The sequence below is a fragment of the Hakea prostrata genome, chromosome 10 (genome assembly GCF_041222555.1).
Source record: "Hakea prostrata isolate BN-2017 chromosome 10, UWA_Hpros_2, whole genome shotgun sequence".
NCBI lineage: Eukaryota > Viridiplantae > Streptophyta > Magnoliopsida > Proteales > Proteaceae > Hakea > Hakea prostrata.
Genome location: NC_142609.1, coordinates 11,585,918 through 11,702,289, shown reverse-complemented (window position 1 = coordinate 11,702,289; position 116,372 = coordinate 11,585,918). Strand labels below are relative to the sequence as shown.

The 116,372-nt window shown below is 38.0% G+C and overlaps 3 protein-coding genes and 1 non-coding gene across 4 annotated transcripts in view; 1 reads left to right on the top strand and 3 right to left on the bottom strand.

The window, feature by feature from the left end:
* Positions 1 to 1,709: 1,709 nt before the first annotated feature.
* On the bottom strand, positions 1,710 to 6,276 carry LOC149001911 (Haloacid dehalogenase-like hydrolase (HAD) superfamily protein). Its single transcript, XM_089138200.1, has 6 exons — positions 5,869 to 6,276; positions 5,668 to 5,774; positions 3,992 to 4,100; positions 3,735 to 3,896; positions 3,481 to 3,654; positions 1,710 to 2,469 (listed from the first exon to the last, which is right to left on the bottom strand). The coding sequence occupies exons 1-6, from the start codon at positions 6,190 to 6,192 to the stop codon at positions 2,440 to 2,442; spliced, it is 906 nt and encodes a 301-aa protein (XP_088994326.1). The 5' UTR covers positions 6,193 to 6,276; the 3' UTR covers positions 1,710 to 2,439.
* A 13,311-nt stretch (positions 6,277 to 19,587) lies between these two features.
* On the bottom strand, positions 19,588 to 19,659 carry TRNAG-UCC (transfer RNA glycine (anticodon UCC)). The gene has a single exon. It is a non-coding gene; the product is annotated as a tRNA-Gly (tRNA).
* Positions 19,660 to 21,415: 1,756 nt separating this feature from the next.
* Positions 21,416 to 98,185, bottom strand: LOC149001909 (glycoside hydrolase family 2 protein). The gene is made up of 18 exons (XM_089137292.1): positions 97,812 to 98,185; positions 96,549 to 96,713; positions 83,330 to 83,569; positions 78,936 to 79,082; positions 70,408 to 70,486; positions 69,461 to 69,644; positions 67,711 to 67,776; positions 65,017 to 65,253; positions 62,293 to 62,499; positions 61,861 to 62,164; positions 60,072 to 60,231; positions 59,873 to 59,981; positions 56,100 to 56,235; positions 32,946 to 33,001; positions 32,546 to 32,845; positions 32,328 to 32,450; positions 22,018 to 22,704; positions 21,416 to 21,847 (listed from the first exon to the last, which is right to left on the bottom strand). The coding sequence occupies exons 2-18, from the start codon at positions 96,676 to 96,678 to the stop codon at positions 21,677 to 21,679; spliced, it is 3,336 nt and encodes a 1,111-aa protein (XP_088993418.1). The 5' UTR covers positions 96,679 to 96,713; positions 97,812 to 98,185; the 3' UTR covers positions 21,416 to 21,676.
* Positions 98,186 to 113,134: 14,949 nt separating this feature from the next.
* LOC149001908 (polygalacturonase-1 non-catalytic subunit beta-like) overlaps positions 113,135 to 116,372 on the top strand; it is a 4,020-nt gene continuing 782 nt past the window's right edge. Inside the window, exons 1-2 of the mRNA XM_089138610.1 lie at positions 113,135 to 113,290; positions 116,183 to 116,372. The exon at positions 116,183 to 116,372 is cut by the window's right edge and continues 782 nt beyond it. Coding sequence (XP_088994736.1) covers positions 113,135 to 113,290; positions 116,183 to 116,372 — 346 coding nt within the window. The remainder of the gene's footprint in view (positions 113,291 to 116,182) is intronic.

The window sequence follows — 116,372 nt, the reverse complement described above, 5'->3', positions numbered from 1 at the left end:
TACCTCGACCCCCCAAGGTCGAGCTCGTATTGTGCATGTTCGTGACAGGGAAGGACGAGCGAGATTCCGTATCAACACTACTGATGCACATTGCAATTTGTTATATGTTGCTAAGTTTTTTGCTAACAATGGTGTTTACTTAATTTCCATGCTGATTCATTTGAAATCAAGGACACTTTGAATCATCAGACAGTTGTTCAAGGCCAGAGTAACAATGGAATTTTTTTTATTTGTCTACAAGCTTGCTCTACTGTTGCTTTTGCATCTCTTCAATATTGGCATTGCCGGCTGGGTCATCCAGCCATTCGAAGAATTGTTGATGTACTTAAATCTTCTGATATAGCATACAAGGGTACTTACATAATTGTGAGGCTTGTAGTTGTGCCCACAATCATCAACTTCCATTTCCTAGGTCTGTAACTACTTGTAGAGGACCATTGGATTTGATCCATATTGATCTTTGGGGTTCTGCACCATGTAATTCTTTTGATGGATTTACTTATTACATATCTTTTGTGATCATCATATGCGATATACATAGATTTTTCCAATAAAAAGAAAATCAGATTTACTGTATGTTTTTGAGAATTTTAAGAGACAAGTTGAAAATTACTTCAATTGTACAATTAAAGCTTTCCAATCTGATGGCGGTATTGAATTCAGGGCTTTAGTTCCTCTCTTTGCATCAGCTAGTATCTCACATCGTTTGTCATGTACTTACACTCCTGCTCAAAATGGGGTGGCTAAAAGAAAGCATCGCCATATAGTGGAGTCCGGTCTATCTTTACTGTATCAGGCCGGTATGCCTTCTTGTTTCTGGACAACAACCTTCACTACAACAGTTTACTTACTAAATCGGCTTCTTCGCACTTGGTAATGTGTTACCTCTTCAAGCTCTTTTTTATGTGAAACCAGATTACAAGTCTCTTAAAATTTTTGAATGTCTCTGCTACCCTTGGCTCCGCTCCTATTCCAAGTCAAAACTAGAGCCACGATCCACAATTGTGTTTTATTGAGTTACTATTTGCAATATAAAGGATATAAGTGTTGGGATATCTCTACCAAAAAGAAGTATGTATCTAGACATGTTAAGTTTGTTGAACCAATCTTTCCATTTCAGGAGGCTCATTCTTCTCACCCTGAAGTTTGTAAGATGCAATGACATTCTCCAACTGTAAATTTGCCTTGTAACAACCCAACCCCTTCTGCATCTTGTAATTCTCCAAATGGACATAGTGAAATCATCCCTCCCCCAATAGACAATTTGGGTTCAAGGGGATATGGATGTCCTGCAAGCACAAGTCTAATGGGCCATCCATTCATGGGTTATACAAATTTTCATATTTGTAATGGGCCCATGTCACCGTTAAGATCCACGTCTTTACCAACTCCGCCAATGTTATCTGCGCCCTTGGTTGCGCCATCTAAGCCTATTGTGCTCTCCATAACTGCACTGATTGTGCTTGCTGAGCCATCCACCGTGTTGGCTTGTTCTGTTGACCCTTCTATTGTGGGTCCTACTATGTCACCGTGTTGGCTTGTTCCGTTGACCCTTCTATTGTGGGTCCTACTATGTCTCATGATAATTCTATAGTTGTGGAGCAGGTCCAATGGGAAAGGGGTAGGTTTGCCTGAGGAGGAGGAGGTCCAGCCCATTTGGAGCCCATTTGGAGATTTTATGATTGGAGAGACAAGAAGATTAGAAAAAATGGTAGTTCAGAGACACTCCCCAAATGTAACACAGCAAGAAATTTCAGTATTGTTTGGAAGGAGCAATGGAATGGAGGAAAGCATGATGCCTTGCTCCAGTTTAACCGGTTCAGTTCTAACAGTCTTTTCATCTAGTAAGCTAGATTAAACACATTACCCAGAAGAAAAGTTAAGACTTTGAGCATCTTCTGCCATCCACATCAGTGCCTGCTGCCTCTCTGCCTCATCCTTCCGGTGCATGGAAAGTAAGAAGCAAGAAGAGAGACACCATTATCCATTTTATATCTTGCAAATAGAAACAGGTCAGAAGTACTTACTAATGACTGCCTTGCATGTCCTTATGCCATGGAGAAAGGGTTCTAATTATATATTAGTCTGAATCCTCTAATTGCATGAAGAAGAATTTTCTCAACCCACATAGTTAGATTCATAACACATCTTCAATCTAATGAGTGCATATGAACCTAAATCTTCAGCCAACATGAAAGGGGTATGTTTAGAGAAACCAAAGGGCACATCATCAAATAACAATGCTTACACAGACCACATGCATTGAGAAACAAAGCCTACTTACAAAGTTCTCTCTTCCTCCAAATTTTTCCTCATTAGCTTAGTCTTCCTTCTACGACAGAGATTACACATTATTCACATACATGACAGGCAAGAGATTATGTTAACAAGCTATACAACATCAAAGCGCCATTTTTCCAAGCTGGCTGCTGGCGTTCCTCAAATGTCGACACCAATCCGTTGGGCAACCTGCATCAGATACTTCAATGAGTGTCTAGAAAAAGAAATTAAGGCTATGACTTCAAATAGAAGGTACAGCTTCAGGAATAGGCGTATAGCTGATTGGAGACCCCATTTAGTTGGGATAAGGCTATATAATTACTAGAATCCACAGCACAGAGCAACACTTCAGTATTAAAACTTCAACTTCATCTTGGAAGTCCAAACTCCATGCGGAACTTGTAGGTTGTACATGATCCAATGATCCAATGATCCAACCATTTCAAAGGCCTACCACACCACCTACCACACCAAGTCTAGCCTCTACATTGAAAAAACGCATTCACGCTTCAAGTATTTTTAGGTGATGAACCCTACACATACTGGGGTCTGCCTTCACCATTTTTGTCTACTACTACTACTAATTTATAGGATCACTCACTGCTTCTCTAACCCCTCAACCATGTAAACTTCCACATAAGCATATTTGAGGGCAAACATCAAAGAGGAAGAGGAACAAAACGCCTACAAATTGCCTCTTAATAGAATAGGGGGTCATCCACATCTTATTCAGTCTACTGTACATAGCATCTAATAGGAATATGAAGAAACATCCAGTATTACACTATAAACACTGAAAATCACATGCCCTCTGCCTTCTGCAAGATATTTCAAACTCATCCAGCACCAACCACTCACAGCCCAACAGCTTATAAGAATAAGCAACTTGTGGCCAAATCCAGTAAATGTACACAGTAAGTGTACATTGATGGCGTAGTTTACAAAAAATATGATATTAAAATGCTCTAGAAGGCAGTAGGTAAGTTTCCACCGTCAACAATGTGCCATGATGTTTTTTTTCATAGACAGGTTCCAAGGAGATTTGAACTCATAACCTCTTAATAATGATGTCTGAGCCAGCCCTTAGGGTTGGATTTGCAGTGTTTTGGTTGGAGGGGTGTGAATTACAGAAACCCAAATTATATAAACAACTATATTAGCAAATTGCAATAACATTCAGCAGACTGCAATTGTGTTTACCTCCTTGAAAGAGTGGACTTCACTTCCCCAAAGCCAAGCATCACAACCAGCATCTCTGGCACCCCATATGTCATTCCTGCGATCATCCCCCACATGTACAGCATCCTCAGGTTTTATTCCCAACAACTCACATGCTTTGAGAAATATTGTTGGGTTTGGCTTCTCTGCTGCAATCTGTCATGGAAAAAGTTAATATTTAATTCTTTGACAGAAGATTTCCAATGACCAAATTTGCCATCCAAAAATTGACTAACCTCAGCAGACACTACTACGGCATCAAACCAGTGGTCACAATTCAGAGCTTGCAAAAGAGGGCGCAGCCGTGTATCAAAGTTTGACACAACAGCCACTTTCACACCAACATCTTTGAGGGCTTTAAATACCTTCTCAGCCTCAGGGTCACAGAGGTGCCAAGCCTATGGATGTAATAGATAAAAAAGGCATTAACTACAAAGATCTGTGATATGAGGCTTTGGTACACCTGAAAAGAATTTTGATGCAGAAACCTCACCTTGTCAGTTGTATAGTAGTTATAAAGTTCTTCAAAGTACTTAGAATCTGAACATCCAGTTGACGATCTAACTATGTATTGCCAAAAGGGTCTTCCATCATCAACATATCTGCATTACAGGCAACCTCAGAAAAATATTCAAAATATCTATGTACATGAAGACGAGTTCACATTTTAATTTATTTATAAATCAAAATTGGAAGGAGTTGCATAAAACCTTCATAGCTTTCCACAGTAAATAAATGCTTAGCACACAATTTAAATTCTGTTAGCTTGAGTTACCAAGTGTACGAAGGCAGTTACCTTCTTCCCACCCAGCCCCTCATTCCACCACCCCACCCCACGAAAAAGAAAAGAAGAAGAAGGAAAAACAAAAAAAACCTCCAGTCAACAATCAACCAGACTCAGCTATACAATGGATTCCAAGTCAAAAAAGATTTGATAGCACCTGCTCAGGTTATTATACTGTCTCGAATTATTAAATATTGCATTCATAAAAATAATTTGCTGATAGTACCTCTTTTCTGTAAAGGTTGCCATAAGAAACTTTCCAACCAAAATTAAATAAGATAGGTTAAATCATTCCATCCATTTTAGCACCCGGATAATCTGGAAGCTGACATGGCATACCAGAAAGTGTTTACAATGTTCATTTACCAATGGTTGATAGACTTTCTGTGCCACTAGTCTACTTATAATGCTTGATTTATTTTCTCTGCGTAGGCATTTTTTTGTTCAAAAGTCTTCCCAACGTAGTCAGCCAGTTAGAAGTACTAATGATGGTGAATGGGTACCCAATGGTAGTAGTTTTGTGGGATTCATTGAATCTTCCATTCTTTCTATTCATTTGATATCTAATATGTAAGTAGGTATTCATCCATCAATCCATACTCAAAACCCTTTTTGTTTGAATCCCAGATTCCCATAGTTGGTGCCTACATGCCTTCACTTCTGACCAGGGGCTGGCAGACCCCCAGCTCTAGTTCTTTGGGATCAGCTCTAGTTCTTTGGGATATTTAAGCCAAAGACTTTGATCTGGTTCTTCGAATCCTTGGGTGATCCACTTGGAAAGATAACCTTGTGGAGTTCCTATCCGGTAAACCAGTGAGCTAGTACCTTGACCTTTTTTTTGCAACCCAATAAAGAATCAATTCCATGATATATTTTCTCATTGTAAATACATGCAGATTGTTGAACTTGTTCTTCCTAGCTCCAACTACAGCCAAACGAAGCATACGGACGGAAGGAAGTAGGTACTGCAGAAAGTTAGTAGATCTTTCGATTTTTATGAGGTTGGGGAAGGTTTCCCCTTCTAATAACAAAGTGACTGTTCCTGAGTTAAGTTCAATCGATAATTGAATAGAGGGACTTCTGCTCAGCACATTTAAAATCTAAAACGTTTCAGTCTTCTTTCTCGCTAGAACAGAACATGAAATGAGTTTGTTACAATTTCTACAATGAAGCAGCAAACGGAATTGGAACAAAATAGTAGAAGATTTTTCAAAGCGATGAAAATGGGTGCATGAAAAACCAAAAAGACGTATAAACGAATACAGATTAATTCTCGAATTCTCATCGAAACTCGTTGAATCCGAAACAGAAAATTAGTATAAAACAGAGAAACTAAAGAAAACCTAAATATTGTTCAAATTCAACAAGAAGAAACGAAAACAAACCTTAACCGGGATCTACCCCAAGGCTGCTCATACGCCCTTCGGTATCGATGTAATATCTCAGCCTCCGAATACTGCACTCCGTACTTCTCCCCAATCTGTCTATAAATCTACAAAACAACACCAGTGAATTATAATTTGCAAAAGAGAAAGCAGATGAGATGATCTACAAGAGTTAACCAAGAATGCATGTATCTGCTAAACCTGAGCCATGGGTTGTGATGGAACGACTAGAGTCCCGACAGCATCAACGAGCAGAGCTTTGTGAGTAATCTCACCGTACAAAGACCTTCTGTAGTCTTCATACTCCTTGGCTCCAAGAAATTCAAATCCTAATCTTCTTGGATTCACAATCTCTACTTCTTGGGTTGACGCCGAAGAAGATGAGAAAGAAGACGAGAAAGGCTTAAATGAATTTTTCTGGTTTTTCACTAAAAGGCCATTGGAGTAAAACCCAGAAAGGAAATTCGATCTCTTATCAACTAAGTTCCTCAGTAACCTAGCCATCTTTCTCCCCGTCGCAGCCATGGAAGCTTAAAATGATCTTCATGTAACAGAGAGAGAGAAAGAGAGCAAAGAGGTCTGCGTTGAGTTGGCTGTGCCAGTGTTGGGAAAGAGCACTAAGGTGGCCTAAGATATAAAGCTTGGATTGGGATGTGTATAATTCTTATTTGCCACGTTTGCCCCTGAGAATCAAAACTATTCCAGATTCTGGATATGAAGAAAATATATCGATGGATCAGATGACACGTGTCACTATGAAAATGATGCAGCTTACACTTTTCAGTACCCTTCAAACTTCAATTATGATTCATTCATTCACCAAATAAAAAATATGATTTATTCACATTTATCGAAAAAAAGAGAGAGTTTATAATTCATTCACTAATAAAAAAAATAAAAAAAAAGCCATCCATTCATTTGGGATTTTTATCCGCACCAGTACTGACAATGTCCAGTTTCTTGCTGTTGATCGTTAGATTTTCGACACGTGGCTTATTCCAATCCAATGAACAAAATTTCATTAAAAAAATAACCATTTCTAAGTGTCGGCGATTGCCTCTCCTCACCGACCAGCTCTCCGCTGGTCCACCTTCTCCATCTTCGGCTCCGGCCACACCGATGTCACCACTACTGCCTTTTTCATTTTCATCATCATCGTTCTTCATTCTCTTCTTCTTCTTCGTTCTCGTTGGCGGCGGCACCGTTGTCCCCTCCTTTTTCCAAGTACAAAAGAAAAACAACATCGTGGTCGGACTTCCACCTTCTTCTTCTTCACCGCCATCAGAAGGTCCACAACTTCAATCAGGACGGGCCATGGTCCCTCCACCATTATCGAGATTCAACCTTGTCTTCGATCTCACCTCAGGGACTTCAGTTCCCTTTGGGCTATTCGCACCCTCCTCGTCTCCTTCATCACGCTTTGGGCACTCACTGAGATCCTACGCCTCCCTCTCCTCTTCCTTTGCCACTATCCAGCCTTTGTTCATTTTTTCCCCCGCTCACCATGACGCAACAAGCCAAGCTCTGCAAGATCTACGTCGTACTTTCCTCAGGTCTCTTCGAGCCTAGATTCTATGCCACCCTCCTCTTCTTCCTCGTCAATATCTCCGTCAGGAAGAGAAACCCATCGACACCTTTGCCACTACATTCTCTATCGTCTCCGCCTGCTGCATTTCAAAGAAAAAATCGAAAGAAGAAAAATCACAGAAGCAATTGTTTGAAGATTCTTGGGGATGATGGCAAGGTCGGCGGTTCCATTGGAGTCCTCATTCTCCGATTCCCTTGGTTGCTTTTTTCCCGTTAAAGCATCAGTTGTTTTCTTCACGAAGAACAGATTCTAGCCTCAAAACCTGTAAGAAAACATCATGAAGTGATTAATAATCTCTGCAGAATCGATAAACATATATACAAACAAACCCAGATGAGCGTACTAGCTTAGGCTTGGTTCCAGAGACGTGTCAAGTCCTCTTTGAGCAAGCTGGGTCCTAAGCTTCTCCGCCCTAATCTTATTTGCCATTTCCTTCTCTGCCTCTATGGCTATGTGTCTGTGTGAAGAGAGTGATAGAGAGACAGAGAAGGGTTTTGTACACTTAAGATGAAATATTGTTTGTCGGATTAGAAGAAAAAGGCAGTGGTGGTGGTGGAGCCATCGGTGCAGCCGGAGCTGGAGAAGGTGGACGAGCGGAGAGCCGGGTGAGGAGAGGCCATCACCGATCCTTAGAGGGTTTTTTCTTTATGAAATTTTGTTCATTAGATTGGAATAAACCACGTGTTGAAAATCTAACGATCAACAGCAGGAAACCGGATGTTGTCAGTACTGGAGCGGATAAAAATTCATTCATTTGACATTTAAAAAAGCAAAAAACACTGGACATTTATTTGATTTGGACATAACTAACAATTGGGACCCACTTTCATGGGATATGAGAAAATGATACAAATTGGACCCACATGTAGGGCAGTGTTGCTGCATAAAAATGGATATGGAGACGTTACTCCCCGCCACAGTTAGCATTAATGGCATCCGTGGTAGGGGGCGTAAGTTGCGGTCCTAACCCGCCCCAAGTCCGAATAAGACTTGAGCTCAAGATTTTGGCCTAAGAGTAGTTAGGGCCAAAATATTTTAGTCTTGGCTAGGGCCAAATGCAGGCCTGATATTACTCTTTGGCTCTTGGGGCTTGCTCGACCTATCCTTGATTTTTTGCCCTGACCTTGACCCTAATTTTGGTCTTGATTGTAGTACCTGGCTCTAATTCTGTCTCTAATGCTTGATCTTAATGAATTAAGAACAAGGATAAGTATATAGTCAATTAGGGCCAAGGCCAGGACTAGGGACAACCGGACAAGGCTAGAGACATGGCCAATAAGAGACAGGGACAAGGCCAAATATAGGGCTAATTAGGGCTAGGGTCAAGGATAGGGCTAATCAGGGCTAGGGACATGACCAATCAATGCTAGGGACATAGCCAATCAGGGACATGGTCAATCAGGGCCAGAAACATGACCAATCAGAGCTAGAGACAGGGCCAATCAAGGCGAGAATGGGCTTGGCTTTGCTTTGTAGGGCTTAGGGTCAGAAACAATATCTTTGGCCCAGAATTAGGGTCAGAACGATAATTGACTTAGATTCAAATATGTAGAGCTAGGATTGGGATTGCAAAAGCCCGATCCTGTTGCAACCCTATTACCATATATATAAAAAAGTGCCCTTTTACAAAAAGAAAAAAGAAAAAGATTACATAATAGTTTTGACTTTTATATACTGTTAGGATTAAGATTAGGATTGGTTGGATTCCTATATATTTTGAAATTTTTGTTTTTTTAATGAAAGAATTTATTTAGATTAAAAGCATCACATGGATTGAGACCCATTAGCGAAAAAGATTCTTATGTATGTGAGCCTGATTCAAATGCGAGGGGTGACAGGGGTTAATAGATCATCGCAGGAAATTTATCAGGTCCATTTCCTTGTTAGAAATGTACCATCCATTTCCTTGCAGATGTGTGCCATGTGTCCAAACATCACATCAGATAGTTGAAATCCATTTATCAATCACATCAGTCAGTTAATTGATGTGATTGATAAATTGATTTCAACATCTGATGTGATGTTGGGACACATGGTACCCATCTATAAGGAAATGGATGGTCCATTTCTAACAAGGAAATGGATCTGATATTGATCCGATCATCGCCGGGAGCGAGCGGAGTTCCTTTTTACAAGGCTAGACTAATTTTGAGGATCTAATATTGCATACATATTCATGATCTGAAATCCCAAATTACCCAAAGGGATGTACGATGTTGATTATTATCTTGGATTGACATAGAAATATAGCTCTCCTCTCCCATGTAGATTTTGACAATTGAGATTAGTGGATTGTTGGCAGCCATAAATTTTCTTTCTTTTATGAGCTTCCTTTTTTTTTTTGGGGTAATACTTTTAAGAGCTTCCTACATGAAATTCATGTGTGTCTTTGTCTTCAAATTTTCTTTTATTTAGTGATTATCCCTGATTTGATTTTAACAAGAGTTGATTCCATCCAAATTATAATGCCAAAGGGATTGGACCACTTTTGCTAAACTTAATTTAATTTTCATTTGTTCTTTAATGGGCCACTATAAATCTTAATTAATCCAGTTGCCCTAGTTTGCTTTACCAATACCCTGATATTCCCAATATTATTGACCTAATCAAAGTCAATCTACAAGCGGAGGAAAGGGTTTGATACTTTGATGCTTCCAAGCCAAAAGGTGTCAATTCTGCAAAATGGTGAATTTCCAAAGCTTTGGAAGAAAGGGGAACACCTAAATACTTAAGTAGGAAGGATCCATGGGAAAAACCAAGACTATAATCAAACTCATCCACACCTTCCGGGAAAGGATTAAAAAAGTAAATAAGGGATTCTTCACAAGATCTAGTAGGAGCTTAGTTTTTTTGGTCAGCTTTCTGACTTTGATTCTTCTATTGTGCAAATCCTGGGGGAAGTGGAGAGAGGATTGGGGGAATTTGAGAAGGGGCAAACCTAGGATTGAACATGGGGGAGTGGGGCAAATAATGAGGGTTCCCTAAGGGAGCACTAATGTTTTTTCATCATACATATTGTGTGGAGCTCATTTTTGACTTTTTATTATATCCAGATGTAGACCTAGACATACAAAAAATTTAGGTATTTTTTTTATTATAGAGAATGGCATTTTTATCCTTACAAATGATCGGGAAAGAAAAGAAAAACATGATTTCAACGCTAGAAAACTAGATGCAAACCGAATCAATCATGGTAGTTAGTTACCTTACAAATTATAGATATTTCATATTTTCATGCATAATATTAAAGCAAATAAAAATAATAATAAAAAAAATCCAAAAAGAGAGACAATAAAAAAATTCAAATAAAAAGAATAATAAAAAAATAAAGAAAGAGAGAGAGAAAAAAAAATCTAAAAACAGAAAGAGAATATATGACTACGGAGAAGATTTATGACTAAACTCTAAAATTTAGCTTTTCCAACATTTCCTTAAGCTAGGTGTCAAGTGTGAGGGAAGACTAAAAGATGAGAGAATAAAGAGGAAATGAATGAAAATAGAATAAATAGAAAGAAATTTTAGGGATTATTAAAAGTTCTTTCTAATTTGGATTTAATGTATTCTTCCTTAAAAATATGATTTTAATTGTAACTATTAATTAATTATGGAGAATGATAGGTGGTTGAACTCGCAATTTTCAAATGAAAAAAGGGGTAATCAATTCATAATTTATACTCATTATTTTTAATTTTAAAAATTATTTCTAATATGGGAGAAGGGGGCAAATAAGATATTTTGCATGTGAAAAGAGGGGGGAAAAATAATAATAAGGGGGCTAACCATTTTTTTTAAAAAAATCGAATATAAATTAAGATTTGTGAAGTTTTTTTTTACACATGTAGTTTCGCCCCCGAATCTGAGTCTTCATGAAGATGAATTAGGATTCTTTGATTTTTTTGATAAATAGATTCTTTTAATGCCAAAGAAATTGAACTAGAATGATGATTAAGAACATAAAGTATACGCTTAAGGTGTTGTTCAATTGGCAAAATATCAGTACCTCATAGTATGAGTTTTGGAATTCGAATCCTCTTAACGCCCCTTATATTTGAATTATATGTAAAGACTATTCACTAAAGATGTAATCAAGGTGCACAAAAGCTAACTTGGACAAACCTCAGTTTAAAAAAAAATAAATAAATTAAGTATTACCTACTGGTCCTATGTAACATTAATTAACAATAACCCTATAATATAATCAATTATAAACAATAACCATTATGACCGGTAGTTACAAGCAAACCCATTGATAGGACATCTAAAGTCAATTCCAAATTAATTTCTTAATAACCCCCCCCCCCTTTTTTTTTTTAATTTCTTATTAAACTTCACTTTAGTAAAATCTCATATTGTGAATAGTGAGTGGTCTTAAGGTATGAGGAATTGAAATTATGATTCCATGCTTTCTTGGATGATTATTCTTTATCCATTCGATTACCCTCTTGAGGTTGATATAAATGATTTTTTTTTTTTAAATGAGATTTGTCTAGACTGAATTATGTGTATGTTGAGTATATCCTTAAGATAGTAACTATACATTTAAGTGGATGCCAAGGAGATTCAAACCCTTAACCTTATACTATAAGGCAACCGTCTTTCTCAACTAAACCAATTCCTTGAGATTTGATATATATGATTATGAATATACTAATTGGGTTGACGTTTACTCAAAAAAAACTATGTTGGGTTTACAATTTTTTTTTTGGCAAAAGGGCTGCAAATTAAGAGTGGGAGTGCTTGTTTTGTGCAAACTAACAAGGAAGACTATTATCCTTTACCCTACATGTTAACATTTGTGTTTGTCCTCAAAAATATTTATACAGTGTCTTCCTTTTATCATTGCATTTTCCATTTGCATTATAATCCTAAACTAAATTTGAAAATATATGAATAATAGTATGTATCATTGCTAGTATGAAAATATATGAATAATAGACGACAAATCTATTCTAAATTATCGATGCATTTTGTAGAGTTGAAGAAAGATGCATCCAAGAGTTTTTTTTTTTTCTTTTCTTTTTTTGTGTTTGTGCATAAATTTCATTCACAATGAGCGACAAATCTATTGTGAATTAATTATTTTTTTTTGGAATGAAACCCTTATTGAATGTGTTACTGTACATTTGAGCATTTTAACAAATAATAACTATTAGAAACATAATAATAAATGACACATGGCAATAAATAATGATTATAGTAGGTAATAAATACTTGTTATTATTATTACTGGTATTATCAGGAGAGATGGTTATTTTAAGTTTTCAATTATAGAATTGCTTTTATTTATTTATATAAAAATTTTTTGTGTATTATCAGGACAGATGATGGTTATTTTAAGTTTTCAATTATAGAATTATTTTTATTTTTGTAATTTTAAAATATACATTGTATAAATAAACTTATGGATGGCCATTGGAGGAGTAGTAGGATGGTTAGGAACTTGCTTCTCAGTGGAGAGGTCATGGGTTCAGCTCCCACCGGCGGCATATGTAATATCCCTATCCCTATATATAAAAAGCGCATTTGTACAAAAAAAAAAAAAAAAAACTTATGGATGAGATTCGAGAATAATGATACTTGCGATTAGAACAATGATGTGATGTCGTGGTGCGCGCAAGCTGGCCTGATGAACCTCAGTTCCAAAAAAAAAAAACGATGATTTGATGTGACATGTTAAATATTGAAGTTTATTTTTGAAGGTCACCTTCGAGTTTGAACATCTTCCCCACCTATAGAAAACAAAAGTGGGTGAGCTTGATTAATGAAAAAGGTGTAAATGGAAGGAAGACCACTTTATTCCACAAATATCGATCACAAATATTTTTTTGATAATAAATATTAATCAAAATATTGTAGAAGGAAAATGATTGAAAAGTTTGAGATGTAAACGAGTGGATAATAGCTAAGAAAAGTCAAACAGAAATAAGAGTAGGTCGAATTTGAACATATCCAATAATTGATGCAGACAGACATGTCTGTGGATTAGAAAATTAGAGAACTAATCATCTTTGATGAGAGGGAATCACCTTATCAGTGTTCAAAGATAAATCTCCTCTATATTAATTATATAAAAGCTCCCCTGAGGATGTAGTGTGGTGCGCGCAAGCTAGCCCGGATGAACCTTGGATCCAAAAAAAATCTCCTCTAAATATGGGATGAGAAATTACTGATTTCATACAAAGCTTACGTCAGTATTTGTCAAATTCAAACTCACCCCTTTATGCTTAACCAACTGAACAACTCAGATATTTCAACAAAAACAAACAAACAAACAAAATGAGAGAAAATTGATAGATTGCATTATTGAGATGGGATCTCATCACCATCTACATCTTCAAAACATTATTGTATGTGAATAATTCAATCTTATTTAGTCATACTAGGTATAATGTCAAAATTACATGTCTTTTTCTTCCCATAGTTATTATAGGTATACCACAGACTCTTGTAGTTTCTTCAATTTAGGTTAAATCACTTCACCCTATAAAAGTGTCCATAAGCTTCTCTTGAATATCGCATGCCACCTCAAATGGCTTTCTATAGCTTTTCATTACTAGATCTTCATTAGTTTTGCATTCATCCATCTTGATATACTCATTTTAACTACATTGAGAAGTCTTGCTTTCTAAATTTGCCATTAACAGATTGGCAATGATGTGGCTTTTCGTTGTTCATAGAATCCGATGGGCTGCATATCTTTCAAATAGAACAAATAAAATCTTGAAATAGAGAACTTGTAAGCTCAACAATATTGAGATTTGAGACACAATGGAGAAGCTTTCTAGCATGCTTTAGCATGATTGCTAGCAGATACATATGAGAGAGAGCTGTGCATGCACATATGACATTGTATATATAAAATCCTAATTTGATAAAAAAAAAAAAATTCGTCAAGAAAAGTTTATTTATCCATAAAAGATTGTTAATTTGGTAACCCTTATAATTTTTTTTTTTTGGTGTCTGAGGTTCATCAGGGCCAACTTTTTGCACACCTCGATTATAATGTTGCTTATCCAAAATCGTACTTGTATCATTTTTTATTGAAAATATTATCTTTAGCATTGAAAAGGGAAACATATTCCTAATGAATTATCAATTATCTTGTCATATTTTGACTCATGTTCATATTTGGCAAAAAATTCAACAACAGATTAACATGTTCAGATTATCAAGATGGAAAAATTCAACAACAGATTAACATGTTAACCTTATCAAGATGGCTATGCAGTTTTTGTCACACAAGCAAGATCTATATAATAGTTTTGACTTTTATATAGGGTTTAGGGTTAGAGTAGGATTGGGATCCTTTTAGTAAGTTTTTGCAAAATTTAAAAAAAAAATATCTTTTAAATGAAACAATTTTATTAGGTCAAATGCATCATATGGATTGAGACCCTTTAGCTTATTTTAAAAAACAGTATACTAGTCCCTAATACCTTCCTCAAAGTCAAGGGACCTTCCAAGGAGCTTGATTTTGAAGGAAGAAAACAAAATCGAGATAGGAATAATCCTTTGGTCAAGATATTAGTTGGCTGATCAACAATAGAAAGATAACGAACAAGAAGATCCTTCTTGGCCTCCTTGTCTTGCACAAAGTGAAAATCAATTTCAATGTATTTGGTGTGTTCATGAAAAATAGGATTGACAAAAAAACAAGTCGCCCCAATGTTGTCACACCAGAGAGTAGGGGAACCAGTCAAACCAATACCCAATTCAAGATAACAAAGACCGAATCCAAGACACCTCCGTAGTAGCTGCTGCTAGAGCACGATACTCACTCTCAGTACTAGACTTGGACAATAGTAGTCTGTTTGTGAGATTGCCAGGAGACAGATTTCTGCCAAAAAAGATCAAGTAACCATCTTGAGACTTTTTATCATTTGAGCAACATGTCCAATCAACATCAATATAAGCCTCAAGAGTGCTAGTGGAAGAAGGAGTAATATGTAATCCATAGATAATGGTACCCTTAAGATACCGCAGGAGTCTCATAAGAGCCCCAAAATGCTCATTAGTTGGAGAAGGCATAAATTGACATAACTTGTTAATAGAAAAGGAAAGAGATTTGGATGAGTCAACGTAACATATTGGAGAGCATCCACCAGACTGTGATACAAAGTTGGATTAGTTAAAGGAGTATCCCCTTCTTTTGACAGCTGCACGAAAGCTGCTAAGGGTGTGGAAATAGGCTTAGCATCAGCCATGGTAGCCCGATCTAAAAGACCACTAATGTAGCGTTGTTGAGACAACAAATGCTCAAATCCATACAAATGAGCTCAATACCCAAGAAGAAATGAGTTAGGCCAAGGTCCTTCAAAGTAAACTTAGAGGACAAAGTTGTGAGAAAAGTAGCAGTCACAACCGAAGGTGGACCAGTGACCAAAATGTCATTGACATAAACTATAAGATATATAAAGGATTTGTCTTTTTTTTTTTGGTAGGAAGTTAATCCATTCAACTAGAGGGAAAAACATGTGGGGACACAACTAGGGTCGTCCAACCACGGAGTGGAAATAGGCCAACATGTCTCTTCCGGGATAGACATGGCCACCTTTGCTAGACTATCGGCCATTACATTGGCCTCTCTAGGAACAAAAGAGAAATTGGCTGCAAGGAGCCAAAATCTGAGATCACCGCTTGAGAAGTCAAAGGGGCCGGCTTGGAGGGTACTTTTAAACGTGACTAAGCGTGCTGTTAAAGAAGTGGACTGAAACAGAGCATCGACTGAAACAGAACCATCCTCGACTCCTCCGTCAGTGAGTGTTAGTTAATCTCCTCTCAGTGAGTGTTTACCACCGATCACCGGCCTTGTTTTCTTTTAGGCCAATCCATGGCCTATCGAAATCCTCATGGAGGTCGTCCTACTAGGGCGGATGTCCCGCTGGCCCATCTTGACAAGCAACTTGGGACATTGGTTCTTCTTCACAACAGGAAGTTCCAGATGCAGGAACATCTCGCAGAACTAACTGAAGAATGCCATTATTCAAAGAAGATGATGAAGCAGGAATAGTAGTAGATGATGCGTCTCCAATGGATTTAGGATTATCTTTTGAAAAGTGCTTGGTTGGTTTGCTTACCCAAGGGAGACTGTATTGTCGACAAGCCATTGAAGATGCAATGCTGCTTGCGTGGAATTTTAAGTACCCTGTTGAAGCAATAATGAAGGAAAAACACCTATATGAATTCCATTTCCAACATGCAATGGATTTACAAAATGCTTTGGCTGAGGGTCCATGGACCGTTTCAAGGAATTTAATAGTTCTGGAGAAATGGAATCCACAAGGTAAGTGGAGCTTTAACTTTGTGGAGTTTTGGGTTCAACTTCAAGGCCTCCCTTAGGCTAAATATTCACCGATCACGACTAGCGGAGAAAATGGAACACACCACGAGTGATGGTGATCCAAAGCACCAGTTTGGAAAATCGGTATTGTACCTGCGTTGTCGGATAACTTTAGATATCTCCCATCCTCTGCGAGATTCAATCCCTGTAACAAGAAAGTCAGGAGAAGAGATTCAAGCCACAATACTCTATGAGCGATGGCCCATTTTTTGCTATATCTGTGGAATTATCGGCCACAAGGAAGAACGTTGTGAATTTAGGAATTTGGTAATTCATCTCTCAGAAGATGCAGATGCAGATGCAGATCGGAATCGCTTGCCGGAATACTCGAATCAGGGCAAAAGAATAAACACGAGTTGGTTTGAAGAAAACAAAACCAAGTGAGAGCAAATAAGTGCTCAAACACTAAAACTAAGTGCAAGGTGCCTGCTTCAAACCATACAAAGAACGTTGAGGTTTGCAACTATGAAATAGATATTGGGAATCAATAAGTTTGATTTCTTTGGTCTATAACTTTCTGATTTTGATTATTTTATTATCCTACAGAATCTAAAGAAGATAAATTAAGGTCCTCTTAATTTCTTTTGGAAGCTAGAATCTTTTGATGGTAAAGAAATGAATAGAATATAATGACTAAGAATATTAGGTACAAGCTACCAGTCTCACGTAATATAAATAAATAAATAAAATGACCATTATGATTGTAGTATAGTTATAAGCAGGCCCACTGATAAGACAACTCCAAATTATTTTTTTCTGGTAGAAAGGCAACCCCCAAAATAATTTCTTATTAACTTTTCCTTCAAAATTAACCCATCTTGTGAAGAATACTAAAGATTCTATAGTCCTAAAGATATTGAGGTGTTGAACGCTTGAACACAAGACCTCATATTTCTTTAGATGATTGTTCCTAGTCAATTCGATCATCCGTTGATATAAATGATTTCTTAGTACTTGATGTTCAAAAGTAATGGTATGCATGTATTAGTGAAGTTTAATTTTGAGATTGAGGGGCACTTGTAATTTATTATATTTGTTATTATATGTCTTTAAAGAAAAAAAATTTAAATTTTAATTTTTTAATTTTTATTATTATTTTTTATCTGAGGTTCATTGCATAGCTTGCTACATCCTGAGTAGTTGTTTTTTTTTTTTTTTTTAATATAATTTAATATAGAATATGGTTTTGTCCTTGATCCCAAGGAGATCCAGTCTCTTGACCTCATAGTATGATTCGTTGATCTATCGTCGAAGATGTTTACACGATGTCTTAGTTTTACCATTAAACCTTTCGTTCGTATTGTAAACCTAATCTAGTTTAAAAACATGTATGAGTGTTTATGTATATCATTACTCATTTGTATACATACTGAATTATTTATGTCTTTTTTGTAGAGTTGAAGAAAAATGCCTCCCTAAAGTTTTTTTTCCTTTTCTTTTTAATTGAATATATATTCACATTGAACTTATTGTTGATTTGACAACATCTAATGAGCCCTTGACATTGCTATATTATATGATATTCCAAGTCCCCAAAACATCTTTTACTTGGGGTTCTTCTGTTTTTGTAAACACCATCTCTTTTTATTCTATCTTTATGTTATTTTATTTTTATAAGCAACACTTATTCTAACTTTATTTTGTTTATTATGTTCTCTAATTTTATAAGCACAATTTTTCTCATGATTTTTTACCCCTAAGATATACCCATTTCTCTCATGACAAACATAAGATTAGGTTGACTTACTTTAATAATCAATAAAATATTTTTAAAATTACAATAACATATTAAAATACTTTTATAATGGTCAAATACCCTTACTAACTAATACATTTTTAATTTTATAAACTCATGATATTAATTAAAAGAAATAGGTTAACTATAATAAAAATAAACAGTACCCGCCAATGGAGGGTTAGTACTTAGTAGGATAGTTGGGAACTTAATTTCTCGGTGCAGATGTCGTGGGTTCAATCCTGTTGGTGGCATATGTAATATCCCCACCTAGAATTATATATATATAAAACAAAGTACCTTGGCAATACACTTTTGATCTCATTAACTCGATAAGTGAGATAAACTTTTCTTGGATATAATAAAAAAGATACATGAGATAATTAAGAAGTACGGGCTACCTTGAATCCAGATCACTCTCGAGTTTGAACCTCTAAACCCACTCATAAAAAACAAAAATAGATGAGTTGCTTGATTGCTGAAAAAGTGTAAAGGAAAAACCATTGTATTATATTAATCAAAATACAATGGAGAAAAAAATAGTTAAAAAGATTGTGATAGGAAAAAGTAGATAAACGACAAGAAAAACAAAAAAGAAGTAAGAGTGGGATTGAATCTGAACATATCGAATAATTGTGGAGAAATGAGCTATGGATTAAACATTTAGAAGATTCATCATGTTTGGCAGAAAAAAAAGGTTCACTTTGTTAGTGTTTTGTGATACACCACTTCTAAATATATGATGAGACGAATGACAAAAGAATCACTGAAATTCCATATAAAAACTTACGTCAAGATTAGTTGAATTCCAACCTCACCTTCTATCCTTTACACCGCAAACATAACCAGGACATTTCAACAAGAAAAAACAAAAAAAACAAAGGGAGAATATTAGTAAATTGCATTATTATGATGGGATCTAGTCACCATTCACAGCAGAATTTGTTGTTCCTTGTGTCTTTATTGCTTTTTCTCTTTTTATTTATTTTTTATATGTCTTTGTTTGCTTACAATAAAAAAGATTTTTTTTGGTAAAATTAAATTTTTTTAAAATTGATAAATATTACAATATTACACCCATTTGGTTCCATTAGAATCTTTCATATGTCCTTATTAAAAAGTCATAATCTTTTCTTTTTCTTGAATGGATGTTTGTTAAAATAAAAGATTTCTATTATATGATATTGCATTATGTAAAGATCAAATGGATATAAGTATTTGGAAGTTCACAAATGAAAGAATACAAATTGAAGCTAATGCGTCTGCCGGGAGTCGAACCCGGGTCTATTGCTTGGAAGGCAATTATCCTAACCGTTGGACTACAAACGCTTGGTGATAAAAGTCAAGAACTACTTTAAAATAATTACGTCTAGCTCTAGAAAATCTCATGCTTATATCTCTGAATTTTTCACTTTAGTGGTGTGGAAGAAGTCCATATATTTCATACAATATAACATAAAAATAAACAAACAAAAATTCAATCTTATTTCAATTGTATGAAGTAAGCTAAATATACCTTTGCTTATAAATCAGTTGTATTCAAGTTTATATTGGATACAAGGTCTACAACATGTCTTTTTTCGCGTTAGTTATTTTTAAGTATACCACCTGTAAGTTTCTTCACTTTAGTTTTATATCATTTCTCTATGAAGGAGCATTTTAGGCTTCTCCTGAACTTGCCATGCAACCTCAAATGGTTTCTGTAGCTTTTCACTTAGAAGCTGCTTTCCAACCAATTCTATTCATTTGTATTGCAATATTGCCCTCATCCATCTCGATATACTAATTTTACTTGCATTGAGTTCAGCTACTTAATATTTTACATGGCCATCTATAATATTTTCTTTTGAGTTCTAGAGGAATTTGTCGATCCCACAATTTTTCAATGCACATCTTAACTTCATTAATTAAATTTTTACTTTTTGTAAAATTATTCTCTGTCACTTTGTTTATGGTTTTTGTGTCCTTTGCGTCAAATTTCACCACCTCATGTCAACGACTCAATATCCATCTTAGTGTAATCAAAGTTACATATCAAATACCCCTTTGGTCTTGATTCTACTTGTCTTATAACTTTTTGATGCCAACACTGATTTCCATAATTTTAATTTGATATTAATTCCTATTTGTCTCATGTACCAAAACAATATCATCAAAAAATTTAAAGGACAACATGCTTTGTTATCTTAATAAAGTTTTCTTCTTAATTTATATATATATAAAAAAATAGAGGAGCATTGTTGGCTTTAGATAAATTAATAATTAATCTATTGTCTCCTTGAAGACCGAATTAGGGTTTACAAAATCCTTGACAAGTTGGCCTTGATTGGCCCTATCCTTGACAAAAAATGTTTTCATTCACCATTGTTCGATAAATTAATATCCCATTCAAAACTTATTAATAAGTAAATCAATAGTAATAGTAATAAAAAAAATGGTATTTAGTTACAAACATAACTATCTATCATTGATAAGTTGATAAGTTTTTTTGAGATCCCACATTGGAAGCAATTGAAAGATGTCAATATTTTGAGAATTAAAAATAATTTAAGTCAAACTTCAAGGGGTCCAAATAAAAATTACCCTAAAAAATAATATAAAAATTAAACCCATTGTCTAATATGATCAAAATGACTCAAGGTCAAAAATAAGGCTTATATCATGGTTAATATGAAGATTAGGATAAAAATTAAAAATAAGATCATGATTAAGATTAAGATTAAGGACAAAATTAACATCAAGATTTTTGCCAAAAGGGCTAAAATCAAGACTAGGGAACGGGCCCAACGGGCCAAAGAATAATCCCAACCTGCCCTTGGCCATAGTCAGGACTAGAATATTTTGGCCCTGACTTGCCACCTTGAGGGCCAAAATCTTGAACCCAAGCCCCATTTGGGCTTAGGGCAAAGTCAGGGTGGGTCAGGGCCGCTAGGGGCAAACTTGCACCCCTAAGACACTAGGAGTTCATATGGGATGCTCTCTTCCCATTCAGAACTTAGAATCTTGATATTGCGTAACGTTTAAGATTTTCAAAGGTCGGGCTATCAGCCAGACATATTCTACAAGGCATGAAACCAAAGAAAACTGTTCAAAGTGAAGATTCAATAACAGAACTACTGAATCTGTCAACATCATAACATCATCTGGAGGAAAGGTAACTCCGGATAAAAGCATAGTATGTGATTGAAGTGAAGGGTTAAATTACAAAACTAATAGAACATTGTAAAGACAACAACCTCAGTTGGTGGAGGAAGACCCAGTCAAAACTACTAAACCTCCAATACCAGCCATGGAAATTCTTGAAAACCCACTATCTTCATTCAAGAAAATTGTAAATTAACAGCAATCAATTTGGAAGCTGGGATTCGTAGATGTCAAAACAAGATTTGCCAGTGGTAATTGGGGACAACCTCAAAGAGAACGAGTAGGGCACCGGAGGAACTAGATACTTATCATGGACACAAGGAGACCAACTGTCATCCCCTGCCAAGCCCATGTGCTTATGGTCAAGATGCACCTGCAACATTACAGTTTCATAACGCCAATGAGTGCTGTAGAAAATAAAGAACTTGGCAACTTAGCGCATCAAACCTAGTGGTCATTCTTAATCCAAACATTCAAAAATACGTCTACCAAAATGATGTAGAACTCAAAATGCAGACCAGTGAATAGAAAAAAAGATACTACCTCAATGTCGTCCCCCTTGACAAGTTTTTCGTTGTGTGTTGCCCTATCAAGCTCAGCTGTACTGTAGTAACTTGCATTCAGTTGCATAGGTGGAGAACTTCCATAAATGGATGAAAAAATTCCAACACCATCCTTGTTTTGAAATGCTGCCCATCTGACATCTGCTCGACCTGAACATTCCCCAGGAACTATGTATGGCACATGCATGTCATCCACATTCTGCTGATATACCCCAACCTGGGCAGCTTCTTTTCTATCAGGATAGCATTCAAATGGCCCTCTTCCATACCACTTTATCTGGTCCAATGATTTGTCTACGTGAAATTCAACTCCAATGCGTGGCAAAGGTGGCAGATCAGATCTTGGCTCTGCTTTGCAATCCACTATCACATCTCCACTACCATATATGGTGTAAGTCATTTCAAACTTACAAATGGCTTTTGATATTTCAGATCCAGAAGTGTCTTCCTGACTCTTTGGGATACCAAGATAGACCACCGTGACTTCCGCCGTATGATCATTAATTTTCTGTAAATTACACCTTTCAGTATGAAAGAATATATTATCAAGTGTGGCAGCCTTCCACTTGGAAGCGTAGCTACTCGACCCTCCCCCCTTGTCATTATCTGTTGGTGCCCTCCATAGGCATGGGAGTATGCCTTTACTCATAACAGGAATTCCTTCAACCTGAAAGCCATCATAACATTTTAGAAACTAATTCTGTTGAAGCAAGGAAAAAATTAATACAAGATGTTAGATACAATGACATTTGTTTTAGGATTAATAATTGAATGGTGTGCAAAGAAGCTGTATCAACATGACGGATGTTAACTAAAGGGTGTCCTTCCCTTCTTTCATGGAGAGTTGTCAATGAACAAATTTTATCAGGATTAACACCTGCATCAGTCTTTATTAAGCTAGATCTGGACAGCCAATATGCAATTGATTGAAGTCCTTCAGTTTTACTGACCTTAAATTATTAATCGAACTTGACATGGGTATCTTCTTCTCTCATAGAACTGTCTCATCCAATAAAGAGTGGTCTTAGGTATTATTTTGATAAAAACATAGGGTACTTGTTGCACTGTAAGCTGCTTATTTGATCAAAGGCATATTTCATATTTCTCATATTTATTTATTTTTTATTATTTATATCTGTGATAACATGATACTACCTAGCTCAACTTAACTGGAAATCTGATACCAGATGATTACTAAACAGATTGGAGATCAGTCTACACCTGTAGAGGTCTGTAGAATTTCTACCGGATATCAGATGCACAGTTACAGAAATGTGATGAGATGAGTACAAACTTGGTAAAGAATTACCAAGGATGTATTTCGGGTACATAGTTCCCGGTTTAAGGTCATTGTGCAGTATTTAGTAGTGGGAAACTTGGACTTCGACTGTGACCCGAACAAGCAGCATATGTTCATTGAGAAGGTTGCTAAAGTGGTCCTAAGGGATTTGAAAGCACTGCATCATTCCCTAGGAAGGCCTGACAGTGGAATGATGAGGTCCAAGCAGCCATTCATACCGAAATGCTACTTCTAAATTCATAGGGTTAAAGATGTAGGAGATCTATATAAATATAAATCTTCCAAAAATGAAGCTAAGGGGATTATCGGGCAGAACAAGGGCAAAGATATATGAATATATCTGGAAAATTTAGCACAAAGGAAGGAGATCTATAAGATAGTAGGTGCGAAGGAAAGGAGAAGTTGAGATTTTGGCTGTGTTACATGTATTAAAAGTGAAGATGGAAAAGTACCGGTAAGGAATGAGGACATCAAAGAAAGATGGTTAAGGTATTTCTACAACCCAATCAATGAAGACATTCCGAGTTATAGCAGACTTGAAGAAGGCATTAACATCGAGACACCAGCTTACACCCACCCACCCACACACACACACATGTATAGGCTCTCCAAAGTGGGTAAGAGGAGAAAATTTTAGAAAAAACCCACCAAAAACAAAACATAGCAGAATTTTATAAAAATATGAATAAACAAAGACAGTTAGGAAATGAAGAAGAATGTACATGTGAAATAAAAGGAGCTTGTAAACAACAAAGCAAAGAAACCCCAAATTTAGAAGAAACAGAAGAAGTAGACGAAACAAATTTGTGCATAGTAGACTTAGAGGATTTTGAAAATTTACTACATCCAAAAGAATTATATCAGACTTTAATCAATTCAGATATAGAAGATACCATTAGCAAATTAGAAAAATTAGAAATCATTGGAAAAAATCCTTTAAAACATTGAGAAAAAGATAAAACCCTTTGTAAGTTTAGAACTAAGAATAGTAACAACAAATAATAAACATACTCTTAAGGATGAAGAAGATTTTGAAATCCACATAGAAGAGCTAAGCAAACAAGAATTAATTAGGAAATCAAATTCTAAACATAGATAGATTTGCTGCTTTTATAGTTAATAAACAAAGTGAACAAGTCGGGGGTAAAAGTAGAATGATAATAAACTACAAAAGACTAAATGACAATACTGAAGAAGATGCTTATGTAATGCCTGATAAAGATAGTTTAATTAACCATATTCAAGATTTATATATATATGATAGCCCCAGCCCTACCTTCAGGTCCAGAGATTTCCCCACATGGCAAAGACCGCTTGCATGGGATGCATACCCTTATTACGATTGACCGATAGATTGATCATGAGTTGACGAGAATGGACTTCTCCGTAACGTAATAGAAGAGTCACAGTCAAGTTCCCCTCCCTTCTCGACTAGACGAAGTAGAGATGAATACTTATGGTAGCAACGGGTAAGGGCTTGGGTTGACCATGTGTTCTCTCTTGGTTGGGTTGGAGGCGAAGACTGGCAAAGTTCATCATTCAGTGCAGCGGTGGGGTGTTCATAGAAAAGAAGGTGTCGCCCAACGAGTGGCAAATTTGGATGGAGTCTCGCTTGGATGTTGGGGAGATCCATAGATCTGGATAGACTCTCGCTCATAGAGGAAGAATATGGGCGCTACGGCTTACGCAGTTGATCGGATCAGATAGCCCGTATTAGTGAAGATGACCAGGTCAAAGTTAGCACCGATGTTGCTCACTGGCTCTCGTAACTAGTTCCGTAGACTCTGTCTCTTTCTAGTGTAGGCAGCGTGTAGTTTAGAAGTATTATTGCAAGCGAGCCTAAAGACCAGAACCCCTCCTTGCGAGTCAATCCCAGTAGAGGAGAGGAAGAATCAACATCTTGGCGAAACCGCATGATGAATGCAAAGAATGTGCAGCCGGGTAGCACATCTAGCCCGACCAATTGAGGACAAAGTACGTCCCGTTGGGAACCATGAAAGAACTAAGACCCTATCTTCTACTCCGTACTATGAGATAGAAGCAATGAAATGGTAATTGCAGCGCACTATTCGGTCTAGCCCCAATCTCCTTTCCTTGTCCGAGATGCCTTCTTCATTGGCCAGGCAAGGGATAGAGTCTTCCTATATATATATGCAGGATCCCCTTAAACTCTTTTTTTCTGATATAAGACAAAAGACCTTGGAGTTATAGGAATAGTTAGCTCATCAGGTGGGTCATGTATAAAGCTCTGACCATTGAGATTAGGAAGTGGCCAATTTGAATTGACAAATAATGCATGAGAACTGCCAGCTCTGCTCTTCAGCTTTTGGAAATAGGAGAATTCCTGTGACCAGTGTAAGGATAGTCTTAGGCTATATCACAATCTTGAATATGGTTAATTAAACTATCTTTATAAGGGATTACATAAGCATCTTCTTCAGTATTGTCATTTAGTCTTTTGTAATTTCATTACCATTCGACTTTTACCCCTGACTTGTTCACTATGTTTCTTAACTATAAAAGCAGCAAATCTGTGTTTAGAATCTAATCTCCTAATTAATTCTTGTTTTCTTAGTTCTTCTATGTGCATATATATATATATATGCTCTCCAAAGTAAAATAAATCACTAATAAATATGAAAAAAACCTAAGTTTCAGGCCCAAATGGGGTCCCAATAGAGGTTTGCAGGTGCTTAGTAAATGGTGGCTTACCTTGCTAACTAAGTTGTTTAATAAGATTAAGAGCAGTAGGAAAATTGTAAATGGATGAAGGAAAAGCATTCTGGTCCTGATTTACAAAAATAAAAGTGATATCCATGTATTTAAGAGGTTCATGGAAAGATTCAGGTAAAGAGTGACATAGGGAAAGCCTATGAGAGAGTAATTAGATATTTAATCCAGTATGTCTTGGGGAAGTGTTGCAAGTATAAATGTGGACATAATAAAAGATATGTATGATCAAGGAACAAATTTCAATTGATACTTGAATTTCGACCTTGCAAATGGCCGAAATTTTCACCGAAACTGAACATTTTTTTTTGGGAATTTGGAGCTTTAGTTTCGGGCCTCGTATGGACTCAAAATGATTTGGATTCTTGCATACTACCTATTTCAAGCATAATAAACACTATAGAACTACAAGTTTACAAAAAAAACCATTGAAAATGTAACATCCAACTTTCCAAGTATATACTACATATAAGAAGAAGCAAGAATGTTACCAATTACAAGTCTACTCTATTCCATGTCTCCCTCTTCCATCTGCACCCCATACAAATGACAACACAAGTCCCATGATGATTGCCCCATATAGTTGTCAACGTAGTCAGCAACTGCAGCTCTGGACGTGGCCTCATCCACATGCCTAAGATTTCCTGACGGTGGGAAGTTGTGAATCTCCAAATAAGGAATTGGCTTAACTGCATATGGAAAGGCTGGTGGTGGCTGTGGAATAGAGTAGATGATTTGCTCAACAAATGAAGGAGCACCCTAGCTGTCAACATAAGGATAAGGTCCATATTGATAATAAGGTTCCAGTGACTGACTCCGATAGGTGACAGTGGGAGGGACACCATAAGCTTCATAAGCTCCATAACCATAAGGCTCCACTAGTGGCTGATGCCGCTGACCTTGAGTCTGATAGCCAGGAGGGACACCATATGGTCCATAACCATAAGCTCCATAAGTTGACCCAGTAGAACCAAAACTCTCCACAATAGTATCATATGAGGACTCTGTAGGCCTATGCCATCTGAATCCTTTGGAGGTGGAGGAGTCTCTAGAATCATCAATGCTCATCAATCTCATAGATCCCACCAAGCTCTCGGCATCAGCTGGACGGTACGACCCATATGATGGTGTGTCCTTTGTGCTATAGCCGTGTTGTCTATCCTTCCCCTTGAATATGTAGAGGAAACATTTTGGCCTTGAGATGCAGCTCCAGTATGGTTTGAATCTTGTGTTGCGTGGGTGAACTGACTCTCGCTTGTGAATCTCGGTGGATGTCCTCCCCCCTTTGACTCTCACGTACTGGTGGTGGTGGTGGTTTGTCCCTAGGATTAGCTAAATCTTGATCACGAGGTCCAACACCCTCCTCATCCCCTCCATTGTCATCACCATCGTTGTCATCGCCGGAGACTTGAGTCACATCATCCTTAGTGTTGGACCAGACAATCAAATCCTCACTCTGGGTGGATACACTAGGGTGTGGCACGAAGGGACGGGCAGGTGCTGCATGTGCACTCCCCTCCTGGGCCATGAAGTCCTCCACATCAGCTCCCATCTCCTCTGCAAGCTGTCTATTGGGATGACCTCCCTCCTCATCCAGCAATGGCTCTCCACTGTCCCTGATCCAGTCAGCTACTGGGTTATCATCATTATCCATCTCAAATATGTCGGTCAACTCGATATTGTTACTCTCTCTGTCCATCCCCTGTCTAATATGATCCTCCCTCAATCTCATATTATAGTGTATGTAGATAAGGTTCTTTAGAAGCTTTAAACCCAATCGGTTGCGCCTCTTTAAGTGAATGAGGCTGAAGGTGCTCCAATTTCGCTCACAACCAGGTGTCGAACATGTCTGGGAGAGCACTTTGCTTGCAATCGCACTCAAGTGGGGTGAGTCACATCCAAATTGCAACCACCACTCAGTTGCAACAAACATAGACTCCAAGTCATTTCAATACTTAAATAACTAAATTAAAGATAGAATAAAATAATTAAATATATAATGAAAAAAATGAATGAACTTACCCCAAGGGGCGGATTCCCGTCCTGATACGGCCACGGAATGACCGAAGCTCCACAGTGGCATCCCTAAATGCTTTTATCTAATATATAAAGAGAAAAAAGAATAACTAGTTACTAGGTTAATGACTTGGTATAAAACTATAAATTTTGAACATCAAATGATTCAAATCACTATCTCACCTCCATAAGGATGATTGCTTGTTTAGATGGATCCGGTTCCAACTTCTCCACTACAGTTTGGACGGCATCCGTCAAATCTTGCCTCATCCCAAGATTGTTCTTGTAATGGTACTTGGGATTTAAATAGTATGCTGTGTGTAAGAAAAAGTATGTCATAAAAGAGAATAGTTAATGCTTAATAGTGTGATAACATAATGAAAATTAAATTGAATACTAGACTTAACAACTCACCAACCTTATACTATGGATGCTACAACATAGACTGCCATCTAACTTGGATGATTTCGAGGACTTTCTTGTTGCCGTGTGGGTGGATCTGAGCAACTTGCTACTTCATCCTCTCTACTGCAGCAAAGATGTGTGGTAGAGTAGGTTTTCTTTGTTGATCTACCATCCTTAACACATGCACCACAGGCTCAAGCATCTTCACCACTATCCTCACATTATGCCAAAAAGTCTCATCGAGTATGGTCAACTGTGCTCTCCTTCCTCCCACAGATGAAGAACCCTCCCAACTGAAAGACTGCTCTGATGCAAACATGCTCCTAAGGCCAGTCTTCCTACTCCAAAAGCTCTTGTGCTATCTAATTAGTAGCAAATCCGGTATGCCTAGCCTCACTAAGTCACCTTGACACTTGACACTTGTCCCTCATCATCTTTAATGCATATGTGTGGTTATAAATGAAGGTACTAACTTGTCGGGCTTGCTCCACGGTCTTCTTCACAAGCTTGACTTTTTCGATGTCCTATAGCATTAAGTTAATGCAATGAGCAGCATATGGAGTCCAAAAGAGCTTATATTTGTCCATCCATCAAGGCATCAATACAAAGTCATAAAGTGTACATGTAATGTAATTATGCATGTAAATATATGTATTTAAAAATAAAAATTAATACTATATGTTTTGATACTTGGAGTTCTCCTGCATCTTCAACCAAGCTTTCTTGTAGTTGGAGCCATTATCAGTCACAATTTGGATAACATTTTCCACTCCAACCTCTTTCACCACTTGCTTTAATGATTTATAAATATATTTTGCATCCTTCTTATCACCAGATGCATCTACTGACTTGAGGAACACTGTCCTCCCATCACAATTCAACATGAAATTGATGATGGACTGTCTAGTGGGACCAGTCCAACCATCAGCCATCATAGTCACTCCATAATGAGCCCATATGGGTTTTAATCCATTAATATACTCATTTAAGTCCTCTTTATGCTTAGGCAAATAGACATTATATATCTCATATGGAGTGGGTCCCTGTACACCACTCCCAGCCTTGCCTATCTCCTCAATCATATCCCTTTAGTAGGGCCCTTCGGTTGTATGTGCTAGAATACTATGATAATAAGCCCATTTGGAAAAAGCCATCCCCACTTTTTCCTCCACACTCCCCCATAAGTGCTTCAACTTTTTTGTTTATTCTCAGGCCTCCAAAATAGGGCCGGATCATTACGAAAAATCTCCAGATTTGGATTTATAAGATGTGCTGACGAAACTCAACCCCTTGTAGGGGCCAGTGGGATAGGAACCTCCTGCCTCACACTCTGACTCCTCCTCATAGGGACTTGGAAGCTGCCTGTGCCTCCCATACCTGCTGGCTCTCTAGAGGACCCACAACCCAGAAACCTCTATTGCCTCCTCATGTCATCAACCCTCTGTTGCTCCTTACTCATCATCATCGCCCTACTAATCTGTTCGGCCTCTGGTTCACGGTCACATCCATACTCTCCTGGCCCATCCAGACTATAATCCTTTGGATCTGGAAGGTCATCTAAGCATGCATCATCGAACTCCTCCCTATAAGTTCTTTTCTCTTTCCTCTTTTGCTTTCCCCCACTAATATGTGAGGCCATTGCTTTCTTGATCTCTGCGGGCACCTTTTGGCACCCTACTACATCCCTGTTTCCACTAGTTAGATGCACTTTCAGTCTAGTGGCCCCACCTCATCCTATTTGTTTCTTGCAGTAATTACACTCACTCTTCCTCCTATCAGCTGTCAGTGGCCTCCCATGTTGCCAAGCTATGTCTGACATCTTTGAAAAAGAGTGCTTGACACAAGAAATACACACTAAGTATCTTGAAAAGCTCCACAATATGCTCCAAAATTACATACATGCTTCTAATAATAACCTCCTATTAAAAAAAAAAATATATATATATATATATGTATTTTAATATATAAATAATTTAAAAATATATAAAATACACACTAACTATCTTAAAAAGCACCACTACATGCTCCAAAGATTGCATACATGCTTGATGCTTCCACTAATACTCTCCTATTTTTAAATTTAAAACAGAAATTAATTAGTATTTTTTAATATTTAATATTTTTAATTATTTAAATATATATTAAATACAGTAAAATTACATAATTAACAGAAAAAAAAATTGATTCAACACCATCACAACAATATGGTTTCTCAACTCTCACATACATTAATTTGAAGTTCATACATCTGCTATACATATACATTTAGGAAGAATAAAAAATTAATTTTGACACTACAAATTTATATATCAACACTCTAAAGTAAATTTAGAAGCAATCCAAGAAGATTTAAGTTTCAAACAAAACAAAAACAAAAAAATTAGTAAGTTGGTTACCCACCTTACAAGATTTGAGAGAATCCACAAAAGGAGGAGCAAATCTAGTGTCTGAATGAAATGGAGTTGTAGAAATTAGGTGAAAATAGGGATGAAAGCAAGAGAAATATATAAAAAAATAAAAATAAAATAGGGTTGAAACTGTAAGGGCGATATCGCTCGAAATGGCCAAAAATGACGCTAGGTCGAAAAACAGCTCGAAAATGGACATTTTATAACTTACCATTATGTCGTTTTGGCTCGATACAGTATCGGTCAAAATACGATACCTACAGTATCGGTTGAAATATCGTATCGTATCGACCGAATATGGGACACTTTATGTTCCTCTCCTGTATTTTGTTTCGATTTGGAAAAGTGCAGACATTTCAACCGAAATTTCGTTAATTTCAGTCGAATTTTGTTCCATGTGTATGATGGTGTGGTAACTAAAGTAAGAATTGTGGAGGGTCAGAGTAGTGAAATCCAAATCTCTCACTACTCCAATGTCTTCAATAGAAAGTGAAGGATCTCAATATTCATCAACTTCCCACTGATCCGGAAGGTTTAAAGTATTGGTAGTGAGTATTGTATTGGTTGGGTGATAAGAGGCATATTGTTCATACCATTTTTGTATCATATCAGGTATTCAGACTGAACTGTGCAAACACACATGAAAATGGTCAAAATCAAAATACAATGAAAATGCACTTTTCGACCAATGAACAATAAAAATAAGTAATTGTAAGTTTTTAACACGTAAAATGCATAGACACTAAAATGGAGACCAACGTATAACAACAAAAGAGGCTTTTAGTGATTTGCATACGAATCCTATCCAGTTTATTACACATCCTGAGGGAGTGGGATATTGTTTCGCCTAGGGTCTTCTCTTTGTCTCCCTCCAAATCTCTGCCTCTTCTGTTTGAGGCTTAGCTAAAAAAAGAAAAAAGGGAGGCATCTGTCGTCCTTTTTCTCTTTGGAAATGGATTCTTTTATCACCCCCCAAAAAAAGGTATAAGGGCATTTTATCCTAGAATATTCTAGTTTGTCTTCTTCCATTACAAAAAAAGCAGGCTTTGGTCGTTAAGGAACACAGTCTGTAGTTCTTCCCAGCAATTTCTATCAAATATAGAAACTAAACTGATTACTAGGGCAAACTGTGAACAGCACAACCAATTGAATCTGCAATTTATATAGAGTCTGTTTCACGAGTCTTTACCTAAAATCTTGCATCCAATGAACTTGGCCAAGTTTCAGGTGGACTTGTCAGTTACTGAAATTCGAACCATTGAAATAAAATTCCATGGCAAGAGATTCTAACAGGAACTTTGAAAGTTGAAACAACCCCATTATACTTCATAATTTTGATGGAAGCTTTGTAAAACTTCATAACTGCAATTCTACGTTAGTATATTGGATTTGGAAGAGCCTACATCAAGAAAGGGTAGGAATGAAGGTTACCGTCCATCTCTCTATTGTTCCCTCTTGGGCATTTATTCTTATGTCCCAGAAATGCTGGTTGCTGACTCTGATTGTATCCCCAAGAAGTTCACTTTGCAGTGAAGTATCAACCAACTTCATAACCTGGAAAGCACGTTCATTTGTAAATTCAATGAAAAATCCCTGACTATTCAAAGACACTGTCAAGGTTAAACTGATGAAGCATGAGTAAAACATACATGAGTAAGAGATGTTCTTTTGGAGGGCAACTGGATTTGTGTGGAAGCAAGGACATGGCCAGCTTCGACCCAGCGAGTAGATTTTAAAAGTTTAGTAGTAATTGTCAAAAATAATTCAGCTGCAGATGATAAGGCCCATATAGAAGACCATGGAGCTGAATCCCATTCAAAATGATAACTGCTCTGAGGTTCCATTGTTGAAAGAGAGAGTATCCCTGTTCCGATGACCGATCCATCACCATGGACAACCCAACAAAACTCCAAATCTCGTGTTGTTTCAAAAAAGTAAGTGTTTGTAATCTGCAGCGTTTCACTCCAACATTCAGTAGATAAGCAATCATGAAATCAGAAAAGCATTAACTAGGAGATCTCTTATACAACTGAGTCATAATTAGAGTACCTGAAGTATTTTTTCTCCGAATGAAATCTTTATTGGCTGATAGACATACTTCACTTCTGAAAACCAGGATGAAAGTCAATGACTACTTAATTTAGAAAGTGTAAGCTTTGACATCGGACAGCCTTTGCAAACATATGTAAATCACATGGGTTGCAACTTGATTTGGTTCCCCAACAGTGTCTGAACCAACCAGCATTTTAGCTCAGATTTGGCTGGTTTTCTGAATATTTAAATTGAGTACTGGTTCATGGAATGTCACAAGTAGATAAAATGGGCATCAGCTTTATTTGGGCTTCGCTGAGGCCTTGCGGAAACACATATAAAATGGACACAAACACAAGGAAAGGGCTTTTCAGGTTGATAAATTAGATTATTTCTCCAAGTGAGCTCTCTGATTTCATAATGTTAACCATGAGAAGGATGCTGAACTATCCAATCCAAAAGCTTAGACTATCAGGTGGAGAGGCTCAACTGGTTTATGAGGCATGGTCCAAGTGTTCTTTGATGTGGGATTGTTTCTGACACTTCCCCTCATCATAGTCATCACTGCATCTAGGTGAATCATGGCATTTAAGGGGGGGGGGGTAAAAAGCAAGGCATCACCTAGGCAAAAGCCGCAAAACCAGCGAACATAGTGGGAGAGTAGAGACTGGACACCTTGACAACAATGCCCCTCACTTGCCATATGTGGCCCTGTTAAGACACCATTATTGGGGGGGGGGTCTGGGAACTTAGGGGACAGGATCAACTAAAAAAATGCAGCAAGAGACAAAGGGTAAAGTGGCTCTGGGGAGCAGCCATACACTCCAACAGACCTGAGACTACACAAAAGGTGGTCCATGTAGGAGAGTGAGTTAGGGCTATGATTGCTAATATAGGGAGAGGAGCAAAGAAGGGAACGTAGGAAAGTAGTGAGAAAAAGGAGGGGCAAGCTGAGCTTGCAGTGGAAGAGTTGTGCTCTGGGGTAGAAGATAAGTAAGGGGACAAAGTGAGGAGATGAATACTGTGACTATGTACTCTGCTGCTGGTGAATGCAATACATCCATTTCCCCTGTTTTAATCTCTATTTCTTACTGTATCTTCTATGGTGCTGTGATTGTGTGGTTGTCTTGCTGTTCGCATTTGTGTGAGGGGTTGGGTTAAGCAGGGTCTTAACAAGGTGATATCAGACCGTTTACGATCCCAGGGAGGTGATATGCTACTGGTCTGTCTCCGTTTTCCGTTAAAGGGAGAGTGCATGATGGCTTACAGAGGTCATGCTCTTCTGTTGGGAACACTAGATCATGTGTGCGAATCGGTTGGGAGTGGCTCTCCAACATTTGGAAGGGAATGCCTTGGAGTGGTTATACTGGAGAAGCTGGTCAGAGCTTGACTGGAAGAGCTTCAAGGAAAACCTGGAACTCAACCTCGGTGATGGGAAAGGCACAAAATAGATTTAGGATTTCAACATCCACCAGGTTGATGTTGGGGATACTAATTGCGAAGTTGGGACAAACAGTAGGCGGAAAGATGGATCGAAAAAAGGCATGGAATAGAGGGCATGGGAGAGAAACTGTTCACGAGGGTCGTACCTCACTGGATTCGGAGAAGAAAATAGAGGAGAGGTTCGATTACTCAAACCAGCCCTCTTAAGTCAGTCCATAAGGTTGGTTCAAACCCTAGAGGCTGGCGGCTTAGTTACACGGGCCCATGGGCCCAAGTTAGGTCCAGTTTGTCTCAGACCCAATGCCCGGTGCACAAGTGTGACCTAATGGTTCACATCAGATGGGTCAATTTGAAGGCCCATCAAATGAGGAGACTGATCCATCTGATAAAGTCCTATAGTAGGGCTATAAATAGGAATGCTAGGCCTAACCTAGTGGGTGGGCTAAGAGATACACAGGGCCCAGAAAACCTATGGCCCATTTGTGAAACACTATACCTAAGGTCAGAGAGACACTATCCCTACATCTTCTACCTTCAACTTGATAATTAGGGCCACACATCAGAACCACTAGGAATAGATGGCGGTGGCAAGGGAGGATGCCTTGCTTCTGATGGCGGTGGCATTACATCTTGTCATCGAAGATGATCCCAGAGGGTTGGCAGTGGGAATTTGCTTGTAGGAGGTTGATGAAGCGCATGGTGAATCAGAATAGGGACATGATTTCAGGAAGGAGTACAAGCAGTTGGGCAAATTATGTGATGTTCTTTTGGGTGTTTCTATTGCTTCCTTGACTCTTGACTACGGTTGAGAAGAAAGGGATTGAAACCTCCTACATCATAAGTCTTTTTGGATTGGAACTCGATTCATACCTTATCTCAATTCTCCAGAAAAGCTTCTTATAAGCAAAGGTCAGAGGCGAGAGGACTGTTCTACAATTTCCTTCGCCTCCAAAACCTTCTAACCAGGTTGTAGTATGCTCTACCAAATTTGTGACTCTTCCATCCCTAGTACAGGTGGCTGTGTAGACTGTTGATTTGCCAGAACGGATTTTAGGTTGTAAGGGTAGGATATTAGTATTGGATTGCACACATTATTATTTGATTTCCATCAAGAGATAAATGGGCTTAGAAAACAGAACTTGGTTATTCATTTAATGGGACGACCAAGAGAGGGATTGGGCCTTGATACTCAAGCAAGATGATTCGGATTGGTTCATTTGATCAGCAAAACCATTTCTATGGGATTAAGTGTTATGGTCATGGTTTTTTGCTCGTGTACGAGCTAGTGGGTCAAATCCCCGGACATGTTGCTTCATCTAACTCAACTACCGTATATTATACACCTGTCAAATATGCTATTGAAGTATACACACTTTGGGCTATTTTACTGTTCATGGTACCGTTCACGTGAACAGTAAAATCTGTTTTTTACTGTTCACGTGACCAGTAAAATCTGTTTTTTGCTCACGGTGTACTGTTCACGTGAACAGTATTGTGCTATTGATGTTATTCTACTTTCCATTTCTAATTTAGGAGTCTTGCTACATAAGTTTTAGGAGTTTTTAGAAAGCATAGTTTCTATTTTCAGAACTTTCTATTTTAGGAGCTAGGAAGTTACTAAAACTGTAATTTTTTGTTTGCTACAGTATCAGTACCACCATTAGAAACGGCATGATTGGCAAGGTGCTTGGCCCACTCTGGCTTTCTATGTTTAGCCCAACAAGCTTCCACTAAGTGCCCTGTTTTACCGCAATGAGTACAAAGTCGAGATGTCTTATCAGACAGTTGAACACCCCGACCTCTTGAAGACTTGCTAACTCCCCCTGAACAACGACCACATCCCCTTACATGAGAGGTAGTGAAGGCTGAATTTTCTCCTTTAGAACTTTTTTCTGGAGAACTCCCTTCAGGCAAGGCAATACATTGAAGTCTATAATATGTTTCACTAAGGTTAGGGAAATGCTCACCAGCAAGAAGATGTCCTTTGATAGATTTTAGTTCAGGGTTCAATCTTGCAAGAAACTTGGACACACAAAAGTCATTCTATTAGGCCTTAAGCTTCTCTATATCTGTGGTGAGAGGTTGAAAGACATTCAACTCCTCCATCATGCCTTTAAAGGAGTTGTAATAATCCTGCAGAGACTTGTCAGCTTGCTGAAATTGAAATAGCTTTTCATAAATACTAAAAATCTGAGTCATATTTTTAGCTTGGGAATGGGTCTCTTGCAAGTCATCCCATATTCCCTTTGTAGTCTTATGGACCATAACATTCACTGCAATATCAGGTTCCATACTATTCCACATCATGTTGGATCCAACTAAAATAGGATTTGTCAGTCTCAACAGGAGGTTCATCCTCAATGAACTTAAGCTTACCTTTTGCAAGTATGTACACCCGAACCGCTTGTGACCACAAGTAATTAGAACAACCTTTGAGCTTGATGGATGTAATTTGAATGTTTACATGATCTCCTTGAGATCCTTTAGATTTAGCCGTACTCATGGTTGAGTCATGTGTAAGTGAAGACATTAAACTGAGGTAGATATCACTCAAATCAGTTTTCCAAAACTTGAGGTAGAATGAGCACAAAAAATTCTGCAACCTTAGGACCGAATAGGAGAAAAAAAAGGTTTGCAAAGTGCAGCAAAAAAAGAGAGGAGGTAACGAAGGTAGGTAGAAAACAATATTTAATCCAAGTTTTGGAACGTGTAAGAGTAAGGTAATAGGTAGAGAAGATCAGTTCACATGAATATATGATCTAACAGTCCATAATATAAGCATTAGGTGGCTGCACACCAAGGAAAACAGAAAAGAAAAAAAAACTTCAGAAGTGAATATTGAGAACACTGTTTTGATTCAAAAAAGCTCTGATGCCATGTTAGTAGACAAGCTTTAAATAATCAAAACAGCAATTGAACTTGAACAGAGAAAAGAGAAAAGAGAGAAGAAGAAGAAGAGAAAAGAGATGAAGAACCAGTAGAAGAGGCCTGTGATTGTAACTAGAGTCTAGAATCACAGAGCCCTTTTATTTATAGCTTCTAATGAATCTAATACAACTTGAGAGACAAGTAATTGTCCTCTAGAAAAAGGAAACAAAAAATTACAGCTTTAGTAACTTCCTAGCTCCTAAAATATAAAGTTCTGAAAATAGAAACTATGCTTTCTAAAAACTCCCAAAACTTATGTAGCAAGACTCCTACATTAGAAATAGAAAGTAAAATTACATCAATAGCACAATACTGTTCACGTGAGCAGTAAAAAAACAGATTTTACTGTTCACCTGAACAGTACCGTGAACAGTAAAATAGCCCAAAGTGTGTATACTTCAACATATGCCAAGCAGATTTTCATGTCACTTAAGAAGGCAGGAACCAAGGCTGGCATTTATCATGGTCAAATGGCAAATAGAGCTCTTGAGGAGTTTGGCAGATCATTTATAAGAGTGGAACTGCTTGTCATGGTTGCAACTGTTGCCTTCAGAATGGGAGTAGATGAGACAACCATAGGGCGTGTGAACACTATGGTTGCCCAAAAAAGTGGGGGTGGAAGGTGTGGTATCAGTTGGCATGGAATAGGATCCTTCTAGATGGAATTTTTGGTAGAGAGACTTGGCAGCAAGGAGAATTTTCACGTATTGAGGTTACAGAGTTACTGCTATAAAATGGGATGAGAGTTTGCTACAAATGCATATATTTCCTTAATGATCAGGTTCCCTTACACTGGTTTTACAGAGGGGTCTTTTGAGCTCGCGGACAACGACTTTCTTTAGTCCAACTAAATTAATGACATTTGGAAAGGAAAGTTCGGTTTCAACTCGAGGGCAAGGTGAAACTGAAGGGGGAAGTGTTGTTAAGAGACCAATTTTTATTTATTTATTTATTTGTGGGGGGGGGGGGGCTGGGCACATAGGGGATAGGACAAGGATCAATTCAAAAGTGCATTAAGAGACAGGTGGCAGAGTGGCATTATGGAGTAGCCATAAACTCCAGCAGACCTCTGATGCTACAGCAAAAGGTGGTCCATATAGGAGATTTAGTTCGGGCTAGCAAATATAGGGAGGGGAGAGCGGGAGAGAGAAAGTAGTGAGAAAAGGGAGGGGCAAGCTCAGCTTGCAGTGGGAGAGCTATGCTCTCAGGTAGAAGATAAGTGAGGAGATGGATATTGTAACTATGTATTCTGTTGCTGATGAATGAAATGCATCTATTTCCCCTGCTTTAATATCTATTTCTTATTGTATTCTCTATGGTGCTGTAATTGTCTGGTTGTTTTGCTGTTTGGGTGAGTCTGTGTGGAGGTGGGTTAAACAGGGTCTGATGTGAACTAGGGATCTAGGGTTTACTTGATTGATGCAAGCCCTAAATCTAAGGTTCATCCTAAGGATCTTAATCAGTGAACCAGCAGTAATCTAGGGTTTGTAATACCCTACGGTTGAAGGAATAGGGCTGATTTTGCTGGATTTAAGGTTTAGGAAAGGGCAGGCAAGGATACTGCTAGGGTTATGAAATTCAACTTTGAACCCTAGCTGTAATTTAAATTCAGAATTGAATTCTAAGTCCAGGTGATAAGCCTTTAGTGACTCGGGTGTACAAACGTAAGAATAGAGGAAGAAGCGTGGATCATCATCACTAGCAAATACAAGAGACCAAAGCCAGTCCAACAAGCAAGCGACAGGTGGCAAATTAGTATTGGGCATCAACCAAAACCTTGCTGAGGACAGAAGAACACATGATGGGCCACCTAGCAAAAGAAATTGGTGTGAGGTGTAAGAGGTTGTTAGGAATGTTGGTACATAAAGGAGGGAGTGAGAGAAGTGAGGAAATTATGGAATAGAGAGCAAGTTGAACTTGTTGGGAGAGAAGGATCTCTCGATTAGGGTTTTGATGTTTTTCTTTGATTGCTCTGTTTTGGGTTATCGGCAATTACAATTCAGCTGAGTCATTGAGAGTGTTTTGTTCAGTTGTTATTTCCATCTTAATGAAAATAGCCATCGTAGTGTTGATGTTGCTTGTTTATCTTGAGATTGAGTTGTAGATTTAAGTGGGGTCCTGTTAAGACCCCAGATTCAGCAAAACAGCTTGACAGTAATAATGGAGATAGTGAGAGAAATATACTTTATTAACTGATAAACTCCAGAAGTCAGAATAACACAGTAGTAGGCATCCCTACAGCTACCCAAGAGCAATAGCCCTCACCCCAATACTTATAGTAGATAGTTCCCTACTCTCTTATTCAGTAGTAAATATTCTTCAACAACAACAACAACAACAACAACAAACCACCCCCCCCCAAAAAAAGGGGGCCCCCACCGGGGCCCCCCCCCCCCCCCCCCCCCCCCCCCCCCCCCCCCCAACAAAAAACCCCCACAAAACACACCCCCCCCCCCCCCCCCCCCCCCCCCCCTAACATCCCCCCCCCCCCTCATTCTTTATTCAACCTCCTTCTCAGGTCCAGATCTGATTTCTTTCCCTAACTGCTGCTCGCCAAATCTAGCTCTTTTCTTGTGCTTGCAAGAATACACATGAGATATGAGGGGCCTATCAACACTCCCCTCCAACAGTTTCACCTTGTCCTCAAGGTGAAAATCAGGAAATTGGTCATTTGCCTTGTCCTAGTCCTCCCAAGTATTTTCACATTGTGGCAGTCCTTTTCACTTAAACAACACTTCTAACACCCCTTGAGGAGAGAAATGAATAGCCCTCAATTCTTTAGGGATAAGCTGCATGTCCCCATCCTCCGCCAAACAAGAAGGGAGTGGTTGGGGAATAATATGTTGTCCAATAACTTCCTCAATTGGGAGACATGAAACACAGGATGGACCTTCGAACCAATAGGTAAAAGTAGGCGATACGCTACTGGCCCCACTTGTTCAATATCGGAAAAGGCCTATAGTTACGATGGCTAAGTTTTTCATTGGGGCACTTGGCGAGCTTCTTGAAGCGATAAGGCTAGAGTTTGAGAAAGACGTCCTCACCCACTTGGTAACTCACATCCCTACGATGAGGATCAACTGAAGCTCGCATTCGGTCTTGCGCAACCCGAAGGTTAGCTTTGAGATCATCCAACACTCTATTTTGCACCTGGAGGAACAAATCAACATTATCGATTTTGGACCGTCCGTCTTCCCAATGCAACAGGGCTGGGGGTCCCCACCCAACCACAACCTGAAAGGGGGCCTCTTGGGGGCGGGGGGGGGGGGGGGGGTTTGCCCCCCCTCCGGCCCGGGGGGCCCACCCCCCCCCCCGCGGGGGGGGCGGGGGAGGAAAAAAAAAAGATAGCCCCCCCCCCGCCCGCCGCCCGCCGCGGCCCGCCGGCGGGCGGGGGGGGGGGGGGGCTGCCGGGTTTGGGGGCGGGGCGGCGCCTGCCAGGCCCCCCCACCCACAACAACAACACACACCCCCACCCCCCCCCCCCCCACGACCCCCGGCGCCGGGAACCAACGGCCCCACCACCCCCCCCCCCACCACAACAACAACCGCTGGGGGGGGGGGGGGGGGGGGGGGGGGAGGGGGGGAATGGTCGAAATTTCGATCGAAATGCCTCGCAAAAATCCAACTCGAAACGAAATTGAGTAGTAGGCACAAAAGTATCCATTCGTTCGTACGACCGAAATTTGGTCGATACGAGTCGAAATTTCGGCCCGATACCAATCGGGCCGAAACGACACATGCGAGGCTATAAAATACCCACTTCGACCCGTTTCGACATATCGACGGCATTTCGACCACCGAGCCATATCGCCGAGCCATTTCGACCTCCTTTTGAATTTTTTGTTGATTTCTCTTGTTTTCATCCGCTTCTACACCTAATTTCTAGTATTCCATTTCCTTCAAACACTTGATTTGCTCCTCCATTTGTGCATTTTCTCAAATCTTGCAAGGTGAGTAACCAACTTCCTCATTTTTTGATTTTTGTTTCATTTGTGCCTTAAATCATGTTAGATTGCTTCCAAATTTATATATGTTTACTTTAGAGTGATAATCTATGAATTTGTAGTGTCAAAATTATTTTTTGATTCTTCCTACTATTTTTTATTTTTCTGTTATTAAAAATTATTTACTAAATTATGTATATTGTTAAAAATGTTTATGTATAGTACATGTATAAGCTTCAAATGGATGTATGTGAGAGTTGAGACACCATATTGTTGTGATGGTGTTGAATTAATTTTTTTTTCTGTTAATTATGTAATTTTACTGTATTTAATATATATTTAAATAATTAAAAAAATATATTTAAATATTAAAAAAATAATTAATTTCTGTTTTAAATTTAAAAATAGGAGAGTATTAGTGGAAGCATGTATGCAATTTTTGAGCATGTTGTGGATATTTTTAAGATAGTTAGTGTGTATTTTATATATTTTAAAATTATTTATATATTAAAAAAATACTTATATAGTTATACATATTTTTTTTTAATATTTAAAAATAGGAGGTTATTATTAGAAGCATGTATGTCATTTTTGGAGCATATTGTGGAGCTTTTCAAGATACTTAGTATGTGTTTCTTGTATCGCACTCTATTTTAAAGATGTCGACATAGCTTGGGATCATGGAAGGCCACCGATAAACGATAAGAGGAAGAGTGAGTGTAATTACGCAAGAAACAAATAGGAGGAGGTGGGGCCACTAGATTGAAGGTGCATCTAGCTGGTGGCAACAGGGATGTAACAGGTGCCCAAAGGTGCCGAGAGGTCAAGAAGGCAATGGCCTCATATATTAGTGGTGGAAAGCAAAAGAGGAAAGAGAAGAGAACACAGAGGGATGAGTTCGAGGATGCCGCAGATGACCTTCCGGATCCCGAGGGTTATGGTAGGGATGAGCCAGGAGAGCATGACCCCGATCCAGAGGCCGATCAGCCGAGGAGGGCGATGATGATGAGTAGGGAGCAACAGAGGATTGATGACATCGGGAGGCAACAGAGGGGTCCGGGTTGTGGGTCCTCTAGAGAGCCGCAGGTATGGGAGGTGTAGGTGGCTCCCAAGTCCCATGAGGAGGTATCGAGTGTCGGGCAGAGGCTCCATCCCACGGGCCCCACAAGGGTCGAGCCCTCAAGACATCCTACAGATCCGGATCTGAGATTCTTCGCAATGATCCGGCCCTATTTCAGGCCGAGCATAAACAGAGAAAGTTGAAGCACTTATGGGGGAGTGTGAAGGAGAAATGGGGATGGCTTTCCAAATGGGCATTACCATAGTGTTCCAAGACATACAGCTCGGGGGCCCTACTACAGAGATATGATTGAGCAGAAGCAGAATCGGGAGTGGTGTACAGGGCCCCACTCCATATGAGATATACAATGTGTATTTGCCTAAGCATAAAGAGGACATAAATGAATACATTAAGGGATTAAAGCCCATGTGGAATCATTATGGAGTGACTCGATGGCCGATGGTTGGACCGGTCCCACTAGAGAGTACCATCATCAATTTCATGTTGAATTGTGATGGGAGGACAAGTGTTCTCAAGCAGTAGATGCATCCGGTGAGAAGAAGGATGCAAAATACATTTACAAATTACTGAAGCAAGTGGTGAAGGAGGTTGGAGTGGAAAATGTAGTTCAAATTGTGACTGATAATGGCTCCAACTACAAGAAAGCTGGGTTGAAGATGCAAGAGAACTCCAGTATCTAAAGTCTAAACATATAGTATTAATTTTCATTTGTAAATACATATATTTACATTACACATATACATGTACACTTTATAACTTTGTATGATGGCTGATGCCTTGATGGATGGACAGAATAGGCTCTTTGGACTCCTGCTGCTCACCGCATTGACTTAATGTTGAAGGAGATTGGAAAGGTCAAGCTTGTGAAGAATACGGTGGACCAAGCTCGACATGTTAGCACCTTCATATATAACCACACCTATGCATTAAGGATGATGAGGGACAAGTGTCAGGGTGAGTTAGTGAGGCCGTGCATAACCAGATTTGCTACTAATTGGATAGCACTGCAGAGCTTGAGAGTAGGAAGACCGGCCTTAGGAGTATGTTTGCATCGAGGAGTGGTTTAACTGGGAGGGTTCTTCATCGGTGGGAGGAAGGAGAGCTAGTTGACTATCCTTGATGAGAGTTTCGGCACAATGTGAGGATAGTAGTGAAGATGCTTGAGCCTGTGGTGAATGTGTTGAGGATGGTAGATCACAAAGAAAACCTACTCTAGCACACATATTTGCGCAGAGATAGGATGAAGCAGCAAGTTGCTCGAGTCTACCCACGCGGCAACAAGAAAGTCCTTCAAATCATCAACATTAGATGGGAGTCTATGGTGCAGCATCCACTGCATAAGGCTGGTGAGTTGTTAAGTTGTTAGGTACTTAAGTCTAGTATTTAATTTAATTTTCATTATGTTATCACACTATTAAGGCTTAAGCAATAACTATTCCCTTTTATGACATACTTTTCTTACACACAAAGATACTATTTAAATCCCAAGTACCATTACAAGGACAATATTGGGATGAGGCAAGATTTGATGGATGCTGTCCAAACCGTAGTGGAGAAGTTCGAACCGGATACAGCTAAACAAGCAATCATCCTATGGAGGTGAGATAGTGATTAGAATCATTTGATATTCACAATTCGTAGTTTTATACTAAGTCATTAACCTAGTAAGTAGTAACTAGTAACTACTAAGTACTAACTAGTTATTGTTTTCTCTTTATATATTAGATAAAGGCTTTAGGGATGCCACTGGGAGCTTGGTCGTTGTGGCTGTATCGGGACGGGAAACCGCCCTCGCAGGCAAGTTCATTCATTTATTTCATTATACATTATACATTTAATTATTATATTCTATGATTCTATCTTTAATTTAGTTATTTAAGTATTAAAATGACTTGGAGTCTATGTTTGTTGCAGCTGAGTGGTGGTTGCAATTTGGACGTGATTCACACAACTGAGTAGGATTGCAAGCAAAGTGCTCTCCCAAACATGTCCGCACCGGTTGTGAGCGAAATTGGAGCACCTTCAGCCTCATTCACTCAAAGAGGCGCAACCGATTGGGTGTGAAGCGCCCAGAGGACCTTGTCTACCTACACTATAATACGAGACCGAGAGAGGATCATATTAGACAGGGATGGACAGAGAGAGCACCAATATCGAGTTGGCCGACATATTTGAGATGGATGATGATGATAACCCAAGAGTTGACCGGATCGGGGATAGTGGAGACGGATTGCTGGATGAGGATGGAGGTCTTCCCAATAGTCGAGCAGAGGAGATGGGGGCTGATGTGGGGGACTCATGGCCCGGGAGGGGAGGCCACAGCAGAGCCCGCCCGTCCCGTGCCACACCCAGTGCATCCACCCGAGTGAGGATTTGATCCGGTCCGACACCGAGAACGAGGTGACTCAGCCTCCGGCGATGACGATGATGGTGATGATGATGACGTGATGGTGATGATGGAGGGGATGAGGAGGGTGTGGGACCTCGTGATCGGATTCAGCGATCCAGGGAGAGACCACCACCACCACCACCCGCCGGACGTGAGAGCGAGGGGGAGGACGACCACCGAGATTCACGGAGAGAGCGCCACCCACGCGACACAGATTCGACCATACCGGAGCCGCATCTCGAGGCAAAAATGTCCTCACATATCGAGGAAGGGGAAGGGGAGAAAGATGGCGGAGCACAAGGACACGCCATCATATGGGTCCACCGTCCATCCGATGCCGAGAGCTTGGTGGGATCTATGAGATCGATGAGCATTGATGATACTAGAGACTCCTCCACCTCAGAGGATCCGGATGGCAAGGCCGCAGAGTCCCATATGATACGCGTGGAGAGTATTGGTTCTATCGAGTCGACTTATGGTTATGGTCCATGGTTATGGACCATAGGTGTCCCTCCCGGCTATCGATTCGGGTCGAGCCGGCACCACGACTAGAGCCTTATGGTTATGGAGCGGATGGAGCTTATGGTGTCCCTCCCACTATCGAATCGGAGTCCCCACTGCGACCTTATCAGATCCTTATCCTCTCCTAGTCCCGAGAGCCAAAGGGGTGGTCTTTCATTTGTCGAGCAGATCTCCACACTATTCCACAGCCCACAAGGCCCACCACCACCAGCCTTTGGAGATTCACAACTTCCCACCGTTAGGGAATCTATGCAGTGGATGAGGCCACATACGGAGGTGCAATGACTATGTCCAAAACTAATGGGCGGGGGCAAACACAGGGAGTTATATTGTCATTTGATGGGGGCAGACGGAAGAGGGAGACCCGAGGCTTGAATATAATAGACTTGTAAGCAAGTTGTAAGTTGTAAGTTGTAACTTGTAAGTAATAACAATACAACTCTCCGATCATGTACATATACGGAATGTTGGATGTTACATTTCGAGTTTTTTAGTAAACTAGTAGTTATTATAGTGTTTATTATGTTTGAAATAGCTAGTATGCAAAAATCCAAATCAATTTGAGTGCATTTGAGGCTCGAAATTGAGTTTTCAAGAATCAGGAAAAAAGTATCCATTGTGAAATTGATCGAAACCTAAATTCGACCTTTTCCAAGGTCGAAATGTTCATTTCGATCGAATTTTTTACCTTGGGTTAAAGCTATAAAGTGTCCATACTTGGACAACCGATCAACCACCATGAATACCGTATCGCCACCCTTGGTCTTTGGCAGCCCTCCAATAAAGTCCATACTAATATTTTCCCAAATCCTCTCCGGTATGGGTAGAATTGACCACCAAGTGGTGTTTGGTGAGTAGACTAAAAGTGGTTCGTAAATGAACCAAATGTTCCTTCATGGACCTGCTATACACCAAAATGTCGTAAAAAAACACCAGAATAAATTTCCTTAAGTACTCACGGAATACCTCATTCATCAGTGATTGGAATGTGGCCGGTGCATTGGAAAGTCCGAAGGGCATCACAAGGAACTTATAGTGTCTGTTGTGTGTGCAAAATGCAGTCTTTTCTTTATCTCCTTTTGCCATTCATATTTGGTGGTAACCTGACTTCAAATCAAGCTTGGTGAACACCGTAGCTCCTCCCAACTCGTCCAATAATTAATCTATCGCTGGAATAGGGAGCTTGTCAGGGATTTTCAGTTTGTTTAAGGCCCTATAGTCCACACAAAACCTCCAACTACCGTCCTTCTTCCGTACTAGCAAGACTGGGCTGGAGTAGGGACTCACACTTGGTCGTATCAATCCTGCCGTTAGTATTTCTTGCACTAATCTTTCAATCTCATCCTTTTGGGCATGTGGGTACCGGTAAGGTTGGATATTAGGGGGTGTACTTCCCTCCAATAGCCTAATGGTATGATCATGAGGTCTACGAAATGGCAGTCTCGTAGGTTCCGTAAACAAATGCGCAAACTTGTGCAATAACCCTAATACGCTAGGGTCTTCCGGTTGCTTCCCAACTTCCATACCTGTGTGCTGCAGTTCCAGCCAATAACCTTCTCCCCCTGCTTCAACGTCTTTCCAAATTTTTTTTGTAGTTGTCTCCTTTCGCAGTAGGGTGGGATCTCCATAAGGAGTTAATACTCTTTCCTCGCCATTCGAAACTTATGGTGTGGTGGTGCTAGTTGCTTCTGATTTCAACAAGTGTTGCTAGCCACTCTACTCCCAAAATAATGTCTACACTGCCTAGGTCAAATGGAAGTAGATCTAGTGCAAAAACCTCTCCCCCAATGGTTATCATAACTTCCCGACATATACCTCTCCCTTTATTTTGCATGCCATTGCCCAATGTCACTTGAAAAGTCTTCTCATGCACATTTAAACCTAAGGTTTCCACAAGCTGTGTCGACACAAGTTATGAGTCGCACCACAATCCACCAAAATCAGACCTTCATGACCGCTAATCAGCCCTCTCAATTTCATGGTCTTTGGTGAGTCGACTCCTACCAGAGATGTGTTTGAAAGCTCTGCCTCTAACATTGGCTCTAACTCGGCTCCTCTATTTTCTCTTTCAATCTCTGCAATAGCCACCGCTAGTTCTGCCTAATCCTCCTCTTGAAACACAAGCATTCGGAGTTGCTTGTTGGGCATCGATGAACCCTAGTGTATGGTCCATCACATCTAAAATCTAGCCTTTGTCATTTTGTCTTTGATTTCTTCTTGAGAGAGCCATCGTGACCTGCTGGAGTTTGCTGTCGAAGCGGTAGTTGCAGTCGAGATTTGTGAAGAGGAAGATGCTGGTTCACTTCCCTTTTGGGTCAGTCGAACTGCTACAACCTGGTTAAGATTATTTCCTGGGTTGCTAGGTGGTCCAACAGAATTAGTTGGGCCTAAATTGAAATACCACTGAGATGGGCTTTGGGCTGATTGAGTTGTTTGGGCCCAATTTGTTTTTTCTGGGGTATTTAGCAGCCAAATTACATGCTTCAACAGCTTGGGCCAGGTCCATTAGTTGGGCTAATGATGTGGGCCTAAACAGCTTCACTTCTGCCCTGATGTCATCGTTTAGCCCAGCAAGAAACACCCCCTGAAGCCAGCCTTCTTCCACTATTCCGGCTGCTGTTGTGAGGACTTCGAACCCTCCCCTATACTCTGCGATGGTGCCTATTTGACGGTGTGTAATCAGCGCTTCTTGGGGAGTTTGCATCTGTGCCAAACAGAAGCGCTGGATTAAAGCCTCTTTCAACCCCTTCCAAGATCGCAGAGGCTGTTGCAATTCCCTAAATCGCATCCATCCTAGAGCAGCCCCTTTGAAACATATCGTTGCTGCTCTGAGTTTCTCCTCTTCTAGTTTGTATAGGTCAAAAAAACAATCTGCTATAGTGATCCACCCCATCGGGTCCTCTCCTACAAATGTTGGCATTTCAAGTTGCCCTGGAAGATGTTCCTGTTGCTCTTTGTCTCACCTTCTCGATCTAGAGTTCGACCTACCTCTATTACCTCCGACGACTGAGAAGTCACCTCCATGGACTTCTCTTTTGTAGTAAGGTTCTCAATTCCTCCCTGAACTCCTCATTAGCTCTTTCTCCCTTATCCACTTGCAGAGCAATCGCCCCCATCTTCTCTTTCATATCTCTCACGCTAACCTCTAATTCCTCCATTCGATTCTTTGACATCATCCAAGAATTGTTGTGGTGTGTTTTAATGGGTTGTGAACCCGGTTTTATAAAAAGGGGGGGGGGGTTAGTGGGGGGGGGGGGGGGGAGAAATAATTAATTTTTATTTTTTTTGAGATGGTATAGGTGGGAGGGGGGGGGGTGGAGCAGGGATAGCGGAAGGGGCCCCCCCCCCCTTTTTTTTTTTTTTTTTTAAATAACCAAACCCACCCCCCCTCCCTTTTTTTTTTTTTTTTTTGTTTTTAGTGTTGGTTTTTGTTTATTGGGTGTGGCTTATTGATCCATGATCTCAAGCCCTTTATTTATAATAAAGTGGAAAGTAGACTATTACAAGGAATAGAAGTTTACATGAATGCAAACTCTAATTTAATTCCTATACAAACTCTTATTAGACTCCTAATAGAATCCAACACTCCCCCTCAAGTTGAGGCATGGATATCACACATGTCCAACTTGACCAAAAAAGTATAAAACATCTGTCTAGGTAAACATCAGCAATTTGATCTTCAAACTTATAGATTACGTCTGCCTTATAGACTTCCATTTGAATTGCCCTCATCTTTACTGCAACTTTATGTCTCCAAGGAAGAACGCCCAAGTAAAGAAGTAGAATCTTCAAATGTTGAGAAGACTAAATTTATGCACAAATCTGAGGGAAAATATATTTTTGGGGTAACAATAGCTAGGGTAAAACAGCCAAAGTGAAAGTTTTGATTTGTAGCAATGTTAGATCTTTAAAGGGAAAGTTTGCCAAGGGGCAATCTCCAAAGGTAGGGGGAAAATTTGTCAAGATAAGTGACAATCTCCAAAGGTAATAGAGATCAAGTTCTGCAAAGGTCAAACGACAAGTCTTTTGCAAGGTTAGATCTCTGAAGGGAAGATGTCAAGTTAAGGGGCAAATCTCCAGGGTTAACAGAGATCAAGTTCTGCACAGTCAAAAAGATAGATCTATAGCAATGTTAGATCTCCAAAGTGGAAGATTGCGAAGGTAAGGGACAAACTTTCAAAGGAGTAGAAGATTGCGAAGGTAAGGGACAAACTTTCAAAGGTAACAAAGATCAAATTCCGCATAAGGAAGTCTACATGAAAGGCTTTGAATTGTAGACATCTTCAATCTCCCCCTCACGTGTAGCGTTACATGTGGGAAGATAATAACAAAGGAAATTCCAATGGGGAAACTTGGAAAGGAAGAAATTGTAATGGTAAGATAAAAGTATCAGGAAAACAAATCTAGAGAAAATGACAAAATTTGAAAGGGGGTTGACCAAGCCTACGGTGCCACTAATGAAGGTCTGATATTACCGAATGGACCGGATTAGAAGATGTAGTCAAAGCAGAAGTAGATCCTCCAATTGGCTCGAGCAAATAAAGTCCATTTACCACGACCAATCTCCTTCCCCAGATCTTGAAGTAGCTAGGTAGGAGTTGGTAGGGGTAGTAGAGGAAGCAGTGGTCGAGGCTGTACCGGCAGTAGAAGACTGCATAATACGTCGCAGAGTAGCGAACTCCTCCTGCGAAAAACCAACGTCTGCAGAGGGTGTGGTGGAAACTGTCTCAGAAAGATTAGCCTTTTGTTTTCCCTGTCTTTGTGCTCGTTTTTGCTCAAAATCAGCAGGCTTCCCATGCAGTTTCCAACAATTTTCCTTGGTATGATATGGTTTGTGACAGTGCTCACACTTGACAATCTCCTTAGCCGGATCAGATTTAGTGCGAACAGACTGTAAAGCTGATTTCTCCATAATAGGAGTATGAAGCATAACTAATCGACGACTTTCCTCACACTGAACAAGAGCATAAGACTGTTCTAGTGTAGGAAAGGGAGAACGACTTAAGACTTGCACTCTGATCTGATCGTACTCTACGTTCAAACCTGCCAAGAAGTCATATACTCGAATCTTATCAATGTACTTCTTATATGTCGCCACATCATCTGGATTAGTGGGGTGATAATCCCCATAATGATCCAACTCTTGCCAAAGAGATCGCAACTCAGCATAATAGTGGGCCACAGTTAGTTCCTTTTGGGTAGTCTCATGAAGCTTCTTTCGTAGCTCATAAACCTGTGCATCATTCCCCAATTGTCCATATGTTTCAGTAGTAGCCTTCCAGATTTGGGCTGCAGTATCAAGTAATAGGTAACCCCGGGCAATATTTGGATGCATGGAATTCAAAAGGAATGACATAATAAGAGAGTCGTTTGATATCCATTTATCCTGTAAAACACCTGCGGTAGTGGGTTTGATAGTAGTGCCCGTAATGTATCCAACTAGTCCTCTTCCAAAGCAATAGTTAGGTAAGCAGATCGAGACCAGATCAAGTAATTTGTGCCGTCAAATCTTACCGAAAGAGAATGAAAAGTGGAAAAATATTCGGATCCAGTGGGAGCAGTAGTATCATCAATAGTTGTCATGTTGACAAAATTATCTGCAGTTCTTCAGTCTTCACCCTTTCGAAGTAACAGAAATGTCGCAGAATGCAATAGCCAAACAACCCAAACAGATCTACCTCTTTTTTTTCTTTCTTTCTTTCTTTCTTTTTTTTTTTTTTTTTCTCTCTCCAGTAATGACAAATATGTCCTTGAAAAAACGGAATTTGCAAATAAATCTCAGAACTTATACAAATTTACATATAAGTCCCTGTAAAGCAAATTTACCAAAATAACTCAAAACTTGAATTCAAAACTTAAATTCAAAAATTGAATTCAAAAACTTGAATTCCCCCCGTAAAGCAAAACCTTTACCAAAACTTGAAATTCAAAAATTGAATTCAAAAACTTGAATTCAAAAATCAAATTCAAACCATAACAGATCCGTTATGGTCTTTCACAGGCTTAAGGAGAACAGCCCCAGTCGAAGAACCTTAATAGCAGAACCCCAATCGAAGGTTTCAGATGACTAACCAAGCTTCAGAATCGCAGGCTTCAGATGAAGAATCAGACATAAAAAATTGCAGGAGCTGAAGCCGAAGTTGTTGTAGAAGCAGCGGAAGTTGCTGATTTCTTCTTCTCTTCTTCTCTTCTTCTTTCCTCTGTTTTCTGTTCTTATTCATTGAATCGAGATGGAATCGAGATGGAATTCGTCTTCTTCTTTCTTTTTTTCTTTTTTTTTCTGTTTCAGTTGGCGACCAAGATGGTACTGAAAAACTGCCTAGAACTGAAGATTGGTGATGGGTTTGAAAAAAAATCAGAAGAAGAAGAAGGTAGGTCGCTTCCCAAATCGAATTTAGGCTCTGATGCCATGTTGAAATACAATGTTTGGCAGAATGGCTTATTGATCCATGATCTCAAGCCCTTTATTTATAATAAAGTGGAAAGTAGACTATTACAAGGAATAGAAGTTTACATGAATGCAAACTCTAATTTAATTCCTATACAAACTCTTATTAGACTCCTAATAGAATCCAACACATAGTGCCCAAAATAAACCCCCCCAAAAACCCCCCCCCAAACCCTCTTTTTTTTTATAAAAAATCTCCAAAAAAATTTTTTTTTTAAAAACCCCCCCCTTCTCGGGTTCAGATCTGATTTCTTTCCTTAATTGCTGCTCGCCAAATCCAGCTCTCTTCTTGTGCTTGCAAGAATACACACGAGATTTGAGGGGCCTATCAGGTCCTAACACCAGGGTTTAGTTTCTTAAATTCTAGGGTTTCCAAGGGATAAGCTCGGGTTAGGGTTAGTCTTGAGTGTTAAGTAGAGTTTGGGGAGATGATCCTAAAAGGATTTAGGGTTTGGATGAGAGGCTGAGGAGAATTAGGTTTTAGAAGTTTAGGTTTTCTAATGAAGAAGAGAAGTGAAGAAATTCTAGGGTTTAGATGAAGAAAATGGGTGGGGGATCAAGCATGAGTAAAGGGATGAGGAAGGTAATCCTAAAAGGATGAGAGATTTGGGGGGGGGGGTATGGAGATATAGGTGTTTTTGGGGTTGGAAAAGATTCTTGGTTTTAATTTCCTGGATTCCCCATGCTGCAGCAACTAAGAAGGAAGAAGTGAGGGGCTGGGGAGTGGAGATCTAGGGCTGGGGAAGGGAGGGGTTGAGGAATAGGGATGAGGGAGGGGTAGAGGTGTTGCTGCAGCATGCCAGCAGGGGGGGGGGGAGGGTGATGTGTGATGTGGGGGGGGGGGGGGCTGTAGTTGCAAGTTTTAGAGTGGATGGGAAAGGCTGTGGATGGGAGCAGAAGAGGGGAAAGGGGCAGGGCTTGGATGGGGTTTTTTTAATGCTTACTTGAAGAAGGCAAGAGGGACTCAAAGGTTTCACAAATTCTGCAGAATTCTCACACAAAAAGCAGCCACAAGTTCCCTCCAAGGGAACCCACGACTCCCACGCTTTGCTCTTACGAATCTCAAATTTTATTAATCAAATCTTGACAAGCTAGAGAGGCTTTATTTATAGCCTTACATGAAAGAACTCACACTAGGACTAAACATAAGAAGGTGACTCAAAATTGGACTCTAACTAGACTTGGGACTCTTACTTTTACAAGGATTCCATCACTTCTCCTAGGGTGATCCTAATTACAAAATAAAAGTAGATCAAGAGTAACTTCCCCAAGGATTCTATCATAACTTCTCCTAGGACTCCTTGTAAAAAATAGACTGTAACTACGGGAATCCCTTTCTAATTGGGACTCCTAACCTAGTAGGGACTCTTCAATAACTTGTCCAAACTGAACCAAATTAAAAAAAAAAATCGTAGATTTGGGATCTCACTAACATACTGGATCCAACTAAAGGAATCCTTCTCTAATTAGGACTCCTAACTAGACTTAAAAAAGGCTTGATTCAAATAAGAAACCAAAGGTAGATTTGATTCAAATTCAGTTGGATTAGGGGTACCAAAGTGACCAAAATGCCCCTATGCTGGCCAAAATTCCCTGGATTGCTGGCAGGACCATACGGTACTGGTAACTTCCCTGGGTCCTCTTTGAGTGGTCTTGCATCCGGTTCACATCAGGGTCTTAACAGGCCCTCTTTTAGTGACTGTACACAGGTGTGTTATAAACATAGTAACATGGTGGCTCTGAGCTAGGTTCGAGTGTCTAACCTAAAGCTACAAGGTGAAGAGGTCAAACTTACGTAAGCCACCAAAGAGTTCAATGTGGGATTATTCCCATAAGAGTTAAGGAATTATCAATATGAATCAGCCGTATCAGGCAGATACGTATTGTAAACAGTACGTTTCGGGTTGATACATAATGGAAATGACACATACTTGAATGAGACGTGGTGATATAGAACAAGGAACTAACCAGTTTCTCTGGTCGTATTGACCTGAGACTCAGATACCTAGACAAATCAAGGATGCAACTCATAGGTGGAGCCATCTTCCTACCAAAAGCAGCGGCCAATACCACCATGTCTGTTGGAGGCAGCGGCAATAGGTGCTGCATGCATCCCATCAACAAACCAGGTCCCAAGAGCTGGCCTTCTCTATGGAGTCAATTGTGCTTCCAGCCTCACCTCTCTAATCCATCAGCCATCACCAAACCCCCCCTGGTCCACTCTTCATGTTTCATGAGGCAAGCATTTGCTTAAAAAGCAGGCACATCCATTTCAACATCAACTAAAGAAATGCAGTGCACATGCTAAACACAATTTCTTTTGGTTTGACTAAGGCTTGAGACTGAAAATCTGTAACCTGACAAATCCTCACCATCAAAACACAAAAGTAGCAGTGGATACAAAATCCGTCTTGCTCCCCCACCTATCTATGCATCTGCGCATGTGAAGTGAGGGGGGGGGGGGACCTGAAGGGTGGGAGACAGTGAGGATTGGGCAAATCCAACTGTTGAATAGGAAGGTCATAATTTACATTGGTTACATATCAATTTTCACAACAAAATTCAATCACTCACCAAGCATGTATTTGCATCATTCCTTTCTGCACTTTGCCATCCATTTGTTGGTGATTTCAAATATGATGGATCTTCAAATTTTTATACTGCCAAATGGCCAACCCTGATTAAGTGCAAAACTGATAATATCAGGGTATCATGGGACATACTTGTACTACACAGGGTCTAACTGATCAGCCACATTGAAGACATTAGGTCCGAGTTGTCTGACCACCTAATGACAAATGCTTGGATCTAATTACTACTCTATTTATCATGTATGCTTCAAAGAGGTTCGATTTTTTATTATTTTTTAATTTTTACATTTGTCATATCTATGCATATCTTTAGTGCAACTATTGTAAAACTTATTATTCTACCACAGTTATCTAGCTATAACTGTAGGACTTTTACTTTTACCCTTTTAATTAAACCAACAGAGGATAAACTTCCACATTCTGGAATGGTTGGAAGAGGAGACTTTTATCTTTGCCATACTGACAGGTGGTTGTGGGGTGAGATTTTAAGAAGGTAAACTAACCACTGGTGGAACCCTTGTGCAGCCAACCGTGCTGCCATATAGCAGAACCCTTGATCAACTCATTCCAAGGTGTCTCACTTGACAAGCACAACCCACACATTTAACACACAGGCATTCCAGCAACAACACAACCAAAGAAACAGGCACATATGTTGGAAGCAAGACATAGTATTACATTAATTGCAATTAAAGCTCTTAAATAGTTATTATAATATAATCTTTATAAGTTCTAACACATGCGGGGGCAATATTACAATCAATTGAAATCAATAACAATGAAAATAAGAACAAAAATGATGATGCTGGGGAACTATTACTGAACTTTTGGGTTACATTTTCTGGACCTCTGGTTGATATAAACTATTTGCATAGAGCTGCTCTGGACCTCTTCAGCATACAGCAAATAAACGCTATTACTGTCCATCTATGTTTACCATCCACAGCATGGACACCTTGACATGCTATTGCTCACTCTCTCTCTCTCTCTCAACTTTTTTCTGTGGTTCATAGCAGCCAAGGCATCACTTAACATTCAGGGCCTCAGATGCTGCGACATCTGCTCTAAGTTGACAGGAATCGTTTTACAATAATTGCAACTGAATTAGAGGGGTTCCACAGTCACATCTGGGTACTTGATCAAGAACATGAAACACATAAAATAGAAGTATGGATGATAATCTGATATAATCTAAAAACATTCCTACTAGTAGCTTCAGCCAAAAAAATTTTGGCCCCGAAATGGTAAATTTCAGGCCAGAAACAACCCCTACATGGCAAAATAGTGGCATTGTCAGACAGCATAAACGTCAGAAAATGCTGGCTGTTTTACATGACAAGAAATCCATGATGGACATGCAGCCGATGTGAAAAAGGGAGCTGGACATGTTGCTAATTCAAAGTTCTCTTTCATGAGACGGATGGTCTGAACTGGTTACAGACTTACAGCCTTACAGAACTTTCAGCTACAATAGGTCTATCCAGCTAATTTCCCTCTCCCCCAATTGGTTGTTAAGGGTCTGATTTTGGATCAGAGATATTAAGGGTCTGATTTTGAAGTATATTATTACTGTAGGATTTGATATTGTGAGTTCTATTGAGGATGAAAGGTTTGAATTATGTTGAACCAAGTTAAATAATATGCGGAGGTGGTCATGTTCTACCACTTCCACATTGAGAGGAATGGAATACTGAACCTGTGAATGTGTCCAGGCTTGATGTGCATTATTAGTAATAGGCTTTGGGCAGGGCCACTCAACCTAGAATGACTGAGCAATTGCCACACAGAAATTTTTGTATGAGAAATTTTGATAGCATTGAACTAACCTTGTAGTGCAGGGTGAGGAGTACGATCCGGCCATATAAGACCATTCAAACAGAAATTCAAGTCATTCGGGGTATCCCCAAAATCACCTCCATACGCCCAGTGCTTGGTACCATCAACACCATCCTTCAGTAATCCCTATGTACAGGTTTGTAGACCAAAAGTCACTAATTAACCCAACATAAAATTTCTAAAATTCAGAGCATGTTCCAGGAAGAATTTTCCACTACCAAGGTGTTCTTGGATGGTTGTCAATGGTAAAACATTATGTTCACATAAAACATGTATACAGAAGCACGCAAACACACATGCACACACACACAAGATAAAACATAAAAAAGAACAGCGAGTGTTTAAAATAGGCCTATTGCATTCACACCTATCACATTGCAATTCATTCCTCAGAATTACAGTTTAATTATCAGTGAGCATTCAGATTGTTAACAAAGCACTTGAGCTGAGGTTCCAAAGGTAAAAGTATTATTAAGCAGTATCTACTTCACTAGTGAATTTGATTGTAAGAGAAACATTTGACTGTCACACAATGGGGAGAAATTATCATGCTCAGCTTAATCGGCAACTCAGCTTTATTTATAATTTGATGCTATGAGGTACAGGTACAGTAATGCCCCTAGAGCAACAATAATGAATCCCAGTAGACAATAATACCCTTGTACTCATATTTCAACACTTCCCTTCAAGTTATGTATAGATGTCAAGCACGCCCAACTTGCTAATAGGAATAAAACTCTCAACACCAAGGTAAGAGGTACAAGTACAATAATTCCCCAAGGGCAACAATACTAAATCCTAATAGGCAATTATACCCTCGCACTCATATTACAATACTTTGCTTAAGTTTATCCACAGATATCAAGCATGCCCGTTGCTACCAATAGGAATAGAACTCTCAACACCAACCGTAAAGTCATTAGCTGATTTACCATCTAACTTAATGAATAGAGCACATAATTCCTTAATCCATCTTCCCTTGATGAAGAGGGGATAAATCATGACATGCTTTGTTTGATTCTGCTGGACAACAGTAGGAATAAAATTCTTAACACCATGCTGTGGAAGCAACATATTTCAACAGCTAGCAACATCCAATAACCTTGTCTTGCCATGCATATCTGGGACCACTCAACAGTGGGCTCACTCTTTTAAATTAGAACTCAACATCGTACTATTGGCCAGATAGCATGGCATTTTCAGATTTCTATCCACATAGGGAAATCCAATGCCTCAATTCCATTTGGCAAGTTTCATAATGTTAACCTTCTATGGTATCTCCTCTCAACATGTGTAAACACAATCCTCACATGATGACATGACTTGTCAACAAGTAAGCATTTGCATCCCATACCATGGGCATCCAAGTAAACAAGTGAATAAGTAGCAAACGAAGATCAATATGCAATATCCCAACCCCAAATACACATTATATTCCATCAACAATGCCTAATATCAATTCCCAGTTCCTAATACATGATAAATTAGATAGTAAAACAAATAATGCACATACAAGTGTCAAATAAGAAAAAGCATTAAAACTCTGTAAATTAAGTCAATTTCTATGCCAAGGAAACATCTTAGCTGATCTAAGTCTTGGATCTTAAACTCTCATCAACATTGCTCTCAGCAATTACAATATCAACTATAATGAAGATCAAGACTGTAATAAGGCCAAACTGTTTTGTTAAGAAACAAAGTATGATCTGCACTACTATTTTTATAGCCAATAGACACCATGGCTTTATGAACCCAAACCATGCCTAGGGAGACTGTTTCAGCCAATACAAAGCTCCCTTAACTTACAAACTTTTGCTTGGATTCCTAGGATGCAAATCTGGGTGATATATCCATATACACCTCCTCTTCAGGTTCACCATGGAGAAATGCATTCTTGACATCCAGTTGCTGAAGATCCCATCCTAGTTTCACTATACATGAGAGGAAAAGTCGTACAATATTCACTTAGGATACTGGTGCAAGGGTTTCTTTGGAGTTGAACTCGTAAGCCTTTTGGAGGCTTCACAGTTTATGATCATGCAGGCAAACTAGATTTTGGCAGTGCTATTCAACATATTTGCTTGGACCATAACCTCAGAGATGGATCCCTAAGTCCATATCTTACCAGCATATTGGGTACTTGATTTCATTTGACATCAGAAGTGTTTACGCATGTATATTCCCCTAGGAATACATACTGTAACCTCTTGGAATGTCCCTTAATCTTTCTCGTTGTGGGTATGTTGTTGTCCTTCCCAATTGGGTGTCCCTGATTTCCATTCTCTAAGGTAATGAATTACTATTCAACAAGAACATCAAAAAGAAGAAGAAAATTTAATGGAATAAGTTAAGGTTTACATTTCTTTTCTTTTCACCTCTCATCAAGTCTCTTTCTACTTAGCCACTACAAGCAGCCTTCTTCTTCTTCTTATTTTTATTTTTTTTATACATTGGTATAAGAGCCTACCCTAAACTGGTGCTGGATAATTCTGCTTTCAAAATTAGAGTTTGTTTGTGCAATCGAAGATTCCTCCTAATTCATTGTTCAAGGGCTTGGTAGAAGTCTAATTTCAAATCAGTGGTAGACCACTGGTGAAGTCATCATTAATTGTGATAATATATTACTGATGAATTCTTTGATTGTTCTTATTTCAAATTTTCAGTGTGTGCACAATATCACATATTTCGTGTTGCTAAATATACCATCTTAGTGTGCTGGGTGTTCTGGATTCTGAAGCAAACTAATGTATGTTAATACCCTCTCATCTACATGAAACTATTGTTATCGAAGGGCTGCAAGGTGATAGATCTTTAAATGCAATAGAAGCAACATAAGCAGTGCAGGCAAAAACGGAGTAGGATGTCAAACAAAATGAAGAGCTTGCTGTTTCTACTGAGAATTTGAGCTTACTAAGGAAGTTTAGTCCCTTTAAGCAAAGATGAGCTTGTTAAAGATCTTAATGCAATGCAAGTTATTCCATATTATGAGTTTATTCTTCCTTGCAAGTTTCAAGGACAGGAGTTCAGTAGAAGCTTCATGTCTTAGATTCAATGTTACTCTCACCCTTCTCCAAAACTTAAGGAAGAGTTTTTTGAACCCCATCCTGGGGATGGGGATTGATGCATTTGTGACATTAGTATACTACTAAAAAGGAGGAAGAAAAAGCTAGTTCCTGTGGGTTGTTCTGGTTAAATTCTGAGACAGCTCTCTGCTTTTAGGCCTAGCATGCATACGGTTCATATGTTAGTGTGCATGCCATGTTTGAATTCTGTTTACTTGTATCTATCATCAGGGGAAAGTTTTACTTCACTATGTGTGAAGCTATACAGTGATGAGTGGCCATAAATATCTGGCCTCCAATTTACAAATAGTCTACTATTGCATGATACCCTGTCAACAGCATTGGAAGACAATGATCAGGGAATCTCCCTTGACAATGGATGAAGGAAATTTATGTCTTCACTATTATATTGCAACTGTTGGGCTGTTGCATTAGATTAGGTTCCATATATCCAGTCTTCATTAGGCCAGTCCCGCAGTAACCACTTCTCTCCTCTTTCCTTTTCTATTATTCTGTTCTTGAGTCTTAACCCACCAAAAGCAGATCCTTCCTTTGATCTGTCAAGGTATATCTTATATTGGTTTTGCTTGTCTAAGAAACTTAATGTTTTCCCATGAAGGATACAGAAGATAAGCTAAACTGTTGATAAATAAGAATGTGGATGATTGATATCCAACAACCACCATACAATCTTTATTCACCTGATCGACCCAATCCCAAATAAAACCTCCTTGGAGACCAAATGTGCTATCAATGGCTTCCCAATATTCATGAATATTTCCATTGCTATTTCCCATTGCATGAGAGTACCTGCAATAGGCATGTAAGCAGAATAGTACTAAGAAGATCGCCAAACAGCATGTTGTTAGTTTTCGTAAACAATGAAACTAGAGAACATACTCGCATAAAATCAGTGGACGAGTTTCTGTTGGGTCATTTGCAATCTTCATTATGTCCCAAACACGCATGTACATGGGGCATACAATGTCTGTTGATGGCGTTCTGGATCCACCTCCTTCATAGTGTATTACCCTTGAGGGATCCTTCCCACGGATCCAACCTGAAATTATTATGATAATAAAATTGAGACCAGATAGATACTATATCTGCTAATATTTTATTCTTTTGGAAGTGAGTTAACAAATTCCTAGGGTTTGGGTTTTTTTTGGCTCTCTCTCTTTCTTTTTTTTTTTTTTTTTTTTTTTGGGGGGGGGGGGGGGGGGGGGGTTTGTGTGTGGTAAGGGAATGAGATGTAGGTTGTCCTTATGGGTCTTTTTGAATACATAGTGGTTGGGGTCATTTTGAATTCATAGTAGTTGGTGTTGCAGGATAAAGAAGTTCGTAAACTTATTCTATCTTGGCAACTGTATTGAGGTTCTTTCTTGGTTTTTAATGTTGTTTTTTCTTCTTCCTTTTCTGGGGACTTGTTACAACTCTCTATTTATCTATATACACGCAGACACGCACTATCAAAGTATACCTAGTGCAAATGCACATATTAGTTTGTATCTATACACAAGTAATTGAAATGATTTACTAACAATACGTTGGCAGATCAATTGATTCCTGTTATATGGAGTTTAGCTTCTTTCTCTTCCTTTTTGTTTATGTCCCCATCACTGAATTTGTATGACATGTTATATATATACTTTTTTTTTTTGAATAAGAAAATTCTAGTGGCAATGGGGATAGCAAGGTTAAGTGGGAAAATAAACAATTTGGGAACCAACAAAGTATTTGATCGGTAACTAGTTAAATATTTTAGGTACCTTGCTCAATCATAAACAATGAAGGCAATAAAGCAATGATGCTTCCCAAAGAATTAAAATAGGGTTAACGAAGTGGAGAGGTGCATCTAGGGTCTTGTGAGAGCAACGTAGTTCTTTAAAACTCAAAGGAAAATTCTATAGCACTGTCGTACAACCATCAATTATGTATGGTGCAAGGCGTTGGGCTGTTAAGAAGCATCATATACATAAACTTAGTGCAGCAGAAAAGAGGATGCTAAGCTGGATGAATGGCAAAGCTAGAAAGGATAAGGTAAGAAATGATCATATTAGAGTTAGTCTAGGAGTAGCTCCGATAAATGATAAGCTATGAGAAAGTCGATTGAGGTAGCACAACCACATTATATAGAAGCCATTAAATGCCCCTGTACGTAAAAGTGATTTGATCCACAGCTTGAAGGAACTAGAAGAGCTAGGGATAGACTAAAATAACCTTAGGGAGAAGTGGTGAGAAAGGATATGTATCGCTTAGGCTTGTATCTTATATGGCCATAAATAGAACTGTTTGGAAGGATCCATCTAGCTGACCCTATTTTAGTTGGGACACGGCTTCTTCTTCTTCTTGTTGAACTAGTTAGATATAACAATTAATGAAAGGCAGAATTTCAATTTTGAAACTAGTATCCAACTAATTCATTACAACATGGGATGAAATTAATATTAATGACTATTTTAACTATGCAGAGTAAAGTTACAAATTATTACCCAAAAAAACATACAATTCTGGACATTAATTGGCTATGTCTATCCAATAAATGAATACCAGCATTTTAGGAGGTGAAAAGATAGTCATGACTCTTCGTTGACGCTTTTATTATATGATACTGATATATATTATATATACATTCATGAGTGGATGAAAGGAAGGAGAAAAATTCAAAGTGACTTGTAAGCTATTATACCAGATAAAGTAGAATGGTTAGGCCCATATCCAGCTTCATTCCCCAAGGACCAAGATATAATGCATGCATGATTTTTGTCCCTCTCCACCATGCCTATCACTCGGTCCAGCATGGAAGAAGCCCAACTTGGCTCTAACGTAGGATGCTTTATGTGTCCACAATAATCAAAACCATGTGACTCAATATTGGCTTCATCTATCATGTAGACCCCAAACAGGTCACATAACTCATACCACCGTGGATGCTGGGGATAGTGGCTGTTTCTCACAGCATTGATATTGTTCTGCTTCATCAAAACCAAGTCCTACGAGTAGACAAGAAGTCATGGTATATTATCAGAGATGAAGAGGAGGAAACTTTGGCATGATGCTCTACAGATGAATTACTGAAAGAACATATGTATACATTAAAAAAAGTGAAACCAAAAATCACCTTAACCATGCAGGACTCCAAGTTTGTTTTCCCTAGACGTGGGTGATGTTCATGTCTGTTGACCCCTCGTATTGTTACTGGTTTGCCATTAACAAGCAGCTGTTTTGGGGCTAGTAATATTTGTCGTATTCCTACTTGACATGATTCGCAGTCAACCAACTGGCTTGATGCATCTTTAAGAATGATAACCAGAGTGTACAACATTGGCTGTAGAAGGTTAACAGGTAATTCTTATGAAACTAGAAAATAACAAATTCTCAAAACAAACGAATGGAACAGAAACTAGAGTATAAAATGCCACCACTTTTTTCAAAACCAGAAAGAAAGGACTCTCATGTACAGAACAAATCGATGTACATGGAGTCACTTTGGAAAATACATTCTTGAAAGTATGAAAGAAAGATGTGATAGAGTTTCTTCCCTCACTGACAGATATACCATATTTTCAATCACTATAAAAAGGCAGCTTCTTTCTCTAAAAATAAGCAAGTAGTCAATCAATTAGGATCAAGATGATCCTAAACTCATGCTAGTAGTTGCTTTCGAGGAATATCCTGCGAATCTTTATATCTTTAGCTAAAATTTCATATAAAACTCAATAACAAACATCTTTCTTTTAATCTTTCAACACCACCACATCATTCTTTAAGAGAAACTCTAGATTAGCCAGGTTCCTTGACACAAAATGTGATTAAGTTAAACCAACCCCCCCCCCCCCCCCCAAAAAAAAAAAAAAAAAAAAATCTAGAAAACTAACACACTGAACCCACAAGAACCACATGACACCAGCAATTCTGAAGTGTGTAAATGACACTTGTAACTCAATGGAACACATGGGTCATTTACCCCTATAACATATTTAATATACAATCCCCCTCAAGCAGAGGAACACAAGTCATCACAGCTCAGCTTGAAGCAATTCTTACATATGCCAGGTACAAAAAGAGGTTTCATGAACATATCACTAAGTTGATCAATAGAAAAGACAAAAGGAGTAAGAGTGAGCCTCCGCATGACAGCACTTTGCACCATGGTACAAAATTCCACTGAAATTTGCGAAATTTTAGATTTTCAAAAAACTGAAACAAAATTAGTGTGTACCGAAATGAAATCCTTTGTTTCAACCAAAATTGCTGAAACAAATGGAAACTCACGAATTTTTTGAAACATGTTGAGACCTGGGTCAGCTGGTTTGAAATGGTCAAAATCTCCATTGAAATTGTCAAAATGGTCAAAATTTGTAGAAGCTTGGCTTTTTCTTGCAAGTTTCAACAAGAAGTTTTTGAGGGTTTCTGGGGGTATTTTGTAGTGGGACTTTGCATATGAGCTAATTAGAGTATAAAGAACACATCGGCACATGCATTTTGCTAAAAAAAAAAAAAAAATCTATGTAGATATGTTACTCAAAGGCACAACATACATAGAGTGATTTCCGACAAATATAGTGTAACTATAAACATTACTTTCATTATATAACTTCAAAGTTCAAAACTTCAAATTTATTTTATAGAGTTTCGACTGGAAGGAAGGTGGAAACCCACCATTTGATTGAAATTTCCTCTTGGATTAGGTGATTTTAGGTGTTTTTAAGGCATTTCTTGAAGTTATAAAATGGAAGTTATGTTTGTAGTTCAAATTGTATTTGTCGGAAACCTCTATATGTATAATATGACTTTGAATGATACATCATAAAAATATGCATGTGCCAATGTGTTCTTTATGCTTCAACCAGCTTATATATAGAGTCCCACCTCAAAGTACCCTCTAAAACTTGCAGGAAAAAGTCCTAAATTTCCATGAAATTTTGGTTGAAATGACCGAAATTTCAGTTTTTCAAAAGGTCCAAAATTTTGACCACACTTTGCACAAAATGAAGATCAACTTAAATGGGTTTCCCACTCACCTATCCTATGGATTCTCAAATTTGGTGAAGAGGTCCAGAGTTGAAAATCCATTTCTTGATATTTAACTCCATCCAAATATGATGGCACAAAAAGCAAGCTTCAGACTAAGTCACAAGTGGTAGTCCCACCAAAGCTCATGTCTACCCAGATCCATTCCATAGAAAAAGGGAGAATTCATCTAGGACAGATCCAGTAACTGGTGAGAATACTGCTCCAGATAGAAGCAGTGAACAGGCAAGCAAAGATCAATGTTTTCTACAGCATTTCAGCAAAGATTGCATCTGGGGAAGACAGCAATGGGAGGCAGTTGGTGAAGACACTCCACAGAGCAAAACAATAGTGGGGAACTTGATGCTTGAGCTAGACAACCTTTCTCCAAGGAGCAAGGTGACCTCTTTGCTTAAAAAGAATCCAGCTGGATGCAGAGCTGAACAAGTTAGAACTGGAAGGAGACCAAGAGACACAATCACTGTTACCAACTCTCATGATGGAAGGCAAGCATTCCAAATTTCATTAGACTGAATGAAGTGAAGGTGGGAGATTCCAATCATTTCAAGGATATAAGCTGTCAAAGAATTTCTGTGTAAGCTACTATTCAGCATGGGGTTTTTGTTAGGCATGAGAAACTGCATATCAATCTTCTCTACTCATTATAATATGGACCAGTTGAATGCTGTTATCATAAAGGAATTTGGATATATAAACAGGAAACAATATGATAAACAAAATATAATTGAAATTCTGATCAACAAGCAAGATACATAATATACAAAAGTTCATTCTGCTACAATTTATGTTTAGGACTGGCAGAGTAACTCACGTCTTCTGCAGACCAAAGCTTAGGCATTTGGAGTCTTCCCTTGAGTATATATCCACGAAAGCCGAGAATTCTACTAGGTGATCGATCAAGTTCCATATGAGTCACATTAAAAGAATCAAGATCAATATTCCCACCACATTCATACTTCCCAGTGTCGTATATGCTAGCTTCAATGGTGAAGCTTCCAAGGATGTTGTCATTAGTTGATTTTCTTAGGTCATCAATTTTCACTTCCACCTGGATCACACAAATACTTAAGATCCAAATACTTAAGGTTATAAAACTTATTTATGTCAGAGAAGCAGAATTAAGTAGATAATGAGATTAATGTATTGCAATGACCACATACAATGTGATTATAAGTTATAACCTCTTTTTGAAGTTAACTGAACCAACTCCAACATTATTACAAATTACCAAGTTAATGTAAGACATGAAGTCTCTATGAAATAAAAAATTCACGGTTTCACCAGCCACCAAGTTGAAACCAACAGCAAAACAAAGAACATTGTTTTGACTAAGATTTCAGCATTTTTCTGTAATCTCATCCAAAATGTAACAAAATATTTACAAAACATTCCAAAAAAATAGTTCCAACAACAACAACAATAAGCCTTGTCCCAACTAAATGGGGGTGGGTTACATGGATTCTTGCCTTCCAATCAATTCTGTTTGAGGCCATGCTAGATGCAAGGCCTAAACTATGCATATCATTTCTCACCACTTCTCTTAAGGTTATCTTAGGTCCACCCCTAGCTCTTCTAGTTCCTTCAATCTGGATTATATCACTTCTCCGTACAAGGACATTTATAGGTCTCCGTTGAACATGGTCGTGCCACCTCAAGCGACTTTTCCGAAGCTTATCACTTATGGGAGCACCTCCCAGACCAACTCTAATATGATCATTCCTTATTTTATCCTTTCTAGTTTTGCCACTCATCCATCTTAGCATCCTCATTTTTGCTACATTGAGTTTATATATATGATTCCTTTTAACAGCCCAACACTCTGCACCATACTCAAAGTTGGTCGAACGACGGTCCTATAGAATTTCCTTTGAGCTTTAATGGAATACGTCGATCACACAAGACCCCGAATGCACCTCTTCACTTCATCCACCCTATTTTAATTCTTTGAGAAACATCATCCTCTATATCACCTCTATTATTTATGATTGGACCTAGGTACCTAAAAGAATCACTTCGAGGAATCTCCTTATCGTCAAGTTTCACCACCTCATCGTCTACCCGATCATGACTAAAGTTACAAACTAGATATTCTGTCTTCATTCTACTTAGTTTAAAGCCTCTTGATTCCAAAGCTGCTCTCCATGATTCTAACTTGGTATTAATCCCCACTTGAGTCTCATCTATCAACACAATATCATCAGCAAAAAGCATACACCAAGGGACCTCATCTTGAATGTCTTTAGTTAATTCATCCATTACAAGTGTAAATAAATATGGGCTTAAAATTGATCCTTGATGTAGCCCAACTGTAATTGGGAATTCATTACTTTATCCCCCCCCCACTATTCTTACACTCGTAATTGAACCATCATACATATCCTTAACTATGTTTAAATATTTACTTGCAACGCTTCTTTTCTCTAGTACTTGCTAAATTAATGCTCTAGGAACTCTATCATAAGCTTTTTCTAGGTTAATAAATACCATATGAAGGTCTTTCCTACACTCTCTATATCTTTCCATAAGTCTCCTAATTAGGTAAATAGCCTCCGTTGTAGATCTTCTCGGCATAAACCCAAATTGGTTCTCCATAATTGTGGTTAAGTGTCTCCAATGAATTTCAATTACTCTCTCCCATACTTTCATAATATGGGTCATCAGTTTAATGCCCCTATAGTTATTACAGCTTTGAATATCTCCTTTATTTTTCTAAATTGGAACCACGATGCTTCTCCTCCATTCATCTGGCATTTTCGTTGTGCTCATAATTAAAAAATAGTTCCAAACATACGCAATATTAAAATCATCCCCTGATTGAAATTGAGGTCAAAATCTGACCATAGAGAGTCGCTATTTTCTTCTAACTTTTAATCCTATAATTTCACCTTAATATGTTCCTTAGTTTCTATTTTCATTCCCTCACTTTCTTTTTTTCATACTAACTTTTGTATTTTCCATAGTTACTAAAACTGAATTCCTATTTTCAGCAACTTAGTGTTTTGGTTACCTTTGGTCTCTTCAAATCTTATTCCTACTTGGTATTCTCTATTAGTTTCTATATATGGTCTCCCTTTTGGTGACCTGCTACTTTAGGACTATCCCATACCGTCAAATCTGATAATTTAGTCAACACAAGCTCTTACAGATTTATCACCTTGACAAATAACATTTCAACCATAATTTCATGCATATCTGAGTGGACCATACACCTGCAATCCTGTTGCAAGCTGATCTCACACAGGATTTCACTGGGTTGAGGTTAATGCTGCATTAGGGAATAGGTACACGCCTTAGAGATGCAGGGAATCAGGAGTTGATATCTCAATATAGCAATAAGCCATATAGATGCCATGTGAAAGCTCTTCTACAAACAAGTAGAAAATAGCAGACATGGAGACACATGGAGTGGTCAAGACTAGTTTCTTTTTTCAATTAACAAAAGTTTTGAACAAATATAGTATCTTTTCTATAATTCAAAAAAAAAAAAAAAAAAAAACCAGCATACCTCTATATCAGCATACATGGAATTTTCACTGACACTCGATCTGAAAAAGTAATCAGCAATAAATACCTGCAAAACCAATTAATTAATTAGCAGACAATCACTAATTTTAAGTAATCCCAAATTAAGAAAGGTCGACACAAAATATCTAACTGATCCACTATGTAGTTATACAAACAGGTTAAGGGCATTATCAAGGGTGATTCTCCGTAAAGCACATGATGCATAGAGCCATTTAGATTAATAAAATATCAGTATATGTAAGATCCTATGCCATATGTGTGAACTGAACATAATTCAGAAAATAGTGTCTACAGAATTAATTGCTCTCATAAACAAAGGTGAACCCGCTGCCAAAGGCATCCGCACAAGCAGGGCGATTTCTATTTCTCTTGTAACCAGTTTAGGAAGGCTGTTCTCTAAACTGGAGGTTACCTTCTGTTTGAAATCATAGAGCGGAGAGGAGGCTATACTTTCTAAGACATCTTGTATTCCATGAGCACCCAAACACATAGGAGGTGGATTATCACAGATGCTGTGCTCAAGAAACGAATTGTCAATCCACTCGAGTCCTCGTCTGACTAGTTAGCAGATATGTTTAGAAAGGCGTTCTTTGCTCCTAGTTTTCATTCTAATTGTACCAAGCCGAGTCTGGGTCATTTGTATGCCCCAGCATGAGGGGTAAAGTTGAGTTCTAGTGTATGATGGTTAACGGCAGCAGCCTAGGGGCATAATTGTCTCTAGGTTGTTTTGGTTTAGTTATAGGTTCTTAATCCTTTTAAGTTTTAATTTTCTTTGTAATCCTGCCACAAGTTAGTAGAGTCCTAATCTAGGTTGTATTTCTTTTTTTTTCTGTTCAGTTATAACTAAAAGTAACCTGCAATCAGAAACGTAAGTCTAATCGCAGGGCCTTGTCTTCAACACCTTGCAGCACCTCTCTCTTCCTCTCTTCTTCCTATCATTCTGCTGCTTCTTCTTCTTTGCTTTTCTGTCTTTTGCTGATTACATATTCTGATTTCTAACACATGTACTTTGATTTTCTTGTCCTTTTACCATAGGTTAGATTACTTGGTATATTGTCTTTAATTTCTTTCTATTTTTCTAGCAACCAGTTTAGGAGGCTGTTTTCTAAATTGGAGTTTGCTTTCTATTTCATTGAATTGTAGTGGGAGAGGAGGCAAGATTCTCCAGCACATCTTTCTGCCACCTATTATTCTGGTATTCTTCTTCTTCTTCTTCTTTTTCTTTTTCTTTTTATTTTACTCTTCTCTTTTTCAATTCAGTTACTGGTAGCAGATCTAGGATTGTTACATCCATCAGTTACAGATTTGATTCAATCATTCAAGTAATAACAGTCCAGCTTCTTTTACAAAACAAAGTTTGAGAACTCAGTTTTGGAAACCCAACTAGGTCAGCCAAAAAAACCAAGGACAGAGAACTGGGTGAGTTTGTGCACCTTCTTTTTTAAAAAATAAAAAAAATAATAAAAAAAAATCTCATTTCATGGTTTCTTTGGGATTCTGACCTAGCTTAGTCACAAAACTCTTGGTACACACGTCATGCATTAGGTACGCCTTTAAGTGTTGTGTTATGCTTCACTATAAAGCCTATGTGGAACATTATATTTACATTAAAAAGTCAAATAAATTCATGTTTTGTAAAATGAAACCAAATTTACTATGAAATAACAAATATGAGTTCATTTTATGGGAGCATTACAACAAATAGAATGTCAGAAAAGTGAAAAGCCAACCTGTGGCTTAGATAGAAGCAGTACATCACGATGAATGCCAGACAACCACCAATGATCTTGATCTTCAAGGTAAGAACCATCACTCCATCTCAATACTTGAACTGCAAGTATATTCTTCTTGTCCGAACCAAAAGGATGACAGAAATCAGTGATTTCAAATTCAGCAGGAAGCCTACTATCCTGACTGAAGAAATGCATAAGAGGATTTCTTTGATTAGTTGATCTTCCATCTCACAGGAAATTATGAAATTCTATAAGACTTTATATAGGGTGACAATTCACTTATACTAATAGGTTAACCTGCAGTATTCTATAGCTATAGGGTTTAGCTGAGCAATCATGATAGGGGAGTACCCTATAATCTTCTCTATTGAGATGGTGGTACTTTGGCATTAGTATTAGGTTAGGACATTAGGCTTATACAATCATAGTAGGACTCCTACTTGAGTCTGTTGTTTCTGTCATAAATAAAGGGGTAGGCCATGATAGATGTTCATGCTGAATCTATCATCGATCAGATTTCTCCTCTGCCACTGATCTCTCCCTCTATTCTTTCCTCTCCTTTCCAATTTGCAGGTATTGATTTTAGATCCCACTGAACCAAACTTGGCTCCTGGAAGATTTGTTTAAAAAGTAACATTATACAAACCATATATTCATCAAATCTTGGTCAACTCAAATCAGAAGAAATATATAGAATGTGATTAAAGAAAGCAAAACATTGCACAAACAAGAGTAACATACTCATAGCTAAAGGTATCCAATCCTAGGTCAGGGAAGTAGAATCTTTTACAAAGAAATGCTTCGAATTATTGAAGGAAAATTAGTAAAATACTAACAAGAGTCAACTAAGAATAATTAAGGGCACCAAAAGCAGTACATCACAGTACCTAAATGAATGGTAATGACTTTATTACCAAATTCTCATTTAATGACCATTTACAAACCTGTATCCAATAAGAACACCATTGACCCATGCAAAAAAAGCAGAATCAACAGCTTCAAAGTGCAACAGGATCCTACGACCTGTCAAATACCAACTAAAATATCAGGACACAAACACAAGAGGAAGGGAAAAGGAATTTCATTAACCCCAGGCATAGAGAATATTTCCAGATTGGCATAAATATCCACCAAATTGCAGGTGGCAAATTTTTTTGGTGCAGTCTAGAGATACCTCCAGACCTAATGGCCTAGAAAGTTTTTTGCAATGCTAAAACTGAAGAAACAATCTTTTGGGGGGGTTCAAACTGAAGAAAAATTAATGGCAGTGAAATGAAAATAAAACTGGTATCTGACCAAGGGAGGACCACAAAACTAAAGCAAGAACCATTGCACAATAATTCATAGACCCGTTTTCAATGTTCATGACTTATGACGGTATAGACAATTAAACATTCAAAGTAGAGATACCTCGAAAGGCAAATACATCATTAAAATGGTTTTGCAAAATTTACATAATGATCATGTAATTAGTTATGCACTCATCTAAATTCTAGTTAACGATAATACATACTGGAATTGCAAGAGAAAGATCAAGTAGTTTCCATAGTGCTACTTAAATAGGTAGATACATGTTTGTGCCCATGGAGGAATACAATTTCATTTTTTCTAGATGAGTAAGAACTATAATAGAGACAAAAATAAAAGAAAAAACAGGCCTGAGGACATCAAGCAGAACAAAAGCCAGGAGCTAACATTAAGTGGCATGTGGCTGTAAAAGCTGAGCAGGAAGACTGCAGCATACAATAAGCCTTTCCTTAGGGTGTCACTTATATCATTACGGAGTTGAGAGGCAAAGCTTAGATGAAATGTCGAAGAACACAGCATTCTAAATGTTATAACGGAGACAGCAGTTGCACGTCCATCTTTGAGGTTTGTACTACATCTAAATGTGAGAGATGGATGCATAATACAAGTTTGCCGTTGGTTCACAACTGGGCTTCCCACCAAGAGATCCAAGACTCCACTCCAAAAAATATAGCAGCACCAAAATACATATCTAATGAGCTCCACCTTACCAGCTTAAGCAAATAGCTTGGCTGGAACTTGCATTAGGTTCTCGTGATCCTACTGGTCATCTTCATAGTACCATAATCATAGAACAAAATTCCGTCGAAACTTGTGAAATTTCTACCAAAATTCCCCATTTTGGGAACCTTGAAACGAAAAACTAGGGGACTGAAAAAAAATCCCAAGTTTCAATTGAAACAGTCGAAGTTTCGTCAAAACTTCTCAAAACCTGGTTCAACCCAGCTGGACCATCTGGTTCATGAGAAGAAAAAAAATCCCAAATTTCGTGGGAAACAAGGGAAATTTCGTGAAAACCTAGGATTTTTTCCTGCAAGTTTTGTAGCTTTCCCAAATTTTCAATTTTTTTGTTTCTTTCATGTTTCCCCAAATACCACGACAAATACCCCCTCCATCAGGACTTCCCTATCCAAATTGCGTATTCCCTCAGACTGGTTATCTTAGACATGTTGATGACCAGACTTATAAAGTTACAGTTGTCGATTACATTGACAACCATAGGCATAAAATGTCATGGGATGTCTATGTTCGTTGGTTGGAGGAGAGGATGTTACATGCATAGTACTACTCGGCTCACAGGATGGATCCACTCTTGGCACTAAGTTGTACTTTCCTTTTATTGTCAGTTACTTTGTATTTGATGTTTTGAAGTTAGAAATTATATATTGAATGTTATGTACTTAAGTGGTTAAGTTTATAGTGTACTTCTCGGACAACTCTACATTGATGTTATGTACATTGAATGACATATCTACATTGATTTTTTTAGCAAAATACAGTCAATGTGTTCTTTATACTCTAATTAGCTTAAATGCAAAGTCCCACCCTAAAATACTCCCTAAAACCTGTCGAAACTTGCACGAAAAAGTTCTAAGTTTCCTCGAAATTTTCCAGATTCCCACCTAGGTTTCCCATTTTCACCTAGTCGAAACTTGAGTTTCCGTTGAATTTTTTTCTATGACCACAATAAAACATACAACTCTTGGTCCTGCTCAAGACAAATGGGAAACTGATGAATGTCCTATGATGGGTTTTTTGTTCAACTCCATTGAACCTGCTATTGCTGTGAGCTAACTTCTTTTTGCCAATGCTGCCGCTGTATGGAAAGTTGCCAAGGATACATACTACAAGGTTGGTAATGATGCTCAATGGTTTGGGATTAGGAAAAAGATATAGTGGTTATAGCAAAAGGATCTTCCTCTCTCTCAGTACTATAACTTAAGGGTATAAAACAATACAGAATCAGTAATTCGGTACAACATTGAGGCAGTACAGAAAAGTGGTACCTAAAACCAAAACCGTATTGTATAATTTTTGTATCCACATTTGCATTGTTGATACCATATGGTACGGTTTTGGCACAAAAACACAATGGGAAGATGGTATCAAAATGGTACAGTACAGTTTCGATATGTGAACCGTATAAAAATGCTATAATATGGTTCTAGTATGTAAATGTTATACAAAAATACGGTACGATTTCGGTATGAAAATGATAATATTTGATACCATTCAGTACATACAGTCAGTATAACACTTGAAATCGGTACCATACCATACTAAAAACCATTTTTGAAAACCCTACCATAACGTTTTTTGGAATGGTACAATTTTATGCGGTAAGTTTCAGTACCAAATAGACATCGTTAACAATACCTTGCACGAGTATTATCAGGGGTGGAGCCAGAATTAAACATTGGGGGGGGCGAATAATGTGTCCAAATCACCTCCCCATCGGACATGCGTTAAGCCACCGCACATATTGAGTAGACTCATGTGGGACCCACTGTTGGATTATTTTATCATATTTTAGTTCAACTACTTCAATAATTTTTTTAATAGAATAATTAGTTCAATACAACTATACAAATATACAATGTTAGAAAAACAATTAATTCAATTAGTTCAATAATTAAATTAAAAAAAATAATTCTATTAAATTCTATTAGGTTGTTGTTTTCTAAAAAGAATAACAAAAAAAATAAAAAGAGAGAGAGAGAGAGAGAGAGAAATATAAATTGAGAAAGAAAGAGCGAGTACCTATTACTTAAATAATTACTTCAATATAATGTTAGAAAAAACAATTAGTTCAATAATTAAATTAAAAAAGAAAAATCAATTGGTTAATGCCTTCATGATTTTCTAAGGTTTTCTGAAAAGAATACTAGGAAAAAAAAAGAGAGAGAGAGAGAGAGAGAGAGAGAGAGAGAGATTGAGAAAGAGAGAATGAATACCTAATAATTGTGGAGATGATTTAGGAAAACTCCAATGTGTGCTAGTTTTTCCAAATTTTCCCTAACTACCTTAAGCCGCTTGTGAGAGGTGTGAGGAAAGAAGAGAGAAAACATAAAGAATAAAAAAGGAGACTCAAGAGAGAATAAATAAGAATAGAAATATGAGAGAATAAATAGGGAGAAATTTATGGATAGCGAGTTAGTTTCTAACGAAGTTTTAATTTTTTGTTGCTTAAAAGTAGGGGTTTAATGGTAACTCTTGGATAATGATTAATAATGACATCTATACCCGTCATTTTTATCTTAAAATTTTATTTTTAATATTTGGGGGGGGGGGGGAAATAGTGGTATTTCACATGAGTGAGAAAAATAAGGAAACAAATAGGGAAGTAATCAATTTTTTTTAAAAATGGAGGGGGGGGGGACCCCCAACCCCTATGTTGCTCCACCACTGAGTATTATCGTAGTATGAAATTTCATAAAACATTCACTGTTTCGCCAATGGGCGAAAAGAAATGGGCGCTAAAATGATTGATACCAATATCTTTTGGCAAGATGCGACAACTCGCAAGAATTTTGACCAATATGCACTATAAGAGGCAAATTTCGTCGAAATTTAGCCCCATTTCAAGCGAAATTTTGATAGAGCCTTTGGTTGGTGAATGTGTGATCCAAGGTCTGATTTTTGTAATCTTGGAGATGATCTTTGTCATTTTCCGCATGGATCTTGCCAGAAAACATGTAGATACAGCATCGTTTCAGTTAAATCTTGGAATCTTTCATCTTTGTGGATTACCATTCTTCCCCAAACTAGATTTTTCAAAATGCATTTTAGAAAGTTGTTGGATGGGCATAGAAATAATGTTTATTGAACACCATCGGCCGATCTACGAATGCATGGTGTCAAATTTTTTTTGTGCAAGTGGATTATTTTTTTTAATGTCAAAACATGAATTTTCCTTCAGAAAAAATGTAAAAAGGTATACATGATATATGTCTTGTATGGTGATGGACTAAAGAAATGTGGAACTCCACGGGCCAATCTATGGTCTCATGAAGTTGAAGTATTTTTTCACCCAAATAATTATTCTATTTTTCAAAAATTACTAAAATATCTATAAAATTTATGGAAAAAGGTTTAAAATATTATAGAAAAATATGAAATGGCTCTCTATGTTTTTTTGAAGTGTTGTTAATATGGTTTATGGGCAGCCAATTTTATTGCTGGAAAAGTTATTAAAAAAAAAAATTTATATTTTAAAAAATATATGGTCAAGGGAAAAATTACTAGTTAAGTACATGAGTCTTTCTTTGTCTCCCAAAAATTATTTTGATGTTGTTTAGTGACTTATGCAATCATTTTTTGCATGTAAAAATGATCATGTTTGGGAACAGGAGGAGTTCAACGTCAAAGATGCAGTGGGAGGGTGGTTCGTAGACTGATCAGGGTAGAGAGCAGGGACATGCGGCTGCTCCCAAAGGGAGGGTGGTTCGTAGACTGTATGGTAGCACTGTACGCCCACAATCTGGATCACTCCCAGAGTGTGGGAGCAACATCATGTTCCTACTCTCTGCCTTGATCAGTCTGTGAACCACCCTCCCCCTACATCAATGATATTGTTCCCAGACACGATCATTGTTGCATACACAAAATGATTGCATAAGTCACTGAATAACGTCAAAATAATTTTTTGGGGAGACAGAAACAATTATGTAAATAACTAGTAATTTTCCTTTGCCTATGTATTTTTTTAATATGAAATTATTTTTTTAAATTTTTCCGGCAATAAAATTTTCTTCCCATAGCAAAACTGGCAATGAAACCATATGAACAACACTTCAAAAACACATAGAGTGATTTCATATTTTTCTATAATTTTCAAAACCTTTGTCCCTATATTTCCATACTTAGTTATACTTTAATAAATATTTTACTAATTTATAATTTTTATAAATATTTTACTAATTTTTGAAAAATAAATAATTATTTATTGGATGGAAAAATATTTTGACTCTGTAAGACCATAGATCAGCCCATGGAGTCCAACATATATTTATTCCATTACCATACAAGACATATATCATGAATTTTTTTACATTTTGTGTAGGACAATACATTCTTTGTCATTTAAAAAGGAAAAAAATCCAATTTGCAGAAAAAATTTCAACATAGTGAGTTTGTAGATTGGCCTATGTGTTCAACATATATTATTTCCATGTTCATCCACAACTTTTTAACATGCATTTTGGGGAAGGGGGAAAGGGGGAAAAAAGGCCTAGTTTGGGGAAGAATATTATACCTCAAAGATGAAAAACTCCAAGATCTTACTGAAATGACGTTGGATCCACATGATACACGCATTTACTGGCAAGATCCACACAAGAAGACGCAGGAAATGATGAAGATCGACTCCAAGACTACAAAAATCGGACTCTGGAGCACAAAATCGCTAAACAAAGGCTCTGTCGAAATGGGGCAAAATTTCAACAAAATTTGCCTCTTAATAGTGCCTCTTAGTATGCCCCTATCCTCCCCCTAGCCCTAAACCTTAGTTACAGCCCTACCCCATAGGTTTCCCCCATTCTAAAACTTGCCGCAACTTAAAGAATTTTCACAAATTAAAACCCAGAATTGCAGCAGCAATTTAAATCCTAGATTCCCTTAACCCCTTTGATCTAGACCCACCCCTTTAGGACAAAAACAGCCTTCCCTATCCCTTACCTTCAACCCTGAGTAACAGCTCCTCCCTTTCACCTCTAAGCCCTAGAAAATTCAGTAGTTCTTCTTTTTCATTAGAAACCCCGATGCTAAGAAACTTCAGAAGCCTAAATCTCCTAATTCCCTCATCCAAACTCTAAGCCCTTTTAGGATTAGCTTCCTTATCACCAATTGAACATTCGACCCAAACCTTAGCCCTAACCCTAACCCTAGAAACCTTGATTTCCCAAACCCTAAAACTGAAATTCAACTCTGAAATTACAATTACAGCAAGGTGTAAAGCTTGAAAATTCGAACCCTACACCCCAAAGCCTGGATGAAAGCTATCCTAACCGTAACTCAAACCTAGAACCTATATATTTGTCATAGAAACCCTTCAATGAAGATGATTACAGCCCTTGAAGACTGATGATTCTCAGGGAAGAGGATCCTGGAGTGAGCTTGGTTCTAAGGCAACATTCAATCAACTAAACCCTAGATCCTGGTTCACATCAGGTCATCAGGTGTACATGGATGTCCCACCTAGATACACTACTAGAGAAATTCATGGGAAGGTATGCAAGCTCAAACGTTCATAAGGCCATGATGTCCATTGGTTATAAGCAGAGTAGTGCTGATCACCCTGTTCATCAAGGACAACACTCACTAGTGTACGTAGGCGATATAGTTAGCAATAGCAGCAATGCAGCTGAGATTTTGGCCTAAAAGCTCCCTTGGAAGTAGAGTTTGAAATCAAGGACATGAGAAAGCTAAGAATTTTTTTTGGGTATTGAGTTGGCATATTGTTCTGATGGCATCGTTCTCTCAGAGAGAATTTACCTTGGGTTTATTGACAAAGACAGGTATGTTAATATGCAAGCCAATAGATACACCTATTGAGCCCCACTCACATCTGAAGGCCAAGAATGGTGAACCAGTGGACAAGGACCAGCTACCAATGGCCAGTAGGAAGACTCATTTATTTATCCACACCAGACCGAACATAGCCTTTGCAGTCAGCCTAGTAAACTAGTATATGCATGATCCGTATTCCTTTAATTTAGGAACTGCTTACAGAATTTTGAGGTATCTAAAGGCAGCCCCTGGAAAGGGAATTCGGATTTCTTCTCATTGACATTTTAATGTAGAAGCCTATACTTATGCAAATTGGGCAGGTGTCTAGATGATACGAGATCTACTTCCAGGAATTGAATTTATGCGGGAGGAAACTTGGTGACTCGGAGAAGTAAAAAGCAGGCCTTTGTAGCTAGGGTCAAGTGCCAGAGCTGAGTTCAAAGCAATGGCCCAGGGCATATATGAGGTGTTATGGCTGAAGGAGTTACTGTTACTCCAGAATCCATGTGCAGATACAAAGGTTCTTATACAGTTGTATTCAGATAGCAAGTCAGCGATTAGCATAGCTCACAACCTTATTCAGCATGAGAGAACTAAGCATGCGGAGATTGACTGACTTCATCAAGGAGAAATTGAGTCTGGTCTTATCCATGTTTCTGTTGTTTCTTCAGAAAATCAGATGGCTGATGTGTTCAGTAAAAGTCTGAGCACTAAAGTTTTTGGTAATATTATTAGCAAGTGGGGCATAATAGATGATGCCTATGTACCAACCTAAGGGGAGTGTTGTAATCCCGAGTATAAGGGGTAGAATCGTCTCTAGGCTATTATTGTGTAATATCCCACATTGGGAATTTCTAGTCTTTACTCTTTTACAAGTATAAATAAAGACTGACTGTGTCTGACAAAAGTCAGAAGTTCTCAAACCATTCACCAGAAACCAACAAATTTGACAAAATAGGAGCAACATTCACAGCAGAGACCCTACTTTTCTCTTCATTTTGACACCAACTAGGGTTCCATAGAATATAGATGGAAGCATTGGTTGCAGCAAACCACGAAGGGTAAACACCAAAAAGCTTCCAAAACAGAGAAAAAGGTAGTTGAGGCTGACTTGACTAGCTCTAATACCACACGATGACTTGAGAACCAAGAAACCAGTACCCACAATACCAAATAGGAAGAAGAGAAAGCAAAGTCTAGGTCCTACTGTCCTATTAAACTCCCTAAAGTGTACCTATAAATTTTTGAACATGGAATTACAAGGACAGAATAAATTAAATACAACTACGCCCAACCAATAAAAAACATGACAAAAAGACCCACATTCTATTCTATTAATCTATTTAACCCCTCCCATAGATGTCATAACATTCATGTGACCCAATCATTGGAGCTGGTCTGAAAGCAGGGTGACCAATGGCCTAAGAAACATTTCTAATGTAGAGAAACTATTGACAGTGTATAATTGGTTAAGGATCTTAGTGTCTCCGCATAAAGGCATGATAAATAATTGAAGTGAGGGTATAAAAGTACTTAAGACATTGAAGACACAGTGCTGGACTTTAAACATGTAATATCCAATACAGTTAGGAATCAATTTTCAAGAATTAATTAGCAATAATATTACCAGATAAAAACATAACCAAAGAGATCGTACCACTCCATTCTTTAGGGATTTGGAAATATGTCCTGTAACAGCCGGTAGGATTCTCCACCGGAACGTGAGGAGGATCCAGTGGAAATGGATACACAACATTTGTATAAATGGGTCGATCAAATCCATGCATTTGCCAGTTGGAGGGAACTGTTCCATTGCAGGGAAAATTGACAAATTCATGTCAGAAAATGTTCGATGGAAGCAAGAAGAAAGAGACATTTTAAAATGAAAAGAAGAAGTATTTAAGCAAAAAACAGCAAGAAAAATAAACAAGTCCAAAATAAGAATCCTATAGCCATAAAAATAGCTATACATTATTTATGGAAGTCAAGGATCCATGTAGCCAACCCCATTTAGTTGGAAAAAGGCTTGTTGTTGTTGTGATTGATTTAGAGAACTTGGTTATCCCAAATGGTTCCTGTGTTGTTCTTAATAATAATCTAAACAGAAACTGCCTAATGAGACTATGAGAGTGTTGAGACATTAGTGTTACGGGTGTTTTATTCACTGGGAGTCTCTTGCAATCAGTTCACTTATTATTACTTGGTTTGTTAAGTATGTTGGTGATACTAGGGGCAGAAGGCCCCTTTTCTTGTAAGAAGTCTTTATTTTACAGCTACAAGAGAGCCTGTGATCTTTGCTACCTTGTAAAGATTGCAGGTCAGTTTTCCTTGACTTGGTGTGTGACCCTCTTTCTTACCCACCGCCACCCCCCCCCCTCCCAACAAAAAAAAATAAAAGAGTTCGTGTGACCCTCTCTTCTTATTCCTCTTCCTTCACTGCTTCTTCGTCTTTCTCTCTGATTACAGGATTCTAGTTTGAAGCATGGTATCTGAGCCATTGTAATCAAAATTAGGTTTTATTCCTGAGCTTGCTGCTCGATTTATGGGTTTATGTGTTTTTATTCTTTTATTTATCTATTTATTTAGTTATTTATTTTTTTCCAGACATCAAGACATCAACAGGGGAGATTCAAGCTGTGTTCCTTCGGCAGCTTAATGACAACAATAAGAATAAGTAATGGTGCAGAGCTTTGATGATGTGAACCAGAACCAGAGCCGAAATAGGGCCTAGGCTGATAGCGCCATGCCCTACAGCCCTCTAGTAACACCAGGGGTATTTTGGTAATTTCACACTATTCTAGTATAGTCAACTTAGGGTTTATTGGATCCAGTATGTCAATAGGATCCCAGATCTACTTCTATTTTTGAATTCGAGTCCTTGTTTGTCAAATTATTGAAAAGTCCTAGTTAGGTTAGTATTCCCCTAGTCACAAACTTACAATCCAGTAATTACAAGGATTCTGTATCTACTTCTATTTTTCAATTTGGATCATCCTAGGGTGAGTTATAATAGTCTTTGTGTGAATGTGAGTCACCAGTCCAAGTAATAGTCCTAGTTTGATTTACTTTCTAAGTTTTGAGTCATAGTGTTAGTTCCTTCTTAAGGCTATAAATATAGCCCATTACTTGTAAAGAAACCAGATCATATTATTAATGAATAAAATTTCAGATCTGAAGGAACAAAGCATAGGAGTTGTTTCCCCAAAAGGGAGCTTGTGGCTGCTGTTGTGTGAGATTAATGCAGAATTTTGAAGCCCTTGAATCCCCTCACATTCTTCAAGTATAAGACACTCCCCCTGCCCTGCCCCTTCTTTTCTTTTCCTCCCATCTGCATGCTTTCCTACCCCTAACCCTAAAACTTGCAACTACAGCACCCCCCCAAGGTCGCACATCACCCTTCTCGCTCTCCTTACCCTGCGGCAGCACTCCTACCCCTCCGTCATCCCTATTCCTTAATCCCCTCCCTCCCCAGCCCCTCTTCTCTTTTTCTTCGTCATCTTCTTCTTCTTTCTTCCTTGTGGCAGCTCTGAATTTCCAGAATTCATAAACCAGAATTCACCTAAACTCTAAAATCCCTAGATTCCGCTAACCCCTTACCCAATCCTCACTCCCTTTAGAAATCAAGCCCCTCTCCTCCTCCCCTACCAGATGCAGCCCTTCCTTTCCCGCTAAACCCTAGTAGAGCCTAATTTTCATCTTCTTCATTCAAACCTTAGAAACCAAACCCAACTTTTTAGCCATAATTCTCAAACCACTCAACCAATACCTAACTCCTTTTAGGATCCTTCTACCTACACCCTCCTTGACCCTCGACTATAAACCTAGACCTAGACCTAACCCTTTCCTAGAAACCCTAGATTTAAGAAAAGCTAAGAATAATTCAAAATCGCTTTGAAAGAATGTGTGTGAAAATCCCCAAGGAAAAGGTTGGCTTTACCCAATGCACAAGGCTCCCTCATTAAGCAGGTTATGGGGAAGGGCAGATGTACAAAGCCTTACCCTTGTTTCCAGAACTCAAACCCGTAACCAAGCGGGTGTGAAGATCCCTAGTGAGCATGGTTTTTTTTTATAATTTCGACCCTAGGTTTCGGGCCTTATATGACCTCCGTTTCATCTGATTTTTTGCCTCCTACCTATTTAAAGCATAATAAACACAATGGAACTAGTATTTTGCCCAAAAAACTACTAAAAATTTATCATTCCAGTATACTAACAAATGACTGGTTTCAACAAGTACAAACTGCATTGCATACAAGCATAGAATCATCAGCATACATAAATTGTTTGATAGAATGGTTACATATACAACAAGTCAACAAAAAAAAATGACCAACTAGATCTAGTATTGGTGTCTCATATATATTAAGTTGAAATCCATATATCATATATACATTAAAAAATAGTTTTTTAAATTAGAAAATAAAAAAAAATAGTAACAAATAAAAAAAAAAGTTTAACAACATATAATCATAAATAATAGTCCTCGACTAAACATATATGAATTTCAAGGCAATACAAGATCATTTAAGGCATGAACAAAACAAAAATAAAAAAATGGAAAGTCTGGAACTGTTGGGTATGGCTCATGCTTCACATTCCATTGCCGCCAGAGTTTCCTTTCTAGCAGTTGTGGCTGTGTTTGAAGGCAAAGGAGTTGTGAAAATTAGGTGAAAATGGGTTAGAAATCAACAAAAACCAAGTAAAAAACAAGTTGGAGTGTTGAAACTTGCGAATTTTGGTCGAAACCAGCAAAATTTAGGTCGAAACCTGTGAAATGGTCGAAATCTGTGAAATTTTGGTCGAAATCTTGAAGGTTTCGTTACAATTTCCGAACATGCAGTGATTTCGTTCGAAATTTCAACCATTTCGATCGAAATTTATTCCATGCTAGTGAGGTGAAAATTTTCCTAAAGAATTTAGTTTAGGGTAAAAATTCAATTTCTGTTACTACTGACCAGCAAAGGAGCAGAGTCTAGCAGATGCCAACTACATCAGCTTGTTTGAGGTTTATGTACCACTGAACTGCTATTGTCTTCTCCTGAAGCTTGGATTTTATGGTTTACTAGTTGGGGAATTCAATACGCAGTTGGCAGGTCTGATGGTATTCCTGAACAGCAAGGGAAGAATTACATGGAGAGTTGTATCCTGCCACTGCGGTGTCTTTTGCATGAGAGATTCTAGAAAATTTAATCAGTTGAGAGTACCACTGTGTTCAGCACTTGTAGATGATCTTCAATATTCAATTTTGTGGCTTTGGGTTGTGTCCTGAATGCAGATAAGTGGACCGGCTTTTGTTTCAATTGGATTTGGAGTTGATTTGTCCAAGGTGATAATCCAGTTCTCCCCCTCGCCCCCAATTCTTATGGGATCTTGGTGAACTTTTCTTTGAAGATTTCTCCAAACCCAATCAAAAAATGACAAGGGGAAAAAAAAAGAGAAAAAAAGAAAAAGAAAAAGGAAACAGTATGCAGAAGCCAAAGCATGTCTTACAAGACTGAAAAAAATAATGTTGAAGTATATACACTTGGGCTATTTACTATTCGCGACACTGTTCACGTGAACAGTAAAATTTGTTTTTACTGTTCACGTGAATAGTAACTTTGTTTATCCTGTTTATGTGAACAGTATTATGCTATTGATATTATTCTACTTTCTATTTCTAATGTTGGAGTCTTGCTACATAAGTTTGGGAGATTTTAGAAAGCATAGTTTCTATTTTGGTGGTAGTTTCTATTTTCAGAACTTTCTATTTTAGCAGCTAGGAAGTTACTAAAGTTGTAATTTTTTGTTTCCTTTTTCTAGAGGACAATTACTTGTCTCTCAAGTTGTATTAGATTCATTAGAAGCTATAAATATTAAATAAAAGGGCTCTGTGATTCTAGACTCTTAAGCAAGAATCATGAGCCTCTTCTACTAGTTCTTCATCTCTCTTCTCTTCTTCTTCTTCTCTCTTTTCTTTGTTCAAGTTCAGCTGCTGTTTTGATTATTTAATGCTTGTTTTCTAACAAATAACTTCAAGTAGAGAGGAGAAAGTGAAGGAGACATGCTTACCTGGCAAATTTTCCCATGCAGAATCCTCAAATTCACTACTATAGAAGTTCATGGGAACATTAGTAGGACTTGAGGCTAAGAAAAATTTCCAATAGCCAGACAATGACTTGACAAAAGGCATGTCCTTCACCCAAAATGCAGCATTGTCAATAGATCTGGAGACAGCATCATCACCCCAAACAGCTGAACTAGCTGCAAGATAGTCTACTTTGTTGCGCTCATACCAGTATCGAAGAGATCCTATTCAAATAACAAAATAATATTGACCTTAAAAAACCAAGTAAATTAACAGCTAGGAAACATGCAAACAAGAAAAACAGAGAGCAATTTTAAAAGGATTTACTAGGATACTTTCACAGATAAGAATAATATGAAAAAGCATATGGAAGCAGTGAAAGAAGAACCCCAAAGAAAAATGTATCCAGATATATTAAGTCACAAGAATTCTGCTAAAGTTTCAAATGCAAAAAGTAAAACGCATAGAATTTGATCATTGTTCCAAGAGTTAGTTGAAAAATAACCATGTTGGCTGGATTGGCAACTTACTTTCACTTGCACAGGGATTGACAAGATATTTATCAGACTCCCGTAAAGTAAAAAAGATACCCAAACCTTAGCTGAACTTTAGAAAACTTCTACGTAATTCAACTATATACAATATGAAATTTCAGAGACTATGTTGTAGCTCAGAAATACTTTGACCAGTTGTTTAGCAATGTGCATGCTACCAAGGACCTGGTCTAATTTTTTTCCCATTGTTTTCTAAAATCTGATAGAAAAGTGCAATCTAACGTCCATTGAGAATCTCAAGAGACTCATTACCAGCATCAGCTTAGTTTGGAACTTGGAAGTCATTGAAATGCTCAATTAAGGCCATCTTGGTGCACGATGAGTTTGCAAACTTATCGAACATAACAACACATAGTTGTCATGGTGGCAAGGCATGCTTAGGCAGCAAAATTGCTTGTTACAAAAAAGGTGGCATTTAAGTTAAGCAATAAATATCCTATATATCTGTGAACAGTTGTAAGATGATAGAAATGAACAGAAAAAACTAACTTATTGTATGAATTTCCCATGGATTGAAAAAAATTTGATGCTGTTTGGTTTGACAATAGGGATGGGAGATCTTCTGACAGTTTCTGGATTTTGTCTTGGGAGTGGTAAAATATCTTAGGGCCTGTTTGGTTCTCTGAATCCAGGGATTTCAAATCCCTGGATTCATGAATCAGAGATTAATACCTGTTTGGTTGCAAAACATCCTTGGATTCGTGAAAATCCAGGGATTTCACTATTTTTGCCTAAAAACGTGAATTAAGCCATGGGTATTGGGTGAAATCCACGGATACCACCCTAATTATAAAATAGATGAAATTTGTGGATTCACGGGGAGTAACACGACAGAACTCTACGAACTTTGATAGATTTAAGGCTAGTTTGTAGAGTTCCGTCGTGTGGACTCACGGGGAGTGATGACTAGTTCGTAGAACTCTATCAAAGTTTGTAGAGTTCCGTCGTGTTACTCCCCATGAATCCACAAATTTCATCTACCAAACAGTTATTTTTTTGAACCATGAATCCATTTGAAATCCCATTCATTTCAAATCCCTGGATTCATGTAACTAAACATGCCATGAGCTTTTCTACTAAATTGGTCTTGGGACTTGTGTCCAAAGTGAATATTGTCAATTGTCCAACAACTTTTTGGTGAATAAAATTAAAAAGGTTCCCCCCCCCCAAACAATTGACAACCAAACACGACGACAATATATTTTTTCATTCACCTTATTTCATTGTTTTCTTTTCTTTACATCTCTATCCATCTTGTGCCAACCAACACAAAGTTTCAATTTGACTGAAGTAGTTGGTATACCGTATACGTACAGAATCATTTCCATTAAACTTAACAAATAACTACAACAGTAGTCATCACTATTGATTTGAACACGGTTGAACCCCCCCCCCAAAAATAATAATAATAATTGGGCCCAAAACTCAAACCAAAGAAGCCAATCCCAAACTGGCATTTTGGTAATTTTAGGCCTTTTAGGGCTTAATATGGGTCTAGATAGAATTCCCTCGACCCAAGGATCATGGATCTATTTTTAGTTTCTTATTTGAGTTAGTAGTATGAGAGTTATAGTCCACTTTAAGTCCAGTAGAGTGAGTCAGTTGCGAATAAGATAAGATTCCTTATCCATAGGGGTTATATTTTAGGAGTTTGATTTGATTTAAAGTTGTTGCTTGAGTCCTAAGTTATCTTGACTGGCATGCGCTTTTAAATATAATTTAAAGTGTTTTGGTAAGAAACCAATCCTAAGGTTGTGGTCTTATAGTAATTTGATTCCTATTTTTAGTGGAGCGGTCTAGAGTTGAGAACCTTATCTTTTAGGGATTCCCAACCCCAGTTAGAGTCTTTTATTTTCAAGCTATAAATAGCTTATTTTTGCTTTGTAATTTACAATTTTGATGATTAATAAATTTGATTTGAGTTAAGGACCAAGCTCTCCTTGTTGGGTAGGCCTTGGTATAGTAAAATTGTTCTAGTTCTTCATCTTCTTCATCAATCCAGCAGAGTACAAGCATCATCAAAGACTTCAAGCAAGCAAACACAACCTCCAAGTAAGCACCGCAGCATCCGCCACCCTTCCTTGTTCTGCGCAACACTCCCCCTACCCTATCATTGCTGCTACACTTCAACAGCAGACTTCCCCCACCCCATGGTTCCCTTAGTCATTTCTCCTAAGCCCTATGCCCTCCCAGCCCCTTCCCCCACTCCCTCTAGCACCTGTAGGCCTCCCTCCCCCTCCTTCTTCCCAACGGCTACCTTAGCACCCCATCCCCTGCAGTTTCCTTTTCCTAGCCCCTTAAGCCTCCCTTTTCACTCCAATGAGGTCGCAATCACCCTTTGGGACCTAATCCTACAGTCCCTCTTATTAAACCTTGCTTTTCTTAGGTTCTATAATCCTGCAATTCATCTTCTTCATGGGAAGAATTCTGCAGAATTTTAAGAGCTTCTGAAAACCTAAGTTTAGACCATTCAGACCCCCCCCCCCCCCCCCCAAAAAAAAAAAAAAAAAAACCCTCTGAAACAAACCCTAGTTCTGAATCACAGAACCAGCATAGATAGGACCCTAACCCCCCGATCGAACCTTCCTAAACCCTAAATCGCAATTACCCCAAACCTTGTTCGCACTGTACTAAGCTTGAAAGTGTGAAAAACAACCTCTGAAACCCTCAAAATTTCATTCCTCTTCACTGGAATTTCCTTGGCAACCATAAATCTAGGGAAATTACCACTTTACCCTTACCCCTAGACCCTGGTTTACATCAATTGGTATCAGAACCGCAGTTTCCAGCAACCCGAACACCACCTTTGATGCACTCTCAATAGCCATAATCATGGAGGAGATTGCAGATAGTCTCCCTATTGATGGTTACTAGAAGCATGGTGGGAGATAGACGAGATGAGAGGCGAGAGTGGAGAGATGGGAGATCTCGAGTCGAGATCTCGCCATCTCACGAGATCTCATGTAAGGTGGTCCAACCACCTCTTTAGGGGGTTTAAAAACCCCTTGTCTCGCTCGAGAGAGGCATATCTCGCCTCTCTCGAGCCTCTCTCTCGCTGCAAGTCTATTTTTTGCCGAAAAAGTTGATTTTTGGCTGGAATTTGTTGGGGATTCAACTTCTAAACATCATCAACACATCTACAATAGCAGATTCAAGTCTATTTCAAGTGATCTTCAACAAAGGTAAGATTTTCCCCCAAATTTGAATTTTTTTAAAATAGAAGGTTCTACAATGGGTGTGTGAGTGTAGTATAAATATATGTTGATGATCAAGCTTTGATCTACACTTTCATGGAAAAAATTTTATTTTTGGTTATTAATTTTTTTTGAATTTTCGTATTTAAAAAATATATTATCTAAAAATTTAAAATTATAAATAAATACTTATGATATTAATGTGATTATCACTTGTTAAACTACATTGAGAGGGCTACAATCCCATATATTCATATTTTGATTATCATGCTTGTTGTATTTATTTTTATTTTTTTGATTTAAATAATTAAATAACATAATTATGAAATATAAATTTTATTAAAAATTTATCTTTTTTTTTTTTTTAAATGATGCTTATATTATGTAGTTTATTTTAAAAATACAAACATGTCTGTTTGAGCATTGTATATATGTTATCTTAGAACAAAGTGTGTGTTTTGTTGTTTTATAAATTGTTTTTACATGTTTTAATTTATTTAAAAATTATTCTAATGATTATTTGGGAACATTCATGTATGTATTTCAGTGTTGTACACTTGTATCTTAAATGGCAATTAGTGGGAGTGGCGGCACTGGTAGTGGGACTCAAGACGTTGCTTGGCAACATGGGGATCCACTAACTACCGACAAGAAAAATTATCGATGCAAGTATTGCCTTAAGACCTTAAATTCTGGTGGTTCAATCAGATTAAAACAACATTTGGTTGGTGGCTACAAAGATGTTTCCAAGTGTCCCAAGGTTCCTTATGAAGTGCAAAAAACAATTGCAACAACTTTAAAGGGAGGGAAACAAAAAAAGGAGGAGAAGGCACAAAAAAGCAAAGGGAATTTGAGGATACAGTGCTGGCTAGACCTTTTGTTGATGTTGATGAGGAATCAGACAACGATGAGAGGAGGGTTATGGGTGTTGAGTCACAGGCCGAGTGGAGACAAATGCAGGCTGCAATGGAAGCTAGCAGAAAGTTGTGGATCCGGCTGCCCTCCTGGCCGTAGACCCACCACTTTCTTCTGGAAGCTTTTCAGAGCTAGGAGGGCAGCCAGATCCTACCATTACTGCTTCTATGGGCCCAAATGTTGTGGTTGAGCACGTGTCTTCTGATGAGGGTCAGGTTGCTGTAGCAGCATCAGAAGGACCAACTGTACCATTTGTGGATCCACCAGGTCTACTTGAAACAACTGCGGTGACATCTAGTAATCGGGGTTCAGATGATGCCGATGATACCAGAGGGCCAAGTGGCCCAAGTCAGCCATTGAGTCAGGCAGTCAAGCTGGTGGTGTTGCTGGTGGAAGTCAGCGTTAAAAAAGGGAGTCACCTCCACCAGCTCCGAGTCGTCCGACACATGCGAGCCACAGTTCCCATATCTCTCGGACTTATGCTAGGAGTAGGAAGAGCATATGCTAGGAGTAGGAAGAGCAGATCACACTAGGGGCAAACGAATGATGATGCAAGCATGCATGATCTTGAATTGAACATGGGAAGCATGAGCCTAGATCATGGTTACAGTGATTCACAATAGCAAAGTTTGGACAGTTGGCAGACATCGGGGTACCTATACGGGTATCAAAGCACCGGGTCAGATTGCACTGGGTATTCTTCTTATGGAGATCATGCTGTTCCTCAAGACCCTGCACCTGGAGAGTACACATATGGGAGTGAAGGTGGGTTGTTAACTGAGTGGTTTAGAAACCCCGACCCACATACTCAACAACAATATGAACAACAACAACAACAAGAATGGCACTTTCACCCACCCACGATTGACGGTTATCCTAGAGTGATATTCCTCCAGTATTCTGACATGGAGACATATCAGTTCCATGCAAACCGATATTTGACATACTACAGTGATGGGTTGACTTGCGAGTCATATGTGGCCACGTTCAGAATCAGCTGATGCAGAATGCTGAGTGATACTCTTATAGTCTTGTAAGTTGTAAGTTGTAACTTTGTAAGATGTTGATTGTAATCTTGTTACTCTGGCACTCTTGTCAATCTTGTGACTTGTGAGTTGTGAACTTATGGATTATGATTTATGACTTACCAAAAGTCTAAAACTTCTTATGGTTGTAAAATTTGAAGACATTTAACTATTTAAGTTCTTTGATAGGTTGATCACTTGAATATTTGATGTGAAATGTTAATGTATTTGATACTTGATAGTTGATAACTTGAATTACTTAATATCTTTACATTACATGTTGTCTAACCTTGCATTTCACAGAATTTCGGTTTTACACATAGGGTCGACTTAAAAGACATGCTTAGGGTTATGTTCTCACAAATCTAAGGCCACAAATGTGTTCAAAAGGCCTTAAATAGGCTAAATACCAAGTTTTAACCCAACTGGGGCCCTAAAACCCACCAAGATGGGCCACAGAGATTACCCCAGTTTTTTTTTGTAGATCTTGACTGAGATCTCGCTTTTTTTGAGTGGCGAGATCTCTCCCACCATGACTAGAAGTATGGACCAGCGATGAATTTTCTCTCCAAAATTTTTGTTACTAGACCCGAAGAAGACGACTGGAGAAGAAACAGCTCGTTCCAAACCCAACTGAAGGTTGGAAAGGTCACATGTACAACTATCACTGACAATGGGTGCAACACCAATGTCATGTTTGAGTTATCTGTACAAAAGGCACAATTACCAATGGAAACACATCCCCATACCTACACAGTTGGACTCCTCAACCACGAAATTATTGAGGTAAAGTTCAGATGTCTAGTTCCCATTAGTTTACATGCCCATGTTGATGAGTTTTGGTTTAATGTAGTTCCCATGAGAATGACTGATGTAATTTTGGATAGACCATGGCTTTTTGATAATGATTAACTATCCATAGGTGAGTAAACACTTGAGCATAGGGGCAAAAATATTGTACTCTTTCCCTTGAATCTATAAGAGGAAGGTAGAAAAATAGGTATACAGAGTCCAACCCAACAAAATCTAGTCAAAGTTCTGCACCTCAAACTGAAGATCGCCTAAAGTCAAGCCCCTTCTAGTCTAGGAAGAATTGAAGCTAGAAGCCCCAACTCAGGAAGCTCTACAGATAGAGGGAAAAACCTTGAGTGACTCTATAGACCATGCCACATCAGGTAGAAGATCAATCCCACCCAATCAAACGCTTCCTCTAGAAGATGGGTCAGAGAAGATTGATAAAATTGAGTAGAAGAGCACTTAGCCAAACAATCTCCTCAAAAAAGGGGAGTTGCCGTCAGTTGTTGTCCCCAACATGCACCAACCAACTCCTGACACAGAGACCCCATGGCAACCACCAGAGGAAGCCCTAGAAGACTATAGTGATAAGGTAACCTACTTGGACCAATATCAAGGTCCCTACTATCCATGACTCCTACAGCTACATTAGGAAAGTTCAATGAGGACCCTATGGCTAGAATAGAAAAGGACCAGAAAGAGATGCCAGTCGTTGAAGTCCAGGGCATAACAGTTGACAAAGGTGCCCTCACCAAGTGTATTTTGATTAAATCAGCAGCACCAGTCAGAATGGGAAGTAAGGAGGTACCGACCCCACTGAAGACCTTTTTTGTCTGTAGCACCATGGAGAAGACAATGCTACCCCCCAAACATCAGGGCTATACCAGCCCCAATTCCTTGCAAACAGGCCCTCCCTTGGTGCTCAAATTTCTTTTGAGGGATAATACCAGAGTCCTCCAAGCCCTAGCTATGATGCTGATAGAGGAGGTAACAAAGGACTCCCAGAGCTTCACCAACCACTTCCTCATGCCTTCTTGCTCAGTTGAAAAAGAGGCTCCTAGACTTGAAGATCACATCCGTCAATCCATCATTCTTCCAGAGTTCTGTATATGAGCTGTATTCGTTACTCTATGCCTACTACTTAACCACTGCAAGATGAGAGGTCAAGTTCGCATACAAGACCTTCAGAGGATTGATTTGGAGACACATGACAAGCACTAACATCAGGAGATGAATGTTTTCAAGAAGTGGGGAACTGAAGTGAACACAGTTGACCCCCTCCCCCCTAATTAGGCCCAAAACTCAAACCAAAGAATCTAGTCCAAAGCTGGCCAAATCCCACTCAAGGGCATTTTGGACATTTTTAGGCCTTTTAGGGCTTAATATGAGTCTAGAAAGAATTCCCTTGATTCAAGGGTCATGGATCTATTTTTAATTTCTTAATTGAGTTAATAGTTTGAGAGTCATAGTCCACTTTGAGTGAGTTAGTTGTGGATAACATAAGATTCCTTATCCAAGGGGTTCTTATCTTTCAGAAGTTTGTTTTGATTTAAAGTTGTTGCTTGAGTCCTAAGTCATCTTAATTAGCATGTGCTTTTAAAGATGACTTAAAGTGTGTTAGTAAAATTCCAATCCTAGGGCTGGGGTCTTGTAGTAATTTTTTTGAGTGTAGTGTTCTAGAGTTGGGAACCTTACCTTTTAGGGATTCCCAATCCCAGTCGGAGTCTTTTATTATTAGGTTATAAATAGCCTATTCTTGCATTGTAATTTTCAGTTTTGATGAGTACTAAATTTGATCGAGTTGAGGACCAAGGTCTCCTTGTTGGGTAGGCTTTGTTGAGTGAAATTGTGTAGTTCTTCATATTCTTCATCAATCCAACAGAGTAAAAGCATCATCAAAGCCTTCTAGCTATCAAATACAGCCTCCAACTAAATACAGCAGCATCCCCCACCCTTCCCCTGTTTTGTGCACCCTTGACCCCTATCTTTTCTGACACACTTCAACTGCAGTCTTCCCCACCTGGTTCCCTTAATCATTCCCCCTAAGCCCTACAACCTCCCAGCCCCTTCCCCCACTCCCTCTGGCACCTGCAGGCCTCCGTCCCCCTCCTTCACTACGGATACCATAGCACTCCACCCCCTGTAGTTTCCTTTTGCCATACCCTTAAGCCTCCCTTTTCACTCCAATTAGGTCGCAATCACCCTTTGGGTTCTAATCCTACAGTTCCCTCTTATTTAACCTTGTTTTTCTTAGGTTCTAAAATCCTGCAATTCATCTTCTTTGTGGGAAGAATTCTGCAGAATCTAAGAGCTTCTGAAACCCTAAGTTTTGACTATTCAGACCCCCTAAGCCTTTGAAACATTGAACCCTAATTCTTAATCACAGAACCAGCATAGATAGGGACCCTATCCCCCCTGACTGAGCCTTCCTAAACCCTAAATCCAGAATTATTCCAAACATTGTTCACACTGTACTGAGCTTGAAAGTCTGAAAAATACCCTCTGAAACCCTAGACTTTCATTCCTCTTTGCTGGAATTTCCTGGGCAACCATAAATCTAGGAAAATTACCTCTTACCCTTAACCCTAGATCCTGGTTTACATCAACTACACACTTTGCTTGGAGATTCCCTTTAGAGCTGGTTTGTCACGCTTTCCATTGTCAATGAACAGATGGTCTAAGCTGACACATGACCACTGTGAGCTAACAAATTCTGCAGTAGGAACATGTTTGGAATTGTGCACGACAGTTGGAATCAAAGCAGCATGCATGGCTAATGATTCCAGCCAAGCACTAAGAACCTCATTGAGGCCCTCAAAGCCCAGGTCTGAATAATGAAGGCTTCATAGAGCGTCCACCTTGTAAGTAATGAAGGAAGATACACTTGAGAGGAGCAACAACCACTCATGGAGAAGACCAATGCTATTGAGGGGCACCAAATCCTCTAGCATGCAGGCCCTTGGTGCTCAAATAGAGTTGTCATGTTGGAGTAAAAAGCTCTAGTGGAGTGGTGACTGTGGTGTCAGCATCCCATCCTCACATAAAATGATACAAGTACCTGAGCAAGACATTAATGGGGGTGCAAGGGTGCCATAGATGACAAGGAGTTGGGGAACTACTTACTTCATGAAACAATATTTCAAAGCCAAAGGACCTGGTGAGGTAGCCAAGTCATTGCTGGCTATGATGTACTCAACAACTAATCCAAGCATTGGTGCTACTTCCATTACAATGCCATCTACGAGGGATTGTGCAGGATTAACACATGGGAGCACTTAAAAGAAGGAACAGAGGAAATAAAACAAAACAAAAAAAGGACCAAGTTCTCCCTGAAAATGTCAACTAAATTGCTCAAGTAAACCAATACCAACTTTAGCACACTAGAACAATATGGGAGTATGCCAAACAGTTAATGGCCCTAAAGCTTGACATCAAACATATGTTCGAGAAGGGCAAGGTGTTCCATTTCTTTGAGGGATTGAAGACTGGTGTAGGACTAACTTATTTACAAAAAAAAGATAGTTGAACAATTGATAGATTACTCGAACCTACCCCCCTAACACAAGAGCCCTTCAAAGCCCTTGGTGGTGCTTCTTGTGCCATGAACCATACAGAAGTGATGCTTCCCCTAATGAGAAACAGTCAATGTTGTGCAAGTTGCCTCTTTGCTTGTTGAGGAATTAGAGGATGAGGAGCTGAAGTGGGAATTCTTCCAACTGTTGACCGATATATACCTTGAATAGGCAGACATGAGAAAGAGGTTGTATCACAAGGATAGCTGCTAAGCGAAGATTAACCAAAAAAACCTAGTGATGATTGACATAGGGGTCACCCATTATTGCATCTCTAAGTCAGAGACCAAGTGACTTGGGTTGAAGTTAGTCAAGGATGTGAATCATATCAAGGAAGATCACTCAACTACTCAACCTGCAGTTGGCACACTAGATCGGTGCCTATTGAGATGTGATAAGTTTATTTTATGCATACTATTTTGAGTAATTAACTGAATACATTTCATTTGTTCGCAATTGGTTTGTATCATATTACCTTAATATCACATGCAAATGATCATCAAATGCATTCTCCTCAAATTTAAGTAATTTTGGTAGTTTATATTTATAACAGCAAATCCTAATTCAAATTTATTATTTGTGGTTATAGTGAATCATTTTAGCACTCAGACTCCTTCAACAACTAGGATTTACTTGAAGCAATTAGTGGAGGTTAAGTTTGATCAAATACGGAAAAAGAGGAAAAGAAAACCTATTCAAAGAAGGAAGAGGGAAAAATCCCGTTTCTGAATGTGCTCTTTCCAGTTTCGATCACGTCCTTCATTTGATGGTCATCTGGCGTCTGATCAAGCTGATTTTTGGACAAGAGCTTCATGACTTCTTGATCTTTAAATCCAACACTGGGATTGTGCATTTGAGCACTTAAAATTAGTGTGATTTATATGCCACTTAGACAATAGATTTCTTCGTTGAGTCAGATTAGGAACTCAGAGTTTTTTTCAAACTGTGTCAGGAATCATATCCCATGTGATCTAGGAAATCACTCTATAAAGGGGAGCAAACTCCAGCCATAGGGGACGTTTTTAGAAGGGTGGAGACGAATTTCATAGAGGAGGAGCTGCTGGAGATGTTCAGACAAGCATCAAAGGAGTATTAGGCGAGCTACTACCCAAGCTAGAGTTTTTCTTCCTCTAGAGTGATGTTTCCCCAAACTTCTTCTTCTTCTTCTTCTCTCATGATGTTCTAAACTTCTATCACTAGAGTGCAAATGGATCCTTACATGAATTAATTTATTGCTTTCTCTCTTTTATGCAATACAATACTTTATTCTTCACTTTCTTCAGTTTTGTTGTTAATGTCTGAATGCCTAATCAACATTCATAAATTTCGTGGTATGTTTTCATACATGTAACAGTGGAGAATGCATGCTAGACCTAGGGTTGAAGAATGATAAATTACATCTAACATCTAAGCGTAACAAGTTAGACAGTTTGTTCAACATTGTTTAGGGATTCTATGTTTCATGCAATGCATTAAATTGGTCTTCTATGCATAAAAGGTAGAAGGGATTTGATGTGTTAGGGACCGTCAAGCGTAACAGGTGGGGTAATCTAGTTAGTAATCCTATTGGCAAGAGTAGAGAGTAAATTGATTGTAAGAAGGGGAGGAATTGATCATTTTTGACATATTTGGTGAAATCAAAACTCTAGTATTTTCATTAATTGAATTGCTTAGTATTTTCCTTCATGATTTTGTTAATATAATCAATAGTTAATTCTCAGTTTTGATCACTAGATAATTAGAAGTGTTTTTTAAGTTGGTACATAATTTGATTCTTTCCGATCCTCATGTGAATGATATCTCATTCTCACTTACTTCTATATTACTTGGGTGACCTTGTGCACTTGAAAGTACAAATGCAACAAGATGGGCTCTTGCTTTGGGAAGACCATTCTAATGGTGATACCCATGGATGACTTCCAAGTTATGTTGGGCTTGAAGTTCTGATAGAACCAAAAGGCAGTTGCCATGCCATACTTAGAGTCTCTGTGTTTGTTAGAGAGAACCCTCGTGTTATCCCCACCATGCGTAAGAAACGGTTGAGCACAGTACAAGAACTCACTAGCTTTTTCCATTTAGCATTATGAGATGATGTGCTTAGCAAATCGTGTCTCGAGTCTTGACCCTCGAGTTGTAAATTTGATGATTCAATTATCATTTGAACTTCGTAATTTAAACAATGGACATATGTGATGTATTAGACTTGTTTGAACTTTTGACTTTCAGCTCTAGTGTATGAGTATGTTATGTGTACAATGAGCCATCTTAAGTTTTGCTTCAGCGTATAGGTTTACAACTTGGGTCAGAAGTGGAACTGAAATTTGCACTATTTTCTTTTTCATTAGCTGAACAGCAAGTTTCAGCCCCAAATGATTCTTAACACCCTTCAAGTTGAAGTCTCGAGTAATGAGGAAAAAATTCCACCAACTCAGCAAGACCTCAAGCCAACTCACTATTTTGAGTTGGCAATATGGACCTCAAGATCAAGATCTTGAACCAAGCCTATGCAGCCTCAGTCCTGCATTTGCAAAGTGACTGTTTTCAGACTGGAACTAGAAACCGCTTGGTCACAATGGAGGAACCTTACTGTTACCACCAAGGGATACAAAAGCCAAGGAATCTGACGTGTAGATGCTCCAAAGTGTCGCTACTAATCCAACAACCAAGTCAAACACAGATACACCAATTTGGATTATTGGCATATTATTCAGGTTCCTAACTCTATTTCTGCATATCAGTTCTCATACTTATCGTGTCAATCACACTCACAAAATATTATTTCTATAATCTGGGACTGTCAGAGATTCAGCTTCTATCCAACAAAACCAGCTCCCTCTCAGGTTTCCAACCTGGCAACCTCCAATGTCTTATGACATTACTGATGCCTTTCATCCCACTAATTCAAGCTAAAGATACAAGGAAGTGGCATATGCAATTTAAGGATTGTCTTTACAAAACCTGAAAACATATTTATTACCCAATAACCCCCGCTACCCAAACAATCCACTTCACCATTCAGTCTATAATACAAGTAACCTGTTCAATCAAGGAGTAGAATCATGTGAAAGTAGCACTTGCCAAACAAACCACTTCCCCCAAGTTATCACAAATTCAACTACCGACAAATTTGGAGAAAATAAGTTCTCACCTTCAATTGTATCATGGCAGTGAAGTGAAACATGAGGATCCCTCTTTCTCCACTTAATGAAGGCTGGATCTTCCCAGATTCTATGACCTTGAACCGAGGGGAAAACAAGAGTTCCAACCAGAGCAGCCATGACTTATTTAGAAGCTACCACGAAATAACTTCCTTCTGTTGAGAATTGAGATTGTGGTATACATATGTTAAAAAAACCAAAGAATCAAAAACACAGTGCAAAAGAATGAAAAATCCATATCTACAAGCAGCAATATGCATAGTTTCACTGCAGATGTTTCCCTATGCAAATATCGCTATTGTATTTTTTTTCCTTAAATTTAAGAAATTATTTCCAATTTGTTCTATAGACTTAGTATTTAAACTGGCATTTTTTTCCCAAGTTGTTGCACATATCGCTTCAACCAGGAAATTGCAAGGAGCCGAGCAAAACAATATGGATCCATTAAAATTTTCAATTTCAGTCCAAATATAAATTTTCCCAGACAAATAATGTCTGTCCTACAGTGCCATTCATAAATCAAGTGATTTATATATATACACAGTCCTATAAGCTAATTGACTCCAATCGATTCTATTAAAACTATAGAAGTCCTAAGCTATGCATGTCTTCCCTCATCACTTCTATGATCATTGCTCGTTTAGTTTCTCCAATCTGTATTGTGTACCTTTATCTTGCACCAATATTATGAATTATGCAACTTCAGTCCACATAAATGCAAATGATCCACACTACCGCTACATTTCCAGTTAAGAATGCAATATCTGCAACAACTCTAAACATCAGTACAAACATTCCAACTGGGCTTCAAGTTTCACTCCATGCCAATTCATAAATTTGTCACTCTCCACTCCCAATTTAATATATTTGACATTTCGTCAGTTGCTAATCCCGCACATACAGTTCATTTCTCATCTAATTACGAAACAAACTTCCAATATATGGAAGCAATCTCTTTTTCGTTTAAGAAATAACAAATTCACACGGAAATCAAAACCCAACTGCAAAAAGCCCAGACCAGATTCAAGCATAGGTGATTGATGGATAATACACCCACAGTCCCTTCGTCCACAACGATTAAAACTTAAACGCAACCACTAGACATAAATATTACTACTACAATAAATTCCCAGTCAACCCAGACTCTAGAGAAAGACTTGAAAAGATCTCAGGTTAAGCAAATTAGTAAGAATCATCACATAACAAGCAGACATATTCTGTTGATGAAAGTAAACAACAGAGAGAGAACGAACCCGTAAGCCTTGCAGTAAGACACCGACGACTGTGACAGCACGAGACGACCAAGGCAGCCTCACTCGCAACCCCACTCCAGAGTTGTGCCTTTAGAACTTAAAGAGAGAAAGAGGGACAGATCTTTATAAATTACAACTTAGTTGGACCTTCGCCACTAAGCGACAACGACTGAGAACGAATATCAGAGATGCTTTGTTCGTCGATCTCACGGCATTCTGCTACTCATTGCTCCAGAATGGTTCAACCATTAACCATGGCCTTTCAGTTTAGAGTTTTCCTCTTACCCAAAAAAAAAAGTTTTAGAGTTTTCCTATCCCAACAGTCCCATCGTGGAGTCCCACTCGGTTCGCCCATTTGTTACGGAGAACCGAACTGAAACACTGAAACTGAATATACTTTTTACAGGAGAAAGAAAAGGATAATAATGAGATGGAAAAAATTACACATATACCCCCAAGTTTGATACTATTATCATGCTCTTTTTTTTTTTTGTGGTAAACTTACTATTATCATGCTTACATCCTCAATCTAGAAGATTTGAGGACATTCTAAGGTTGGTGAAACCCTCCAAAATATTTTTTAAATTTGCACAATAACATACTTCGTTGGTAAATTTTGTCTCGATGTGATAACCTTAATCTTTCCTTAGTAAAATAGAATCCTAAATTCATTTGCTTCTTTCTAGATAAGTCATTTTGCCATTGTTTGTCAATTCGTTTAAGTATGATATAGAATAATAAAATTATTGCATGTTTGTCATTTCTTCTAACCTTTTTTTTTTTTGGTAAACCATTTCTTCTAACCAACTAATGGAACAGTGGACAACCACCAATTTGGCATGGTTTGGCGATTTTTATGCTTTTTGCTAATTATCTTCAAGTGTCCTTATAATTTTCCTTTCAAATTATATATCAAATGCACTCCCACAGTCAGAATAATGGAGCTAAGTTATGATTCAATATATTTGTCGCATCGGATCAATACATTGGCCATTGACCAACCACTATTAATTGTGCAATAATCTTTAGCCAGAAAATGCTGCGGACAAGATGGTGTCTTGGCTTCTATGGGATAAGAAAATTCAGCTCACGGAGTTCGACAAATGCCTTAATAAGGGAACCTGTTTCCCTGATATTCTTTAATGCCTTATAATGGGCTTAATGCATTCGATAATCCCCCGGAAGAAATGGAATAGTGCTCGGACCCCAACATTGTAACCATTTTTTAATAAACCATTCACCCACCTCCAGCCTCCGAAGAAGGCGAGCACTTTGCTCAAGGTCAAATCTCTATTGCCCCTTTTAACTCTTATAGTGTTTTCTTACCCAAAAAAAAAAACTCTTATAGTGTTTTTAAAACAATGCCTGCTCAAATGGTTCACTATTATAAAATAAAGAGAAAATATAGAATACAAAGAAGAAAGGCAAGATCAGTTCAGCTCTTCTATTGAATTAGTCATTACATATTTATAATGGAACTAGCATCTTGTCTGATATGGTATATCAGAGTCTACAAAGAAATACAATATATGATTCTCTCACACAATAAGATAATCTTGATATGGAATGATAGATTGTCACCTAAAATAGAAGGTGCATATAATGGAAATATTGATTGCCAACATTGTGTAATGAGATGGTTGTGATCTTCACCAATATTGCATCTTGAGGTAGTTGAGATATTCAATTGGAAGTACAATCTCTTTGGGGTAATGGGCATCCATAATAAATATTATTTATAACACTCCCCCTTGGATGTCCATCAAATAGATGATATACCTCGTTAAAACCTTACTAAGAAAAACCCTGTGGGAAAAAAATCTTAGTGAAGGAAAAAGAGCATACATATCTAAATAATGCGTATTGGTAGCTGCCTCATTAAAAACCTTACCAGGAAAACCCAGTGGGACAAAACCTTGGTTAAGGGAAAAAGAGTACAGCACATATTTTACTCCCCCTGATGATAACATCATTGAGTATCTTTAAGTTCAATATCATATACCAACTTCTCAAGATTTGAAATATGCAACTTCTCAGTAGATAAATCTGTCAAATTATCACTTGAACGTATTGGTAGCTGCCTCATTAAAAACCTTACCAGGAAAACCCAGTGGGACAAAACCTTGGTTAAGGGAAAAAGAGTACAGCACATATTTTACTCCCTCTGATGATAACATCATTGAGTATCTTTAAATACGTACATTCCAATATCATATACCAACTTCTCAAGATTTGAAGTATGCAACTTCTCAGTAGATAAATCTGTCAAATTATCACTTGAACGAATTTGTTGAACATCAATTTCACCATTTCATTGAAGACCATGAATGAAGAAGAATTTTGGTGAAATATGTTTCGTTTTATTTCCTTTGATATATCATTTCTTCAATTGAGCTATGCATGCAGCATTATCTTCATATAATATTGTTGAAACTCCTTCTTCTAGTAGAAGACTGCATGCTTCCTGAATGTGTTGTATCATTAATCTTAACCAAATATAAAATATCTAATATTCATTTGTGAATAAATAGCCTGTTTGAGATCTAGTTTTATATAGATCAAATATAAATCCTGCATCTGCATAACAAGTAAGTTGATGTCCACATTCATAAAATAATATCATGTTAATAATTTCTCGAATATACTGAAATATATGTTTTATAACATTTCAGTGTCTTCATATTAGAAAAGAGATAAATCTTGCTAATACTGTAACAACCCCCGTATTTCTAACCTGGGATCCGTATTGCAGATCCGAGAACCTGAAGGTCTAATCGGGTAAATTTGTGGAGCGTTTAGATAGAAGTCCATGATCCATACCCTGAACCCATGGATCTGGATTCTCTGGCTGAAGAGCCTGCCTTGCTTGATAGTTGGACTTTTGGAAAGCAAATGATGTCTGGAGATGTCCGGAATGAAGGTAAGATCTCCCCCATCTCTTCTTTAGGGCTAGGTTGTACTTGAACATCAACCCCCTAGCAAAAGCACCCTTGTATAGCAAAATACATGGGGGCGGTTGCTAGTGGTGGTCGATTGAACCAAGCGACCACCCTGGTTCTGTTGCGGTGTTTTACCCTATTTTGCCCCCTGGCCTCTATAAATAGTAACCCTCGCCTATTTTACGAATATTTTATTGGTGGTTAATGTTTTTGGAGGTTAGACAGCTGCAGAAAAGTGCCGAAAGCAGATCTAAAGTGCTGTTGGAGTCCTAAAAGGTTCTACTGTTATTCATAGTCAATCCAGTTGAGGTAAGTGGTTCCCTGTTCACTTATGTCTCACCACTTGCCATGATTAAGGTAGCTCAGTGTTCATCTTTGGTTGTTCTTGATCCTTCCATTGCATTGTCTATCCTTTTGATGATTTTGGTTAGATCAAATCCGAAAACGAAACCCTGCTTTCGTGAAAAGGGCTGATCTGATTAAGGGAAGGTTTCTGGGTAATCTATTTATGATGATTGTTAGGTTTCCTTTCACCCATTGGCTATAGAAGTGTTAGATTCGAGATTTAGACTATGATCACTCGAAATCCGGATTGAAAACGGGTGATCAAAAGCCTGAGTTTCGGATCTGAAACTTGCTGTTTTTGGGGCGGTCACTAGTGGCGGTCGCTCAACCTAAGTGACCGGCCCAAGTGACCGGCTGGTACACAGTGACCAAATGGCTTTTGGTTTTGATCCGATTTGATTCATTTGACCTATACCTTATTGTAACTCTGTGTATAGGTGTTCTCTGTTTGAAGAGAAAGTTTTATAATTGTTTACGAATTTCTTTTTACGGACGAATTACTTATATGCAGGTAGGGACATACAATCCTATTTTTATAAATTGGCTTGAACATGCTAGTCCAGTGTCTTCTTTCACTGTTCTTTTATTCTATATACTATTGTAATCATGTTTGGTATGTTGACCTTGTTATATGACTGCTGTTTACACTATCTTTACTTATACTATGATGGTTATGAATGTGATATACTGATGATGGTTAGTATGTGGTTTTGATGGATGAGGTATTCCATTGGGATATCTTAGCTTGGGATATCAGAAGGCTGTGGTATGGGACACATTCCTGCTGATGTCTCATGAACTGTCATAACTATTGGATGACATTCTTAGGTAGAGTCTAGAGTTGGATGGCTAGGTACCCCACATGCTACTACCCTTTCGGTAGGGGGATTGAAATCGGATAACCCGTGGTGACAGTGATGTGACGTTGGTCCATTGTTGGTAGGGTCACATATGTTAGGGTTGGGCTCATGGACGTCCAAGGAAAGGACCGGGTGTCGTGAGGAGTCATGAGAGCATTCCACCCCAACAATATGTGGATGACCATAGGGTTATGGAATGGAGTTCAATAGCGGTAGCCAGTCCGTGAGGATTCTCATTCCTAGGTTGCGAAGGATACTGAACCGAGTTGGTTGGTGCCATAGGGAATGTATCTAGACTTCATGTAGTATGTTACCTGTATGACCTTGCATTTGATTAAAAACCCCGACATGCGTCAGTACTCATTGCCAATGGTCGTGGTGAGAGAGTGTTGACTTAACCCCAGCCATGATTTGAGAGCCAATGTGGACCTTCCATTTTACCGAGGATTCCTACAGGGGTAACCAGTTCTTGCCGGATCAGAGTGACTAGACCTACCCAGAGGAGGGCTGGTGTATATCTTAAAGCATGTCAATTGTTAGAGACTTGCATGGTTAGATTTAGCATCATTCATACTTTGCACTCATACATATCATATATGCAGTTCTGATTTGGTTTGATATATGGATGAGAATTGTTATTGTTCTTACTGAGTTCTCCAGAACTCACTCCTTTATTTGTATATGTTTTATTAGTCTGCGCAGATGGAGGAAATGTGTCGGAAGATGGATTGGTTTCCTATGAGGGAACGTTCCCGTATGAAGAAGATGTGGCACCGACAATGGGAAATGGAGATAGCCTGTGCGGGGAGCTCCTGCGAGTGCATGGAATGCGTTTATCGCACCCATTGATGGGCAAAGAAGACAAGTTGCTAGGCAGTTCGCTCAACGTATAGAGAAGAATTGTAGGACCCCTTGATAAACTTGAGTCAAGTTTATAGCTTTGAAAAAAAAATTGGAAAGAAAATAATTTAACTCTTTTTTATTGCTTCCGCTGAACTCGTATTCATTTTGATTTATTATTCTTTCATTGATTATTTTATTGGAGTATTTGGACTCCTGTAATCCTTTAAATTCATTAATTGAACTATTCTTGCTCTTGATTGTCTTTATTTGTATTTATTATTGTTGATAGACTAAAACCGCGGATCTTGTAACGGATCACTCCCACGGGTTGTCTGGCGGGTAATCGAGACCGGCGGGTAGGGTGTGACAAATACACTTATAGAAAATGTTATATTTGGTCTTATACTATTAGCAAAATACATTAATGCCCCAATTGCACTAAGTATGATACTTCATGACCAAGAAATTCTCCACTGTTTTCTTGGGGTCGAAATGAATATTTCTTTATATTAAGCGATCTCACAACCATTGGGGTACTCAATGGATGTACTTTTTCTATGAAAAACCACTTCAAAATATTATCTATATAAGTTGATTGATGAACGAATATTTCATTCGTCAAATGCTCAATTTACAAATCAAGACAAAACATTGTATTTTCAAGATTTTCATTTCAACTTTCTTCAAATAATCTAATTCTTTTGGAAACACATTTTCAGGAGTTTCAATGATATCAATATATACACTTATTATAACAAAATTAGATCCATATCATTTAATAAAGGCACAATAATAAATTGGATCATATATTCTTTATTTAGTAAATATCCACTAAGGAGATTATACCATATATGTCATGATCATATCTAAAGTCTTATTAAATAAACTTCCTAGGAATTTTTATATGCTTCAGACATTTTGAATCTTTTAGAGATTTTCATACAAATTTTATACTTGAGTGAGCCATATAAACAGGCTGTAATAATATCCATTAGACGCATGTCAAAATTTTCATATACTGCCAGACTAATAAGATATCTGAAGGTGATTGCATCCACCACAAGAGAATCTATTATTAGATATTCACCAGCTAAAGTTGAGATTGAACATTCTGCAGTTTTTGAAACTTATAGAAGGTGAAATATATGGACTCATTCACCTATCATATGAACCATTCAGATAATATATGATTTTAGTAAATGCATCTATAAAATGGTCACATGTATGTTCATTATGAACTCGCATTTGGTATTTGCAAAATTTTTTGCTCAAATAATTAGATTAAGAGCACAATTTCATCATGACATATATGGTATAATCTCAGTTCAGCTCTTCTATTGAGTTAGTCATTATATATTTATAATGGAACTAGCATCTTCTCTAATATGGTAATATCAGAGTCTGTAAAGAAATACAGTATATGATTCTCATACACAATAAGATAATCTTGATATGGAAGGATAGATTGTCACCCAAGATAGAAGGTGCATAGAATGGAAATATTGACTGCCAACATTATGTAATGAGATGGTTGTGATCTTCACCAATATTGCATATTGAGGTAGTTGAGATATTCAATTGGAAGTACAATCTCTTTGGGGTAATGGACATCCATAATAAATATTATTTATAACATCACCAATTTAGGGGAAAAAAATGCCCTTTTTATGCATACATTTGTAACTGTTTTGGATGTCCCATAGAACACCCTCCTCTATACTTGTAATAATTCCTAAATAAACCTTTCTTGCTCCAAAAAGGAAAAAAGAAACCTAGTGATTCAATATCTACTGAATTTTAAAATTTCCAAACTACCCTTTACAGTCAAACCCATTTTTACTTTAAAGAAAGAAAGAAGGGAAAAAAAAGGAGTAGAGGGCAAAGTGAAGAGTAAACATGACTAGTCTTAACTCTTAAGTATATATATATATTCAATTTTGATTCTCATTTATATGAAGATTCTGAAAGGCTAAATATGTCTTCTTACATTTAAAACTAATAATATTAAGTTGAGAGGAACTTCTAATATAAAAAATTTCAAAGAGTAATAGAGTATAGACATAATAATTTGCAAACCAAATGGCATATCTTTATTCCCTCAAATAATTATCATCTAACATGATTGTCTTTAGATTTAAGTTTAATTTTACTTTCAAAGCAAATTGGATATTATAGCTAACAAGGAATGATTTGGAATCCATGATATAATCCAAGTTGGTTCTATGAAAAATTAGGGAGAAAATTTCTCTCTCTTGTATTATTCTCTATTTATTCTTACTCTCTAAAAGTTCTACCTTTAAATCTCTAAAAAAAAAGAATTCTTACCTCTTCTTCTCCTTTGATATTTAAAATGCCAAATTACTTTCTATTCTTGTCCTTTTATTCTATTGAAGCAATTTTTTTAAATATATTTTTCCCTCTCTTTTTTTAAATAAATCATATACTACTTTTATTTTTTTCTTTTTCTCCTCTTTATAACACTTTTTATTTTGGGATAATTACTACTGCCCCTTTGTACTATAGTTTAATTATTAAAAGGACCTTAATCTTTATGAAATTACTGTTGCCAACCGCCGTGAAACTGTTATGTTTAGATGTTTTATATCTATTTTGCCCTTCTAGTTAAGAAACAAAAAACAATATTATCCTTAGCTAGAAAAAACATGAAATAAAAATTTTACACTTGTATTTCTATCATTTTGGATTAAAAGAAAAAGAATCCATATAGGAACTCCTTCAATTGATAACATGAAATGAGAAAGTAAAATAAAATATAAAATCCTATTGGAAGTAGAAACTTTTTAAATTGATAACCCCGAATTGGAAAGTAAAAAACAAAACCAAAAAAATAACACTAAATTTAAAAGTAAATAAATAATAGCAAAAAAAATAATGAATTACCATATATTTTGAATCTCGATTTTGGGTTTCATGAAGGGAGAAGGAAGGGAAGGGGTTGGTCTCCGGGTAGGTAGTTGAGAGGAAGATGAAGAACTTTTTTTTTCTTTTCATTGTTTTATTTTTTTTATTATTATTTTTTAATCTTTTTCTTTTTCTTTTGCAGGGTGAGAAGAAAATGAGATTTTTTTTTTCTCTCTTTATTTTGATTAGAGAAGAAAATCGTGTAATTAGTTTTTTTTTCTTCCCAAAATTACTAAAGGTAGTAATATAATTTAATATAAAGTACGAAAAAGTAATATAAAACCTTAGGGCTATTTTGGATTTTTAGGTAAACCAAAGATGCCACATCATCACTTAACTAACGTAACCTAACAGTAAGGAGACATCGGTAATTACAAACAAACTCCAAGGTTGGATTACTAATTTCAAAAAGTGTAAGTGATAAAGTAGTAATTAAGCTATAGTACAAAGGGGCAATATTGATTATCCCTTTTATTTTCTATTTCTTTTTCATTCGGTACAAAAAAGGGGATCAAATGATAAAAAAAAAAAAAAAAAAAAACAAACCAAATAGAACTAATGGACCAAAAGGTCCAGCTTTAGAATATCTTCCAGTAACAATGGGGGGGGGGGTTCTGAAAAATGGCTAGGGTTTCTCTCTCCGGGAAGGTAACTCTTGTTAACTAGTCTATAGGTTTGTTGTTGCTCGTTCTTGTGTGGCAAAACTAGACATGTCCCCTTGAAACAAACATCTTTTGGATCTCATCTATCAGCTTCCCATGCACTCCATGTGTGCTAAAGCAATACTCAAAAAGAGACTGTTTGCCTTTTGGTAGTCAGATTCTATCTGAATAGGCCATGCTCCCAGTTAAAAGCAAAGGTCAATTCTTCACGGATGACAACTAGTTCTACTTCAAGAGCCTCACAACATGATCTCTTAGCAAAACCCGGCCCCCTCTATATATAATTCCTTAGCTATGTTTCTTTTATTTTTATTTGTATTTCCTTCTTCCTTTAGTGGATTCTTATAAAAGAGGGAAAACGAAAATTAAATTACATCTAATTATGTTTAATGGATCCTATAAAAAAGGGAGGGAAAAGAAAAAAAAAATACATTAATCACATTCAATGGAATCCTATTAAAGAGAGAGAGAAAAAAAAAAAAAAGGAAAAAAAGAAAAAGAAAAAAAATATAACTAGGCCATTTAAAATATTTGGAAAAAATAAGAGATAATAGTTCACTTTTTTGGAGGAATTAGAGGTAAAACTTTCGAGAGAGGAGTAATGTAAATAGAGAATAAGTACAAGGAAAATATTAAATTTGAGTAAATTGCACTTGCACCCCAAAATAGAGGCCTTAAAGCATTGACACCCCACTTTATATTTGAAAAACACAAACAACCCAAAATTATATTTTCATTAGACACCTTAGTCTAATTTGTCATTGAAAAACCGCAAAATCATTTTTTCTTTTTCTTTTTCTCTTCATATTTTGATTGGGATATTCTTGGAATTGAAAAGTAAACCGTGACTTAACAATTTTCAGTGACAAATTGTACTAATGTTTCCAATGAAAATCTAATTTTGGGGTGCTTATGTTTTTCAAATATAAAGTGGGGTGTTAGTGCTTTAAGGCCTCCATTTTGGGATGCCAATATAATTTGCTCTAAATATTTTCCTAATATTATATATAGTTATGTGCATAAAAGTTTCTCTTTTAGGTTTGCAAATTTCAACTGTATCAACTTCACCCCTTGAGCTAGTTTTCCTTCTAATACATTTTTTTGGGGTATAAGTTTCTTGCTAATATTAATGTTATTCAAAAGTCATAATGTTAATACCCCATACCAAAGAGTTTTTTTTTTTTTTTTTTTTTTTTTAAATTTCTCTTTTAAGTTTATTAATTTCACTTCTTTGATTGCATCAGAAAGTTATCAATGTCGTCCTTGAGTTTCCTCTTAATATTAATGTCATCCAAATTCAATGCCAGCTGCTGATTTTTGATGACTGGGCTTATCACCTCTCAGGCCTCAGCAATATGATTCTAGTACAACTCTATCTAAACCCTCCTAAATAACTTCCAAGAGAACCCTCACAACAACACTTTTCTCCTACCTTACTGCTATTGAAGCTCACTTTCTCTGATATGGCAAAAGTTGGAGTTCTAGAATGATCCCTGCACACAATTCCCAAACCTCCATCCTTTGGGCCTTTTTTCTTGGATGCATTGCAATTAAATTTCACAGAGAGTGTCGCGTTTGTACTTACAAATTCATGAGGTCGCCCAAGTAATAAAGAAATAAGAGGGATGTCATTCCCATGAGAATAAAAAGAGTCAAATTACATACCAACTTCAAAAACACTAATAATTACCTAGTGATCAAAATTGAGAATTAGCTACTGACTATGCTAACAAAATCATGAATGAAAATATTAAGCATATCTATTAATAAAAATACTAATGTTTTGATTTCACCAGATATGTCATAATTATCAATCCCTCCCCTTCGTACAATTAATTTACTTTCTACCCTTGTTGACAGGATTATTAAATTAGATCACCTCACTTATTAAACTTGAGGGTCCCTAATACAACAAATCCCTTCTACCTTTTATGCATAGAAGCTCAATTAATTCAATGCATTACATGATACACATAATCGCTAAACAATGTCAAACAAAGCGTCTAACCTGTTACATGTTAGATGTAATTTAATATTCTTCAATCCTAGGGGTCTAGCATGTATTCTCCACTATTACATGTATGAAAACATACTACATAATTCATGAATGTTGGCCAGACATTTAGATATTAAGAACAAAATGAAGAAAACTAAGAGTAGTGGGTTGTATTACAAGGATCCATTTACACTCTAGCAATAGAAATTTACGGCCAACATTTAGATATTAAGAACAAAATGAAGAAAACTAAGAGTAGTGGATTGTATTACAAGGATCCATTTACACTCTAGCAATAGAAATTTAGAATATCATAGAAGAAGTAAGAAGAAGAAGAAGAAGAAGAAGTTAAGAGGAGAAGCTAAGAGGAACATCACTCTAGACTAAGACTGAGGAAGAAACTCTAGCACCTCTCTCTCCAAAGTTCTCCCAAGGCACTAGCTCAAGGTCTTCTCTCTCTAGAATTCGTCCCACTCTGTATCCTTTGAAATTCATCCTTGGCTGGTGGAGTTTCCTTCCCTTTTATAAAGGGATTTCCTAAATTACATGGGATAGGATTTGTTGATTCAATCTAATGCAAATAATCTCCAAATTCCAAATCTAACTTAACCAAGGAAACTAACAGTCTAGTGGTTACGACGTTGAACTCTTAATTTAGTAACTTGAGTTCAAATCTCAGTGGAACTTCTCTTTTATGGAAATTATAATTTTGAATAGGCTTTCTAGTTTTGAGTAGAACTCCAAGTGGGAAGGTAAAAAAGTTGGAACTTCTCTTTATAAGGTAAACTTAGGATTTTCTTGGCCAAATTTCTTCAAATACCGATAATGCCCTAGCAATGGTGAGGTGTCCACTAATTAGTCCACTTTTAGATTAAAACCCTTGTTGTTGACTCTTTAATCCCAAGTCAATTCTCGTATGTCCGGCCAATCATCACTCTCTCCACTAATGAAGTGCAACCACTTATTTAAGGTGAAAAGGACTTGTGAAGGTGGAAGTAATGTAGAAAGGGGGGTTAGAAGGATGAAATACATACATGGAGATGGTAAAATTGAAGCATATATATATATATATATATATATATATATATATATATATATATATATATATATATATATATATATATATATATATATACAAGACAAGCTAAATATATTGCCAAGGATAGTGATGAGTTTAAAATGCATATGGCAGAACTCATAAATTATATATCAATAAGAAAATCGAATTCTAGACATTCTAGTGCCGCATTTATAGTCAACAAGCATTCTGAACAAATTAGAGGAAAAACGAGAATGGTTATAATAATTTTAAACATTTTTTTTCTTTTCATTCTCAAGGTGATAACACTTGTCCCAAGAAGCCTCCCTAAGACATATTCTACACCCATAATATAGCTCTCAAATACTTATCTATCCAAGTGTTGCAGTGGCCTTTGTCCCTAGGCCTCAATTGTACAATATTACCTAATGAGAATCCAAAAGGCTCACTCAGTGGCATTAACTATGGGACTTGCATTACCACAAAAATAAAAAAAATAAAAAAAATATTGGACCCACAATTGCAACGAAGCTTTACTCACAATGCTTTTAACAATCCAAATCACCTTTGGTCTATTCAAAGGATCACACAACTTGGGAGTCATCAATGAGATAACAATAATTGCACCATGTACATCTCGGTTATCTCCATGTAATAGATGAAGTGAAAAATGAAATATGATAGGGGTGGAACAAAATAGAAGATAATATATTTTCAAATTTCAGTGAAAGAAGAATGACCTCTATCATATCCTTAAACAAGTGGTACTCTTATAGATTTCACCTCAAGAGGGAATCAAGGTGCAGTCTAATATGTTAACTGAACAAGAAAGATCACATGTCTCATTTGAGTATCCCTAAGTGCACTTGAGTCAATAGCATGTTTGCGTTCAAAGGATGGGTCATATAGTCAGAGTGAATGTGGTTCACATACTCATCTAATGTTTAGCAAAGTTCAGATTGTTCAAAGAATTATAGGAGAACAACTAAAACATGAAATACTAAATAAGATTAGAGATTTGAATGTCATCACTTCCTTCTGTTTTACTCTACTAACTAGACAAGTAAGTTATTACAAAAAAAAAAAAAAAAAAAAAAAAAAAAAAAAACTATTCAAAGAATTATAGAAAAACATAACTAAAACAGAAAATACTAAATAAGACTAGAGATTCAAATGTTATCACTTCTATTTTACTCTACTAATTACACAAGTAAACTCCAACCACAAAAAAATTCTGAAAAGATTTGAAAAATTCTGGTTTTTAAAAAAATTTCTGAATTCCCCCCCCCCAACCTAGTGAGTATAAAATATAATCCCAAAAGTATAATCTCTATTAAGGATGCTAAGGATAATGTTGATACAACCACAGATTCCGAAATTGATGAAGTCACAGTTATGATAATTGGAGCATCCGGATGAATGTATTGCTTGGATCTCAAGATCTATGGGACGTTGTTGATGGAGGTTATACAGAAATAGCCTTGTCCGATGCACAAAGAAGTGCGTTAAAGGACTCAAGAAAGAAAGATAAGAAAGCTTTCTTCCTCATCTATCAAGGTGTTGACGAATCAACATTCGAGAAGATTTCAAACCCCAAATTAGCAAAGCAGGCATGGGATACTCTACATAAATCTTATCAAGGCGTTAAAGAAAAAAAGGTATGCCTTCAAGCTCTAAGAGCTGAACTTGAAACTCTTAGAATGAAACATTTGAGTCTATCGCTGATTACTTTAGTTGAGTACAAATTATTAGTAATCAAATGAAGAGAAATGGAGAAGTACTAAATGATGCCCAGATTATGGACAAGATCCTTAGATTCCAAGTTCCTAGATTTGAACATATTGAAGCAGCGATCGAGGAATCGAAGGATCTATCCACGATATCCATAGATGAGCTTTTGGGTTCTCTCCAAGCTCATGAGCAAAGGATAAATAGAAACAAAAATTCTGGTGAAAGTTTGGATCAAGCTCTACAGAGAAAATCATCCATCAAAGATGAAGGTCCAAGTAGCAGAGGTCGTGGACGAGGAACATTCAGAGGCAACAACTATAGCAATCGTAGTGGATGTGGAGGATGGAGAGATCAAAATAATTATGATTGTGAATGATCCAATATAAGAGGTTGAGGTTGGAGATCAAGAGGACATGGTCCTTACTCTAAAGAAGTGAAAGATTTTCCAATATCAATGCTATAATTACAAAAAAATATGAGCAACTTAGCTATGACTGCCAAGAATAGCTAGAAGCAACAATCGAGGAAAAAACTCACCTTGCTACAAAAGAAGAGGTGAATGATCAACCCACAGTGTTGCTGACCTATAGAGGAGATGGCAAAGAACATGCATACTAGGTTCCTTGACACCGGCACTAGTAACCACATGTGCGGCATCAAGGAGTATTTATAGAGTTGAACAAGGCAATCCAAGAAGAAGTCAGGTGATTCATCAAAGATTCTAGTCAAAGGAATAGGCAAGATAATGATCTAGGAGAATAATGGAGATCACAAGTTTATCACAGATGTTTACTATGTTCTAGGACTACAAAGCAACATCATAAGTCAACTCTCTATCTCGTGAAGAAGAAACGGAAGGGGGCTAGGCTGACAAAGACAAAGAGGATGGAGATGGGCTAGATGGGGATTGGGCCAAGAGACTGTTTGATTGAGAGGAAATGAAGGGGAGGGAGGTGGTCCGAGATAAGTAGTGGTAGGAGATAAGGGAGAGAGTCCCACAACAGAGGCCATAAGGGGGGAGAGAGGGGGAAGGGGACACGAACAAGGGAGGCACATGAATGGAAAGGAATAGAAGTAGGGGAAGGCAACATAAACTGAGGGAGGAGGGAGAGCTAGAAGAAAGAGGGGGGGGGGGGGGTCAAGAAAGAAGATTACACCTAAGTAGGAACTCCCACTGAGAGGAAAGGCGTAGGAGATCCACCTCCTCACTAGACCATGCAGCGATGCCAGACTAAGACTCGGAAGTAGAGAACATAATGAGATTGGGGAGAGGGAGGTGAATCAGTTCTAGCAGCTAAGGTTAGGACAGAGGACGGAAAAGAAGAAATCAAAGGCGCCATGGGCTGCTAGAGAGGTTGCCAGACAGGGGACAAGGTGGCTCAATTATAGGAGGGCACCAAAGAGACACCAACACAAGTAGGGGGCATTCTAAGATGACTCAACCATAGGAGAAGGGTGCTGCACTGATAGGGTAGGGACAAGGTTCCCACAAATCGAGTAGCTAAAAGCCATACAAGTGGGGGGGGGGTCCCAGTTGAACTTTATTTGTTGCTTAAATGAGTGGGGGGGGGGGACCCCTCCTTGATGTAGATCAAAGAGGGAAGGGGAGCTTCAGCTGAAACATCGATACAAGACCTTGCAGAGGAGAAGAGATCTTTCTTCATAGTTCTTGCATTGGAGAAGAGGGGTATGCTGATTGCAGAATCCACATGCTAACCCCTTCTTCACACCAAAAGTGCAGTGGCAACCCTGGGAAAGAAACCCAAAGAGGAGGAGCTAAGTAGTCTACTTTGGTAACCTAAAGCTAACAGTCCCATCGCCAGAGGAACAAAGGTCTTTTCCTTACCATCCAAGGGCCTCCCTCGAGAGCCTTATGCAGGTCCTCTTCATCAGAGAACATGAAGAGAAAGAAGCCTTGGTTAAGAAGGAATGTTTTCTCATAAAGCCACTAGGATTCCATTGCTTGGGAAAAGGGTGGAGTTGGCAATGTCGAATGGAGAATGGGAGCCAAGAAAATATCGCACAAGTCTTCGACTCAAATGTGCTGCTTCTTTTATCGAGGATACTTGCAGAGCAAAAGGCCATAAGATGCCATCAATGATGGAGGGAGGAATCGATCAAAGGGGAACTCCATGGTTGGGGGTTAGGGGAGTGGGAGAGAATAGGGATGACCAAGAAAGGGCTTGGGGGGGGAGAGAGAGAGAGAGAGAGAGAGAGAGAGAGAGAGAGAGAGAGAGAGAGGGGGAGAGAGAGAGAGGGGGGGGGGGGGGGGGAGGGGGGGAGAGAGAGAGAGAGAGAGAGAGAGAGAGAGAGAGAGAGGAGTGGGGAGAGAGAGAGAGAGGAGGGGGGAGGAGGAGTTCATCCCATTGACAACTCTTGTTTTTCAAGTTTTAATATAAATTTGTTCTACAATTCTCCAACTGAATTATATAATTTGAAATTAAAAGAAAAGAAAAATGATAAGGCAGGAAGAAATTTTACATGTAGTCCATTGTCATTTGGATTTTAATGTCTTGACCATGAAGTTTGAAGCTATCAATGTTATATTTAAGAATGTATAAAAAGTCTGACAAGAAAAAAGATTTCGGCTGGTCCACAAGATGGTTTGGGGGCTGAGCACAGAAGCATAATGATTACGGAGGAAGGTTTGATTATTAAATTGTGATTTTATAAAGAAGATGAACCGCAGATCAACATTCGAGTTAATGATGATTTAACGACCTGATATTATAGTTTTTGAAAATCATAAATTTCTTGGGAAAAGATATAAGGTATTGATTCAGTGAAGATTAGCTGTGAGGAAAAAGCGATGCGAGGGTTGACGAGAAACATCAAGACTTAAAGCATTCCTTCAGATTTAACGTATATAGCCTTTTAATCAGAGCTCAACATGGTATTCTAGAGTTCCTTGGAAGAAAGATTCAAACCTCTTGACCAGAGTCTCGTGTGAGTTCGACCTGATCAGCAGGCTTGGGGGCTTGTGTTATGACTAAAATATCCTAGTATCGGTTTAAGATGGTTCACTCCGGTTCCGCTCCGGTTCTATAATGGTTCAAATAGGTTTGATTGTTTCAATAAAGAGATATATGGGTTCGCCCAAAGATGATGGAAGAAGATTGATCACAGCCATCTAATCAGGAGCTACGATCCGGTGGTCATGATTGAAAAACACTATAGGCGGGAAAATCTATATAAAAGGGGAAAAAGGACTCGTGAAGGGTAAGTCTCTCAGATCAATTCAAACACTAGATTCATTCCCGATTTACTCCATTAGAACATCTCAGAAGCTCCTTCGAGCTTTGGAGAACGGTCGTCACATATCTAAATAGACCGTCGGAGACACGACGCCGATCAAGACGATCGGCTCCGTTTCTAACCAGTGTGTTTTCAATTTTCCAGTGAACGAGAGACTAACAGAGGAAGCAAATGACTCAGATCGATCCAGATTGGAGAAACTTGGTGCGAAGGTTGCGGTTCAAAGCTGCCGGCAAAATTAGCATCAATAGAATTCATTAAGAGTTTCCTACTGAGTTACAACTCTTGAATTCGAAACTGCCTTGGATAAGAGTGAGGATAGTTGAGGGCATCCAACTGCTGAGGTATTTGACTTGTGTTGTAACTCTAAATTTGAATTTATTTGAATGGAGATCTCCATGTTTGATTGAAACAACTTGAGGTTAATCCACTTGGGATAAAATTCTTCAAACTTGGCCTCTGCGATTTGCTGTGGTAGAGTCCCTATGGGACTCGTGGAGGTTCACCAACAATTATGATGGTTAGGTTGTTAAAATGTTCATTATTTATCATTAGTCAAAACATATTTCCGTTTTAATCTAATATGCGAACACCTTCATGTGGAAATTATTGGTGCTGGTTTGGTGATCCTTTCCAAACTCTTCTAAAAGAGAAAATTTCATCTTGTTGCCCAATTAAGTCAGTCAATCAATTTAATTACAACAAAAGCTTCCTTAAATAAGGTTAGTATTCTTTGCTTAAATTGTTCTTACCAAATCTTACTTTGTTTAAAGTTCTCCACTCAAAGTTTTCCTTCCATGGTCATGCATTCCAGCCTAAATATCTCAGTCTTGGTTCTTACAATGGCAATTTTGAATTTTCCATACCAACAACCATGTGGGAAGCTATCCTGACCTTAAAAACTAATGGCTAAGGTTCCTCCCATAAAAGATACCACACTTCACAAACTTCAGCTTTTTCATTGTGGTACTGTTGTTTCAATAAATTTCCAGCATACTAAGTTTTATTGAGTTTGGAAATATTATAGAAATTAAGTGATATATAACATTTTAAAATAAAAGAGTCTTGGGTCCATATGTGTATATGTACCAAAAACAATGTGTATATATGAATATAAGTATGGGTCTAGGATTTTAATGTGTATTTAAGACAAAATGATGGATCTATATATACTATATCTAAATATGCAATAGTTGAAATTAACACATCACTAGTAATGGTGAAATCTAGCTTCATGTATACAACATTTTCTGAACAATTGAAATGCTGCTGAAATTGTGTTGATACTTCTTTACATTAGTCTTCAAAATAAGAGCCTATATAAAATTAAGCAAATCTTTATCTTGGCTGCTTTGTCGCATCTCTTTTCATTTCCATTCGCAAAACTGCTAGCCATTCTCTTAACGGAGTTGAGCTCTGCTACCCTGCTGCTAGGAATCAATTTATTAGTTATTAATATCCTAAGCAAAGTATACGGAATGTATACATAAATTTTCTCTTTTATATTTATTCGTTACTACAAATTATTTCCTATATATGAACTTCAACACCCTTCCGTCATGCATCAAACCAATCACATTTACAAGGCCATAGAATTGACTCACCACTTTCTCTGTTTTACATCATAATGCATTTCATCATCTTGCTTGGATTGCTGATAGTAGCATACTTCAGAGTGAGAACAATCTTTCTTTAAGATTTCCATTCCTTTCAACTTTGTTATTGCTTGCTTTTGTTTTATCTTCTTATTTGTTGTTATTTCTTCCTATGAAATTATAGGGTTTAGAAGCTGAAAATGCATTCTCACGGTACTGGGAAGATCACATTGGTCTTCCTCAGCCTCCACATTGGTTAGTTGCAAAAGCTTCTCCATTAAGTTTCCATCAAGAATATGCATTTATGAAACTTATTGAAGAAAATATATCGAATTATCACTTGCATTCATTTTGTAAACAAGCTAATATTGCTT

Excerpts from the sequence above, each read along its gene's own strand:
- LOC149001911 (XM_089138200.1), bottom strand. The coding sequence starts at position 6,192 with ATGGCTGCGACGGGGAGAAAGATGGCTAGGTTACTGAGGAACTTAGTT. Across the intron at positions 4,101-5,667 it reads TGGGGTAGATCCCGGTTAAG|ATATGTTGATGATGGAAGAC; the intron begins GTTTGTTTTCGT and ends CCTGTAATGCAG. Across the intron at positions 2,470-3,480 it reads AAGTCCACTCTTTCAAGGAG|GTTGCCCAACGGATTGGTGT; the intron begins GTAAACACAATT and ends TATCTGATGCAG.
- LOC149001909 (XM_089137292.1), bottom strand. The coding sequence starts at position 96,678 with ATGGCTGCTCTGGTTGGAACTCTTGTTTTCCCCTCGGTTCAAGGTCAT. Across the intron at positions 69,645-70,407 it reads GGTGTTCTTATTGGATACAG|TCAGGATAGTAGGCTTCCTG; the intron begins GTTTGTAAATGG and ends GCATTTCTTCAG. Across the intron at positions 60,232-61,860 it reads TAACCATTCTACTTTATCTG|GTTGGATCCGTGGGAAGGAT; the intron begins GTATAATAGCTT and ends TAATAATTTCAG.